Below are 144,179 nucleotides of genomic sequence, written 5' to 3' on the forward strand. Positions count from 1 at the left end.
GTGTAGTGTTATTAAAATAGATTAGCAAACTCCTATTGTTTTCTAACAATTACAACAAATTGAAATCCCCTAACCAGGTAAGCTCCAACAAGATTGGTGCTATTCAAATCCTCTAACCAGGTGATCCATTAGCTTGGATTTCAAATCCTCTACCGAGGTTGCTCCTTATAGGGTATTGCTTCTAACAAGGCATTATAGTCAATCCCTTAATCGGGTGGTCCCTAACAGGATCGGTTCTTAAAAGGACTTTTGTAAAGCTTTAACAAGCTAGGCTCCTAACAGGGCAAACTTTAGAAGAGTTCAGATAGTATCTTGTGAGTCTCATCTCACCATCATTTTTCCCATTTGGGTTTCTACGTCAAAAATATTGTGTCAAGTGGTGAATGCTTTTGTGGTTATGTTTTTATGGTTGATTTTCTTAACTACTTAATCCACTTTGATAATTCATGAGAACTGAAAGCATTGTGAAATGAAGTTATACTTATGTCAGTAAAAGCATTTGGATGTTTATGAGTTTGAAGTTGTTTATTGTTAGTTTGTTGTAACAATCAACCAGTTTATCTTGAAGGGTTTTTATCTTGACAATGATATTGCATTGATAGATCTAAGTTTACTTTGAGAGATTGATTTTGAGATTGGTGAAGTTAGGATTAGTTTTTCTATCTACTAATGAAGCCCCCCTCTCAATAGTTGACCGAATTCTTATTCTTTCATCATACCATCACATTTTTCACATGAGTGTTTCCATCAATGCCAAAGGGGGAGATTGTTGGCAATTGACACTCATTTTATTGGTTTCAATATGTTGTCATTGATGGCAACATGTCTCAGCTTCATATTTTGATTTGGTTGTTTACCGGTAGACACTTCACCCACACCGACACCAATAGGTATCTTCACCGGTTGGAAGGAGTTCTTTGGTTACCAACATTGCAGGCCAACATGACTTCATCAGGTTATCGGTATTGAAGGTCAATATCATTTTGGAAGATCCGACATCGCCAATTGATTTTGATATTTATGTATATATGTTATTGAGATGACATGTATATTCACTTTGTAATTATCTATGTAAGCCAACATAAGGCATGAAAGATTGTAAGGGTATATAGGTCAGTTGATTAGATCATTTTGTAATATGATAGAGTATGAGATGTAATGAAGGATATGTGAGATATATGAGAGAGATAATTTATGTGAGGATATTTATGTAAGGAGGTTATTCTGGTAAGGGTTTAGGGTTTCATACCAGAACAAACATAGCTTAACCGAAACTGTATTCAAGCATAGAAGATGTTATCTTTGTAGTTCACTCATTTCTCCAGATTGTAGTCTAGATGTGTATGTAGTCAATGAGACTCTTTTGTGATGAGCAATGTGCTCTAGGTTGTAAGTCTTCCTCGAAGTGCAGGCCCCCATATTTTGTAATATCTCTTCATATGGCCAATGGATTGATATTGTGGGTCACAAATCCCACTGTGTTTTTTTCTCTTTGGGGTTTTCCACGTATAATTCTCTGTGTTATGGTATCCATTTGTGTGATTGGCTTATTGGTTTCTTTACTTCTTTCAATTTATATGTATCGGTTTACTGGTTGGTGAATGCATGTTTTAATAAAGTTAAAATTGATCATTATGGTATAACACTGATCCACCCCCCCTGCTAAGTGTTCTTGGATTCCAACAAATTATTTGGAGAGAAAGGTGAACACTAACAATCAATCACAAGAACAAGTCCTTTAAGGAAATAACTTCCAAGAACTAGGGAGTTAATAAGGGACTTCATAACTAGAAAAAGGTTACAAGAAATGAGAGGTTAAATGTTTAACACCTTTTGTTCACCCTCAAGGCCTTAAGAAAAACCCAAAACAACACCTTGATGAGGTGGATTCTTGTGGCATATAGACATAGGGACAAAAAAGTACATAGTTTCCTAGAATCTTCTCTTAGAAGTTCATTAGAAATTCATTGGATTGAGATGCTCGAGGTGACCTATTCCTCCATTTTTTTCTCTTGTAATAGTCAGATCTAATCATTATTGATTTCTATATTAGATTCTTTGTTCATAAATTCTAGATCTATTTCCTACACATAAAAAGAAGGAAAATGGTGTTATTGATAAGGGTTTTCCTAGGTCAAACCTCTGGTTTGGAATTAACCCTTGAATTGAAATGGAAATTGAACTTGTAATAGATTGACAAAATTGGAAAGCTTACCTTTTGAGGGTAAGGCTAGATCTAAATTGAAATGCTTGAATTGGAACTTGATATCTTGATGAATCTTGCCTTGAAGTCTTCTTTCAAAGGTTAATGATATCATGTAAAATTTCTTCATAATGTCTTGAACATAGATGCCATCATGAATGCTTGAAATTTAAAATTGATCTCTCCTTCACTACCTTGATAATGCTCGATTTCTTTCTCACTTGAATTTGAAAAAGTGCAATTGGAAACTTTTAGAGAGATGATTGAGAGATATCAAAATGAGGGGGTTAGGCTTTCTTTTATATCAAACCGCACCAAACGTGTTTGAAATTTTTAAGTAGACCAACATAGAGCAATTTTGCCTACCTCCAAAATATAACTATTGTGGGGTCCAAATTTGGGCCCTTTTTGGGAGGACCGTGGTGCCCAAAGTATTATAGTCCTACCAATCAGGATTGAAACTTGAATAGGGTCCCAAAAAGGTGCTGAAAGTGTAGATTTTGGAATTGTGTGAGTAGAATCAAAGTAGGGTTAGGGCACAGAAGGCAAAAACATAAAAGTGAGGCCTATATGAGGATGAAATTGTATAGGGATAAATTTTACGATGATACACCCCCAAATCCTCATTACCAGTCAAAAGATGTTTATCCAAACTCACTCAACCTTTGGTAGTGACATCCTCCTCAATACTTGGATCATCCCTTAAAGTCTAATTCTATTTATCTACAACACCAATATTCCCCACAACCACATCACCTTTCTTAGCTTTCTTACCCACCTTCCCTTTCTTAGCAGTACTGGGTCTAGAAAACTTTCACACCTCCATGCTTTGATCATCCCTTATCTCCTTCCCTTTCCCCTTAAACCCAAACTTAGCCATTATTTAAAGCTTAATATTTTGAGCAAAAGGAAAGACATACTCTATTGGAATCAGTGAGCACTGAGAGGGAGGGTGAATCAATGTTCTGCAATTAACAACTTTCTTAATCTATTTCTTAAACCACCAAATGCAAATGAATAAAAGAAAAGTGCATAAACTAAATGCAAACAATCACAAAACCATAAAATTGAATTTTTTATGTGGAAACCTGGAAATGAAAAAACCTTGGTGGGATTGAGACCCTCAATATTATAATACTATGATCATGAGTATAATAATATTACAAGAGGAATGCACATGCATTCAGATACACTGCCTAGAGCTCACTGCTCAATTACAATAGAGAGAGCTACAACCCCTAGAGGACTCACTATCCTACACATGATTACAAATGATAACTAAATTTTTTAACTAATGAATAGCATCTACAAATGCCAAAATGTAGTTTTGGTTAAGCGCAAAGTAACTGTCTTCCACTGTTTTGATAACCTACTTTGTTCTGCTACTCTGCCATGTACCAAAGCACAAAATCAAAGATAGTGCACATGAAACTGCACTTAGACACCTATACACTCTTTGGACATCAAAATACATACATATACATATTCAAAATGATCAAATAGATCAATCTTGTATATCCACACCACTTGATTAAGTCATAAATATGTTGGCTTCAAAATATTTGCAAAACATGAAATGTGTAACAATAAGTTGGATCAATCCAATTACAAATCCATATGTGGACCTAAAAAAATTTATAATATGCTACACACATGTCATCTCGACCAACTTGAACTTAAAACCAATCACCGAAATCATCCCAAAGATTTTGCATAACACACTACACTAAAATAACCCTATTCTTCCTTAAATACTAGATACCGGATCTTCAATCTTGCATGAGAATCAATACCAGAGGTTAGGATTGTGAATCAAGTTGTCTCAAACATCCAATCACCTAACTCTTCCACCGCAACTAGAACTATGCATCCAAAATTGAGTTTTTCTCACTGTACTCATACTCTGTATTCCACCTACCAGACTTAAGCAAAATGAATATCAAAGTTCCAGTAGAACAATTCAACATATATCAGATGTGATTTCTCATCTAAGTTGACATCAATGACAACCCTCAAACATTCCTCATGCACTAATACCTACTGGTATAGTGTCTCTTGCCAATGATCTCCGTCTTTGGCATTGATGGCAACACTTGATGAAAAAAGACACTGTTAGACCAAAATTGACATACATTGCAAAACTTCAAAACTGTAACAACTCAACAAATCGACGAGCTCCTCCTAAGAATATACACCATTTTTCACTCCTCTCTCTCCCCCTTTGACATCAATGGAAAAGGTAGGTATCCGCCAAAATTTATGTACTTACAAAAATTTAAAAATGTTTGCAAAAGTGGTCTTTAAAGACTACAAGTGGTCATCCCAACCTTTCTTCAAGTTCTCCAAAATATTGATGAGGGCACTAAACAAATAGGAATGCATCTTTTCTCCTCTAAGATTTTAAGGAACACTCTTATTTAGAGCATTCATAGAATCTTGTTTACTGCTAATTAAAGTATCCAACTGGGGAATGATGAAGCTCCTTAGTTCTCCCACTTTGCCAACTACTCTCTTTTTCCCAATTTAGGCTCTTGATTTTATCAAGTAGAGCCATCACCTACACTTCATAATTACTGCCAAAAACTAATTGAGGGCCATATATTGAGATATACTAGCTAATTGACCTTCACATTATTTGATCTTCTTATCAAGGTCAATAGTGAACTTTGGCAAAAGAAGACACGACTTGTAGATTTTGCCTCCTTCATCTAGTGCATCTTGATTTCCCTTGTCTAATTCCACAGTGTCCCTTGCCATTAGAACCTATTCAACCTTGTCTCCATCCTTCTCTTTCACTGCATCTTATCCTTTCTCTTTTCATCACCAACCTCCTCAACTACCTTCTCTGATTCAACAATTGTTATCGGAGGATTCTTATCAGCTTCACCGGAGTCTGCAACCTACTGATTATCAACAATATCATCTGCAATTGCAGCTTGTTCATTTAGTTTCTCATCCAGAACATAGGTATCATCTTGTGTATGTACTTCTAGATGGGTGTCAACTTTCACAAGATTTATCTCATATTGGTTCTCTTCCAAAACTTGCTTCAAAATTACTTCTATTTCCTTAGCTACGTTATCAACCTTTCCAAACATGATCTTATTAACTTTGGTTTTGCTTCTAAATTTACTCTTTGCAATCTTAAGAATTTTGTCTACTTCACTCTTAGAAATTACTAAGTACAAATTAACTAATACACACTCTTTCATTCTCTCATCTTCTAGATTAGCCGTATGCATTCTGGCATCCAAAATTTCATATAGACCCTTCAGAATCATTGATGATAATTCTATTAGGGATTTACTATATACAGTCATATATTCTACAATGGCTTCTTATAGTGTTATTTTTGTTGGAAATTGACACTCAATTGGTTGGTTTCACTATGTTGTCATTGATGGTAACATGGCAGTTTATTCTGGCTTCATGTTTTGGTTCAGTTGTGTACCGGCAGACACTTCACAGACACTACACTAGCACCAACACCGACATGATAAAAGGATTTCTTTGGTTATCGGCAATGTAGGTCGACATGGTTTAGAATAAGGTTATTAGTATTGAAGGCCGACATTTCTTGGATTTGGCATTGGCAATATTTTTTGATATTCATGTATTTATGCTATCTAGCTGACATGTATATTAATATTGTAATTATCTTTGTAAGCCGGTATAAGGCATGATAAATTATATAGGGTATATAGGTCAGTTGGATTAGATCATTTTGATATACGATGTGATATGAGGCGAATATGTAATTGGAAGGAAATAATAAAGGAGATACGAAATATATCTAAGAGATCATGTATGTGAGGATATTTGTGTAAAGGGGAATTTCAATAAAGGGTTTAGGGTTTCAGACTAGAATAGACAGAGCTTAACTAGAAGTGTATTCACACATAGGAGATGCTATCTTTTGTAGTTCAACACTTCTCTGGATTGTATTTTGGATTTGTATGTAGTTAGTGAGGCTCCTTTTGTGATTGAGCAGTGTGCTCTAGGCTGTAAGCCTTCCTGCAAGTGCAGGCCCCTATATTTTATAATATCTCTTCATATGGTCAATGAATTGATATTGTGGGTCACAAATCCCACTGTGGTTTTTCCTCTTTGAGGCTTTTCACGTATAATTCTATGTGTTATAGTGTTCATTTATGTGATTGGTTTATTGGTTGCTTTACTTCTTTCAATTCTATATGTACCGATATACCGGTTGGTGTATGCATGTTTTAATAAGGCTAAAATTGATAATTTTGGTATAACACTGATTCACCCCCCACTCTTAGTGTTATTGGATTCCAACAGTTGGTATCAGAGCCTTGTGCCTCAAAGGAAGTTTAATAGTTTGAGGGAGATCCTGAATCTAGAATTCATGGATATGGGTTTGGAAAAGCAACTTGAGATGGCACTTGAAGATTATGATGCTGAAAGGTTGAAGAACTTAAAGCTACAAGATGAATTGAATTCTCCTAAGGAATTCATTCTTGTCTTATAGGAGAGGTTGTCATCTGTTCAAGATAGGTGGAAGGAACTTTTACAAAATCAGGATGATGAAGAGAAAGATGCACTTAAGGAACAATGTCAAAAATTTTTTTAGGAGAACATGGTTATGAGAAATGAAATGCAAGCTATAACTATGAGAGCTTCTAAGGAGATTGAAGATCGAAAGAAAAAGGAAGAAAATATTGTTGTATCTTTGAAGAACAAATTTGAAGAATGTGGTAGGTTGGTTCATGAGAATGATATGTTGAGAACTGATTTAGTACAATCCCAGAGTAATGAACAAGAGCTTGAGAGAAAAATGATAACTTTAAGAGATGATCTAACTCCTGCAAGTGAGTATAAAGAAAAAATCAAGATTAGTTCAGCACAAGTAGATGAGTTATTGAAGAGACAAAGGTAGAATGGAGATTCCATTGGACTTGGATTTGAGGAAGGACAGAGTTTCGGTGCTGCTAATGAAGATAAACCATAAGGAACCAGTAAGGCAGTTAAATGCTTATAAATTTAATGGTAGATGTTTTGTTTGCAATAGATTTGGTCACATGGCTAGGCAATGTAGAAACATAGCAAATCAGAATCCTAATTCTTCTCTTGGTCAATGTTCTAGATATAATAAGTATGGTCATAAGATAGAATATTGCAAAATGAATGTAAAATGCTATGCATGTGGAAAATTTGGACATATGGCTAATCAATGCAGGTCAAGAAATTATACCAGTTTTAGCAAAGCAATTCAAAAGAACAATGTTACATGTTATGCATGTAATGAGGTTGGACATATTGCTAAATTGTGTAGAAGCAGAAATCCATTGGTTAGTAATGGTGGATCAAATGAGAAAGGGAAAGAGAAGGTTAATGAAATCTAGCAAGATCATACCTAGAGATGGGTCAGAAAGACTAAAGATCAATTTGCAGATGAGAATGCACCAGTTAATTATCTGACAGAAGAGGTTGCTCCTACACCAGCAGGAATCTCATTCGTTAACCGAGGTAGATGCCTTAGGGATAGGCAAAATTCATGAAGATGTTGCATATACCTTGAGAAGAGATTCTGGAAGATGTTCCAGACATTGGAGATGCTTATCCAACATAGAGATGTTTAACAGAGATCCAATATCTTTCATCAGAATTCATTTATATCAATGATGGATTAGGGTTTTTCTTGGAGGTTAAAAGGTTGAATTCACTTCATTATTGATCACCTTGCATTTAGAGTGATTAAGAGTGATTAAGAGTGATTAAAGGTGATTCAGTGCGATCAAATATCTTCTCGAGCGATTTCATCAGCGATTGGAAGAAGTCTTTAGGGTTTTTTACCGAAAGTGATTCACAGGTATTTCACTTTAATCATGGAAGTGAGATCATCATTTGTTCCTATCTTTTCTACAAACCCAACTGTTGTTGAGGTCAAGGACTATCCCAGTATAATTTTCAAGTGATATGTGCATGTGGCTACCCTAGAAGATTCGGTTGGAGTATTTTCCCATGTTCTAGAAGGAGTTGTGTATGTCGAAGATGTTAGCATGTACATACACTATCAAATTGAGGATTTGGGGACATCTGATATAAAGGGCATGTACATGAGTGAGATAATGGGAGATTATGGAAAGATCAAACCTGAATACACGCACATTGAAGACTTAGGGTTTACCAGCATTCTGGACATTCTAGAATTCAAAGATGAAATAGTTAGGTATGTTTTGAGTAGAGTACATGGAGAGTTTATCTGGTTAGATAGACCTTACAAGATTACAAAGGAAGCCATCAGGGCACTCACCGGTTGACCATGGGTTGGGCAACATCTAGATAAGAAGGTTTCAAATGATTATGTAAATAAAATCACTGGCACAACATCACACAAGAGATCTATGAGAATCAGCACTATTACCGACACAAACATAAAATTCGGTAACATGGTCATCGGTTATAAGGTAACTCAGTCAAACTGACATAATTCTATTTCTAGCTCTTGCATTTTCATAGCTTATAAAATGATGAGAGAAAATGAGAAATTGGATCTATGTGGTTGGATGTTAGATGAATTATTGATAAACCTAGGAAGATTAAAGAAGAAAAGAAAGGAACTTTCTAGTATGGCAACTTAATTGTCAGTTTAATGCTATTTTTCATGAATGAGACTCCCAGTTTTGGGAAAAGGAAATGGGCATTTGACGTCCTAGTAGGGAGACAATTAAAATAGTCAATTGTTACATTAAGCAGTTAGAGAGATGAAAAAGTATGGGGACATTTTAAGGCATTCCAAAAAGCTATGAAATCTAGAGAAAGGGTTCCTAATAATATTGTTGAAAAATACTCAACTAACATATGCTTCTGATGAATAATGATGAATAGTAAGTACTCAACAGATATTGAGAGGGGGGTGAATCAGTATAGATAAAAAATTCCTTAAACCGCTTTGACTGCAAAGACTGCACTAACTGGTAAATAGCAGCACTGCTCTAAGTCAGGGCACTACTAGTAAAACATAGTGAGACTGTGAAAGACGTAAATTGGTAACAGTTAGATCTTCACCACACCTAATATCTCCCATCCACTTCACCCATATGCATAAAAAAGTAATTCATCAAAAATATAAAGACCACTAGATCAACATGCTTTACCACTTAACAGAAAACACTAAGACATCACATGAAAAAGAATCACACATAACACATTGATTTTCACGTGGAAACCCAACTGGGAAAAACCACGGTGGGGATGAATACCCACAAGTTGTTCTTTGAACTCTTTGGAAGTCCACTCTATTAGGAGCCTAGTCTGGTTAAGGACTTTACAACAAGTTCTACTAGGAACCGATCTTGCTAGGGATCACCCAGTTAAAGGATGGCTAACTACCTGGTTAAAGGTTAGAACCCTGTTAAAAGTTACCTCGCAAGAAGATTTGAAGAGCTCAATGAATTTGAGTCACCCTGTTAAAGGATTTATAGAAAGCCTGTTAAATCTACCTAGTTAAGGGATTTTCCAACTGCTGAAATGGTTAGAAGTCAATAGGTAATATACTGATCTGATAACAACACTCAATGCCAATGCAGATCCACTTTAGTTCCTTTGTTACTGCAATCACACTCTGCAGGTATCAACACACTTCTCTGGTCTGGCAAGAATCAAGTATCTCTTCACTTGGATACACACATAACATTTGCCAACAACTTCACAATACAAATCATCATCGACCTTATAGACAATAGATAGGTCAGTGGCATAAGCCCTAAACCCTAAACATTTAGGTTATCAATACAGTCAGTCCAATCCTGATCATTCAATCATATTGCATAGTGTAAAATGATCTTGAACAAATCTCAAGACATTCTCCATCATTCATTCTTTGCCACTTCTGGAAGTTGATAACCCATCATGTGCTCTCCACCATTTACTAAGACTTCATACATTCCCGAGGTAGATAGGATCAATCTTCTTGATGCAAGATCCTCAAGGAAATCCTTCACATGCACAAGGCTGACGTGGCAACATGATCTAGTCTTCATTTCAATGCTAACCCATCACAGGATGTCATCGGTCGAATCACATAGACTTGGAATACATCAACCAGAAACCCCGATACAAACTTTCCACATATCGGTTCACATATCGGTTTACTTTTTGCATATACTGTTTCATTCGATCATACCAGTTCACACTTCATCATACCACTTCACTTGTACCATCATACCAGTTCACTTTCTAGTTTTGTTACTTCAATATACCAGTTCATAATTTAGCATATTGACATCAATGGCAACATACAATATCATCATGTCATCAAACTCTGCACATATGCCAACAGCCCTTAACCCCCCACCTTATTCTAGCTCGATTCTAGCCCCAGCCAAATTGTAGGTTGAGGGTTTCATTAATCGACCTAGGGCCTACTATTATTCATTTTAATCACTACATATGACTAGTTCAGCAACCAAATGATATTTCCCTAATAAACCATCTCCCCCTTTGGCATTGATGGCAATACACAAAGATATCTCTCCGCTTTACATCTTCTCCCCAATCTCTTCCATATTATGTCTTCAAAACTATAGATATCTTCTCTACTTCACATCTTTTCCCCCTTTGACAACAATGCCAAAGTGGAGGCACAAACATCCATGTTCCACTATGCTGCTCCCCTTGAGGAGTAGCATCTTTCAACACACCAATCCTGAAAAGATTTGACAATGCAATACCTGACTGATGTGGAGCACATACCTTTAGTTCACCTCTTGAAGGGGCATCGCCCCTAATTCACCTCTTAAATAGGTAAATGTAGCCTTCGGTAGAGGCTTGGTGAATAAGTGCTCCTTACTGGAAACATGTTCCAATACAACCTCTTTGTTCTGAACTTTCTCCCTTAAGAAATGATACTTGAGCTTGAAGTGCTTGGTTCTAGCATGCAATAGTGTACTCTTGGAAATATTAATTATACTTGTGTTATCACAAAATATGCTCATCAGTTTAGTTATAGGGACTTTGAAACCACTTAGTACATGCTTCATCCAAATTGTTTGAGTGCAGTTCATAAATGCTGCTACATATTCTGCTTCTGCTGTAGACTAAGAGATACAACTTTGCTTCTTACTCATCCATGAGAGTAGTCTACCACTGAGAAAGAATGCACCACTTGTTGTGCTCTTCTAGTCATCCACATTACCAGCCCAATCGATATCTATAAACACTTTGAGGTTGAAATCATTACTATAAGGATACCACAATCTATAATTTCCTTCTAATATCTAAGAATCCGCTTGACTGCTACCAAGTGGGATTCTCTTGGACTTTTCTGGAAATGTGCAGCAATGCCCACTACATGTGCAATGTCCAGTCTATTGTGTACTACATAGTGCAACTTACCAATCATTGATTGGTATTCCTTCTCATTCACCAATGCCGAGTCATCTTCTTTTGACAATTTACAACCGATCACCATTGGTGTACCAACTGGTTTGTTGTCTTCCATGCCAAAGGTCTTCAACACCTCTTTGACATACTTGAACTGAGTGATAAAGATACCACCTTTCATTTATTGTATCTGTAGTCCAATGAAGAACTTAATTTCTCAGATTAGTGACATCTCAAATTCCTTCTTCATTTCATCTGCAAATACATGGCTCATCTATTCATCTCCACCAAAAATTATGTCATCAACAAATACTTCATAGATTAGAATCTGATCTCCTTCTAACTTTAGATAGATATTGCTATCTTCACTTGTTCTTTCAAATCCAATCTTCACAAGATGGGACTATAAATGTTTATACCATGCTCTAGGTTCCTGCTTCAATCCATACAAGGCTTTATGTTGCCTACACACCATGTCACTGTCTTCTGATAGGGAAAACCCATCTAGTTGCTCTATATACACTTCCTCTTCAAGTATTCCATTCAGGAATGTAGATTTTACATCCATCTGATACACTTTGAATCTCTTGAAGGTTTCATATGTAAGAAGCATTCGAACTTATTCCAATCTAGCTACTGGAGAAAAGGTTTCTCCATAGTCTTCTCCTTCTTCTTGAGCATATCCCTTACATACCAATATGGCTTTATTTCTTACCACTATGCCATCTTCATGCAGCTTGTTTCTAGAAACCCATTTGGTGCCAATAACATTTTTGTGCTCAGGTTTGGGTACCAAAGACCATGTACCATTCTTTTCTTTCTGGTCAAGTTCCTCTTCCATAGCCTTGATCCTATTGGTATTTTGGTATGGTTTTGTCACTGATGTCAACACCTACTAAAACACTAGCACTTTGGAGATCCAACAACATTCACTGGAAAGTAAGTAACTATTGCATAGTTATTGGTATATGGCACACTGACAAGATATAATGATCACCGACACTTGGAATGGCATGCAAGACACATGGTTATGTCAAAGACATTGTTTGGACATCTTGTCCTAAAGTTTTGTTTATTGGTATATTCACAGTTGCATATTTGTTGTTATCGGCAAATAGGTCTAGGGTTACACCAGCAGGTTTATCTTTTCTAGATCAGCATGACAAACTATATAGATGATTAATTATTGTTGTAAATGCATTAAGCCGACGTGTCCAATCAGTTATTGCATCAGATATTATATTATTTTTAAAATATTTTTATTATGATATCTTATAGAGCCGACCTACTAAAATTAGTTTTAGGTTATGGTATAAATGTAAGATCTTATTTGTAAGATCAAGTGTGGAATGTGAAAAAGGATTGTGTTAAGGTATATGCGAGATTAAGCAGAGCTATACACGAATACATCATTTGAAGGTGAAGCTAGGTTTTTGTGAAAGCCTATCAGCATTACACTGATACTGAATCCAACATATGAAGATGCTATTTTGTGTAGTACATTCTTATTGGATTTAACCATCCAACTATAGTCAGTGTGACTCCCATTTTGTGATTGAGTAGTGAGCTCTAGGTTGTTGGCCTTTTTACATGTGCATACCCCATTTATATACACTTACTATCTGTAGTAGTATCATTTGATTGTGGGTAAGGTTTCCCACCATGGTTTTTCCCCTTACAGGGTTTCCACGTACAAATATTGGTGTTACATGTTGTGGATGACTTTGTGTTTATGTTTCATGCACTAATCCTTACCGGTATAGCAATTAACTGTTATAACTGTCTACCGACATACTTAACTGGTTTACCGGTATTAAGCATTAAGTTGGTTAAATTGTTTTTGGTTTGAATTTATTGGACAACTGATTCACCCCCCCCTCTCAGTTGTCTCTGGAACCTAACAATTGGTATCAGAGCTTAGTCCTCTTTTGCAAAAGTTTAACAGCTTGAGGAGATCCAATGTCTACTAATTGTTTTAGGAAGGACAGTCCTAAACTTGATGGAACCAACCATGGCATGTGGAAGATCAAAATGGAGACACATCTAAATTGCATTGGAAAAGACATCTGGGAAGTTACAAAGAATGGTTATACTGCTATTGTACCAGGTCAACCCAGTCCAGCTAACTTGACAAAAGATGAGGAAAATGATTGCAAAGCAAGGGAATCACTTTTGAGCGCATTATCAGATCAACAAATCATGGGACTATCAGATAGGTCTACTGCTAAAATAATTTGGGATCATTTGGAAACATTGAATGAAGGAGATTCCACAGTCAAAATTGCAAAACTTGAAAGCTTCCGAGTCAGGTATGAACATTTGAAAATGGAAGAAGATGAAAGGATTTTTGCCTTTAGGGAAAGAGTAAATGAAATTGTTTTGGGTATTAAATGTTGTGGAGGAACTTTAAGCGAGGATGAAATTATTTCAGAAGTTTTAAGAGGATTGCCACCGGCATACAAAATGAAGGTTACTACTATAAATGAGCTAAGAACAATGCTTAATACATTAGTTACTAGGGATACATTGATTGGGAAACTTTTAGCTTTTGAAATCGAAGAATTTGGTCTTGTTGCTACTATAAAGACAAATTTGGCCTTTAAAGCATCAACATCACTTGCTCCATCATTTGGAAAATCTGATTGGAAAGCCTTTTATGCAAGAGAACTTGAAGAAAGTAGGAAAGAAAATGAAGAACTTGAAGAACTTGAAGCATTATTTACAAGGAAAATGCCTAAAGGTCCAGTTGGAAGTAAGTATGAAGGTAAAGCACCCTTTAAATGTTTTAACTGCAATAAGATTGGTCATATGGCTTCAAGATGCCCTGATAGACATGCTAGACTAAGATAAGAAGCTAGAAGAACATACAAACCTAACCCTGAACATCAGAGGTACAGATTTAAGAAGAATAAAGACAATCTTGTTATATTTCTGATGAAGGTGTGACTGATGATTCTGATGAGGATCTGACAGACAATGGATGGGTTTTTGTTTCTATAACAGAAGATCAATCGGCACCTACAGCTCAACCGGTAGTACAAGCCTTGGCAGATAAATTTGAAGTAAAGGATGAATGAATCATTGATTCGGGATGCTCACATCATATGACAGGAGACAAAGGTAAATTCTTGAACTTTCAAGAATACAATGGAGGTTTAGTAAGATTTGGAGATGACAAAGCTTGTTCAATCAAAGGTAAGGGTACAATATCTCTTGATGGTAAGCATAACACTAACAATGTCTACTATGTTGAAGGATTAAAGCATAATATTTTGAGTGTTGGCCAATTAGTTGAGAAAGGATTTCAGTTACAATTTAAAGATGGAAAATGCAAAATCATGAATAGAACTGGTTTGGAAATTGCAACCAGTAATCAGACTAGAGGTAATATCTTTCATTTGAATAACAATGAAAAGACATGCTTAATTGCACATATAGATGAAAGTTGGTTATGGCATAAGAGACTCTATCATGTAAAATTTGATTGCATGGTAAAGATCAGTACTACTAAGGCAGTTAGAGATTTACCTAAAATAGTCAAACCTCAGAATACAGTATGTAAGGAATGTCAATTTGGAAAACAAGTTAGAGCTAGTTTCAAAAGTATTATAGAAAAATCAAATAATGCTCTTGATTTGATTCACACTGATTTATGTGGTCCAGCTAGAACTAAAAGCTTACAAGGTGATAGATATTTCATGCTAATTATTGATGACTATTCTAGAATGTGTTGGGTTACTTTTCTCAGAGAAAAATCAGAAGCACTTGGAAAGTTCAAACTGTTCAAAGCAATGGTTGAAAATGAAATCGGTAAGAAAATCAAATGTTTAATATCAAATCAAGGAGGTGAGGAGGTGAATTTACATCTAGGAACTTTAATACATTGTGTGAAGTGAATGGAATCATAAGACAACTATCAGCACCTCAGACACTACAACAGAATGGAGTTGTTGAAGGGAAAAATATAACTATCTTGGATGTAGCAAGAAGTATGTTATCAGAAGAAAACCTACCACATGTTTACTGGAGAGAAGTAGTCAGCACAACGGTCTATACATTTAACAAAGTTCACATCAAAAGTGAAACTGGTAAGACCCCTCATGCACTGTGGTTTGGTAATACTCCTACTCTTAAGTATTTCAAAATTTTTGGAAGTAAATGTTATATTAGAAGAGATGAGTATATTGGCAAATTTGATCCTAGAAGTGATGAAGGAATATTTCTTGGTTATTCATCTAAGAGCAAAGCATATAGATGTTTTAACAAAAGATTGCACAAAATTGTTGAGAGTACAAATGTAAAGATTGATGAACAATTCAGAGGAACTTCAAGGTATATAGACTCTGAACTGGCAAATTTTTTTTTGACAAATGAACCTACTCTAAATCCACTGGTACAAAATGAAGATCCAATTACCCCGATACCATCTGAGGTTTCCATAATAATTGAAGAACAACAACAAACTAAGATACCCTGGTATGTAAGACTGAATCATTCTGAAGATCAGATAATTGGAAACAAGTTTAAAGGAGTTATGACAGGAGGAAGATTGGCAAATGAAGAGGTATGTCTTATTTCTCAAACTAAACCATCATCTATTAATGAGGCATGTGAAGATAAATTTTGGATTAAAGCTATGGAAGAAGAATTAGAACAAATTGAGAAAAACAACACTTGGACATTAGTTCCCTAACCTAAAGATAAAATTGTAATTGGAACCAAATGGGTATTTAGAAACAAACTTAATGAAGATGGTAAGGTCGTCAAAAATAAAGCAAGACTAGTGTGTAAGGGATATTCTCAGAAAGAAGGAGTTGATTACAATGAAACCTTTGCACCGGTAGCTATAATTAAGGTAGTTAGATTATTTTTGGCTTTTGCAGCACACAAGAACTACAAAGTTTATCAAATGGATATTAAATGTGTATTTTTGAATGGAGATCTTGAATAGGAGGTATACATTGAACAACTTAATGGATTTTCTTTGATAGATGACAATGATATGGTATGCAGGTTAAGAAAAGCTTTGTATGGACTAAAACAAGCTCCAAGAGCTTGGTATGCAAGATTGGATACATATCTTTTAAAGATTGGTTTTACTAAAGGAAATATGGACATCAATTTATATTATAAAATAACTAATGATGACATCTTGATTATAGAAGTATTTGTTGATGATATAATCTTTGGAGGAGAAGATGGATTATGTACATAATTTTCTATTAAAATGCCACAAGAATTTGAAATGTCTATGATTAGAGAAATAAAATTCTTTTTAGGATTGCAGATTTCACAAACTGATAAAGATATATTCTTGAGTCAATCCAAATACTTAAAAGAGTTACTAAAGAAATTTGGGATGGAGAACTCTAAACTAGTAAGCACACCTATGACAACAAATGACAAATTATCACAAAGGGATGAATCTACACCTATTAATCCAACTAGATACAAATCTATGATAGGAGGTTTACTATATTTGACACAAACTAGACCTGATATTATGAATGTAGTATGTATTGTTTCTAGATTTCAAAGTAATCCTAGAGAAAATCATGAATCAGTAGTAAAAAGGATTTTCCGATACTTACAAGGCACTATAAATCTTGGATTATGGTATCCTAGAGATGAAAACTTTGACTTATGTGCATACACAGATGCAAATTGGGCAGGAGATGTGGATGATAGAAAAAACACCACCAGCGGAGCATTGTTTCTTGGAAACAGACTAGTTTCTTGGTTGAGTAAGAAATAGAGTTGTACATCTTTATCAACAGCAGAATCAGAATATGTTGCAGCAACAACTAACTGTACACAGGTACTATGGCTTAAGCAAATGTTGAAAGACATAAAGGTAAAATGAAAGGAACCTATTACTATCTATTGTGATAACACTGCAACAATTGATATATCTAAGAATCCGGTATTACATTCTAAAATCAAACATGTATCTATCAAACTAACTTTTCTAAGGGAAAATGTTGAAGCTAAGGAGATAAAACTAGTTTATGTCAATACTAAAGAGCAGATTGCAGATATTTTCACTAAACCTTTGCCTAAAGAGACTTTTGAATATCTCAGAGATCAGCTTGGAGTCATACCACCATCGGTAGAGACTTAGACATTTGATGATTGTAATCAACCGACATAATTAATAGAGAAATCTTTTATTCTGGTCTTTGATGAGGAAGCTACTTCTCAGGGGGAGTAGTTGGTATATTGAATTGATTGGTATTTTGTATATGAACTTGGTTTTATTATAACTTTGGCATTTGACATCAAAGGGGGAGAAATATATATGGAAAAACACATTATCTTTTGGAAAGATTGGTATGGAAACTTTGGAAAACACATGTTGCTCCTAGGGGGAGAGATTGTTGTTTAGGAGAGATTATTACTCTCTAATTTCTGGTTGCTCCTAGGGGGAGAGATTGTTGTTTAGGAGAGATTATTACTCTCTGATTTCTGGTTATGATCTTTTTGGAGATTGTTGGTTTTTGATACTTGGCATCTCTATTTTGGCACTTTGATGGTTTTTCCATCTTGTGTTGCTATCAATGCCAAAGGGAGAGATTATTGGTATTTTGGTATGGTTTTGTCATTGATGTCAACATCTACTAAAATAGGAGCACTTTGGAGATCCAACAACATTCACCGACAAGCAAGTAACTATTGCATAGTTACTGGTATATGGCACACTAACAAGATATAATGATCACCAACACTTGGAATGGCATGGAAGACACATGGTTATGTCAAAGACATTGTTTGGACATCTTGTCCTAGAGTTCTGTTCATTGGTATATTCATAGTTGCATATTTTCTATTACTGGCAAATAGGTCTAGGGTTACACTAGTAGGTTTATCTTTTCCATATTAAAATGGCATGCTATGGAGATGATTAATTATTGTTGTAAATGCATTAAGCTGACATATTCAATCGGTTATTATATCAGATATTATATTATTTGTAAAATGTTTTTATTGTAATATCTTGTAGAGCCAACCTACTAAAATTGGTCTTAGGTTATGGTATAAATGTAAGATCTTATTTGTAAGATCAAGTGTGGAATGCAAAAAAGGATTGTGTGAAGGTTTATGCGAGATTAAGTAGAGCTATACATGAAGACATCATTTGAAGGTGAAGCTAGGTTTTTGTGAAAGCATATCAGCATTACACCGCTACTGAATCCACCATATGAAGATGCTATTTTGTGTAGTACATTCTTATTGGATTTAACCATCCAACTGTAGTCAACGTGACTCCCATTTTGTGATTGAGCAGTGAGCTCTAGGCTATTGGCCTTTCTGCATGTGCAGACCCCATTTATGTACACTTACTATCTGTAGTAGTATCATCTAATTGTGGGTAAGGTTTCCCACCGTGGTTTTTCCCCTTACAGGGTTTCCATGTACAAATATTGGTGTTATGTGTTGTGAATGACTTTGTGTTTATGTTTCATGCACTAATCCTTACCAGTATAGCAATTAACTATTATAACTGTCTACTGACATACTTAACTAGTTTATTGGTATTAAGCATTAAGTTGGTTAAATTGTTTTTGGTTTGAATTTATTTGACAATAGATTCACCCCCCCCCTCTCAGTTGTCTTTGGGACCTAACAGATCCAATATTCATCTTTATGTGCCTCTTTAAATGTTTTAGGCTCAAATTCAGAGATCATGCAAGAATTTTCTCTGACCTTTCTTCTTGTAAGAATTCCTACATCCTTATCTCCTATGATCTGCTTTGGATCATGATTCAGCTTTACATACCTAGGAATGATCTTAACTGTTTCTTCTTTCTTTTCCTCTTCATCCTCATCTTCATCAGCATCAACATCTATCGGTGTAGGAGCACTATTACTAGTACTAGGTTGTTTTGTAACCAGTTCCCAAAAGGTTACGACCGGTTCATCTACCACTTTCTCATTGTCGGTTTCCTCGAGTTTCTCAGAGGTTTCATCAACTCTAACATTGATACTTTCGACAATTCTCTAAGTCCTATTGTTAAAACACTTGAGAGCTTTTCTCTTGGTGGAATATCCAAGGAATATTCCCTCATCACATTTTGCATCAAACTTTCTCTGGTGTTCACTCCTCTTGATATAACACTTGCTACCAAACACTCTAAAGTAGCTCACTACAGGAGTCTTACCGGTCCAATACTCATAAGGAGATTTATCCTTACCTTTCTTAATGAGTACCCAGTTCATAGTGTAGACTACAGTGCTCACTACTTCTCTCCAAAAAGTGTGAGCAACCTTCCCTTGAATCAACGTTGTTTTGGTTGCTTCAACTACAGTCCAGTTGTTCCTCTCTACTAGGCCATTCTACTATGGAGTCCCGAGAGTAGACAGTTGCCTCTTGATGCCATTTTCTTCATAGTACTTATTGAACTCACTAGAAGTGAACTCACCTCCTTGGTCATTTCTAAGGCATTTGATTCTCTTACCACTTTCTTTTTCAACAAGTGCTCTGAAGGCTTTAAACTTTCCAAAGGCTTCAAACTTGTCTTTCAAGAATGTGACCCACATCATTCTTGAGCAATCATCAGTAAGAATCATAAAGTACCTATCTCCCTGAACACTCCTAGTTTTCATAGGACCACACAAATCAGTATGCACAAGATCAAGTAAATTATCCATTGTGAAAGATTTACCTTTGAAGGTTGAGGAAGACATTTTCCCCATTTGACATTCTCTGTACAAAGGATTATCCAGTTTATTCAGCACATGAAATCCCCTAACTGCCTTGATCTTACTGGCCTTCACAATGTTATCAAAATTTACATGACAGAGTCTCCTATGCCATATCCAATTGTCATCATACTTAGCCATTAGACATTGACTGATATTTGCATTTAATTGAAATAAGTTACCTTTGGTCTGCATATCGATGGCCATCAGTTCACTACTCTTCCCTTTTATTTTGCATAATCCAGAGTGAGTCCATTATCATTTAGCTGAGCAACATTCAAGAGGTTAGGCCTGAGACCTTCTACCTAATACACATTATCAGTGCTGCTTTTTCCATTTAAAGAAATGGACCCTTTGCCTTTTACCATACAAGGCGCATCATTACCAAATCGGACTACACCTCCATCATACTCTTCCAAAGACAAAAAAATTCTATAGTCACCAGTCATGTGGTGAGAACAACCACTATCAATAATCCACTCATTGTAATTATCAAAGTGGGAGACAAGAGCCTTACTGTCTGACACATCTTCCTTAACAGCTACAAATACTATGTCTTCACTTTCTTCATCTTTTGATTCATCATCGGTGACACCTTCATCAACTGCAACAAGATAGTTTCTCCTATTTTCTCCTTTGAACTTTTTGAACCTCTCCGGTTTGTCCTTATTACCACCATTAGGATAGTTTATAGCAATGTGTCCTATCCTATTGCAAGAAAAGCATTTAAAAGGGAGCTTACCTCTATATTTTCTAGCTCCCTTAGGAAGTCTCTTAGCAAGAAGAGCTTCAAACTCCATCAGGATCTCCTCATCATCCATATCTCTTCTTTGTCTAGGTTCATAGCTAGTACTAGCTTCTTTACCCTTTCTAGATAGTGTAGTAGATGCTTTAAAGGCTGAGTCAGTCTTTAGAACACTGCCATCATAACTATTTAGCTCATATGCGGTCAACTTAGCAATGATAGAATCAAGGGACACCTTTGTCTTGTCAATAGTTCTCAACTCCTGAATAGCGACAACCCTTATTGCATAGATCGGTAATAAGGTTATCAAAACTTTGCTAACAATGTTGGAATCATCCATTGTACCTCATGCACTCTTGATGTCTCCAACAATAGTTTTAATCCTTATCCCATATTGTTGAATGGTCTCTCCTTCAACCATCCGCATGTCTTCAAACTTCCCTCTAAGGCTTTCTTCTTTAGCTTACTTCACATGCTTACCACCGCCATAGATAGACTCCAGAGTATCCCATACATCTTTGGGACTGTCTTTTTCCTGAACATCTATAAACTCAACATCAGATAGACTGCTGATAAGAGCTTCCATTACTTGCATGTTCTCCTGAATTTCTCTTTTTTGATCATCAGTGAGAGTACCAATAGGGACAACATAAGTATTCTCAACATAACTCCAATGTTGAGCATCCATGCTTTTAATGTATATCTTCATTCTGTCCTTCAATATCTTAAAGTTATCTCTGTTAAACTTAGGACCTTCCCTCTTCATCATTAGAATAGGATCTTTTCCTCAAGCGGTTAAGCTTATAACACAAAGGACCTGGAGGACTCTTTGATACCAATTGATGAATAATGATGAATAGTAAGTACTCAATAGATGCTGAGAGGGGGGTGACTCAATATAGACAAAAACTTCCTTAAACCACTTTGACTACAAAGACTAGTAAATAGTATCACTACTCTAACTCATGGCACTATCGGTAAAACACAGTGTGACTATGAAAGACATAAACCGGTAACACTTAGATCTTCACCACACCTAATATCTCCTATCCACTTCACCCATATGCATAAAAAAGTAATTCATTAGAAATATAAAGACCACTGGATCAACATGCTTTACCACTTAACAGAAAACACTAAGACATCACATGAAAAAGCATCACACATAACACACTGATTTTTCATGTGGAAACCCAACTGGGAAAAACTATAGTGGGGATGAATACCCACAAGTTGTTCTTTGAACTCTTCTGAAGTTTTCTCTATTAGGAGCCTAGTCTGATTAAGGACTTTACAATAGGTTCTACTAGGGATCACTTGGTTAAGGGATGGCTGAATACCCGGTTAAAGGTTAGAACCCTGTTAAAGGTTACCTCGCAAGAGGATTTGAAGAACTCAATAAATTTGAGTCACCTTGTTAAAGGATTTATAGAAAGCCTTTTAAAGATACTTAGTTAAGGGATTTTCTAGCTATTGAAATGGTTAGAAGTTAACAGGTAATACACTGATCTAATAACTATTGGTATTTTGGTATGGTTTTGTCATTGATGTCAACACCTGCTAACACACCTACTTTGGAGATCCAGCAACATTCACCGGTAATCAGTAAACTATTTAACAATCACCAGTATATGGTTAATCGGCAGGATATAATTTTCACCGGTACCTGCAATGACATGGAAGACACTTGGTAATGTTGAAGACATCATGTGGACACTTTTCCTTGAAGTAATATCATTGGTATATTCTTATTTGCATATTTGCTTTCACCAGCAAATAGGTCCAGGTTATCTAGGGTTACTCCGGTAGGTTTATCTTTTCCAGATCAGCATGGCACGCTATGGAGATGATTTATTATTGTTGTAAATGCATTAAGCTGACATGCTCAATCGGTTATTGCATCAGATATTGTATTATTTGTAAAAATTTTTATTGTAATATCTTGTAGAGGCGACCTACTAAAATTGGTCTTAGGGTATGGTATAAATGTAAGATCTTATTTGTAAGATCAAGTGAGGAATGCGAAAAAGAATTACAAGAAGGTATATGTGAGATTAAGTAGAGATATACATGAAGACATCATTTGAAGGTGAGGCTAGGTTTTTGTAGAAGCATATCAGCATTACACCGGTACTAAATCCAGCATATGAAGATGCTATTTTGTGCAGTACATTCTCATTGGATTTAACCATCCATCTGTAGTCAGTGTGACTCCCATTTGTGTTTGAGCAGTGAGCTCTAGGCTGTTGGCCTTTTTGCACGTGCAGACCCCTCTTGTACACTTACTATCTATAGTAGTATCATCTGATTGTGGGTAAGGTTTCCCACCATGTTTTTTCTCCTTACAGGGTTTCCACGTACAAATATTTGTGTCATGTGTTGTGGTCGACTTTGTGCTTATGTTTCATGCATTAATTCTTACTGGTACAACATTTCCTGTTAACACTGTTTACCGGCACAATTAACTATCCTACTGATATTAAGCAATTAGTTGGTTAATAAGATTTTGGTTTGAATTTATTGTACACCCGATTCACCCCCCCCCCCCCCTCTCAGTTGTCCCCGGGACCTACAATTGGTATCAGAGCCTTGGTCCTCTTTTGCAGAAGTTTAACAACTTGAGGAGATCCAATGTCTACTAATTATTTCAGGAAGGATAGTCCTAAACTTGATGGAACCAACTATGGAATATGGAAAATCAAAATGGAGACACATTTGAATTGTATTGGTAAAGACATCTGGGAAGTTACTAAGAATGGTTATACTGCTACTGTAGCTGGTCAGCTTGCTCCTATTACTCTAGGTAAAGATGAAGAAAATGATTGCAAAGCAAGAGAAGCACTTTTGAGCACATTATCAAATCAACAAATCATGGGATTATCAGATAGATCTACTGCAAAAGCTATTTGGGATCATTTGGAAACACTGAATGAAGGTGTTTCCATAGTCAAAATTGCAAAACTTGAAAGCCTCTGAGTCAGGTATGAACATCTGAAAATGAAAGAAGATGAAAGAATTTCTGCTTTTATGGAAAGTGTAAATGAAATTGTTTTAGGTATCAAATGTTGTGGAGGAACCTTGAGTGAAGATGAGATTGTTTCAAAAATCTTAAGAGGTTTTCCACTGGCATATAAAATGAAGGTTACTACTATTAATGAGTTGAGAACAATGCCTAATACATCAGTAACTATGGATACATTAATTGGAAAACTTTCAGCTTTTGAAATAGAGGAATTTGGTCCTATTGCTATAAAAACTAATTTGGCCTTCAAAGCATCAACATCATCTGCTCCATCTTTTGACAAATCAGACTGGAGAGCCTTTTATGCAAGAGAACTTGAAGAAACCAAAAAGGAGAATGAAGAGCTTGAAGAACTTGAAGCACTATTTGCAAGAAAAATGCCAAAAGGTCCAATTGGAAGTAAGTATGAAGGTAAAGCACCCTTTAAATGTTTCAATTGCAATAAGATTGGTCATATGGCTTCAAGATGCCCTGATAGACATGCTAGACTAAGAGAAGAAGCTAGAAGAACATACAGACCTAATCCTGAATATCAGAGATACAGATTTAAAAACAAAGATAAATCCTGTTACATTGCTGATGAAGGTGTGACTGATGATTCTAATGAGGATCCAGCAGACAGTGGATGGGTCTTTGTTGCTATAACAGAAGATCAACTAGTACCTATTTCTCCACTGGTAGAACAAGCCCTAGTAGCTAAAGTTGAATCAAAGGATGAATGGATTATTGACTCCGGATGCTCACATCACATGACTAGAGATAAAGGTAAATTCTTGAACTTTTAAGAATACAATGGAGGTTTAGTAAGATTCAGAGATGACAAAGCCTGTTCAATCAAAGGTAAGGGTTCAATATCTCTTGATGGTAAACATAACACTGACAATGTTTACTATGTTGAAGGATTAAAACATAATCTTTTAAGTGTTGGTCAATTAGTTGAGAAAGGTTTTCAGTTATAATTTAAAAATGGAAAATGCAAAATCATGAATAGAACTAGTTTGGAAATTGCAACTGGTAATTAGACTAGAGGAAATATCTTTCATTTGAATAATAGTGAAAAGGCATGCTTAATTGCTCATATAGATGAAAGTTGGCTATGGCATAAAATACTATGTCATGTAAATTTTGATTGCATGGTAAAAATCAGTACTTCTAAGGCAGTTAGAGATCTACCTAAAATTGTGAAACCTCAGAATACAATTTGCAAGGAATGCCAATTTGGAAAACAAGTTAGAGCTAGTTTCAAAAGTATTCTAGAAAAATCCAATAATGCTCTTGATTTAATTCACACTGATTTATGTGGTCCGGCTAGAACTAAAAGCTTACAAGGTGATAGATATTTCATGCTAATTATTGATGATTATTCTAGAATGTGTTGGGTTACTTTTCTTAAGAAAAAATCAGAAGCACTTGGGAAGTTCAAACTATTCAAAGCAATGGTTGAAAATGAAACCGATAAGAAAATTAAATGTTTAAGATCTGATCAAGGAGGTGAATTCACATCTAGAGATTTTAATACATTCTGTGAAGTGAATGGAATCAAAAGATAGTTATCAGCACCTTGGACACCACAACAGAATGGAGTTGTTGAAAGGAAAAACAAAACTATTTTGGATGCAGCAAGAAGTATGTTATCAAAAGCAAATCTACCACATGTGTACTGGAGAGAGGCAGTAAGCACTGATGTCTATACATTCAACAAAGTTCACATCAAAGGTGAAACCGGTAAGACCCCTCATGAACTATGGTTTGGTAATACTCCTACTCTTAAATATTTCAGAATTTTTGGAAGTAAATGTTATATTAGAAGAGATGAGTATATTGGCAAGTTTGATCCTAGAAGTGATGAAGGAATATTTCTTGGTTATTCATCTAAGAGTAAAACTTATAGATGTTTTAATAAAAGATTACAAAAAATTGTTGAGAGTACAAATGTAAAGATTGATGAACAATTCAGAGGAACTTCAAGGTATGTAGACTCTGAACCGGTAACAAAAATTATGACAAATGAACCAACAGTAAATCCACCGGTACAGAATGATGATCCAGTTACTCCGGTATCATTAGAGGATACCACAGTAATTGAAGAACAACAACAGACTAAGACACCCTAGTATGTAAGACTAAATCACTCTGAAGATCAGATAATTGGAAGCAAATTTAAAGGAGTCATGACAAGAGGAAGATTGGCAAATGAAGAGGTATGTCTTATTTCTCAAATTGAACCATTATCTATCAATGAGGCATGTGAAGATAAATTTTGGATTAAAGCTATGGAAGAAGAATTAGGACAAATTGAGAAAAATAATACTTGGACATTAGTTTCCTGACCTGAAAATAAAAATGTAATTGGAACCAAATGGGTATTTAGAAACAAACTCAATGAAGATGGTAAGGTTGTCAGGAATAAAGCAAGACTAGTGTGTAAGGGATATTCTCAGAAAGAAGGAGTTGATTACAATGAAACCTTTGCACCGATAGCCAGAATTGAACCAGTTAGGTTATTCTTATCCTTTGCAGCTCACAAGAATTACAAAGTTTATCAAATGGATATTAAATGTGCATTTTTGAATGGAGATCTTGAAGAAGAAGTTTATATTGAACAACCTGATGGATTTTCTTTGACAGATAACAATGATATGGATTGGAGATTAAGAAAAGCTCTGTATGGACTAAAACAAGCTCCAAGAGCCTAGTATGCAAGACTGGATAAGTATCTCCTAAAAATTGGTTTTACTAAAGGAAATGCAGATAGCAATTTATATTACAAAGTAACTAATGATGACATTTTGATTATGGAAGTATTTGTTGATGATATAATCTTTGGAGGAGAAGATGGATTATGCAAAGAATTTTCTCTTAGAATGCAACATGAATTTGAAATGTCTACGATTGGAGAAATAAAATTCTTTTTAGGGTTGCAGATTTTACAGACTGATAAAGGCATATTTTTGAGTCAATCTAAGTACTTGAAAGAACTACTCAAGAAATTTGGGATGGAGAACTCTAAACTGATAAGCACACCTATGACTACAAATGACAAATTATCTCAAAGGGATGAATCTACACCTATTAATCCAACTAGATACAAATCTATAATAGGAGGTTTACTGTATTTGACACAAACCAGATTTGATATTATGAATGCAGTATGTATAGTTTCTAGATTTTAGAGTAATCCTAAGGAAAATCATGAATCGGCAGTAAAAAGGATTTTCTGGTACTTACAAGGCACAACAAATCTTGGATTATGGTATCCTAAAAATGAAAATTTTGATCTATATGCATACACAGATGCAAATTGGGCAGGAGATGTGGATGATAGAAAGAGCACCATTGGAGGAGCATTCTTTCTTGGAAAGAGATTAGTTTCTTGGTTAGGTAAGAAATAGAGTTGTACATCTTTATCAACAGCAGAATTAGAATATGTTGCAGCAACAACAAACTGTACACAGGTACTTTGGCTTAAGCAAATGTTGAAAGACATAAAGGTAAAATGCAAGGAAACTATTACTATATATTGTGATAACACTGCAGCAATTGATATATCTAAGAATCCAGTATTACATTCTAAAACAAAACATGGTTCTATCAAACTGAATTTTCTAAGGGAAAAAGTTGAAGAAAAAGATAAAATTGGTTTATATGAATACTAAAGAACAGCTTGCAGATATTTTTACAAAACCTTTGCCTAAGGAAACTTTTGAGTATCTCAGAGATCAGCTCAAAGTCCTACCTCCACTGGTAGAGACTTAGACAGTTGATGATTATCATCAACCGGCAAAATTAAATGGACAAATCTTTTATTCCGGTATTTGATGAGGAAGCTACTTCTCAGGGGGAGTAGTTGGTAGATTGAATTGATTGGTATTTTGTATGAACTTGACCTTTTTGTGACTTTGGCATTTGATGTCAAAAGGGGAGAGATATATGGAAAAACATTGGGGAGAGTGCATTATCTTTTTGAGGAGAGATTGGTATGAGAGATTGATATTAATAAACACATATTACTCCCAGGGGGAGAATTGGTTTTTGTATTTGGCATTTCTATTTTGACACGTTGATGGTTTTTCCATCTATGTTGCCATCAATGCCAAAGGGGGATATTGTTGGTATTTTGGTATGGTTTTGTCATTGATGTCAACATCTGCTAACACACCTACTTTGGAGATCCAGCAACATTCATCGGCAATCAGTAAATTGTTTAACAATCACCGGTATATGTTTAACTGACAGGATATAATGTTCACTGGTACCTGCAATGACATGGAAGACACTTGGTAATGTCGAAGACATCATGTGGACACTTTTCCTTGAAGTAATATCATTGTTATATTCTTATTTGCATTTTTTCTTTCACCAGCAAATAGGTCCAGGTTATCTAGGGTTACACTGGTAGGTTTATCTTTTCTAGATCAACATGGCACGCTATGGAGATGATTTATTATTGTTGTAAATGCATTAAGCTGACATGCTCAATCGGTTATTGCATCGGATATTGTATTATTTGTAAAATGTTTTATTGTAATATCTTGTAGAGCCAACCTACTAAAATTGGTCTTAGGGTATGGTATAAATGTAAGATCTTATTTGTAAGATCAAGTGAGGAATGCGAAAAAGAATTACAAGAAGGTATATGTGAGATTAAGTAGAGATATACATGAAGACATCATTTGAAGGTGAGGCTAGGTTTTTGTAGAAGCATATCAACATTACACCAGTACTAAATCCAGCATATGAAGATGCTATTTTGTGCAGTACATTCTCATTAGATTTAACCATCCATCTGTAGTCAGTGTGACTCTCATTTGTGTTTGAGCAGTGAGCTCTAGGTTGTTGGCCTTTCTGCATGTGTAGACCCCTCTTGTACACTTACTATCTGCAGTAGTATCATCTGATTGTGGGTAAGGTTTCCCATCATGGTTTTTCCCCTTACAGGGTTTCCACATACAAATATTTGTGTCATGTGTTGTGGCCGACTTTGTGCTTATGTTTCATGCATTAACTCTTACTGGTACAACATTTCCTATTAACACTATTTACCGGCACAATTAACTGTCTTACCAGTATTAAGCAATTAGTTGGTTAATAAGATTTTGGTTTGAATTTATTGTACAACTGATTCACCCCCCCCCTCTCAGTTGTCCCTGAGACCTACAATAACAACACTCAATGCCAATGCAAATCCACTTTAGTTCATTTGCTTCTGCAATCACACTCTGTAGGTATCAATACACTTCTCTAGTCTGGCAAGAATCAAGTATCTCTTCACTTGGATACACACATAACATTTTCCAACAACTTCACAATGCAAATCATCATCGACCTTATTTACAACAGATAGGTCAGTGGCATAAACCCTAAACCCTAAACATTTAGGTTATCAATACAGTCAGTCCAATCCTGACCATTCAATCACATTGCATAGTGTAAAATGATCTTGAACAAATCTCAAGACGTTCTCCATCATTCGTTCTTTGCCTCCTTTGGAAACTGATAACCCATCACATGCTCTCTACCGTTTACTGAGACTTTTCACATTCCCGAGGTGGATAGGATCAATCTTCTTCATGCAAGATCCTCAAGGAAATCCTTCACATGCACAAGGCTGATGTGGCAACATGATCTGATCTTCATTTCAATGCCAACCCATCATAGGATTTCATCAGTCAAATCACATAGACTTGGAATGCATCAACCAAAAACCCTGATACAAACTTTCCATATACCAGTTTACATACTAGTTCACTTTCTACATAAACTGGTTCATTCCATCATATCGGTTCACACTTCAGCATACCGCTTCACTTGTACCATCATACTGGCTCACTTGCCAATTTGCTTACTTCAATATACCAGTTCATACTTTAGCATATTGACATCAATGACAACATACAATATGATCATGTCATCAAACTCTACACATATGCCAACAACTTCATGGTAAAGAATGATGAAACATTCATGGAAGTGATCAAGCCCCGAAAGATCTAGATTGAGGAAATGGGCTATGAAGTTGATGGACAGATTTTAGATGCTTATGCAAAAATTTTGATTGATGCACCTATTGATGAGGCTGAGAAGCCTTGTGGTAGTGCAAAATAGAAGACACAAGAGGTTGAAACAGAGTTCAACCGGAAGAAGAGAGAGAAGCAAGAAGGAAAGGTAAGCAAGTTTGTGGAAAAGGTCTCAGAGGACATCAAAGCCTTAATTGATATTGTCCCAGAGAAAGGGAGGAAGAGAAAATAACTAGAAGTGTTCATTGAGTCTATTAGAATATAGTCTACATCTAAGGATGACACACCCCTGGATTTCAAAAGGGTTATAAGGAAGAAAACATAGGAAACCAAGGTAGAAGATAAAAAGAAACCATTTAGGAAAGTTACATTCAAGTTACGAGCACAAAAGCAAGCACCAAAAGTAACACCTTCAACTCTATCTGGTACTACAAAAAGAAAGGAAGAATGACATTGATACAGAAGTTCAATTTGGTAATGTAACTATCATTCCACCAAAATCTTGTGTGGAGTTAGTAGATGGAATAACTAAGGATGGCATGTAAAAAAATGTACAATTTTACTATGATCGTTTAGAGAATTATGAACAAAGAGAGGTAGAGGAAGCAGAATTGTTATATTTGGATATTTATAAGAAAGCCTTGATAGAAATTGAAGACCAAATACTAGTAGAATTTTATGATATGCTAGATGCTAGGAGACTATCAGCAATCCAAGAAGACAAGCACATAAAAATTCAAGAGTTGTTTTCTGTTTGTGATTCTATTACTCTAGAGGAGATGGATAGGACACTTGAGGTTGCAGATAGAAAAGTCTTTAATAACAAATATAGAATAACTAGTCTGATGCTAGGAAGGGTAAATGAGATAATAAAGTAAACCCACAAGGCATCGGTTAAGTTATTTGAAGAGAACCGAGGTTTCTTTACTTCACCGTAATCAAAGACAAACACTACAAACATCTCCATTGAAGGGAAAGGAAAGGGTATTATGGGTACCTCACCCTCAATTTTGAAAAACATTAAGATCACAAAAATTAAGCCCCCAGTAGATACAAATGTATAGGCAAATGTTGAGATATTGACAAGTACAAAGAGTGTAAAGGTTGATATTGTACATGATACTAATGTGGAGGACAACAGTCCTCCAGATACAAATGTACAGGATGAGGTTACAATTCCTACAAAGGAACCGACAGTTATAGAGACTGCACCAAGTGGTGAAGTGTGAGGCCCTACCTCGAGCCGTTATAGCACTTCAGTTATTTTCATGTTAGACCTACTACTAATACTATATTTTGATGCATTATAGACATAGATTTTTATATGATCCAGTGTTTGGATAACATTGATATGATTATGTCATTTACTTTGATTTGCAGTACTTTGTTTTGATGCTAGAAATTATGGATGTATGCTCTATAAATGAATTAATTCCATGGTGATTACGATGATGCCATTTAGTAGATTATTTTATGTGGATGTTATTAGATAATTGGAAACTTGATTATTATAATTGAAATTGTATGCCATGTTTGAATTGTATTCTTTTCATATGATAATATTGTATGTGATTTTTGGAATTACTAATGTGCAAAGTGAGATGTGCAGAAAAATTATTCCATGTGACCATGGAAACTATTCAGAGAATCAAGCCAAGACCTATGTGCATTTGTGAAGCCAAGAGTTGTCTATTTGGAGTGACAACACCTCATTTGTAAATGTGTTTTAATTTGTAAATGTTTATGCTTGGATGTGTCTTTAATTTGAAAATTGTTTAATTTATTAATTCCAAAAAAAGGGACATTGCCATGTGTATTTTAGAGATGTGTAATTTTTGTGGTGTCACTTGACACATGTGTTATAAAGTGAGATGACAATGACATGTCCCTTGGAAGGAATTTTTTTTACCAATGCATTTTTCAATTGTACTAGTATGGTCCCAAGAAATTATTGGATAGGGAGCCATTAGAAAGATCGACTCGGGGTTGACCCGTAGGTAAACTTTGGGTGAGTTTCTAGAGGGTTAAACTAACTCCTAGGCTCAAGTTAGGGGCATTTTTAGTGGGCCATATGATGTACCTATGGATGAAGGCCAAATTTATCCATGTGTCCACTCCCTATGGACTATTTCATCACCCCAAAAGTTGAGCTTTCCAAGTTGGTGGAATTTCAACTTTTGAGGATCCTACCTAGGTTAGACAACCCTCTTCATGAGTGACATTGCTCTTCCCCATTCCTTTTACCTTTTTGAGGTGTCTTGTCTAGAGGGCTTGTAAGATGTTGGGAAGACCAACCTATGAACATCCCTCACCCTTTGCAAGAGGATTGGAAAGAGTGAGGAGTGTCTTCTTAAGGAATGGTTTGGGAGGGAGAAGTTTGATCACCCACTCTCCATTTTTGGAGACATAGATTTTCTTGAGATTGGTTTTTGGATTTGGGAGTTTTGGATAAGTCTTGTGAAGCAAAATTTAGTGGATTGGGCAGCTCTCCTAAAACTTCTATTCATCCTTTTGGTAGATTTAAGGTTGGTTGGTTTACTATCTCATCTATGTTGCTTTGTATTTGAAAAGATTGTTTGTTGTAGTTATTTTTTCATTGTTGATTTCTTAGTATGTTTAGGAAGATGTTGAGTTCATCCCTATGTGTTTGTGTTATTGAGGTTTTATGTTATTGTTTTGGGAGTTTTCAAGGCCAAACTCACACTTGGGAGGGTAGAGTGTGTTGTTCACCAAAAGTGATAACCCAAGAACACCTACAAATCTTTCTATGAAATGGCCAATTTCAGTCTACAAAATACATCAGGGCTTGGACAACATAACATAGGATCCTAATTGATCCTCCTGCACTTCAGGTTCTGCTAGACCTAGGGGGGGACACCCTCTTGATGCACTAAATACAACAATTACAGACACGTAACTGCATCAACATTAAGCAGATAGATTATTTCACAAGCTCAACAGGTTAGGAAACATTACAGATTGGCTAGATCTGTATAAACAATAGGATGAAATAGAGCTTGGAAAGAATGGAACACAAACACCCCTAAACATGAAGGGAAAATAGATTTATCTTTTAAAATGTATATCTGAAAACATCCCCAAACTTGCAAGACCAGTGCCTTGTTCATTGGGCAACAGAGTCACAGACATAACTACAAATATGAATCATAGATGCAAGCTTATTTTCCTTAAACAAGATATTCATGCATCAATACCTTATATTAATGCACTATTTGATTCATTCACAATTTTATCAGATCTGGAAATATATTTCATCATTTATGATTGACTACAGAGTTTAAAACCTTCCTTGAAGGATACCTATAAACAATCACACAATTTCTTTGAAATTGACAAATCTTATCCTCCTTGAGGATTCAATTCATAATAATGAAATACTTACATAGAGACAATACTATGAGGAATTTACTCGTGCCTGACACAAGCAAGTCCTGCAACTAAAATCACATTTACAACATTGCCCTGCAATCTCTATACCCTGAAACAAACCAAAAGCAATTACAAATTTGGGTCATGACATTCAGAAGTGGAAACCATCAAATCTGGAGCATTTCTCCAAATTTCTGGAACCCTTACAACTAAGAAGAATGGGGAATAAAAAGAGGAGGGAAGAAAAACAAATTCACAACTGAAAATTGCCAAGTGTCTCTCCTCCCTAACTGAATTTTGTTCCCGTGAAAACTGCATCCAAAATATCCCACATTTGCCAAAATTAACTTCATAATTGGATTCCTCGCTCCGAGAGATTTTCGAAAATATATAACACTTTACACTTTGGCCCAAAATTGAGTCCTGGGCGAATTAATTCCCCAATATGCTCAAACATTTAAATTTTTCATTTATTTATATAGTCTAAAACTATATAATAAACAATTTTAAATTTAAATTTTTTGCCTCCATTTGTGCTCTGACGTCTTGCCACGTGGCGGGATCTGATTGGTCGATGAAGTCTACCAGGCGCCACCTGGGATGACACCTCATCCTTTGCCACTTGACCGCCACGTCATCGCCACTGGATTGCTTACTTGTATGCCACGCCATCGCCACTGGATGCCACCTCACCGGGACCCGCCTGCTGAACTGCCACCTATCACGACACGTGGACGGCTCACGTTCATTTTCGCTATTTCGTTGGGTTTAAACTTCGTGCATCTTCCTTCGCGAAATAGCGCGAGCCGTCGATCTCTCTCGAACATGCACGCTCGTTAACCCCGCCTTCGTCTGCAAAATTTTGCCTCTTTGCCTTGGGAAGCGTGCCTGCGTGGGGTCCACTTGATTTTTGTCCAGTCAACTCTTCCTTCACCTCGGGAAACGTGCTCACGCATGGACCCACCTTGGGCGCCCACGGGCACCTTGTGTCAAAAGCCTTTAAGGCTTAGACATTATGTTACTGTGCGCTTTTGCTTATAAATACTAAAAACATCCCTCTCCCAGTTAATGTGGGATTAACAACATGCCCAGAAACTGCACTTTCTGAAGGTCTTTAAGTCTTAATGGCGCCAGTGGTGGAGGTTCTCCTATTTCCTTGATGATATGAGCACCCGTGTTGCCATGGTTTATCGCCTCTATTAAGCCATCGAAGTAATTAGAATGGAAAACAAAACAAAGTATGTGTCAAACATTTTACATCTTACTATGCGCACCATATCTTAACCCTGCAATCGTCACTGCCTGAGACAAGCATCGTAGGATGGGAAAATTCTATGTTATTCAGCTCTGTTGAATGGTCCAGGGAGTCCCAACAACCCCACACCTATCTCCCCATCATATGAAGATCGATGGCACATGGCTCATAATTTATTTTAAAACACTCCACACTCCCCAGCAAAGGCATCACCTGGGAACCTTCTGCAATCTCATAAAGAATTTGCCCCTTGTGAATTATTTCCAACGCCCTCTCCAGACACCAGTCAAGTGCTACATGAAGGAGGGAAGACTTGACAAATTGTTTGCTTGAAACGTTTTGAATGCCTCCTCCCAACACAGGGACTAATTGGTGTTGGCTCTGGCAATAACTTGGAGAATACTCATCCATGAACTTTACAACAGTTTGAACTCCCTCTTCCTTTGGCAATGTCCGCAGAGATTTAATCAATTTCAACATGGAAGCTGGTAAACAATCCATCTGCAGAGCATCTTTGGTTGGCTCACTGATACGTGATGCAAGAACATGACTATGTACACCCTCCAAATCTTTCAATTTTTTGATTGCAGCGATCATAGGGGATAATACTCCTGTTGAAAGCATCTTTATTTCATTTGCCATGTTGGAGAGGGGAATTTGGCACCATACCCATTGCAATTACTTGAAAACTTAATCATTTGTTGTTCCTGCAGCCAGAGACTCCACGTGGGGAGGAGGTTTTGCATTTACATGAATCTGTTTTGTTTTAACATAGCTCCCAAAAGCCACGCAGCTCACCACACCACGTTACACGCAAGGGGAAAAGAAGATAGGAGACCACAAAATGGAGGATATCACTTGAAATTTGGAGCATTTCTTTTGGAACTCCCTGCAGCACGTAAGAAGAGGGACATTTGATGGAGTTTATGAACACTTGCTGGGACTCTAAAAACTACATGGGAGTTAACCTGTTTGCATTCCATTCCCCTTTCTTAGCCATGCCATGTGAGGGAGAATGCTGGTCTTCAATCATCCGCTGGAGATATTTGCCAAAATAAACCTATGTGGAAAGAGGTCTCTTTGTTTGATTGGCATTTAATTTGCCAAAGTCTGCATTCTCTTATAATTTCAACACTTCTCACTTCTGGTTAATACTTCTCAATGAAAATGTATGTGCCTCTGCAATGGCATATAAATAACTACCAGCATACCCAGTAGTCAAAATATTGTGCATAATGTGCTTATATTTCATGTCTATCTTTGTTTGTTGAAGGAACATTTGACATTACATTTGTCAATTTGAATTTTCCATTTGCTTAAGCTGCTGAAAGTCTTTTCAATTTCGTGACAAAGAACAATTAATTGACATGAATCATTCTTCTTCAGTTGTGGTCTCTTTGTCAGCAGGATCTAAAACCATTTCCATATCAACTACCTCTTTCTCTACTTCATCATTTGTCAAAAGGAAAATTGCACACTCTGAAAACTGGACAATTCGCCACAAAAAATTAGTGCACAAGCATGGGCCAGGTCGGGCCCCAAAGTGGGTCCAACTAAAAAAATTTTCGTTTTCAAGCTACTGGCCTCTGGAATATCTTCATAGACCTCAAACATACCTCTTGGAACGTTCGGCATCGTTTTCGGATCATTAATCCGCATTTTACAACTTTCAGGCAATTATGCCACAATTTTCGCATTTAATCGCGAAGACGTAATTTTCAAACCTGTCAAAACACCTTTCTGGAGCTCGCCATCTGACAGGCATGTACTTTGATATACAAGGATGACATCTACCAAACGGTTTCTCAAGACGAGTCCCGAGCGAAGAGATATTAATTTCCGAAAATGCCCAACTGGCTTTGTCGACACTGCGGACCTGATGAAGTCAATGTCCTGGCAACACATGATGCCTTTCTCAAAAATATCAAACGACCTCCGTAGGCCCTCAAATTCGGAACATAGGTACCTTTAGGTACATATTAAATCTTTGAATTCTCAGTTCGATCACCCAACTGACAGGATGCAAACGGCGTGCTCACCAAAATGGCTACATTAACTGATCTAACACTGGAAGTGCGGATAACTGAATTTGATGGCAAAATGAATCCTTTTGAAAACCGATCAAACGGATTGACAGAGCTTTGAAATTTGAAACGTAGCTCATCATTTATACCAACATCAGCCTGGACAAACATTATGGCATGACGCTTACTGAGGCAACTTTTACACTTGTGCGAAACAGGGCTCCGACTAGCTGTCAAAACAGGGACTTGCCAAAACATAGAAACTGCAAACGGAATCGGCTTCAAAAACTAAGCAAATGGATTCGTTAGGACTTGAAATTTTGCAGACTAACTCATATTTATGCATAGAATTGAATCCACTTTGAATTTTTTCATGACAATCAACAGGGAAAAGGATGTAATTGCTCAAAGTAGGCTACTCAATAAAATCTGCATTTGTGCCTAAAATGCACTTCCAGCTCACCCCTCAAAACGAGTACCTCATAAACTTATCCAAATTGAATTCTGAAAGTTGCACATCACTGAATAGGCCAAATGAAAGGTGTGGGGCATGAATCCCGAGCCTTACCCTCTGAAGATCAACTGGCTCCATTTTACCCCCTTGCTAACTAGGCCATTCGGACTGACTTATTTGGGTGCCTTTCTGACATACTGAGCAAAATTTTGAAATAGGCGTACAAACTTTGACTCAATTTTAAATACTCCCAACAGTGGCTCTGACTGGGGATGGTTGATTGTGAGATCAACACAAGAATCCAGATATCTTTGGTTAAGCAGACCACCCAAAAAAGGATCATTCTTCTCTTCATTCTCCTCTTCTCAAAACATGGCTTCCTTATTCTACCCAAACAGCAGGGCACCTTATTGCAAACCACACAACTGAAGCAAAGCGACTGTACAAAATATACAAACAACTCACAACTGATTATAACTGCTCCACTTACAAACATTTACCTCTGTCAAAAATTTGATTTTCATCTCTTGATATCATGATCCACACAAAGGCACCTTCCAGTAACAACTGAGCATAATCATTATAATCAGACCTTACCATCATACTGTTGAAACAACTGGTGTGCATGCCATTTATCTGATTTTGAACTTTGTGATCACACACTATTTCAACACAAGTAAAATCATGAGACAAATCACCATAGAGGCATTCCCACAAGCTGACATACCTTTCACTGTCCCACTCAAATCTATCATTTGCAAGGACATCATCATGCTGAACTTGAAAAATAAAACACTCATTTTCAACATTGTAGTTCCTATCAGCACATACCTTATTATCATTTAAATCAATAGAATGAGGGACACTACTAACCAACTGATGCAAACAAGGAACATGAACATTACCATCCAGATGTGATACTTCACTATGCTGATCACACCTCATACTATCCTTGCTTATCAAACTGAAAACCCTCTACATTCTCAACATCCCATTCATGGAAAAGAATGCATACCTCCGGCTGAAGCAAATTCTCAGCTAACTCTTTCTCTTTCAGGCTTACATCCACCTGAAACACTTTCATTTGTGGTTTTAAATGGTCATCACATAATCCATGCCTCTTACTTTCATCATGAAATAAATTTTTACAACCCATGCTATTGTTGTTTGGAATTCCATCAGTATTATGGACTGGTTCATCATTTACAACATCTGGCTGATCAGTTATTTCTTCATACAAAGGGTTAGAAACCAAATGGACAATCCCTTTATGAACGTTATGACACTGAAGTGGCTGGTCCATATCTATATCAGCATTGAATAAAGCATTAGTAAAATTGCTAAAGACATCATCCATTCGATCCTCATAATCATCTTTATCAGACAAAAAAGAAAATGAAACTTGGCTGGAACAATCCTCAGTGTTCCATGTTTCATATTCATGAGATTTTATTCTATGACCATCATTCTGAAAATCAAGATAATCAAACTTATCTTGCCACAACTGATCTTCTTCACCAATTGAACACTCGTCATCAGCCAAAGAATGAACATGAACATCGCTGCCATTTACTTCATTAGATGAGTTTTCAGCTTGTTCACTAAAATTTTCTGTCATAAAACCCTCTGTTAGGTCAGCATGTTCATCAAATATACAAGCATTCAATTCACAGTCCTTTTCCGAAGAATTCCCTTCACTATATTGCAGAAGGTCTTCATCAATAGTTCGAAGTCTCTCCAACATTTGAACCTTCTTATCCACAACCTCAAGAGCTTTCTTAAGTTCTGCAATCTTCTGGACTTGCATTGCACTTTGCTGTTCCATGTGAGATTCCATAAACTTTTGTCCATCCATGTGTGCTATATCTTCATCGCAATCATGTGTACCATTACAGTTTTCTGAATTAACATTGTGCATGTCTTTCAAAAAAGAAAGATTATCAACATGATTATAAGAAATGAAGTCTGAAGTGAAATTTGAAAAAATAGTTACTTCATCCTCAACACAAGTGACATTATTAGTGTGTAAGTGAGGATCAACTATTGTTTGCACTAAACAATTATGATTTTCATCATATTGCACATTTTCACTTGCACAAATAGCAACACTTAGTAATCCCTCTGTATTTGGTATTTCAACATCAAATACATCAGCAACATGTAAAGATTGATGGTCATCACCATCATTATTTTCACCAATATTATCTTGGAGAGATGCATGATTCACTTGGTAGTTGGCAGCCACATAATCAACATAACCAGCATACAAATCAAATGGTACATATCCCTTGTATATATCTGTCTCTGTATCAACATTTTCACAATGCTTCCCACTGATCATTCCATCACTACTGCGAGAGACAACCGGCATTAACAGCAAAGGTTCTTAACTCTCATTCAAATCTAAAACACATGCATCATAAAAGCCATTTGGAATTGCAGAGCTTGATGCACCTAGACAAGGAATGGTTTGCTCAACTCCATATGGTATTCCACCATTGAAGGTGCTTTGGTATGAAACAATAGCAGACGCGAATCTCTTCGAGATTCCAAACTTCAAGTTATTTTCCATATCCCTAGCTGTGTTAAAGGCTTCATACAAGGTTTTGGGTTCTTTGTTTCTCAATAGGAAACCCATCTTCTCATCAAATGCACTCAAGTAAACATCCAGACATACTTTATCATCAAGTTTATACCTTCTGGAAATCTTGGACAAAGCTTGTGAAAATCGGATATTGAATGTTGGTACCAATTCATCTTCCCTGATTTGTATATAAGTGAATTCTTTCAGCAAGTCGGAATCACTCACCTTCTCATCAAATTGATCCATGAAATCTGAAACCAATTCTTCCCATGAGGTAATAGAATTCACTGGCAAAAAAGAAAACCAATCTCTTGCATCTTCTCTCAATGACTGAATAAACAATTTCATGCATACATCTTCTTGGCAAATTTCAAACTCTCCTATCAAATCTGAAAGTCTTTTAACATGTTGACATGTTGATTCTGATTTCTTTCCACTGAATATGGGCAAATACTTTCTAATTTCTGTGGGTATGGGATTTGGGTAACCCGGAATATCTTTGAAATTTAGAGCAGCATAATGGTTCATGACGAAACTTCTCCTATTATACGGTTGTGACACTTCACCAGGCATGGCTCTATGTGGAAATACACAAGGTTGAAAAACTTCACTATTCATTTTTCTTACTCCCACAAATGATTATACAACCTTGGATAAAAGAATGAAACACTTCAAGCACACATCCTTATACTGAAACTGTAGTCACATAAATCTGTCCACTTAATTAAATGAATATTTAATATTTATTTGATTATTTAACCATCAATTAATAATTAATTAAATTAATATATTTAATTAATTCATCTTAACCCTCTTCTCCTATTAATTAAATAAATTATTCAATTTATTTGATTTAATTCACTTAACCAAATTCAGACCATTAATTAAATAAATAAATCATATTTATTTAATTAAAATATTCTCTCACATTTAAATAAATTAATATTTATTTAAATCCCCCAAAATCCCACCTCTCACATTTAAATAAATTAACATTTATTTAAATCACCTTTATCCTCTACCCACTTGTATTTTCCTACAAAAGCAAGTTGCACAATTATTTTAAATAAATAATTTATTTAAATCACCTTTATCCTCCACCCACTTGTATTTTCCTACAAAAGCAAGTTGCACAACTATTTTAAATAAATTATTTATTTAAAATCCTATTTATCCTCACCCACTTGAAACCTTTAATGGTTTCCCTTAAAGTAGTCAAACTTGATGGCTTTAAAGTCTTCAAACTTGATGGCTTCCTTCTATAGTCTTCTTAAGACTTTAATGGTTTTCCTTAAAGTCTTCAAGCCTTTAATGGTTTCCCTCAAAGTCTTCAAGCATTTTAAATGCTTTATCTTCATTTTTCTCATTTAAATAAATTAATATTTATTTGAATATTTATCCAAATGCAAATTACACCATTTAATTGAAATAAATGATTTTATTTTAATTGAAAATACCAAAATTTCTCCCACTTGCATTTTCCTACAAAATCCACTTGTATGCCTAAACCCCTTCTAGATTCTTCTAAACCCTTCCTAATTAGCCTAATCCATCCCCTAAATATTGTCACATTCCTAAGCAAATTGGAGTCACTTCTCAAAGACTCCAAAGTCTTTGAAAAGCAATTAATGTTTTGTGTGTTCAACAAATTAACCCTCAAAGTCTTGGATAACCTTTGAAAGCTTCCAACCTTCAACCACTAAATGGCTCAAAGTCTTTGATAACCATTGAAGGCTTTCAACCTTCAACCACTTAATCCCCAAAGTCTCCAATAACCATTAATGGTTACCTCAAACCCTCCCACATAGTTAAAACATTTGTTTTGACTCAACCTCTACCCAACCCAAAGGTCTCATCAAGACTTTAATGCTTTGACCATGATTATCTCTTAATCATTTGCACAAAGGTTTATCCTTGCATTAACTCCTAATCCAGTGGGTAATCTTAATTTAGACTTGACCCTTACCTTCTAGATAACCATGAGGTCTTCTCAGGCCTTTAATGCCTCCAACCTCTTCTCTCACCCCAATCCTATGTTGAAACTTGTCACCATTTTATTGGTGCCAATTGTGCACATGGATCCCCAACTTTCAATCCTAACCCTTGTTAAGATTGCTCAATCTTAACCCTTCATTTCCCTATTTCTTCTATAAATAGAACCCTTCTCCTCAAGCAAAAGAGAAGCATTTTAGAGTATTGTTGTTATACTGGCATTAGCATAGAGCTTTTTCATAGCATCACTATCTACTCTTGCATAGTATTTGCTTATCATATTCAACTATCTTGAATCTCCATATGGCATCCATGGCTAGTGCTAAAAGCTGAGAGCTACACTCATTTGGGACTTGGAGAGGAGAGGAACAAGGGAGGAGCAACTATGAGCATCTTGATTAGCTATTTCATTCTATGTTTATATGCTTTCTATTTCATGCTTAATATCTCTCTTGATATGCCTGTTTAGGATAATCTTTTGTTGCTAACACTAACGTTTGTTTCTTGTGCTCTTGTGTGTGTTGCCATCAAACAGGTTTTCTAATCCTTTTTGCAGAGCATCATTTGGTGAACCCGACGTGAATCCAAACACCAAAAAGATCATTTTTTTTTTTAACCAATAACATGTTTGAATGTTGAAAATGTCACACAGGTTGCGATTTTGACACTGTTTTGGTGCGTTTGGCATTATTTTGGCGCTATTCCCCCTGTTTCAGTGCTTTTCCCTTCTCTGTCTTTCCCTTTCTTTTAATACGTTTGTGTTAAATAGTGCCTCTGTTCAAACGCAGACTAGCGCTATTGTAACAAAACGTTGTACAAATCACCTTGTAACCAACAAAAAAAAAAAATTAGGCTTGTAGAAGCCCACCAAATAGGCGGATTTTACTAACTATTTTTCTCTTTTGTGCAGATTTAAATTAGATTAAAAAGTATATTTATATTTTTTTACTAACTTGTTTTTTGAAGTTGGTTTTAAAAATGAATTCACTTTTTATTTTGGTTTAAAATTAACTTCACATTTCAACTTTGGGCTTTTAAAAAAAAGAATCACCTATTTGTTTGGGGCTCTTAAAAAGAATTTCATTGTTCCAAGGTAAAAAGAACCACAAACTTATACAAAAACAACTTTATTTTTTTTGCAAGTTAGGAAACAAACTTCGTTTTGGTGCTTAAAATAAACAAGGCAAAATTTATTTCTTGCATCAAAATAAAACTCACAATCCACACTTCCATTTTTGGTGCAAATAAAATTCACAATCAACTTGTCTCATTTTTAAAGCAATTTTACTTCATGCAAACGTGTTTTTCATTAAGTTGACCAGGATTTTCAAATTCTAGTTTACTCCAACAATTGCCTTTGAAAATTAAAAAGAACACCATGATTGTTGGAGCAACATCTCCAAATAGATAGAAAATCATTGCGATGACAAATTAAAAGGAACAAGTGAATTTTGTGTTTGGCACACTTGTGCAAAAGAGTTGGTCGAGTGGTCCTACCTCTAACACACACTATCCTCTCCCTTGGCTCTCGTGGTCCTAGGTGCAAGAGAAAAGTGTTAGTAACGCTCAAATTTTATCTTTTTAAGAGAGGCCTGCCAAGGGATCGATACTCTTGGGAACGACCTCGAGCGGTAAATCCTTCGAGCCGCTATAGAAATCAGGTGAGAGCGAAAGCTGTAGCCTTGGGTATAGCTGTTCCTACAGTGTAACTGGCCGAAAGGACAAATGGGCCCCACCACCAGTTACAAGGCTCTTAAGTGAGTCACTGCAGAATGAACTTATGTCCAAAGCCATCGAACATGACTAAACACCTTTAAGTAGTAGCCCACCTGTTCTATTGATTGAGGATATTTGAGGTATAATTTAGTGCAAGAGCATAGATGGTTTTGCTCCCAAGATACTCACCATACATATTTCCTTGAGTAGAAACATAGCTTTTTGAAAAGTCACTTGTGGCTTGATAAAAGTGGTGACTCCCCCATCATAGGGATCATCTATTTGTTATGCTCGTGCAAGACTTAGTATATCACATCCTTACCTGCCACGACAGGATTCATAAGGTATGTAGTACCAAAGTCGAAGAAATATCAAGATGTGGGCTAAATTTATCACAACTGGCCATTTGACCTTAGGGATAAAAAGTGTTTGAAGTGTGTTCGTTTTACAGACCTAGTGCGAATTGAGCCGACTTCAGGCTTTGGAAATACACCTTAAAATACATCTAAAGGAAGGGTCAAAAACAAGTCCAAGAATTGGGTTGATCTAGACCCATACTCATTTGTGCCTTTGAGGCTACAATCTTGTGTTTGTGTGCTTGCTTTGTTTTCTTGTCAAAGAAAAATCAGAAAATCAATCCCAAAAACAAAGTATTCATCCAACATCTGTCAACACAACCAAAAATACCAAAAACAAAGTGCAAACAAACAAAGAGTCAAAAATTTATGACCATTCTTCACATCTTGCGAAAGAAGAAGTGTCATCAGAGTATCACCTTGAAAAGGAGACCACTAAGCTCAAAGGCTTTAATCAAAAGGAGGAAATTCTTCTATATCAATCGACAAATCTTTGTCTCCCATAGAGTCTTTCTACATCGCATGCGTCTATACCTTCAAGGTAAAACAAACGAGTTTGATTCAGAATCATTGAACCGCAGAGCTTTTATGCAATATAGAGCTCTGAGTTATCACAAAAATCAAGGAGGAAAGATTAATCCCAATTTCTTCCCAAACATCTGTATCACCTACAACACAGCTCGAGAAGTGCCACCAACGTCTGAAAGGGAAGAAGAAGAGTTTGTCCCATTTGTGACACAAAGTTTTTATTGAAAGTTGAAAACATTTTCATCCATCATCCCACTCATACATCATCACTTCATCATCAATCCATCCCAACTCTCAAAACATTAAGAGGTTCTTGTCCCACGATTCCTTTTTAGATATTGCTTGAAATCAAACACATCACATCACTTTTAGATTGTTTCTACATCTAGGATAAGCTCATCCTAAGAGACACATCTACGCAGGTTAAAACTAGTTCATGAGTGAATCCTCTCATTACTAGGTAGTCAAAATCTGTAACACATCTCAGATTTCTCTACACCTTATCACATCCAAACTTACCAAACAAACAAGCAATTCAAAGAAAGAATTCTGGTTACATTTACCTTTAGAGTGCTAGAGATCTACAATCCACTAATCATCCATCTTTCATTGAACAACTCATCATCATCTTCAATCAACTTCAACACAAAATTGCAAACAAAATGGCTCAAACCCGATCGCGATCAAGGCAACGAGAAATAGAAATTGAGGAAGAAGAGGACAACCTCAATGAATTTCAAGAAGCACTTGGAGGAAATGTAAATGATGAAAACCCAAGTAGTCCCACTCCTTCAACAATCGAAAGGGTTCAGCATAACCCTCACTTTAACAAATTATTTGATGAAATTCTCAGGAGCAATGCGGATGCTCACTTCTTAAGACTTGCTCAAGAAGGAGCCAAACTCCCCTCAGACTTTGATCTTGCCCAATTAAGACAAGCATCAGAAAGACAAAGTCACCATGAGGAGGAAAGGCGTAGAGATCCCATCAGATATAACATCCCTCGAGGTAACCCACCACCTCCTCCTCCAAATGAAATGGAGATGTTGTGGCAACAAGTCGTGAATCTCGCCCAACAACTTCATAGTGGTGTTAAGACCAATCAATTTTCACTTAACGACATCTGTCCCTATCCGTTTGATAGGAATCTTTATATGCCACCCTTTCCACGCGGGTTTGAAACACCCAAATTTGAAAAATATAGAGGAAAGGGGGATCCCCGTGATCATGTCCGAGAATTTCATTCTGCTTGTCTTGAAGTAGCTTATGAGGACACATACCTAATGCGCCTTTTTCCCCAAAGCTTGGGAGGAACAACCACATCATGGTTTTCCCGACTTCCAGGTGGCATTAGAACATTTGAGGAACTCATCCAGAAGTTCCTATCTCATTACTCTTATAATATTGAACGCGACATCACCATGGCTGATCTATGCAACACCAAACAAAAACCAGGTGAATTATTCTCAGTATTCCTGCAACGATGGCGCCAAATGTCTAGCAGACGTTCTCTTCAGTTACCTGAACAAGAACTAGTGGAAATTTTCATTTCCAACTTAAACGAAGAAATGGAATTTCACCTGGATGTCAAAGACACAGACTCTTTTAACGATATGATCACCAAGGGTATAAAATGTGAAAGGGCACTCATCAAAAAAAGGACTCATCAAAATCTTTAATGAACCAAAAGATGCTCCTCGCCCGCGCTTCAATAGCGATAAACCGAACTTCTGGAACAAGAATAAGAATATCGTCAATGATGGAGTTGTGGATGCCAGGACTGTCCAAAATGCACAACCTATGGTTCGGTTTGCAGGACAAAATCCTCCACCTCAAAATAATACACATGGTCCTCCTAATCAAGGTCGCATCACATCTCAAGATGAACCAAGACCTCGTCCACAAAAACAAAAACGCACTTACACTCCCTTAGGGGAACCCATTGAAACAGTGTTGCGACAACTCCTCTCTCAAAATTTGGTCACTCTACCTAAGCTATCAAACTATGAGCCTCAGGTCAAACCGGCATGGTGGAGAGATACTGAATACTGTGAGTTCCATCAAGGAAGAGGACACAAGACAAGTAATTGTCACCGATTGAAAGATCTCATTCAGGATCTCATTGATCGAGGAGAAATTGAGATTGAAGGACATGACCCAAAAACAACCAATAATGATCATCTGATGTTCAAGAATCCACTTCCATCACAAGATCAAAGGGGTCCTTCCACTTCCAGACGAGGTCCTGATACCACTGATTATACGCAAGCTGCATATAATTACACTGTCAATCACCTATATGATGCCAGTGAACAAATTGCAACTATCACTTTCAAAAATCCCACCCCAAATTGCAATGTTGTTACACGTCGTGGCAAGGTCACCATAAAGGCAGCTCCACAAGGCACCACCTCCATCCCAAAGCAATATAATCTTGTGGAACAATTAGATAAAACGCCTGCGCTCATATCCATTTTAGAGCTATTGCGCCTATCACCATCTCATAAAACTATCTTGGATCAAGCACTCCAAGAGGCGTCAGTCCCTGCAAACCTAAACACGGACCAATTTCAAGCCATGGTTGGAACTCTAAAGTCATCACCTTGTCTCACTTTTTCCGAAAGTGACAACTCTTCCTTCCAACAACCTCATAACGCTTCGCTACACATTGAAGGATTTGTCAACCAACACAGGATCAAGCGAGTCTTGATAGATAATGGAGCAGGCCTAAACATTTGTACACTACAGTTGGTCACAGCATTGGGATATGCACTAGAATCAGTGGATCCTCGCAAGAAGATCACCATCAAGGCCTATGATGATGCAGAGCGTTCATCCAAAGGAGCTGTGGTACTACCCATCCGAGTGGGCCCTGTGGTAAAACACATAATTTGTCAGGTTCTGGACCTTCCTCTGCCATATAATCTATTATTAGGGAGACCTTGGATACATGCCATGCAAGCTGTTCCATCTACCTACCATCAATGTATCAAGTTCCCACATAACGGGGTCGAGATCACAATCCTGGGCGATGCAAATCCCTTTGCATTTTGCCATAATATCAGCCATCAACCAGAGATTACCGTTCCTAATAATAGAGAAGCCATTTCATCCACATCATATATAAATCCCGCCTCTCTTGCTAGTTCAAACACCCCTATGCCCAAGCAAGAAAAGCTAAAGATGAAAGTAGCAGAGGAAGGTCCTGGAGAATATAACTTGAGTCAGCTCTTTTGTGTGGGACAAATGCCCACTTCTCCTAGAACACATGGTAAACCACAGCAGTTGCTCCAGCAACCACTAATCACGCCAGCATGTGCCTTAACGCCTTTCATTCTTGGAAAGAGTCAAGAGGAAGAGACACAAGATGAGGACCTGGCAGACTGGATCTATAAAGATCCCATCACCACTGACAAACCGCACGTTACACTTCCTACGGAACAATATGGCAAAGGCCTCCTCATTATGCAAAGAATGGGATATGATGGTCAGAGTGCTTTGGGATACTGCAAATAAGGACGACACGAACCTCTACTACCAGAATTCAAGCCCAAAGGTAATACAGGCCTTGGCTTTGAAAAAGAGATCCTTCCTAAACTCAGATTCAAAGGAAAACCCAGCAAACCATTTTGCCCACCTACTGCAAAGAGGATACCTTTCATAATCAAAGCACCATCAAGCACTATCCCCACTGCCCCCTCAAGGCTCACAACTCCACCATCACCAATGTCACTCATCCCATCAAACGAACCAGTAATCCTATCAGCAACACCATTTGTAGCAGCAACTATATTGGAACCCGCAGCAGCATCTATGGCACCAGTAGTTCCAGCAGAAGCCACTGAGTCACCATTACCGATACTTCCAGTGACAAATCCATTAAACCCCATCACAATTCCTGCAGCACCGATCACTACAAGGATACATAAACCAATCACACCTGCCGTGTTTAACTCCAAAGACATCCCAGTATGGTATAGCAATCGGATGCTGGAGAGTGATTCAGAGACCGACTCACATGAGTGGGAATTCGATTCAGTGCAACTTAACACTTCAGATGAGGAAGACACATCACCACCTCCACCCCGCAAAGACATCCCTGTTTACGGAGAAGCACAGATAAAGACCACTTGGGTACCTGAGCTAGAAACATCTTCCACAGACCCTACGTCTCATCCTACGCCTGATTCTGACAGGGAGAGTACCATCAACGACCTTCACCACACTGTCTTAACCCTCACTGATACATCTCCCACACTTAACTTAATCGATGAAGTAATGCCCATTATCCACCCTGAACTCATCGAATGGAACCAACCAAATCCCCCATGTCTTGACCTCTTCCAAAATGATGAGGCTATCATTGACTTTTTGGAATTAAGGGATAATCTACCAAGCGGGGATCACAAAGCTGGATTCGCCATTGAACTTAATAGCGCAGCATACTTCGGGGCGGATGCCAAACCCTTCAGCTGCAAAAATATAACATTAAAACATGGATCTTCTAGTGAAAACCACACTGTGGCACTGTTTGATCCAACAAAAGTAAAAAGAAAGAGCGTATCCAACGGTGAAAACCTCTCTGAGGCGCCTGAGGATGAAGGGTTTGACATTCTCCCTGCTAATACACAACAGGAACGATCAACGATCCTCATTGAGGAGACCAAAGAATACAATGTGGGGACTCCTGAAAACCCTCATATCATACATCTGGCATCTCTTCTCACTCCAGAGGAACAACCTCAATTTATAGAGTTCTTCCAACAGCGTCAGATCAACTTTGCATGGTCATATGCAGACATGCCTGGGCTTGATCCTGATTTAGTCATGCATCATCTCACAGTAGCAAAAGGAGCCAAACCTGTCAAGCAGAAGCTTCGTAAGATGCATCCTCAGATTGCCGTGCTAGTCAAAACAGAACTCAAGAAACTCCTGGATGTTGGTTTCATTAGACCAATTGATTATGCAGAATGGATCTCCAACATTGTACCAGTTGGCAAACCAAAAGGGGGCATCCGCATTTGTACAGACTTCAGAGATCTGAATAAGGCATGTCCTAAGGATGACTTCCCTCTACCAAATATCGACATCATAGTAGATTTGACAGCAGGACATGCCATGCTTTCACTCATGGATGGCTTTTCGGGATACAATCAAATAAAGATCGCACCAGAGGACCAACATAAGACAGCCTTCACATGTCCATGGGGCACATACTGCTGGAATGTAATGCCTTTTGGTCTAAAGAATGCAGGAGCGACCTATCAAAGAGCAATGACCACCATCTTCCATGACATGATGCATACTATAATGGAAGATTATGTGGATGATTTACTAGCAAAATCACTTACTAGAGAAGGACATCTTCACATCTTAGATAAAATCTTTGATAGACTGGAACAGTACCATGTTCGACTCAACCCAAAGAAATGTGTCTTCGGAGTGACCTCCGGGAAGCTTCTAGGATACATTGTCTCAAGCAAAGGCATTGAGGTCGATCCAGCAAAGGTTAAGGCAATAATGGACATGCCACCTCCAAAGAATATCAGTCAGCTAAGAACACTACAAGGACGGCTTCAATCTATCCACAGATTCATTGCACAATTGGCTGATAAGTGTCACCCATTCACACACCTGCTACACAAGAACATCCGCTTTCAGTGGGATGACAGATGCCAGCAAGCATTTCAGGCGCTTAAAGACTATCTCATGAATCCACCATTGCTGATGCCACCAGATCCAAGTAGACCATTATTGCTCTATATCTCAGCAACAAGTACAGCATTGGGTGTACTACTGGCACAACATAATGCAGAAGGAAAAGAGTGTGCTATTTACTACATCTCTCGCACACTTGTGGGCTATGAACTCAATTACACACCTATTGAGCGAGCTTGCCTAGCAGTAATCTTGGCAGCCACTAAACTGAGGCACTATCTGTTAACACACAAGGTGCAACTCATTGCAAAGATTGATCCACTCAAGTATTTACTTAACAAAGCAGCATTGACAGGTCGCTTAGCTAAATGGGTAATGATTCTAAGTGAATTCGACATCGAGTATGTGGACCGTAAAGCTATCAAAGGTCAGGTCATTGCAGATCAATTGGCCGATGCACCACTCATAGGCGATCATCCTCTCATTTCAAATTTTCCAGATGAAGAGATATTCATGATCACAGAAGCACAACCATGGAAACTATATTTTGATGGTTCATACACTAGGCACGGCTCGGGGGCAGGCATTCTGTTTATCACACCTCAAGGTGATAGCATCCCAAAGTCTTACAGGCTCACATTTCCATGCACAAACAACATAGCAGAGTATGAGGCCTTGATCACAGGACTCAGGTTATCCGTACAATGGAAATTACAAGAACTACAAGTATATGGCGACTCACAACTGGTCATTTGACAAGCAACTAATGAATATCAGACCAAAGATGATAAACTCATGCCATACAAGCAAATGGTGGACAGTCTAAAGACATCATTTACTACTATCACTTTTGAGCAGATACCAAGAGATCAGAATCGAGTTGCTGACGCCATGGCTACCATCGCATCTCTACTAGATCTTCCACAGAATTCAACACGCTACGAGTTCTTGGTAGAACAACTTTGGATTCCCGCTTATGATATCCCCGAATCTGAAATGATATGTTGCCTTGTTGGTTCTGAATCCCCATGGTACGGTGAGTTCTACACCTATCTCCGCGATCACACCCTTCCTCCCAACCAATCAAATAACCAACGTAAAACCTTCATTCGCCAAACTGCTCGATATACCATTATTGCCGAAACCCTATACCGACGCGGTCTTGATGGTACTCTCCTTCGATGTCTAGAACAAGGTGAGATAACAAAGGCTTTGGAAGAGGTACATGAAGGAATTTGCGGGACTCACTCAAGTGGTCCATCACTAGCCAAGAAGATCATGCGAGCTGGATACTATTGGCCATCTATGGAAAAGGATTCCTACTACTTTGTTAGGAAGTGCAAAAAATGTCAAGTTCATGGCGACCTAATACATGCACCAGCTCAAGAACTGCAACCAATCACAACACCATGGCCTTTTTGTCAATGGGGTCTTGATCTTGTGGGTAAAATCCATCCATCTTCATCCAATGGCCATAAATTCATTATTACCGCCACCGAATATTTCACCAAGTGGATCGAAGCTGTTCCACTTACCCAAGTCACCGGCAAGCAGATCGCCTCATTCATCCTCAATTACATCATCTGTCGGTATGGTGTGCCCATGTCCATTGTCACAGATAACGGTCTTCCTTTCAAAAATCAGGATGTCCGTGAGCTTTGTGAGAAATTTCATATCCAACACCGCTTTTCCACTCCCTATTACCCACAAGGCAATGGTCAGGCCGAAGCATCCAATAAAAACATATTGAGAATCCTAAAGAAGACAGTCAATGATGCCGGTCGTGATTGGCATGTTCAATTGAATCCAGCATTATGGGCATATCGAACTAGCATTCGAACCCCTACAGGTGCAACTCCTTATTCATTGGTCTATGGTGCTGAAGCTATCTTACCTATTGAGGTCGAGATACCATCCTTACGAGTTTCCTTGCATAATCTCATCGATGATTAAGCCTACAGAGTATCCCGTCTTCAGGACTTAGAGTTACTTGATGAGAAGCGACAAGCTGCATACAATCACCTCAAAGCCTATCAGCAGCGCATGAGTAGAAGTTACAATCACCGAGTTAGATCTCGTACATTTGAGGTAGGTGATCTTGTTCTTCGAGAAAATCCTCGCAACCAACCAAATAGAGAACATCAAGGCAAGTTTGAATCAAACTGGCTGGGCCCATATGTTGTCACTGCTGTATTCGGGTCCGGGGCATATCAGTTGGCTACTTCAGAAGGAGAACCGCTTGCAGATCCAATCAATAGCATGCACCTCAAAAGATTTTATACCTAAGGTGTACAGAGCATCAGGCTCCCCTACATATCAGAAAAATACCAAAAACATTCAGAAAATGTCCTGAAGAAAATACAAAAACATTCAAAAAAGTAAAGAAAAATCATGCATCCAAACGGTGAACAACCACTCCGGTGGCACCTTGGGTAAGTACGATGGCGAAAACCTGGCAAACAGGCGCCACTCGTAAAGGCTATGGCTCCATTGTCTTTCAGGCTTGTTGCGATCACATTCATACATACACACATCCATCCCTCTAACCATGGCTTGTTATTTTATCTGTAATCCAAGAAAGTACTTCATGCGTCTAGCATCCCGCTTTTTCATAAATCATGTCCAACTTGGGGGCAATGCCCTTACAATCTAGATGATGGAAGTGGATTCTACATTACTGGTGATTCATTGGCAAAAACATTCAAAAATGTCTCGCAAAATACAAAAACATTCAAAAATGTCTCGCAAAATACAAAAACATTCAAAAATGTCTCGCAAAATCCAAAAACATTCAAAAATGACTCACAAAATCCAAAAACATTCAAAAACTATTACACAAAATCCAAAAACATCGAAAAACCCATCGAAAATCACACCAAAACATGGCAACACCTTGTACATATTCATTCAAGCAGATGCAAAACCAACATTAACACAGTACTCACACAATGACCATTTATCAATCGACCACACAATCCACATCCAACAAATCAGAAACTGTCTTTAAAAACAAGGATGCATCCTTCCTTACCAAAACAAAGACAAAAGTGACGTTTTCTTTGACAAGAAAATTATGTTAAGCTATCAAATGCTTGGTTGATTCGTGAGTAATTCATTTGTTTATCTGTATCGGGATCTTTCAGCATTGTTTTGTATCGTTTGCGCATTATTTCCGATGAAGTTCTGGGGCATGTACTAATGGTGTCTACGTGGGAAGTTCACTAGGCTATGTGATCTTATGCCAAATGCAATCATAGATCACTACGGCTTGCTGACTACAGCGTATACCTCGACCATATGAGCATGAACCATTACCAAGGATCCTTATTCTTTATTCTTTATGTATATATTGTTTGTTTGCAGGTGCAATGCTCTTCCTTTGGTTCCTCCTACCTCATCCAAACTGGATAAAGGTTTTTTATCTCTTAGTACAGTATGCACTTGTCTCAGGATATGATCAGCCTAAGATCAAGGAGGACGATCCAAGTCATGCATGAACGGAGATAATCCTTGTCTGTTCCGCAAGCAATACTCAGGTCAACTTGATCCATTATATCAAGTTGCTTGTATTAACTTGCTATATCAAAATCCATGTAAGAAATACTCTGGTCATCTTGAATCTTTATGTCAAGTTGCTTGTATTTTCTTACAACATTTTAAAGCTCAATGATGAAAAATAAAGCACTATGGATCGTCATTTCATCTCATCTGTATATATTGCATTTCGTTGCATTCCACCCATCCATACATTCATAATAGCTGCATATCATGCATACATAGTCATAATAATGCATACTCTATTTTACTCATCTTCTTCCATAGGACTCGGTCCTAGTCCTCCATTTCTTCTATCTAACATCAAATCCCCCCTCACCCTCCTTATCTTGATCATCACCATCACATACCCTACATCGTGTCCCAATCAACTTAATCAAGCCATGTTCATCACCATCCATCTCTAAATAGGAGGGATTGTGTTTCCTATGCTAAGTCATCCAATAAGCCAAACAAGTTACTCTCTCTGCACAGGTACCTCGACTCACACACACCTAGACTATCAACAGATACTCTGATCAAGTATCTTCGGGTCTCAATAGGTAATCGATCATGGTAATCCTAGACTACATCAGGCATTTATCATAATGACCTAGTCTCAACGGGGCTGCCATGATTCCCCACAACCATCCATCACATGCACACACTATCAATTGATCAACCAATCAAACACAATCCAACGGACAATTACATCAATTGTCTACGTCTCAACGAGTATTTTTCTTCATATACCTTGACTTCATCGGGCAATTACATCAATTGTCTAAGTCACATCAGGTCACTTTGATTCACTTACTCAGACTTTATCATGTCCAAGTGACCAACTGACATCAACTGTCACGCTTTGACTTGACCGGGGCAATTAAACCGATTGCACCAGATTGTCCAACCAATTTTGATCAATTGTATAGCATCAATCCAAACCCCACACTACATCTGCTATGTATCTCTTGCATGACCTCAGGGTACTCGTTGGCTTGTTGTTTCTTCATATTCACTCCATTTTCTCCCATTCTTTCATCATTAGTTCTAATTTCTTCTATTTTACCTCCCCTCCACTTTTCATTCTTTTTCGAGAGATCGCCCGATTTTTCAAAAAAATTCGGCCCATCTCTCGAGGGGGCATACCACCCATTAAATTTACATTTTATGGGGCATTTCTTCACACCTATTTTTCTTTCTTTGAAACGACGCGATAAACTGCACCGTCTCAAAGAGGGGCAAATGTAGTCACATAAATCTATCCACTTAATTAAATGAATATTTAATATTTATTTGATTATTTAACCATCAATTAATAATTAATTAAATTAATATATTTAATTAATTCATCTTAACCCTCTTCTCCTATTAATTAAATAAATTATTCAATTTATTTGATTTAATTCACTTAACCAAATTCAGACCATTAATTAAATAAATAAATCATATTTATTTAATTAAAATATTCTCTCACATTTAAATAAATTAATATTTATTTAAATCCCCCAAAATCCCACCTCTCACATTTAAATAAATTAACATTTATTTAAATCACCTTTATCCTCTACCCACTTGTATTTTCCTACAAAAGCAAGTTGCACAATTATTTTAAATAAATAATTTATTTAAATCACCTTTATCCTCCACCCACTTGTATTTTCCTACAAAAGCAAGTTGCACAACTATTTTAAATAAATTATTTATTTAAAATCCTATTTATCCTCACCCACTTGAAACCTTTAATGGTTTCCCTTAAAGTAGTCAAACTTGATGGCTTTAAAGTCTTCAAACTTGATGGCTTCCTTCTATAGTCTTCTTAAGACTTTAATGGTTTTCCTTAAAGTCTTCAAGCCTTTAATGGTTTCCCTCAAAGTCTTCAAGCATTTTAAATGCTTTATCTTCATTTTTCTCATTTAAATAAATTAATATTTATTTGAATATTTATCCAAATGCAAATTACACCATTTAATTGAAATAAATGATTTTATTTTAATTGAAAATACCAAAATTTCTCCCACTTGCATTTTCCTACAAAATCCACTTGTATGCCTAAACCCCTTCTAGATTCTTCTAAACCCTTCCTAATTAGCCTAATCCATCCCCTAAATATTGTCACATTCCTAAGCAAATTGGAGTCACTTCTCAAAGACTCCAAAGTCTTTGAAAAGCAATTAATGTTTTGTGTGTTCAACAAATTAACCCTCAAAGTCTTGGATAACCTTTGAAAGCTTCCAACCTTCAACCACTAAATGGCTCAAAGTCTTTGATAACCATTGAAGGCTTTCAACCTTCAACCACTTAATCCCCAAAGTCTCCAATAACCATTAATGGTTACCTCAAACCCTCCCACATGGTTAAAACATTTGTTTTGACTCAACCTCTACCCAACCCAAAGGTCTCATCAAGACTTTAATGCTTTGACCATGATTATCTCTTAATCATTTGCACAAAGGTTTATCCTTGCATTAACTCCTAATCCAGTGGGTAATCTTAATTTAGACTTGACCCTTACCTTCTAGATAACCATGAGGTCTTCTCAGGCCTTTAATGCCTCCAACCTCTTCTCTCACCCCAATCCTATGTTGAAACTTGTCACCATTTTATTGGTGCCAATTGTGCACATGGATCCCCAACTTTCAATCCTAACCCTTGTTAAGATTGCTCAATCTTAACCCTTCATTTCCCTATTTCTTCTATAAATAGAACCCTTCTCCTCAAGCAAAAGAGAAGCATTTTAGAGTATTGTTGTTATACTGGCATTAGCATAGAGCTTTTTCATAGCATCACTATCTACTCTTGCATAGTATTTGCTTATCATATTCAACTATCTTGAATCTCCATATGGCATCCATGGCTAGTGCTAAAAGCTGAGAGCTACACTCATTTGGGACTTGGAGAGGAGAGGAACAAGGGAGGAGCAACTATGAGCATCTTGATTAGCTATTTCATTCTATGTTTATATGCTTTCTATTTCATGCTTAATATCTCTCTTGATATGCCTGTTTAGGATAATCTTTTGTTGCTAACACTAACGTTTGTTTCTTGTGCTCTTGTGTGTGTTGCCATCAAACAGGTTTTCTAATCCTTTTTGCAGAGCATCAGAAACTGTTCATAACACTGCTTGACATTACATTCTTCCACATTTGCATACTACGAAGGATAACATACACTGAATATTTTAGCAGCATAGATATGCAAATCAATTTTGAGATTCTCTCTTTCCCTCTAAACTAGTGCTGTTCACTAAATGGGAAAACTACATTATACATTCAAGCTTTCAGAAGAGATGTCTTGCATTTAAATCCTTTGAAAATACCTGGATATTTGCAGCTATAAAACTTGTAGATCGGAAGATTTACTTCACCTTTGGCACAGTCTTTTATCACAGAGTCGCCACCTCTTGCACAGAGGATATTTTGAACAGCAGAACACCATTCAACACATATTCAAATTCCTTGTTTCTCTTTCAATCTCGCTGCAATAAACACTCTTCCAGGCTATTTAACACTGGTATGAACCACAGAGTCGCCACCCAAATAAGGAATTGGGGAAAATTCACATACAGTTGAAAGAACTTCTCACAACTTTCAACCATGCATTCATTGTTACTCCTTCATAAAATATGACATGTAACACATATCACTCTGCAGATTCAAAACAAGGAGCATTTTCTTCACCATGAAACCAATTTACACTCTGTGCATACACAATGGACTGACTAACTGGATGAAATTAGGCAATTTCTATTCAGCTTCCCCAGCAGAGTCGCCATTTTTGTTGTTCACCAAAAGTGATAACCCAAGAACACCTGCAAATCTTTCTATGAAATGGCCAATTTCAGTCTACAAAATACATCAGGGCTTGGACAACATAACATAGGATCCTAATTGATCCTCCTGCACTTCAGGTTCTGCTAGACCTAGGGGGGAACACCCTCTTGATGCACTAAATACAACAATTACAGACACGTAACTGCATCAACATTAAGTAGATAGATCATTTCACAAGCTCAACAGGTTAGGAAACATTACAGATTGGCTAGATCTGTATAAACAATAGGATGAAATAGAGCTTGGAAAGAATGGAACACAAACACCCCTAAACATGAAGGGAAAATAGATTTATCTTTTAAAATGTATATCTGAAAACATCCCCAAACTTGCAAGACCAGTGCCTTGTTCATTGGGCAACAGAGTCACAGACATAACTACAAATATGAATCATAGATGCAAGCTTATTTTCCTTAAACAAGATATTCATGCATCAATACCTTATATTAATGCACTATTTGATTCATTCACAATTTTATTAGATCTGGAAATATATTTCATCATTTATGATTGACTACAGAGTTTAAAACCTTCCTTGAAGGATACCTATAAACAATCACACAATTTCTTTGAAATTGACAAATCTTATCCTCCTTGAGGATTCAATTCATAATAATGAAATACTTACATAGAGACAATACTATGAGGAATTTACTCGTGCCTGACACAAGCAAGTCCTGCAACTAAAATCACATTTACAACATTGCCCTGCAATCTCTATACCCTGAAACAAACCAAAAGCAATTACAAATTTGGGTCATGACATTCAGAAGTGGAAGCCATCAAATCTGGAGCATTTCTCCAAATTTCTGGAACCCTTGCAACTAAGAAGAATGGGGAATAAAAAGAGGAGGGAAGAAAAACAAATTCACAACTGAAAATTGCCAAGTGTCTCTCCTCCCTAACTGAATTTTGTTCCCATGAAAACTGCATCCAAAATATCCCACATTTGCCAAAATTAACTTCATAATCAGATTCCTCGCTCCGAGAGCTTTCCGAAAATATATAACACTTTACACTTTGGCCCAAAATTGAGTCCTGGGCGAATTAATTCCCCAATATGCTCAAACATTTAAATTTTTCATTTATTTATAGTCTAAAACTATATAATAAACAATTTTAAATTTAAATTTTTTGCTTCCATTTGTGCTCTGACGTCTTGCCACATGGCAGGATCTGATCGGTCGATGAAGTCTACTACGCGCCACCTGGGATGATACCTCATCCTTTGCCACTTGACCGCCACGTCATCGCCACTGGATTGCTTACTCGTATGCCACGCCATCGCCACTGGATGCCACCTCACCGGGACCCGCCTGTTGAACTGCCACCTATCACGACACGTGGACGGCTCACGTTCATTTTCGCTATTTCGTTGGGTTTAAACTTCGTGCATCTTCCTTCGCGAAATAGCGCGAGCCGTCGATCTCTCTCGAACATGCTCGCTCGTTAACCCTGCCTTCGTCTGCAAAATTTTGCCTCTTTGCCTCGGGAAGCGTGCTTGCGTGGGGTCCACTTGGTTTTTGTCCAGTCAACTCTTCCTTCGCCTTGGGAAACGTGCTCACGCATGGACCCACCTTGGGCGCCCACGGGCACCTTGTGTCAAAAGCCTTTAAGGCTTAGACATTATGTTACTATGCGCTTTTGCTTATAAATACTAAAAACATCCCTCTCCCAGTCAATGTGGGATTAACAACATGCCCAGAAACTGCACTTTCTGAAGGTCTTTAAGTCTTAATGGCGCCAGTGGTGGAGGTTCTCCTATTTCCTTGATGATATGAGCACCCGTGTTGCCATGGTTTATCGCCTCTATTAAGCCATCGAAGTAATTAGAATGGAAAACAAAACAAAGTATGTGTCAAACATTTTACATCTTACTGTGCGCACCATATCTTAACCCTGCAATCGTCACTGCCTAAGACAAGCATCGTAGGATGGGAAAATTCTATGTTATTCAGCTCTATTGAATGGTCCAGGGAGTCCCAACAACCCCACACCTATCTCCCCATCATATGAAGATCGATGGCACATGGCTCATAATTTATTTTAAAACACTCCACACTCCCCAGCAAAGGCATCGCCTGGGAACCTTCTGCAATCTCATAAAGAATTTGCCCCTTGTGAATTATTTCCAACGCCCTCTCCAGACACCAGTCAAGTGCTACATGAAGGAGGGAAGACTTGACAAATTGTTTGCTTGAAACATTTTGAATGCCTCCTCCCAACGCAGGGACTAATTGGTGTTGGCTCTGGCAATAACTTGGAGAATACTCATCCATGAACTTTACAACAGTTTGAACTCCCTCTTCCTTTGGCAATGTCCGCAGAGATTTAATCAATTTCAACATGGAAGCTGGTAAACAATCCATCTGCAGAGCATCTTTGGTTGGCTCACTGATACATGATGCAAGAACATGACTATGTACACCCTCCAAATCTTTCAATTTTTTGATTGCAGCGATCATAGGGGATAATACTCCTGTTGAAAGCATCTTTATTTCATTTGCCATGCTGGAGAGGGGAATTTGGCACCATACCCATTGCAATTACTTGAAAACTTAATCATTTGTTGTTCCTGCAGCCAGAGACTCCACGTGGGGAGGAGGTTTTGCATTTACATGAATCTGTTTTGTTTTAACATAGCTCCCAAAAGCCACGCAGCTCACCACACCACGTTGCACGCAAGGGGAAAAGAAGATAGGAGACCACAAAATGGAGGATATCACTTGAAATTTGGAGCATTTCTTTTGGAACTCCCTACAGCACGTAAGAAGAGGGACATTTGATGGAGTTTATGAACACTTGCTGGGACTCTAAAAACTACATGGGAGTTAACCTGTTTGCATTCCATTCCCCTTTCTTAGCCATGCCATGTGAGGGAGAATGCTGGTCTTCAATCATCCGCTGGAGATATTTGCCAAAATGAACCTATGTGGAAAGAGGTCTCTTTGTTTGATTGGCATTTAATTTGCCAAAGTCTGCATTCTCTTATAATTTCAACACTTCTCACTTCTGGTTAATACTTCTCAATGAAAATGTATGTGCCTCTGCAATGGCATATAAATAACTACCAGCATACCCAGTAGTCAAAATATTGTGCATAATGTGCTTATATTTCATGTCTATCTTTGTTTGCTGAAGGAACATTTGACATTACATTTGTCAATTTGAATTTTCCATTTGCTTAAGCTGCTAAAAGTCTTTTCAATTTCGTGACAAAGAACAATTAATTGACATGAATCATTCTTCTTCAGTTGTGGTCTCTTTGTCAGCAGGATCTAAAACCATTTCCATATCAACTACCTCTTTCTCTACTTCATCATTTGTCAAAAGGAAAATTGCACACTTTGAAAACTGGACAATTCGCCACAAAAAATTAGTGCACAAGCATGGGCCAGGTCGGGCCCCAAAGTGGGTCCGACTAAAAAAATTTTTGTTTTCAAGCTACTGGCCTCTGGAATATCTTCATAGACCTCAAACATACCTCTTGGAATGATCGGCATCATTTTCGGATCATTAATCCGCATTTTACAACTTTCAGGCAATTACGCCACAATTTTCGCATTTAATCGCGAAGACGTAATTTTCAAACCTGTCAAAACACCTTTCTGGAGCTCGCCATCTGACAGGCATGTACTTTGATATACAAGGAGGACATCTACCAAACGGTTTCTCAAGACGAGTCCCGAGCGAAGAGATATTAATTTCCGAAAATGCCCAACTGGCTTTGTCGACACTGCGGACTTGATGAAGTCAATGTCCTGGCAACACATGACGCCTTTCTCAAAAATATCAAACGACCTCCGTAGGCCCTCAAATTCGGAACATAGGTACCTTTAGGTACATATTAAATCTTTGAATTCTCAGTTCGATCACCCAACTGACAGGATGCAAACGGCGCGCTCACCAAAATGGCTACATTAACTGATCTAACACTGGAAGTGCGGATAACTGAATTTGATGGCAAAATGAATCCTTTTGAAAACCGATCAAACGGATTGATAGAGATTTGAAATTTGAAATGTAGCTCATCATTTATACCAACATCAGCCCGGAACAAAAATTATGGCATGACGCTTACTGAGGCAACTTTTACACTTGTGCGAAACAGGGCTCCGACTAGCTGTCGAAACAGGGACTTGCCAAAACATAGAAACTGCAAACGGAATCGGCTTCAAAAACTAAGCAAATGGATTCGTTAGGACTTGAAATTTTGCAAACTAACTCATATTTATGCATAGAATTGAATCCACTTTGAATTTTTTCATGAAAATCAACAGGGAAAAAGATGTAATTGCTCAAAGTAGGCTACTCAATAAAATCTGCATTTGTGCCTAAAATGCACTTCCAGCTCACCCCTCAAAACGAGTACCTCATAAACTTATCCAAATTGAATTCTGAAAGTTGCACATCACTGAATAGGCCAAATGAAAGGTGTGGGGCATGAATCTCGAGCCTTACCCTCTGAAGATCAACTGGCTCCATTTTACCCCCTTGCTAACTAGGCCATTCGGACTGACTTATTTGGGTGCCTTTCTGACAAACTGAGCAAAATTTTGAAATAGGCCTACAAACTTTGACTCAATTTTAAATACTCCCAACAGAGTGGCCTTCCGGTGAAGGGCTATTTGACAGCCTAAGAGTGTAGAGGTTCTCTTTGGAAGAGAGTGATACACAAGGGATTATGGGACGCTTGCTGGATAGTGCTTTGTTTATGCAATGGGGGTCATAAGGGGAGTTGGTTGGCTAGTATGCCTTGGGGGACATAAGGAATTGTTGGGACAAGTTTTGAACTTGTGGATGTGCTTCTTGGTAGTCTTGCGATGGCATTATGTTTCTCCTACTTGCAGATTTCTCCTCTAGTTATTTGGTCCACCTTCACCCCACTTGAAAAGTCAAATAAGTGATGTTGTCTATCCTTGAGTTGGGAGTGTGAATGTTGTGAGTTTTCTTACTTGTATGTGTATTAATTGCATGTATCTGATTTAGCCTTGGTTCTCCTAGCTCGTGGGTGGCTTTTTGTAAGCTTAGGTTGGGAGGTGAGCCTCCATGGTCACAACCTACAACTTTTATTTGCAGGTTTGCTTGGGAAGAGATTGGAAAGGAAGCTTGAAAATATCCTATTTATTAGTGTATTTAGTTGCAGAAAAGAAAAAGAATATATTTGATAAGCCCTCATTTAGTAGAAATGAGAGGCTTGATTTAGTTATTTCTTATTTTTAGTAAAAGAAACTACGGTGTTTTAAATGTAACTACTGGATTGTTTTACCATGTAATAAAGATGTATTTTATTTGAGTAGATCCTTGCAAAGAAAAGAATAATATTTGAGTTATTCTTTATTATTATTTACTTCTTGAAACAAATTAGGAATGAAGTCTATTTTTGTCTTATTTAGCTAATGTAGAAAGAAATGAAATATATTCAAATGTTGTAATGCAGTTATTAGTAAAGAAAGGAAATATTGCTTCTGTCTATAGTTTAAACGAAAAATAAATAAATAGATTTTTAGAGTGAATATTATTATTGCATCACATCTGTTGTTTATGGATTAAATAGATTTTTTAAATAGTTAGTTGCAGCTATTAATAAAAATATCTCTGTCATATTCTTCCTATTCTGTAAATGCATGTGTAGAGAAAAAGTTAGGAAATATTGTAAATCTAGTTATAGTTAACTTAAAGCAAAAAAAAAAAAAGGAAACTATATGTTATTAAAAAAAAACACAAGATAATAAAATAGATTAATATATATATACTTATATAAATATATATATTATTATATATTAATACTTATATAAATATATATTTTTCAAAAAAAAAATTATTAAAAAATTTTTGCATTAAAAAAAAATTGCATTGAAATTTTTTTGGGGGGGGGAAGTTCGGGTTTCGGGGGGAGCTAGCCTCTTGCGGGCCCTGACCATACAGTGGTTTGTAGCCATTGTGGGGGCTATGACCCACACAGGAGGTGATGCCCCTATGCGGGTCGCGACCCTCATAGCGGGTCACGCCCACTATGTGGGCCATGACCCTCATAGTAGGTCGTGCCCACTGTATGGGCCATGGCCCACGTAGCAGGGTGACCCTATGGTGGCGTCGCGACCACCACCTCCATCCCCCCACTCTTTCAAAATACCACCCCTCCTTCAAACCCCCTTGAGTTCTCTTTCAATCTGCCTCCCCTTCCTTCAGCCCTCTGTGAAACCCTTCGGCCCTCTACCAAATGCTTTGGCTCGGCCGCACCTGCACACACCCACAAACAAAATAAAGTAAAATAATGAAGAACAAGCAACCCTAACCCAATTTTGAGTTAGAGTTGGCTTGAATAAAAAATATAAAGAAAAAGAGTTTAGTATAAAAGAATTAATCAACCCTAGTTAGGGTTCAAAATAAAATAATAATATAATTGAAAACGGGGGAAACCCTTTTCAAATTGAAATGGGTAAAACCCATTTGTATTATAGTCAAATAAATAGGAAGGTTATTCCTACAATAATTTTGGGGATATTATCTTTAAATAAAATCCATATTTCTTTTTAGTAGTTATATTTATGTATATATATATATATGTGTGTGTTAAAAAACATATATATATATATAATGATTAAGTTAAATCCCTTTATAAATTTTAATATTGGAATCTATTAAAGGTAAATTGTTAAATTTTAAACTATAGAGGTCAATGTTGGTCAAATATTTAATAGTGGATATTTAAAATATCTAAGGGGAAATAAATTCGACTTTAAAAAGAAATGAATTTTATTAAGCAAATATTATTTTGATTTGGTTAACTTAATTAGTCTAATTTAAAAGTGTATTCGTGTTTGCTCAATTAATTATTTTAATATGAGTTAACGTTATTTTATTTAGTCCTTGAGTATTTAAATACTATTGAGGTAATTAATATCTCTTGATTTATTATTGGAGTATTTTAATTAGGGGAAATTAATTAATTTAGTTGAATTAATTAATTAAGTAGTGACGACCCTCTTGGGGAATAATTAGTCTACCTTAAATGTTGACGCTAAAATGATGGAGTTGATTAAATCAACTTTAAGAAACTATTCTATTTAATCCTAAGTTAACCTTTAGTTAAGACAAAACTTATTTATTCCATTTTAAATGTAGAGAATTTGGTATATTTATGATGTTTAAAAAAATAATTTGTTGTTTCATTTTTGCCCAAAAGCTTGGGCATGACATTTTGGTATCAGAGCAAGGTTTTTGACACTAAGAACCTTTCTCCATTATGTTTGGCTTTTAATATTATTTTCTTTAAGAATTGTTATTTATTTATTTATTTTATTTTATTTGATCATTAAGGATGCTGCCAATTACATGACAAGCTCGTAAGCACAGTAGGGGTCCTAGACGTGCTCACATGGCACACGAGGACATTGTGTGGGATGAGCTGAATCTAGAAGGGGATCAAGAAGCTCCTCCTGAACAACCTATTGATCCCAACAGAGACATTTGGTTGTACTTCAGAATCTGATAGGAATAGTTCAGGATAGACTCCTAGCAGTAGATTGTCAGACAGAGCACCAAAATTCTGGCAGTCATAGATCCACAGCTAGGGAGCAGAGTAGGTATCCACCTCCTAACCGTATAGAGGCCTAGGATGAGCATGAGCCTGAGTCAGTTCATCTACATGAGGCACCTCCAGTAGTGGCACCAGTTATTTTTGAGAGATCACCCCGTGATCTCGAGGATCAGGTCAGGGAGATTTTATGTCTTTAGTCACCATCATTTGCAGGATCTACTAATGGGGTAGAGGCTGAGGCTTGGCTTTTGAGTCTAGAGAGGTGCTTCAGATTGTGTCCCTATGAGAGAAATTTGAAGTCACGGATTACCATTCACCTTTTGAGAGGGATGACTTCCACATGGTGGAGGCAAGAGGAGTACAAGAATGATTTAGCTGTGGACACTGTCACTTGGGACATCTTTACAAAAAGATTCGGGGACAAATACCTATCAGAGCACTATAGGAAGCACATGATCGACAAGTTTCATGACCTCCAATAGAAGGGTCTCTCCGTGTCCTAGTATGAGAGCAATTTATTCGAGCTCTTACCCTACGTTGACTACCTGAAGGACAAGAAGTGAATCGTCAACTGGTTTATCAGAGGATTGAATATCAATATAGTAGGACCAGTTAGGATGGCAGCTCCAGGAATCCTTCAGGTTGCTGTGGAGAAGGCCTTGATATTAGAGGAGATTCAAGGTAGATCGTAGGACATGCGAGATTGACATCAGAACTGAAACCCTTTACCACAGTCTTTTGGGTTTCAGAAACCCCACTAGAAGGGTAACCACAGGCATTCATTGGGGTCCTTTAAACCCACTCCTTTGCAGCAGCCACAATAGAATCAGAGGCAAAGGCCTCCACAAGGTCAGTAGGGTTTTAAGCCCAAGCAGTGGCATTCATAGGGTCCTAGGTGCGATCAACGATCACAAGTTCCATACACACCTCTTATACAGACTCATTAGTCCTCCAGGGGTGGTTTCAGTGGTTCAAGAAAGACAAGAGGACAGGGATACTCTAGGCCACAGGGTGTTTAGTTGTAGACACATGGTGCCTATTTCACTTGTGGGGCCATGGGGCACATGGCAAGAGAGTGTCCACAGGGTTAGATGACAGTCAGTTAGTGGATGGAAGGTTCAAAGCCTACATTTGGGGACATGGGTAAGTCCCATAGATTCTTTGCAGCAGTTGACAACTGCCAGGCAGAGCATCAGGCCACAATCATAGAGACTGTAGGTATGATCAAAGCTATTAGTGTTTCTATCTTGTTTGATTTAGGAGCTACATATTCTTTTATATCTCCATTGGTTGTGGAGCATTGCGGGCTAGTGGCATCTAGGCAAGGTGTTAGTTGGGAAGTGGAGTTGGCTTCAGGAGCTAGAGTGTCTGTTGAGTCAGTGGTTAGGGGCTATCGGCTTTAGTTTGGGAGTACAACCACCTTAGTAGACCTTTGAGTCACACCTCTAGGATCTTGTGGCATTGTTCTTTGCATGGATTGGCTATATGCTCATAGATCCAAGATGGATTGTCGCCAGAAAAAGATCGAGTGTGTGGACGATCAGGGTACCTCCATAGTAATTTTAGGGCTTCAGAGGCCCGTATCACTTTGTATGATTTAGGCTATGTAGCTTAATGTAAAGTGGAAAAATCGTGATTGAACCCTAGTTGCTCTCCCCTCTTCCAACTCCAAGGAGAGAGAAGGGAGGTCGCTAGGGTTGATGGTTTTCACTTGGGAGACTTTACATTCAAAAGAGGGGTTGAAACCCACAAGATCCAATCCCATGCAATGCAAGATTGGATGCTAAATGAGTTTCAAGGGTTATGACAGCAAGGCTACCCTCTTTTGTAAAGAATGTGCATAGAAGAATTAAGCTAGGAATGCATAGAAAGTGAGAAAGATTCGCTTATAAACTGAGATAGGAATACAGTATGAAGCTGCGGACCTGGAATTAGCAGTAAAATGTCGATACGGCGTTGTCCTGCAAATTTGAGCGAAAGTTGCCTGGACGATGGCGCCCGAGCGCCACGGTCCTCCGAAAAATCCGTGAAACGAAGGGGGATCTATTCGTCTCTGCACAAGGATTCCAGATCTTCAATTTCAGCCGCGTACCTGCAATCTACACACAGAAAAGCGAAGACAATTGGGGGGTTAGGGATTAGGGGTTTGCCTTTAGGTCAAACCCCGGTTTTGGAATTAACCAAGAAATGAGCAATGCTGTAAATGTAAATGTCTGTAATGTAAAACAAGTACTAATACCTTGTTGTAAGGATGTTTGTATCCTTATGTGCGAAGGTATAGATGTTGTATGTTGTATGTTGTAGTAGTATGTTGTAAGTGATCTCCTCTTCAATGGTTGAATCCTTGTCTTGAATGCAACACTTAGCCTTGAATGGAGACTTGAAATGATCAATTGCTTGAAGGAATGCTTGAATGCTTGAATGCTTGAGTATAGTTTCCACACTTGTACACATATGACCTTCTTACCTAAATGGGAGAGGAAAATATAGTTTATATACTTGCCAATTAGGGTTAAAAGACTATTTTCCCGACCTTAGGCCGACCAAGAAATATTATTTCCAATTTGCAAACAAAAAGACCTGAAGTCCCATAGGAGACCGGGCCCAAAATAGGGCCAGGGACCAGGGCACTGGGCACCATGGTCCTGGGGGACCAGGGCACTGGGCGCCCTGGTCTTGAAGGACCAGGGCGCTCTGGTCCCACCTCCCGAGACAGCAGGGTGCAAAGGAGGTTTAGGCCAGGGTGCTTGAAAATGCAGTTTTTGGTGTCGTGGACAAGTTTCGGGGTCTCCATTCAGGTTCCGTGTTGCGTCGCCATCGTGAAGACCGAAATGCAGTCGAAATTGCAAGTGTCGCAATTTTAGGACGCTACATTTAGCCCCCACTTTAGCGGGAGTATGTATGCTCATACTTCCGGTAAAGTACAAGGAAACAATATTGAAAGACTTTCACCACGTCAAGGAGGCAAGACACACCAAGCCCCCAGTGGACTAAGGATCTTACGACTTCGATTGACAAAGTAAAAGGGAAGATCATGAGGGAGAACCATGACTATCAGTAGTAAGGTTCCCTCACTATGAGTCATGCAAGAGAAATACCAAAAATTTTCAAGGCAAAGCTGAGTTCTCCAAGAAATTTTCATGTATCCTGAAGGGATAGACAGGGTGTATGCCCCCCTACATTAAAGCGATCGCACACGCCTCAACGGGGGTGATTGTTTTAATGTAGTGATACACATAAGAAATGAGAAAGGAAAGGAGCATGTTATCGCAAGGATTTAGCCCCCAAGTGTGAGATAAACCCAAGGATAATAGACACAAAACACAAAGCACAAGGTGACTTCACTTTCCTCAGGGTCAGTATGCTGTATGATAATTCATGTATATATATCATATGTATGTATGCATAATTGTTCTTCATTCCCCAATCAAGGAAGGTCACCTAGAAGAAGGGAACACATGTGTCTTTTGAGTCAACATGAGAGAGACCAAAAGAGATCTCAATGCTTTGCATCGTCCTCAAGTAGACAACACGAAGGACAACAAATAGAAGAATGAGAATAACGTATAGAAGAAGTAACACAAGAGAGGAGGAGAGAATCTGCTATGCTAATGTAACTAGTCTAGCACGTCATCTACCCCCCGATCTTGCTGATCAATGTTTTGGGAAGGCAGGGAACACGCTAGAGGAGGAACATTCAACACAACAGATGGAGCTATCACAAGATCCAAACAAGGGCTATGTTCATGTTCCAAGCCACGTTGTTCTTGTCTAGGAGCTAGGATAAGTGCTTTAGAAAATTCATTAGTAAATGGTTATCAATATCAACAAGTTCATATTCACTATCAGAAGCAAGAGGAGTAACATTTTCATCATGAATAACATTTTCATCTATAGCATCATCAAGATTTATAAAAATAGGGTCTTTAATTCGCACAGGATCAAGACCATCATGCATCTTATGTTTTGGAGATTTTGGAGAAAATGGAATAATGCTTGTTGAAGGTGTTTTTGGAGATTGCAAAGTTTGAGAAGCAGCTGCTTGAGCTCTAAGATGACGCTTTCGTCGGTGTTCACGTGCAGAATGATTTCGTCTAGTCTTAGTAGGAAGTAAAGAAGATTGAGGAGGAGGAATGTTCTCATCCTTATCACTTGGGTGTTTAGGTTGTGGTCTCTTAGGCTGGATAATAGGAGAAGAAGAAGGTCTCTTCTCTCTATAAAAAGAAGGAGGAGGAACTGCTCCATATAAGGGAGGAATATTTGGGAGACCAAGTCCATCATGATGAGGAGGGATAGGTCTACTTTTAGGAAGTTTATTAGATATAGACATAGTCACATCCATAGGGATGGGTTGGGAATCTTCTTGAGGAAAGACATTAGTTTTATCTTTCAAAGGAAGAACTTCCTTCTCAAGAATGATAGGAATGTCAAGTTTGGGTGTTCTAGGTTCACTTAGAGATAGGATCATATCTGTTTTCCACTTTTGATAAGATTTGAAAAGATGATCACTTCGCGGAGGAAGAGATTGGAATTGTTTAGGCCAAAAGTAATCAATAGGAAAGCTAGAAGTTCTTTCAGCTGGTTTAAAGAGACTATGATTGACAGTAACAACTTCACCATTATGGGGAAATTTCAAACACTTATGAATAGGAGAAGCAATAGCTTTCATGGAAGATAGCCAAGGATAGCCAAGCTTCACACGAAATTGTTCGGATGAAGGAATAATAGCAAAGTTCACATCAAGGGATTTGTTATGGACCTCAATAGGCAATGTAATAGAACCAATTGCAGGAGAAGAAAATGCATCAAATAGTTTCACAATCACATCTGTTTTGTCATATATCACTTGATTCAATTGCAAAGTAAAAAGAAATTCTTCAGTAATAACATTAACCATGCACGAAGGATCAATAAGCACTCCACGGCAAGGTGCATTCTTGACTTTTGCAACTATGTATAAAGGACCATTAGGTGCCCTAATGGTTTCACTAGAATCAAATGTGATGGAAGGTTCTTTAGGGTTTTCTTGCTGCTCTACAAAGTTAATCACATTCGGAGTCATAGACACAAGACCATCAGATGAAAGAGAGGAATCATTAGTCTCAATCGCATTAGAGGTATGAGAAGGTAATGGATCAGTGAAAATCTGAAGATTTTGATTAGGAGGAGCTACAGATGTATTGCCTTTATCATTCACTCCAGAAACAGAAATAGTATTATTATCAACCAGATCTTGAATTTTACCCTTTAAAGAAAAACATTTTTCAGTATCATGCCCAGGTTGACGATGAAATTGACAAAAAGCTTTGTTATCAAAATAAGGTGAAGTAATCTTTGCAGGATCAATTTGTCTTATAGGAGGAAGAGTAAGCACATTTTGTTCCAATAACTTATTCATAATACTATGCAATGATTCATTCAAAGGAGTATACTTTCTTTCTTTCTTGAAAAATTTAGAAATAGGAGGCACACCTGATGCTGCATTCACATTGTTGTTGATGATGTTTTCATTGAATTTGATGGAATCTCTGTTTGGTTTAAACTTCCCAAATGGTTGTTGACTGCTATCACCCTTATCACTCGGAGCCATAGGATGTGATTGTTCCATTTGACTCACAGTCAGTTGATAATTGTGAAGAGTTGCACACAACTGTTGGAAAGAAGTAAACTTAGAAAATAGAAGTTTGTCTCGAATATCTTTTTGCAAATTAGAAATAAAGATTCTTTGAATATCATTGTCAGGCACTGGAAAAGAAATTTGAGCATACAAATGCTTATATCTACCAATGAAATCAGTCACTTTTTCTTTAACACCTTGTTTAGAATGCATTAAATCAATCAAAGTAACTTTAGGACTTATATTGTTTTGAAATTGTTGAATGAAAGAATTTGCAAGTTGTTTGAAAGAAGTAATAGAATAGGAAGGCAACGAGCAATACCATTGTAGGGCTTTGTCTCTTAATGTTCTAGTGAACAGTTTTGCAAGCAACCTTTGGTCATAAGCAAAATCAGTACATATTGTTTGAAAAGTCTTAACATGTGTTAGAGGATCACCTTTACCATTATAAAGCTCCAAATGCGGGATTTCAACATGTTTAGGAGGGATAGCTCGAACAATGTCAAGAGAAAGTGGGCTCGCCACATCAAATGTGGGCACACTAAACTTAGATTGATTCATAGAGGCAATTTGTTGCTGTAAAGAAGAGACAGTTTGTGCAAGATTGTTAATGGTCGCTTCAGTTGAAGAGTTCATATTAGATGTGTTAGATTGAGATGGAGGTGTTATGTTATTGAAAGAAGGTAAAGAGTAAGGTGGTGGGACCCTATGATAATTAGTCATAGGAGATGATTGGACAGGAGGAACACTACAAGGAGGAATGGAATGATTGAATGAATTTCCCCCTTGCGTCATGTTCATTTGTGGAGATATAATAGGGACACTCATTGAAGGAGTGAATGAAGAAATCGGATTGAATGAAGGAAGAGGGTTAATTGAAAAGGAAGGATTGCCCCCATGACTGGCGATCACAGGAGGAATGTCTTGTGTAGAAGTAGCCATTATGTTTGATGTAAAGGTAGGTATGCTAGCAATAGAAGTCATCAAAGGAATAGAATGATTGACTTGAGTAGGAGGTTGTGTATAACCCAAATTTTCAGCACAACTCTTCATAGGCATCACATTCGAATCCATAATGTGTGCAATACCACGCAAAATATCAATTCCATTCTTATCACTTTGAAGCATACGTTTTAGACCCTCAATTAAAGGAAGAGCTTGACTATCGGGGTATTCTTGAGACATCCATTGTCGAAAATCGTCAAATTGGTTATCCAATTTTGAAATTTGTTCTTCAGAAACCTCATGGAGAGCTTCTTCATCATTAGGAGGATTAGAGGAATTACCCATGTCCTCGTTAAAAAGGCTATTCAAATTAGGTTCCATCTCCTCGGTAATTAAACCTCAGAAAGACTTAATTCTACGGCTTCATCTAACGGGAATAGTGTAAGTAGGGCTTATTGTTGTAAAACTCATGCACTAGAGAGGGAGAGAAAATTTTGATTTTAGAGGTGACAATTTTCAGTAAAATCAGCCAATCTTCTAGATTTAAGCTGTTAAATACAATCAGGACAATCTCCCGAAATTTCAGAAAAAATGTCAGGGACCGTGGCGCTTCGGAGTGCACACGGTCCCGGCAACTTTTTTCGAAATTTGCAGGGATGAAAGTTATGATGATTTTAGAGCTAATCTGAAAAAATTGAGTGGTTTTACGATCTGTAGATAGGCCAAATTAAAGTTGCAATCTCGAAATTGAACCCTACCAAGATTGTCGAAAAATGCAAAAATTTGAATTTTGAAAAAGAGAGGAAAACTGAAATTTTGAATTTTATGATTTTAGAGGGAATGTCAAGAGCAATGCAAATTTTGAAATTTAAAACTTGACTCAATTTCACGCAAAATTCAATTTTGAAAGCGGAAATTAAAGTTGTTGTAATTAAGCACTTAATTTCAAAAGTCACAAATTGTAAGAATTTGAATAAAGCACTGAAAATTCGAATGAATGCAAACACACTTTTCAGATTTAGGACAGTAAGAACACAATTTTGACACAAAATTTCAATTTCGATGATTTTTGAATGTTTAGAAGCCTTAATCCAAGCAATCACAAGACCAACTTTGACTGTAATTTTGAAAGTGTTAGATTTGATAAAATCAGCCAAAATTCTGGATTTTAGCAGGAAAATACAGTAAGATCTAGCTCCTGAAATTTCAGAAAAAATGTCAGGAACGATGGCGCTCGGAGTGCACACGGTCCTCACAACTTTTTTCCAAATTTTCAGGGATGAAAGATATTGTGATTTTATTGCAGAATCCAAAGTTACAGCTGATTTGGAGATGTTTTGATCAGTGAAATTGTTGGACAAAGGTTGAATCAAGAGGGTTTTAAAAATTAGGGTTTTGACACTTAACCACTTAATTTTCAAAATTAAAGCATAGATATGAATTGATAATTTGTAATAGAAGGGCAGATCTGAAACAAGCATTAACATTTAGACATTTCACAAGTTCAATTACTAAAAAGAAAATTTAGGGTTTTTATGCAATCAACCTCTAAAATTTGCAAAAGATCAAACATGGAAATGTAATCAAGGAATCCAATTTTCAGATCTAACCATGAATAATCAGAAAGGATTTTCTTGTCAGGTTCACCAAAATGTAAAGCGGAAAAATCACGATCGAACCCTAGTTGCTCTCCCCTCTTCCAACTCCAAGGAGAGAGAAGGGAGGTCGCTAGGGTTGATGGTTTTCACTTGGGAGACTTTACTTCAAAAGAGGGGTTGAAACCCACAAGATCCAATCCCACGCAATGCAAGAGTGGATGCTAAATGAGTTTCAAGGGTTATGACAGCAAGGCTACCCTCTTTTGTAAAGAATGTGCATAGAAGAATTAAGCTAGGAATGCATAGAAAGTGAGAAAGATTCGCTTATAAACTGAGATAGGAATACAGTATGAAGCTACAGACCTGGAATTAGCAGTAAAATGTCGATACGGCGCTGTCCTGCAAATTTGAACGAAAGTTGCCGGGACGATGGCGCCCGAGCGCCACGGTCCTCCAAAAAATCCGCGAAACGAAGGGGGATATGTTCATCTTTGCACAAGGATTCCAGATCTTCAATTTCAGCCGCGTACCTGCAACCTACACACAGAAAAGCGAAGATGATTGGGGGGTTAGGGATTAGGGGTTTGCCTTTAGGTCAAACCTCGGTTTTGGAATTAACCAAGAAATGAGCAATGCTGTAAATGTAAATGTCTGTAATGTAAAACAAGTACTAATACCTTGTTGTAAGGATATTTGTATCCTTATGTGCGAAGGTATAGATGTTGTATGTTGTATGTTGTAGTAGTATGTTGTAAGTGATCTCCTCTTCAATGGTTGAATCCTTGTCTTGAATGCAACACTTAGCCTTGAATGGAGACTTGAAATGATCAATTGCTTGAAGGAATGCTTGAATGCTTGAATGCTTGAGTATAGTTTCCATGCTTGTACACATATGACCTTCTTACCTAAATGGGAGAGGAAAATGTAGTTTATATACTTGCCAATTAGGGTTAAAAGACTGATTTTTCTGACCTTAGGCCGACCAAGAAATATTATTTCCAATTTGCAAACAAAAAGACCTGAAGTCCCATAGGAGACTGGGCCCAAAATAGGGCCAGGGACCAGGGTGCTGGGCGCCATGGTCCTAGGGGACCAGGGCGCTGGGCGCTCTGGTCCCACCTCCCAGGACAGCAGGGTGCAAAGGAGGTTCAGGCCAGGGTGCTTGAAAATGCAGTTTTTGGTGTCGTGGACAAGTTTCGGGGTCTCCATTCAGGTTCCGTGTTGCGTCGCCATCGTGAAGACCGAAATGCAGTCGAAATTGCAAGTGTCACAATTTTAGGATGCTACACTTAAGCAGAGCATGCGAAAGGGATTCCAGTTATTTGCCATCACCATCAGTGATAGAGAGGAAGAGAATGAGAAGGAGCCCTCCCTAGATGATCATCCCATCCTTGAGGAATTTGTAGACGTGTTTCCTTCCGAGCTACCTAGTATGCCACCTAGCAGAGAGATTGATTTTCACATAGATCTTGTACTAGGAGTTGAGCTGGTTTCAAGAGCACCATGTAGGTTGACCACTAATGAGCTTAATGAGCTCAAGATGTAGCTTAAGGAGCTCTTAGAGAAGGTTCACATTTGTCATAGTGTCTCCCCTTGGGGTGCACTAGTCATCTTCATGAAGAAGAAGGACGGATCCCTTTGGTTATGTATGGATTACAGACAGTTGAACAAAGTGACCATCAAGAACCGATATCCCTTGCCCAAGATCAATGACTTATTTGATTAGCTTTAGGGTGCCAAATTATTTTCTAAGATAGATTTGAAGTCAGGATACCATTAGTTGAGGATTGTAGAGAGCGATATCCACATGACCGCTTTTTATACCAAGTATGGACACTATGAGTTCACTATGGTACCATTCGGTCTTACGAATGCTCCAGTTGTATTAATGAGTCTCGTGAATGGGGTATTCCACACTTTCCTTGATTGATTTGTGATTGTGTTCCTCAATGACACATTGATATATTCTTGGAATGAGAAGGAGCACGAGGAGTACTTGAGACAGGTATTGTAGTGCTTGAGAGATAATTAGTTATATGGCAGTCTATCAAAGTGTGCATTCTTTAGATCAGAAGTAAGATATCTAGGACATGTTATATCCAGAGATGGGATCTTAGTTGACCCATTGAAGATCATAGCTATTATGGATTGGCCAGTGCCAACTAGTGTGATAGAAGTCAGGAGTTTCATGGGTCTAGCAGGGTACTACAGATGCTTCATTGAGGGGTTCTTTAGGGTTGCACATCCTATTACATCCCTTCAGTGAAAGGGAAAGAAATTTGAGTGGACAAAAAGGTGTGAGAGGGCCTTTTAGGATCTCAAAAGAGCACTCACTAGTGCACCTATTCTTGTTGTGCCAGACCTCTCAGCTAATTTCATGGTATGCACAGATGCTTCCTTAGATGGACTAGGAGAAGTCCTTATGCAGGAAGGTTGAGTTATAGCGTATGAGTCTAGGAAACTTAAGACTCATGAGATTAACTACCCTACTCATGAACTTGAGCTTGCAGCAGTGGTGCACACACTTGTGAGGTGGAGACATTTTCTTTGGGGTCATCATTTTGAGATTCATTCAGATCATCAGAGCTTGCAGTACATATTCACTCAGCCTAATCTTAATGCTCGTCAAAGGAGATGGATGGAAGTTTTATGTGAGTATGATTTTGATGTTTACTACATCAAGGGGAAAGAGAATTTAGTTGTAGATGCCTTGAGTAGGAGACATCATGAGATATGCTCCATGTCTATGGACACAGATTTGAGAGGTCATATATTGCAATAGCTACCAAAGGATGAGTGGTATTTAGAGGTATGTCGGGTAGTGCGATCTCAAGAGACCCTGGAAAGGAAGTCTACAAACTATTCATTAGAGTCCGATGGACTACTACACCATAGAGGGTGCATCTATGTACCTTCTTTCGAAGGATTGCATGATTTCATTGTGTTGGAGGCTCATAGAGCTCCTTATGCAGTGCATCCTAAAGTTAAGAAGATGCATGCAGATTTGAGATGATTATATCATTGGCCAGGTATGTAGTAATTAATTGTTGTAGTAGTAACCTGATGCCTTGAGTGCTAGAGAGTCAAGGCGAAGCACCACCATCCAGGTGGGTTGCTCTAGTCTCATGCAATACTAGAGTGGAAGTGGGATACTATATCGATGGACTTTGTCATTGGTCTTCCTATGTCATCACATCATCATGATGCCATCATGGTGACAGTTTACAATTTGACCAAAGTAGCCCACTTCTCACCAGTTTAGACTACCTTCACAACACTAGCAGTGGCATAGGTATTCTTGTAGGATATTGTCAGACTTCATGGCATTCCATGCAAGATTATCCTAGAAAGAGATTTCCTCTTCACTTCTTCCTTTTGGAAGGTATTATAGGTAGCAATGAGTACCATACTCAACTTCACTATAGCTTATCATCTATAAATAGATGGACAGATAGAGAGGGTAAACCAGGTGTTAGAAGACATGCTCCATATGTACGTCATGGATCATCAGACCAGATGGGAAAAGTACCTTCCTTTGGTAGAGTTTGCCTATAATAATGGGCATCACACTTCTTTGGGGATGCCACCTTTTTAGGCTTTGTACGACAGACCTTGCAGGACACCTTTGAGTTGGGACCATATTAAGCATAGAGTAGCCATTGGTGCTGAGATAGTTCATAATATGGAGCAGTAGGTGGATTTGATTAGACAACACCTTAGAGAGGCACAAGATAGACAGAAGAAGTATGCAGATGCAAAGAGAATAGATCATAGCTTCATGGTTGGGGATAGATTCTTTTTGAGAGTGCGACCACATAAGAGTCCAATCCATTATGGAAAGGGTTCTAATCTTGCACCTTGCTTTGTCAAACCATTTGAGATCCTTGAGAGGATAGGACCAGTTGCATATCATCTAGCTTTGCCACCTAGCCTATCACGTATCCACGATGTGTTTCATGTATCAGTTTTGAGGAAGTACATTTAGTTGGCATATGGATACTCCAATGAGACATTGTATGTGATTGAATGTTTTGTCATTGATGGCAACCTTGCAATCCTATGGCACCGGCAAGACATCATACTAGCAAAGCATTACATAGGCAAAACAGTGCACCGACATCAACAAGATCACTATACATCGGCACTGACACCGGCACAGAAGAAAAGATGTATACCGACATAGAGGCCGACAAGATTTTTGATATGTAATATTTTGTTTATTATTGTAAGCCAACTTGGCAAATTGTAAAATGACTCTTGTATATAAAGGAGATCATTGTAGACATTTAGAGAGGAAATGTAGTGAGCAAAAAGAAAATTATTAGGTAGACCTAATGTGCGAATTATAGGTCAAGGATATATGTAAAGAACCAACAAATGCTCCACCGGTAGAACCAACAAATGCTCCATCGGTAGGACAGAGTGATGCTTCACCGATAGGATAGAGCAATGCTCCACTAGTAGAAAGTTCTTCATCTAATTGAAGAAAATTTCCTTGAGGTTTGGCAATCTAATGACACATGTGCTATTATTCCCTCAGTTAGAGATAAGAAGTTGACAATTACTTATTACCGGCAAACAATGTTAAGTGAATACTTAACCGGCATGCAATTAATGTGGTAGATGGCAAAAAGACATTATAAAAATAAGGTTTTGGCTCCATTTCATTTCACCATGATTTCAAACTTTCAGAGAGCGCGAGGATTCCGAGCTAAGGCATTTCAAGCAAGAAGTAAGCACACTCTAAGCATTCATCCATCCAAGACAGAAAAAGGTATTTAATCATGGCATCCACCTCTGCAATTGAATACATAGCAAACCCTACTATTGTGGAAGTAATTAAAAGACCTAGGCCCCATATTTCAATTAGTCCCTGAGATAGCAAAGAAGGATGATACCTTAGGTGCATTTTCTCAAATTCCTAAAGATGTTGTATATGCTAAAGACCCTAGAATGTACATCCACTGCAACATTGAAGAGTTAGGAGATGAGGAAATCAAAACCATGTATAAAACTAAGATATGTGATGATACCGGCAATGTTAAAGCTGAACACAAGGTTATTGAAACCCTAGGATTCACAAAAATCCTTAGCATTCCTGAATTTCCTAAGGATGTGATTAAGATAGTGTTAAGCAGAGTTCTTGGAGAATTTTTGTAGCTAGATAAAATTCATAAGATCACTAAGGAAGCGGTAAAAGCTATCACAGGGTTACCGACCACTGGTAAGAGACCAGAAAAAAACAAGAAGGTTTCCAATGATTTAGTCATAGACCTAATAGGTGCAACATTCGATAAGAGATCTCTAAGGGTCAATGATGTAAAAGATATCAATATGAGATTCATAAGTATGATATTAGGTTACAAAGCAACTCATGCTAATAGACTTAACTCAGTTTCAAGTTTATGCATTAAGAGTGTGTATGATATGGTGATAGACAATGCAAAAATTGACATCTGTGAATGGTTAAAAGATGAACTGATAGACAACCTTGGAAAGATAAAAAAGGATAAGAAAGGAACTCTTAGATTTGGAAATCTGTTAGTATGCCTAATGCTTCATATAACAAAATAGGTTCTCGATATAGCATATAAAGAACTAGGATATGACATACCGGTAGGAAAGTAATTGACAGAACTATTTAATACCATGGGTGAGAACAAGGAAAACAAAATTCATGACTTTTTCCAAGCATTGAAGACAAAAATGAAGAAAAGAATAAGGTTATCTAAGAAAATAGTAAACAAATACAAAGATGACATATGTTTTTTTATTAAGAAAGATGAAATATGGATGGAAGCAGTCATCCCAAGAATAATCTGGGTAATCGAAATGGGCTATGAGACAGATGACCACATAGTTGAAACTTATGCTAAAGCACTTCTGGAAGTCCCCAAAGAACCTAAGGAAGAAGTATTTGGTAGTGCTGAGACCATAGAAAGCCAAATACAGTCTAAGAAAATAGTAAAGAAGGTAGAGGCATTTGTCAGGAAAGGATCCAGACAAGCAAAGGCCATTAAGGAAGATGTATTAAAGAAAACTGGCATAACAAAAGATGAGTTGGTAGCCCCACAACCTGAAGCTCATCTATCACCAGTAGGTACTTCTTCGGAAGGTGACATGCCAACAAGTTTTAAAAGAGTTGTTAGAAAAAGAGATCGCTCACCGGCAACCACTCCTTCACCTAGAAGGACAAGGTAGAAGCAACAAGTTGTGAGATCTCCGGTTAGAAAGGTCACACCTAAGAAAAAGCTAACCCCTAAGAAAAAGAAAAAGACAAAAACTAACTTGGCACCTCTAGACATATTGCTAAATGAGATCACAGAGGAAGGAAAACTGAAAAACATAGAGAAAATTTATGACTCTATCTACTGATGAGAAGGGGCAAGTTGAGGAAAGTGTAATACTGCATATGGACATGTACAAATAGTTTTTGATGGAAGTAGTCAATGAAATTCCTGATGATTTGTACAAAAGACTTGAGGCCAGAAGGCAAGTAGAGATTGAATTAGACAAGAAAATAAAAATAGAAAAACTACTTGCTGTATATCCAGTAAACTCTCCCAAGGAAATTGATGATTTAATTGCTCTGGCAAACCAGACAGTATTCTCTACTGCACATCGACATATTTCACTAATGGCAAGAAGAGTTACTGAAGTTACAAAAGAAACAGAAGATGGTTGGGACATATTCCTGGTTGAAAAGGAAAAACAAGAAGAATACAGGAACCCTAAGCCTATTAAAGTATATCAAAAGGATAAGGACAAAGGGAAAGGAAAAGTTGGTGGACCTCCAAGCATAAAGGTTAAAGACAACCTACCCCCACCTATGAAAGTTACAACCATTGAAGACAAACCGACAACTGAAAGTATGGATGTAGAGGATAGCAATCCAAATCCTGAAGTCCTATACACTGTAAATGTTGATACCCAAAAGATCAACATAACAGTTGATAAAGATACAACTAAGAAATCAGATATGGCTAAAGAGCATCCAGTAACAGGAGATACAGACAAACTGACAGAGGATATAGGGAAAAAGATTGAATCTGAGGCACATACAGAGAAACCAATAGAGCTAAAGGCTTCGGAACGAGTTCACAAGGAAACAGTGCCACCAGTAAGAAGTGAACTAGGGAAACCAATGCTAAAAGAAATGCAAACACAAACTGACCTGCTAGAGGTCAATACAAGCATGGTCACTTTCACTGGTACTCAGCTGGTTGGGTCATCATCAACATTCAAGTCAACAAATGTGATTGAGGTATTACTTGAATCCATTAAGAAAATAAGTGACTACAATTCACAGGCTTATAAAGCAATAGATGATTCAATACCAATTTTGAAGTTAGTTGCTCCTAATTGTAATATAGATAATAAAGATTCTTTAGGACAATTGGATACATTATGTAAATACATTTTTGGAAATATTGAGAAAATAAAGGAAGAATCAGTAAAGGACATGGCAGGAAAGGAGAAACAGAAATTCTTTGATGAAGAAATAAAGAAGTGTAACAGAGACTTTGACACACTTCTACCGGAACTATGTAGTTTGTTGAAAGAGTATAAAAATCTGTATAAAGCTACATGTAAAACAAACTTCTTGACTATAGATATTGACAAGAAAATAAACAAGACATAGGATGAGATAAATAAACTTGCAGACAATTTTGTCAACTCACCGGATTCATTATCTGTTTTTGAAGAAAAGTTAGCAAATTTTGAGGAAGAATTGCTCAAACAGGAAAGAGAGAAAGAAAGAATAATAAACAAGGCAAAACACTTGAGATCTAAACTGAGTCCAAGATTGGACTATTTAGCATCTCTGCGGAAGGAAATCTTAGAGGCATTAGCACAGGGAAGAAAAACACCGACAGAGCATTTATAGCATCTCACCGGTACTGTGAAGAGGATTGAAACAACAATAAAAGATAGCAAAAAGTTTATGGATAGTATAAACTTAATTTTGGGTGATCTTTTTTAGATAATAACTACCCAACTACAAGGTTGAGGATATGGACAGATGTAACTACAAACTCTACTAACATCTTGACAACCTTTGTCATTGATGCCAAATGGGGAGTAGTAGGATGAGAAAGTTCAAAGATAGGAATCATATGCTCAGGGGGAGCCCTCATATTTTTGGTAAACATTTTTGGACTACACATTTTGGACACTTTTTTGAAATTTCTCATGAGTGTTGCTATCAATGCCAAAGGGGGAGATTGTTGGCATATGGACACTCCAATGAGATATTGTATGTGATTGAAGGTTTTGTCATTGATGGCAACCTTGCAATCCTATGGCACCGGCAAGACATCATACCAACAAAGCATTACACAGGCAAGGCAGTGCACCGACATCAACAAGATCAGTCTACACTGGCATCGGCACCGGCATAGAAGAGAAGATGTATACCGGCATAGAGGCCGATAGGATTTTTGATATGTAATATTTTGTTTATTATTGTAAACCAATTTGGAAAATTGTAAAATGACTCTTGTATATAAAGGAGATCATTGTAGACATTTAGAGAGGAAATGTAGCAAGCAAAAAGAAAATTATTAGGCAGACCTAATGTGTGAATTATAGGTCAAGGGTGTATGTTAAGAACAGAGCAAGAGCCGGTACTGAATCTAGCATTGGAGATGCTATTCTAAAGTAGTACAAGTCATTGGATTAGTATAATCCTTATTGTAAGTTAGTGTGACTTCTCATTGAGCAGTGAGCTTTAGGCAGTTGGCCTTCCTGCATGTGCAGGCCCCTATTGTAAGTAATATTCTCTTATTGGCCAGTGAGTGAATATTGTGGGTCACAAATCCCACTGAGGTTTTTCCCACACCGGGTTTCCTCGTTAAACATCTTGTGTTATGGTGTTCTTTTCATGTGGATGTTTCTGATTCTGTTTATTGCATTAATTCTTGCATACTGGTATACTGTTATTTTATGTTCTGCATGTTTTAACTTAGAAAATTCTTATCACCGGTCAGATACTGATTCACCCCCCCCTTCTTAGTATATGTGGGAATCCTAACACATTTATGATGAGACTCATATTCTAGATTGGGATGCCTTGCAGGTGGAGTTGGACAGGCAGCTAGCTTTGGAGCCCATCCACATTTTGGCTCGCCAAATGCTATCTCTTTGAGGTCGAGAGATGGACCAGGTTAGAATCCAATGGGATTATTATGATGAGGTTATGACATCATGGGAGAATGTAGCATAGATGAGATTTCAGTACCACCATCTTTTTGATGAACTCCAGGAGGAAGTTCATGCCTAGAGAGGGAGGGTGTGAGACCTACTACTGATACTATATTTTGATGTATTATGGACATAGATTTTATATGATCTAATGTTTGGATAAGATTATGTCATTTACTTTGATTTGAAATACTTTGTTTTGATGTTAGAAATTATGGATGCATGCTCTATAAATGAATTAACTCCATGGTGATTATGATAGTGCCATTTAGTAGATTATTTTATGTGGATGTTATTAGATAATTGGAACCTTGATTATTATAATTAAAATTGTATGCCATGTCTTAATTCTATTCTTTTCATATGGTAATATTATATGTGATTTTTGGAATTACTAATATGCAAAGTGAGATGTGCAGGAAAATTATTCCATTGTGACCATGGAAACTATTCAGAGAATCAAGCCAAGACCTATGTGCATTTGTGAAGCCAAGGGTTGTCTATTTGGAGAGACAACACCTCGTTTGTAAATGTGTTTTAATCTGTAAATGTTTATGCTTGGATGTGTGTTTAATTTGAAAATTGTTTAATTTATTAATTCCAAAAAAAGGGACATTGCGATGTGTATTTTAGTGATGTGTAATTTTTGTGGTGTCACTTGACACGTGTTGTAAAGTGAGTTGGCAATGACATGTCCCTTGGAAGGAATTTGTTTTATCAATGAATTTTTCAATTGTCCTAGTATGGTCCCAAGAAAGTCTTGTATAGAGAGCCATTAGAAAGGTCAACTCGGGGTTTACCCATAGGTAAACTTTGGGTGAGTTTCTAGAGGGTTAAACTAACTCTAGGGTCAAGTTAGGGATATTTTTAGTGGGCCATATAATGTACCTATGGATGAAGGATACATTTAGCCATGTGTCCACTCTCTAGGGACTGTTTAGACACCCCAAAAGTTGAGTTTTCCAAGTTGGCCGAATTTCAATTTTTGAGGATCCTACCTAGGTTAGACAAGCCTCCTCATGAGTGATGTTTCTCTTCCCCATTCATTTTACTTTTTTGAGGTTCCTTGGCTAGAAGGCTTGTAAGGTGTTGGGAAGACCAACCTATGAACATCCCTCACCCCTCCCAAGAGGATTGGAAAGAGTGAGGACTATCTTCTTAGGGAATGGTTTGGGAGGTAGAAGTTTGATCACCCACTCTCCATTTTTGGAGACATAGATTTTCTTGAGATTGGTATCTAGATTTGGGAGTTTTGGCTAAGTCTTGTGAAGGAAACGTTAGTGGATTGGGTAGCTCTCCTACAACTTCTTTTCATCCTTTTGCAAGATTTAAGGTTGGTTGGTTTACTATCTCATGTATGTTGATTTGTATTTAAAAAGATTATTTTTGTAGTTGTGTTTCCATGATTGATTTCTTAATATGTTTAGGAAGATGTTAAGTTCTTCCTTATGTTTTTGTGTTATTGAGGTTTTATGCTATTGTTTTGGGAGTTTTCAAGGCCAAACTCACCCTTGGGAGGGTAGAGTGGCCTTGGGGTGAAGGGTTGTTTGATAGCCTAAGAGTGTAGAGGCTCTCTTTGGAAGAGAGTGATACACAAGGGATTATAGGACCCTTGCTACATAGTGCTTTCTTTATGCAATGGGGGTCATAAGGGGAATTGGTTGGCTAGTATGCATTGAGGGACATAAGGAATTATTGGGACAAGTTTGGAACTTGTGGATGTGCTTCTTGGTAGCCTTGCTATGGGATTATGTTTCCCCTACTTGCCGATTTCTTCTCTAGGTATTTGGTCCACCTTCACCCCACTTGAAAAGTCACATAAGTAATTTTGTCTATCCTTGGGTTGGGAGTGTGAATGTTGTGAATTTTCTTGATTGTATGTGTATTGATTTTGTGTATCTCATTTAGCCTTGGTTTTGCTAGCTCGGGGGTGGCTTCTTGTAAGCCTAGGTTGGGAGGTGAGCCTCCATGGTCACAACCTGCAACATTTATTTGCAGGTTTGCTTGGGAAGAGATTGGAAAGGAAGCTTGAAAAGATCCTATTTTTTATTGTATTGAGTTGCAGAAAAAAAAAGAATATATTTGATAAGCCCTCATTTAGTAGAAATGAGAGGCTTGATTTAGTTATTTTCCTATTTTTAGTAAAAGAAACTATGTTGTTTTAAATGTAACTATTGGATTGTTTTACAATGTAATAAAGATGTATTTTATTTGAGTAAATCTTTGCAAAGAAAAGAATAATATTTGAGTTATTCTTTATTGTTATTGACTTCTTGAAAGAGATTAGGAATGAAGTCTATTTCTATCTTATTTAGCTAATATAGAAAGAAATGAAATATATTCAAATGTTGTAATGTAGTTATTAGTAAAGAAAGGAAATATTGCTTCTATCTATAGTTTAAACAAAAAAATAAATAAATATATTTTTAGAGTGAATATTAATGTAGCATAGGAATCTGGAATCATCACAAACAATATAAAAACTAATCTAGCCCAATCACGAAAGCTTAAATGTAATGATCTATCCTAAAACACACTCAATAGAGACATGAAATAAAAAAACATTCAACATTAAAGATTATGCAAACCAAATGTAGATTTGAATGCTCCTTCATGTGGCTCCATTCTTCTTCTTTCCTCTCCAAATAGCCTTTGTTTGTGGATCTCACCTTCAAGTCCATACACATGAGATGAAAGCAAATAGACAAGATTATGGCACAAGAGTACTCGAAATGTGATTGTTTTGACAAAGTGATTATTTCGACCAAGTAATTAGGGGGTCTTGATTGAAGAAAATAATCCAATTTATAGATAAATTGGAGAAAAGACAAGATTAGCATGACAAAGATTCAAATGGAAATTGCAAATCAATTATGTCAATTATGACAAATTATGACAAACTATGCACTTTCTATGCAAAATTTGTTGATTGATAATTTATGACAAATTATGACAAACTCTATGTCAAAAATTGATTGATTGTCAATTATGACAAATTATGACAAATTTCATGTCATTCCCATGAAATTAGGAGAGAAATAGGAGGAAATTGAAATTAAGAATTTAGAAAATTAGAAAAAGAGGAATTAAGAAATTGATGAAAATTAGAAATTAGGTAAATTAATTAATAATTTTTCATTTATTAATTAATTCACAAAAAGAGGAATAATTAGCCAATTAAATGAACATTTAATTGTGATAAGAAGACTTAGGATAAATAAATAATTTACTAATCCTAAAGGGAGAAATGACAAACAAGGTTAAATGATTAAATCACGAAACCCTAGAAGATGAATTAGGTCTTGATGAAAGATAATTTACTTGATCATGATTCTGATTAACAAAGGACCACTGTGATAAATAATTTGATTGAGATTGGTTGACAAAAATCAATGACAAATTGACCAAATTGACATGATTGAAAAGGACAAGGATCGATGACGAATCGATCGCAATATGACAAGATTGACAAGGACAAAGATCGACCAAAATCATGATTGAAGATTGTTGTCGACAAGACCAAATTCGAAAGTGAGATAGATGAAGAATGTAGAAGAAGGACTCGATGCTCGCAAATGATAAAGACCAAGTGCATGACATTGGAGAAATGTTAATGCGACGCAAAAACCCTAAAATAAGGCAATGCGCAAATGTTAAAGTATGATTCCGCAAGCGTTGACCATTTTAAGGTGTCTACATTTTGCCCCTCTTTGAGACAATGCAATTTTAAGCATTGTTTCAAAGAACTATAATGAAAATGCCCCAGACAATGACAATGACATATGCATGCCCCCTCAAGGAATTGGCCGGAAACATGCAGAAAAGAAGCCAATTGATCGATAAAAAAGATAGGATCGAACGGACTGACAATCGGAGATTGGATGCATGAAGGACAAACAATTTAAGGTGCACAAGACCATGACCAACATAAGATGGAGAGGGTGCACGTCCATCTATGTACTGACAAAGATCTATAAATGGGACCAAGAAAGTGAAAAGAGCTCATTTGCACTAGCCAAAGAGGAGAATTTGTTGTTCTGGACAAGAACACTTGCAGATAGATGGCGAACATTCCAATGGTAGATCACCTTGGAGAATGTGTATGCACATTTAGACGACCGGATGATGCAGGAGCAGTGGTATGTATCTCAAAAACCCATATTTTCAATTTCATGAAGTTTGATTGCTTGCAGGACATTGCAGGGCCCACAGGGAGTGCAGAAACTGACTTCTGCGCTTGTGTAGGGAGAATCCTGTGCTTGTGTGAGGTCTTTTGTGCTTGTGTAGGGTACACAGGCACAGGTTACATGACACAGGTGTAGGTTCCTTGACATAGGCCCAGTTGTGCATTGGGAACTCAATTTTGGTCCAAAACGACATGCAAATGATCCGGAAAGGGGGGATAAGGGTAGGATAGGTCAGATTAGATGAAAAACACCCTGATTTGGACATGAAAATGAGGAAATGTAGCCTGTAGGAGCAAACCCTAAAACTGACAAAATGTGCCCCAATTGTGATGTAGAGTCGACAGTATCCATTGATCACGTGGGAGAACCGACCAGACTATTTCATGCTACAACATAGACTCAGGAGCACAGACAAAGATACATTAGCAGGACTTGGGATATAATATGTCACATTCATGCCTGAGATTAGGGCAAACACAGGATTGCTAACTGCATTGGCAGAGCGATGGCATTTGAAGACCTCCTCATTCCATCTGGCGACTAGAGAGGCGACTATGACACTGGAGGATGTATGGCGTATCCTCCACATTTTGATTCATGGAGAGATGATAGAGTATGACCCAGTGATAGGGAGAGATGCATTGTGCAGATTGTTTGAGTGTGACGTAGATGATCTAGATATCGTCAAGAGGGAGATTGGCTGGGAGACCATGGCATCAGAGTATGATCGGCGATACGTGGTGATAGCAGTGGTGATAGCATGCCTACTAGTAGGAGACAGATGAGGACATGGATTCCCTATTGGATGGGGAAGAGTGCTAGAGCAGATGGCGACAGAGGGGATGGTGTATGCATGGGGACCATGTGTACTGGCTATGCTATATTTTTAGTTGCATCAGATAGCATATCAGGGAGTGCAGACTTTGAGCTGTGGAGTCACATTGCTACAGGTATGGGCATTTGAGCACATAGCCATATGTCGACCAATTACAGAGAGACAGGTAGTACCACATCAACCATATGTGTATTGCTATGGGGGAGCACTAAGACAGGGTCCTTTTGCATACATATTATATTGGCAACACGAGCTAGACAGACTGAGAGAGTTCATATGGAGGCCATATCATGATTGTCTGGGATGGTCAAATGATAGTGAGGAGCTACCTTATTGTAGATAGGAGAGGTACCTAATTGGGCAACCAATGAATCACCAGAGAGTGATTGAAATGTACCTGCCAGAGAGAGTCAGACGACAGTTTGAAGAGAGGCAGGATGTACCTAGGAGGACTGCACACTTTGCTTGATCTCACAGAGAGACGAGTCAGTGGGGGAGTATGACTTAGCCACACATAGCATATGCTGACTTCTCACAGCTACAGCAGAGACAGTGGGATTGGAGATCAGATGTGGAGGACGTCGGGATGATAGATGAGTATGAGAGATGGTTTACACAACTATGGCCAGTGCCATTGACAGATCCAGATATTCCAGTACCGAGGTGACAGGAGGACTTCCCACTCACAGGAGAGGAGGAGGGAGATGATGAGGACGAGGAGGATGAGGGTGGGGATGAGGATGAGGGGGATGATGAGGATGGAGATGAGGATGGGGATGACAAGGATGAAGATGAGGATGGGGATGACGATGATGGAGATGAGGATGGGGATGACGAGTAGGAGGCATTGCAGGATATACCCATAGAGCTAGAGACAACTAGGACAGAGGAGATGGAGATGTGCTGGGATATCATAGCGAGTCAGCAGGATCACATTGCGATATTAGAGAGACAGCAGGATCAGTTTAGAGTGGAGATAGCCAGACTCATAGTGGCTCAAGATGCAGCGATTGCTCAGGCACATCGAGAGGAACAAAGAGTTACTGAGTATATTGGGTCGATTCAGGATGCTAGTGCATGGGAGATGGCACAGATGCTGGTGGAGACCGGAGAGGAGATACACCATTGGAGGACACTATATGAGGGTGTCATTCCACCAGAGCAGAGAGCAGCTTCATATCGGGCATGATCGAGGACAGAGAGCAGGGCACACTCTCGGAGGTCATTGAGCAGCATGAGAGTGAGTGGACCTATGAGACCACCACAGTGAGGACCAGGAGGGACATCATCCGTAAGACATTGCAAGGATGAGGAGGACAGAGGGAGCACCCAGTGATAGAGGCACGTGCTCCTTATGACAGATAGTGGACATTTATGTAGTTTGACATTTTGTAGTCAGCCTACGGGCCATACTTAGGACAGACAGTCCAATTTTGTACTCTGATATTATGATGATATATGATATGCATCGATATGATGAGATGCAATGTGTTATGACATATGTTATTTTCCATGTATGGATGACTTATGTACTCTTGATGTACCATTGTGGAACATGTATGGATGTATTTTTTTATGTATTTGTGATGCATTTATAATATGAAATGGATAAGATACTTGATATGATGCTTAATGTAATGCAAATGTACTAACCAAATGGATGCAGGATGCAACATATGTGTTTGGGGAAATCGGAGCACTGACCAAACTGACTATCCGAACTGATGGAAGAAATGTTAGTAAGAGGAAAATGAGATAGAAGACAGTTAGAGATGAAGAAAAAATTGCTTTCAGTAATGCACTTTGTAGGTGAGAACCTTTATTTTTATGTAGCAAAACGGATGCGTAGCATCATGGCATTGAAGGCCAGAGCTGAAATGCAACCCTTTTTGCAAAAGACAGACACATAACAAACAAACAACAATCACAATCAAAAAGAAAAGGACCATGATCCATCCCAGTCACTCTAAATCACTTAGTGACATCATCGAGCAACATAGGAACATGATCAAAGACAAATCAATAAAAAGATAGGATGCAAAAATTCCAACAAAGCAAACAAACATCTTGATCTTCATTGTCAAAAGTTGAAAGTGCTGATAGGATGATCATGCTATCTGATTTCAGGGAATGCGGTACCCCGTCTAAGATAGGACACAGTCTGGTTTTGAGTATACCACACCCTGTATAAGACCCATGATAGTAGTAACAAGGAAAAATGATTTTGAGGTTGATTGATATGACCATGTTGATCAGTTTGAATGTCTGAGTTGATCAAAAAAAAGTTCATCTGTTTATGCATGATTTCATTAAAGCATAGTGTATGATTGCGAGTCATTGGATGTATGCTTAGAGATCTGTCTATGCACAAAGGGGATATTTATTGACAAAATGCAAAATGCCAAAGGAATTGTTTTTGGATTTTGATGCTTTTCGAGTTTTCTACAAATATTTTTTCTTTGTTTTTTGACTTTTTCAATAGAAGATGGACACATGATAGGGGATGGAAGAAGGACTCAAACATCTTTTTGTTTGGATAGTAGCCTTGAAAAAAAATGGACCATGACCTTTAAAAGTATGCTCAAAGACGTTGGTAGGATAAGGACATGGAAAAAGAGATGAAACTAAGGCAAGGATTTATGCAAAGGATTGGATCAAAGGGATCGAATGATGGAAAATATGCATTGGATAATGGATAGGGTATTGGAAGAATTGGGCTTCACTGGACGGAAATGTTGGCAAGATCGACATTGGCACACACCTTGAGGGGTGATGGACTGATGGAGGAAAAATGGATCTCAGATTGTGAGATTTGGATGGAGGAATAGCTTGGGATTTTGGGACATAAGGGCCCAAAATGGATGAAGAAGGTGATGGAGGAACAAATTTGAGAGGGTTGGATGGAGGAATAGCAACTTTGGATGCCAAGTTGGATGTTTCTTTAGGCTTTTGTGCTTCAAGGAGCTGCTTAGGGATCCACATGGTTTTTGATTTTTCATGCTTTTGTGATTCCTTGGAGTGCATTGCTTGCACAAGGGATTTAGGAACCCATATATATTTTGACTTTGCTTTATTTTGCTCAGTGGGCCTTTGTGGCTTTTTGGATATTTCTTTTTCTTTATAGATCATATTGTTCTTTGTTTTGACATGTCGATTATATTGGACATGTTGATCCTTGAATACATGTGGAGTTCTAGACTTATGACTTTTATACTTGGCATCCAAATTGCTTGGAGGGGGAGAGGAATGCATGGATGGATATGAATGAAATGGACTTCTTTTGGATGGATGAAATTTACTCAAGGATGTGTGCCTTTGCTGACCTTGCATAGAGGATGAAGGAATATAAGGACCTAAGATGGATGGAAAGTATGATGGGGAAGGTGTATGTTTTGATTTTGATGGAGGGATACCAACGTCTTGAGAGTGAGTTGTGTAGACATGACCCTTGGGATCTTCTTTAACATGAAGGGATTCTTTCTCATGAAGGTCTACTCCTTTGCCTTTATGAATATCTTGACTTGTAGGATACTCTTTTCTTTGGGAAAAAGATGCGAGTCCATTATGAGGTGGATATGATATGAGAGAAATAATGAGATCTTGAAGTGGATCGGATTGCTCCAAAGTGGAAGAACTCATTATGCATGTCGAGGGTTCATGAACATCTTGCACTGACACGTTAGAATCATGAGGGGGATTAGGATCATGAGGGGGACTAGGATTGTGTTGTGGACATGGTTCAATGACAGGCTCTTCAGGAGATTGAATGGGAGAAATAATGGGATCATCAAAAGAAATGAGACCTTGGAGTGGATATGCGAGATTAAGACAAGGAGATGGAGGAAGAAGTGGATCTTGTGGAGGATCTGAAGGAATGATTTGATCTTGACAAGGAGGAAGATCATTGGAATCCTCTTTAAAGGTGCTTTGCTCTTGACTTTCAATCAGATCATTAGAAAGGATGGAAGGGACATCTTGATCTTTCTTAGGAAGTGGAATGCCAATGGGATTTGAAAGAATATTGTGTTCTTGGATAGAATGGACAGGAATAATGGAATCATCATGAGTGTCTGGGAACATGGATTCCTAGTCAACAATTGGATGGGATGATAAGGTTTTAGGATCTTGATCTTGATTTTCTTTAGGACTCATTTCTTCATGCTCTAATTTATCCTCTTGACATGAGGTTGGACTTTGGATATGCATGGAGGATTCTGACAAGGAATCAATGTTTTGGCATGGAGGAAATGCACTTTGAACATTTGTGATGGATTTTGGCAAGGAATCAATGCTTGAACATGAGGAAGAGGGACTTCGAATGGGGTCCTCTAGAATAGGTAATGGCAATAAAGTGCATGGTGGCATTGGGTCTTGTATTTCTGAAACATGACAAGGATGTGCATCATGAATTGGATTATCTTGGCAATCAATTATGGATAGCTCTTGGATAATTGCATCCTTGGGTGTATTTCTTGATGAGGACAATATGGAAGGTTCTTGTGAAACTTCTAGAGGTGTAGGGATAGGTGCCACTGGAGAGTCAATTTGCTTGTGGGGGGATGAGACATTGCTAGACATAAGTGTATTATCTTCATCTTCCTCAAAGAACTCACTTGGTAATTTCCTTAAGATCATTGCAATAAAGCCACCTTTCTTTCAAGGTTTTGACATAGTTGTATCTGGAATTTGAACATGTTTTTGGTTTGATGTCATGTTTTGATATTGGACTTGGTTCAATTGTTCTGACATGTTTGAAACTTGGCTTAGTGTGTGCTGCAACCTTTGTTTTTGAATGTTTGGTTGTGGTTGTTGACATTGATATTCCACCATTGGTTGAACCATTTGTGGACATTGTATAGTTGGTTGGACATATTGTTGAAATTGAACCATTGGTTGTGTTGGTTGAATATGTTGGACCATTGGTTGTGTCTGTTGGAAATGTTGAACAACTGGTTGAACCATTGGTTGTGATGGTTGAAAATCTGATTGATAGTAAACAACTTCTTGGTCCTATTGTGGAGGCACATAATGTTGAAATTGATGTTGTCTCTTTTCTTGAAATTGTTTCATCATCTCTATTTGGGAGAGGAGAGCTGGTATGTCTGATCGTTCAAGAAGAGATCTTACATCAATTGGCCCAATCTTTGGATTTTGACCTGGAAGTTTTTGAAACATTTTGGACATTTGTGATCTATTCTTCTTAATGTTTTTCACTCTTTGTTCCAATATCTCCTCTTCTTGAGCTAGTTTCTCCTCTAGTTTTTGTATTTGGAGATTTGTTTCATCATAAAAAGTTTGATCAATGTTGCTTTGTTGTTGGGTTGGATAGAATTGTGATTGCATTGTCGGTTGATATGTCAAACTTTGTTGCATCATTGGTGCTTGGAACCTTGTTTCAATAGACATGTCACTATGCAATGTTTTTGGGATTTTTCAAGGATAATATATGATATGCGACTAAGTGCAAACTAAATAAATGAGAATACAATCTATGGCAAGAGTGCAACCTATGTTTTTGGTTGTTTTTGAAGATTTTGACAAACTTTTTGGAATGCAAATCTAAAAAGAGACCCTTAGGAAATTGAAATGATGTCTAGACCTCAAAGGACAAAAGGACTAAGTGACAATAAGACAAATTGATAATGTCTCACCTATATGCTTGGATACTAAGCTAGGTTTGACCAAATGACATTGATGACAAAAAGACAAAAGTTTGATAAGGTCAAGACTTCCTAACAATAACTTAGGGTTTATCAAAGATTTGGATTACTCAAGTATGACAAAACCTAGTTTTGACACTATAAGAAAAGGGGCAATTACTATGCAAATGACCCTAGTATGATATGATAATGACCTAAGCTTAATGAAGAGACCTAGGGTATGCAAATATGAATGTATGACAATGGTATGACTTTAATGCAAGAGGACACATGCAAATGGATGACCCTTATTGATATGCAAAGGAGTATGACTTAGGTGACACCTAACCTTGGTACTTGACAATGACTTTGCAAAATGCAACCTAGGATGAACCTAAATCTAAGTGACATGAATGTTGAGACAAGATTTTGAAAAATGTTTGACAACCATGTTTGAAGATGTTTTTGAACTTTGTTGGATGAAATGCTCTTGTGTTTAACCTTGTTTTGAATCAATTTGTCTTGTTTTTGAGATGAAATGCAACTCAAATTTTGACAAGTAAAGAAGACAAGATATTTTAACTTAGACTCAAGACAATCATGCTCATTCACACATTTCTTATGGATGGCAAGGACATTAGGTACTTGAGAGGTAGACTCATTATGGGATTCAAGGAGAATACATAGATGCTTGACCCCATGGGCTCCCCTCCATGGCACTCACTTCTTAGGGAAGCCAAGCATCAGTCCCCATGGAAATCTCCCCATGGCGAACTTAGTATCTCTTCCAAGTATCCGAACATGTCCTTCTCAAGCAACTAGAAGGATTTTTGGCCTCTAAATAAAAGGTGTTTAGTAAGGATTTCTGTTAAGTGTTACTCCTTGATGTCACACAAGCGTGATTGAGACATTAAGCCCATCAAGATACCAAACAAATGTAGTCACGCAAGCACGATTTAGACTGTGAGGTCCTCCGTAGATGTTGATATGAGAAAGAGTTCAAGGGTCATCACTTCCCAAGTAACTACAATTCCCACGTAACCCTTCCTTCAAAGCTTTCGCCCATCAGGTATTTGTTTATAGTGAGTTAGAATGCCAGTGTATTCTAGCCATACTCACTTTGGGTCGTTCCCTTCTCACGATTATCACTTGCTTGCAAAAGCAAATGGTCGGGAAGGCAAACCCTCTAAAGGTGACACACAATCAAAACAACGAGCATGGTATCGAAGATCTGGATTTCTGATCACCCTAAGAAGGATGAGAGCATACTCTCCTACTCCAATGTCACACCCAACAATCAAAGCAAAAACATAGATTCATTCCATCCTATTTAGAAATCATACTAGGTGCCTATAACATTAATGACAAACACCAAGTTTAGTTGTTTCTCCAAGGCAACCTGTAGAACCAAAGTTAGAAGTTTGAGGTGTTTATTCTTTGGCTATCGAATCTGCATAAATGTGTTAGTAGTTTCATTTGTTGTCTTTTCCATGCATATGCCAAGATGCGGCACAGATAATTAGTACCAAAAACCAAAAAACAGAAAACAGAATGCAAAAAAAAAAAAAAATTTAAGCAAAACACTGCATTTTTACCTCTGTTTCTGGACTTTACACAGGTGCAGAACTCATGATACAGGCACAAAACTCATGACACAAGTGCAGAATGTCTTTAACACAAGTGCATAATGCTTAACATAGGTGCAAGTTGTCTTACACAGGTGCAGAAGTCCCCAGAAAGCCCTGCACTACCCTGTTTTTGGGTTTTTTGGCCTGCAAATCAACTCAAAAGCACTCAAAAACACAGTTAAGGGGTTAGATGGTTAGTTTTCACATCAGGTTCACCAATTAATGTAGCATAGGAATTCAGAAATCATCACAAACAATATAAACATACTAATCTAGCCCAATCACGAAACCTTAAATGTAATGATCTATCCTAAAACACACTCAATAGAGACATGAAATAAAAAAACATTCAACATTAAAGATTATGCAAACCAAATGTAGATTTGAATGCTCTTCATGCGGCTCCATTGTTCTTCTTTCCTCTCCAAATAGCCTTTGTTTGTGGATCTCACCTTCAAGTGCATACACATGAGATGAAAGCAAATAGACAAGATTATGGCACAAGAGTACTCGAAATGTGATTGTTTTGACAAAGTGATTATTTCGACCAAGTAATTATGGGGTCTTGATTGAAGAAAATCATCCAATTTATAAATAAATTGGAGAAAAGACAAGATTAGCATGACAAAGATTCAAATGGAAATTGCAAATCAATTATGTCAATTATGACAAATTATGACAAACTATGCACTTTCTATGCAAAATTTGTTGATTGATAATTTATGACAAATTATGACAAACTTCTATGTCAAAAATTGATTGATTGTCAATTATGACAAATTATGACAAATTGACATGTCATTCCCATGAAATTAGGAGAGAAATAGGAGGAAATTGAAATTAAGAATTTAGAAAATTAGAAAAAGAGGAATTAAGAAATTGATGAAAATTAGAAATTAGGTAAATTAATTAATAATTTTTCATTTATTAATTAATTCACAAAAAGAGGAATAATTAGCCAATTAAATGAACATTTAATTGTGATAAGAAGACTTAGGATAAATAAATAATTTATTAATCCTAAAGGGAGAAATGACAAACAAGGTTAAATGATTAAATCACGAAACCCTAGAAGATGAATTAGGTCTTGATGAAAGATAATTTACTCGATCATGATTCTGATTAACAAAGGACCACTGTGATAAATGATTTGATTGAGATTGGTTGACAAAAATCAATGAAAAATTGACCAAATTGACATGATTGAAAAGGACAAGGATCGATGACGAATCGATCGCAATATGACAAGATTGACAAGGACAAAGATTGACCAAAATCATGATTGAAGATTGTTGTCGACAAGACCAAATTTGAAAGCGAGATAGATGAAGAATGTAAAAGAAGGACTCGATGCTCGCAAATGATAAAGACCAAGTGCGTGACATAGGAGAAATGTTAATGCGACGCAAAAACCCTAAAATAAGGCAATGCGCAAATGTTAAAGTATGATTCCGCAAGCGTTGACCATTTTTAGGTGTCTACAATTAATATTGCATCACATCTATTGTTTATGGATTAAATAGATTTTTTAAATAGTTATTTGCAGCTGTTAATAAAAATATCTCTGTCATATTTTTCCTATTCTATAAATGCATGTGTAGAGAAAAAGTTAGGAAATATTGTAAATATAGTTATAATTAACTTAAAGCAAAAAAAAAGGAAACTATATGTTATTAAAAGAAAACACAAGCTATTCTATTATGTTGTTTAAGAAGATCCCACTATTAAACTTGAAAAGAAACAGATTTAAAACAAGATATATATATATATATATTGTAATGAATATGACTAATGTTTTAAAACTTACGTCTAAACTATTGTATTTATCCTATAACAAAATGAATAACACATTTGCATTAAAAAAAAATGTATCAAAATTTTTTTTGGGGGGGGGCAAGTTAGGGTTTCGAGGGGACCTAGCCCCTCGTGGGCCACGACCACACAATGGTCTATAGCCACTGTGGGGGTTGCGACCCACACATGAGGTGGTGCCCCTGTGCAGGTCGTAATCTCACAGTAGGCCGTGACCCTCACAGTGGGCCGCGACCCACACAACAGTCGAGGCCACTATGTGGGCCATGACCCACACAATGGGGTGACCCTCTGGTGGTGCCGCAGCCACTGCCTCCATCGCCCCGCTCTTTTAAAACACCACCCCTCCTTCAAACCCCTACGAATTCTCTTTCAATCTGCCTCCTCTTCCTTCAGCCCTCTGCAAAATCCTTCGACCCTCTACCAAATGCTTTGGCTCAACCGCACCTGTACACACCCACAAACAAAAATAATAATAATGATGAAGAACAAGCAACCCTAACCCAATTTCGGGTTAGGGTTGGCTTGAATAGAAAATAAAAAGAAAAAGAGTTTATTATAAAAGAATTAATCAACCCTAGTTAGGGTTCAAAATAAAATAATAATATAATTGAAAAGGTGGGGAACCCTTTTCAAATTAAAATGGGTAAAACCCATTTGTATTATAGTCAAATAAATAGGAAGGTTATTCTTACAATAATTTTGGGGATATTATCTTTAAATAAAATCCATATTTCTTTTTAGTAGTTATATTTATGTATATATATGTGTGTGTGTTAAAATTCATATATATATAATGATTAAGTTAAATCCCTTTGTAAATTTTAATATTGGAATCTATTAAAGGTAAATTGTTAAATTTTAAACTATAGAGGTCAATGTTGGCCAAATATTTAATAGTGGATATTTAAAATATCTAAGGAGAAACAAATTCAACTTTAAAAAGAAATGAATTTTATTAAGCAAATATTATTTTGATTTGGTTAACTTAATTAGTCTAATTTAAAAGCATATTCGCGTTTGCTCAATTAATTATTTTAATATGAGTTAACGTTATTTTATTTAGCCCTTGAGTATTTAAATACTATTGAGGTAATTAATATCTCTTGATTTATTATTGGAGTATTTTAATTAGGGGAAATTAATTAATTTAGTTGAATTAATTAATTAAGTTGTGACGACCCTCTTGGGGAATAATTAGTCTACCTTAAATGTTGACGCTAAAATGATGGAGTTGATTAAATAAACTTTAGGAAACCATTCTATTTAATCCTGAGTTAACCTTTAGTTAAGACAAAACTTATTTATTCCATTTTAAACATAGAGCATTTGGTATATTTATGTTGTTTAAAAAAAAATTGTTGTTCTATTTTTGCCCAAAAGCTTGGGCATGACACGAAGCCACCCGTGCAAGTGAGGAATCTATAAAGGATAAATCATCAGAGGAGAAGAAAGTGGAATCCGGTAGGAAACTGGTAGTAGGTCCATCATTGTTGTCAATTGACACCTCACAAGTTGTAAAGAAAAACATAACCGAGATGAGTCCCACTGAACTCATGATGATGGTTGCATATAAATTGATGAAGGTGTTAGGATTAATGATAGTCCCAAAGATACTAAGAGGGGGGGGTGAATCAGTATCTAACTGGTTAACATAATATTTAACCTTATTAAGTATTTTGCATTCGAAAACAATGTACTGGTAAATAAGAATTAATGCAGTAAATAGGAACAATAAAGACAGTATAGAAAACACACCATAACACAAGATGTTTAACGAGGATACCCAGTGTGGGAAAAACCTCAGTGGGATTTATGACCCACAATATTCACTCACTGGCCAAAGAATAAATATTACTAACAATGAGGGGCCTGCACATGCAGGAAGGCCAACTACTTAGAGCTCACTACTCAATTTACAAGATAGAAGTCTCACTGACTTACAAAATAGATTATTAAAATCCAATACAATGTACTGCTTCAAATTAGCATCAACTATGCCAAGTTCAGTATTGGTTTAAGCTCATACTATAACCAAAAACCTTTGATGTCACTTATATCACCTTATACACAATTCACAATTCTTCTCTTACTTCTAACAATGACCTATAAGATCTCACACATATATATGAGTCTTTTACAATATGCCTTGTCGGCTTTACAAAAGATAATTACAATTAAATACAATAAACAAAAGTTTATTCCCTGTCGGTTGGAGTGTCGGTATGCATTGTAGCCGATGTCGATGAAGTGTCTGTTGGTGTATGTAGATGTCTATGTCGGTGTCGGTGCCTATTGGTGGCTTTACCAGATGAATGCCAGGTGGTTGCCAGACAGTTGCTAGTAGGTTTCCATCAATGACAACACCATCATTTCTCATTAGAGTGTAGTATGCCAACAATCTCCCCCTTTGGCATTGATGGCAACACTCATGAGAAAAATCCAAAAAATATTTCCAAAAAGTGAAGTCCAAAAATTTACCAAAAAAATGTGCTCCCCCTGAGCAGATGATCTCCTCTGAATAATCATTTTTCTCTATCCACTACTCTCCCTTTGACATCAATGATAAAGGTTATCAAAAATTGTCAAACGAGTGCAAAAATTTCACTTCAAAGTTGTAACCGGTTGGTTACAATGTGAAATATGTCTGCCAAAACCAAATTTAAACTCTGCATGAATCTGTTGTTGTCGTTCAGGGTTGCCTCAGTCTATTGGATCATGCCAGTGAGATGATGCATGTACTCTTTCGGTGATCTTTCTCCTTGAAGTAATGCCTTAGAGATCTCATTTCTTAGAGAGATAAGGTTATCCAACTTATGACCAAGTTTATACTTAAGCTCTTTGGCATTAGCCTTAATCCTTGCCTTTTCTTTCTCAAATTTCTCCAATTTCTCCTCAAAACCTGTTATTTCCTGCTCAATAACTGATATAGGTTCAAATGAACCAATAATCTTATCAGCTATATCATCTATCTCGTTTTGTACTGTACTTATTTATTTTTTAATGTTCTTGGTTAACAGATGTGGCTTGCATGTTTCTCTGTACAGTTCCTTATATTCCAAAATTGTATTTAGTGCCGGTAAAAGTGTGTTGATATGTTTAGTGCACTTCTTTATTGTGTCCTCAAAGATTTTTTCCTTTTCTTTTTCCATTTTCTCTTTGAATGTATCCTTATTCACCTTATCAATTGTTATTACATTTCTAGCAATAAATTTAGACAATGTGTCCAACTGACCTAAAGAATCCTTTACATGATCTATATTACATTTTGGTGCAATCATCTTAAGAATAGGTATTGTATCATCAATTTCTTTATAAGCCAATGCATTATAGTCAGTTATCTTCTTAATAGAGTCCAGGAGTACCTCTGTCACATTGGTAGGCCTGAATTCACTTAAGAAGTACCAGATGTCTGACCAACTTCCTTGATTACCTCAATGCTTCCAAAATTAGTTACCAATTTGCTTGTATCATCCTCTAATGGATCAGTTGGAGTTTGTGTTTCAACCTGTAATGGTTTGGGTTTCTCAGTGATTACCAGTTTTACTATCTCAACATGTACCGGTGCCTCTGTCATTTTCTCTGTTGGTTTCTCTATGTGCTCAACTGCCCGTATCTCTATCTTTGTAGGTTTCTTAGTGCCAGCATCTATACTACCATTATTCATTCCAGTATCCAATCTAGTGTCCAATGGTTGCTCTATTTGTAGTGTATGTGTAACATATGCTAGAATTCATCTTCAAATAAACAAAGTTATCAATTAGAAGCACAAGGGAAATCATGAATCCCTATCTAATCAACAAATCTAACAAACCAAACAATGAAATGATACAATCAAGCAAAATAGGAATTATAATTTCAATCTATAAAAACTCCCTATTCTATGACTGCATATTGCTTCCATTGCTCTTCTCCTCTTCGTGGTATGATGGCTCTCAGATATTGCGCTGGTAACCTGCAAGTGACACAAAGATTCAAAGTTCGTGATTGTTGAAAATGGAGTTTGGATGCTCAATTTATAGATAATTGGAGAAGATTGATTGAAAGGTGGAACAGAATGATCAAGAGGTGTGAACTCAGGTGAGCTCAAATGAAAATTGATAGTTGAACTACTGATTGTAGGAGTGAAACTCAATAGATTGCATAGATTAATTGAGTCAACTGATAGAGAAAAAGCTGACTAAAGGAAGAAAAAGAATGATTGGAGGAAATAAAGAGGATGACATAGAGAGCTTAATTTAGAAAAAGCTAACTGAAAGAAGGAAATAGAAGTTGAAGAGATAAATGATTTAATTAATTAATTGATTTAACTAATTAATTTAGCATGTGCTTGTGCTTACATTTAGATTTAGATTTTCAATTTAATCTTTGCATGAGATTGTTAGGAAACTCACAGATACTAAGAGGGGGGGGTGAATCAGTATCTAACCGGTAATTAGAATTTCTCAACTTAAAACATGCAGAACATATTGTAACAGTGTACCGGTATGCAAGAAATAATGCAATAAACAGAAATGAAAGAAACCACATGAGAATCACACCATAACACAATGATTTAACAAGGAAACCCAGCGTGGGAAAAACCTTGGTGGGATTTGTAACCCACAATATTCACTTACTGGCCAATAAGAGAATATTACTTACAATAGGGGCCTACACATGCAGGAAGGCCAAGTGCCTAGAGCTCACTGCTCAAATGGGAAGTCTCACTGACTTACAACGTGGATTATACAAATCCAATAACTTGTACTTCTTTACAATAGTGTCTTCAATGCCAGATTCAGTACCAGTTTTTTCTCTGTTCTTTACATATACCCCTTAACCTATATTTCACATAATAGGTCTGCTTAATCTTTTCTCCTTACTTTTCGCTTACATCACTTACTTACAAAATGTCTACAATGATCTCTTTTATATATAAGAGTCATTTTACAATGATATCAAGTTGGCTTACAAGGTTTTTCAAATAATAAACAAAACATGATATGTCAAAAATCTTGTCGGCCTCTGTGCTAGTATGCTTCCTTTCTCTGTGCCAGTGCCGGTGTTTTGAGTGCTGGTGTAATGCCTTGCTGATGCCATAAGATTGTATGGTTTTCATCAATGACAAAACCTTCAACCACATACAATATCTCATTGGAGTGTGCATATTCCAACAATCTTCCCCTTTGGCATTGATGGCAACACTCATGAGAAATTTCAAAAGTGTATCGAAAAATGTGAAGTCCAAAAATGTGTGCTCCCCCTGAGCATATGATTCCTGTGATATTTGAGTTTTCTCATACCACTACTCCCCTTTTGGCATCAATGACAAAGGTTGTCAAGATGTCAGTAGAGTTTGTAGTTTCAACCTTGTAACTGGGTAGTTACAATTTGAAATAGATCCACCAAAATCAAGTTTATACTCTCCATAAACTTTTTACTATCTCTTATTGATGTCTCTGTCCTTTTAGCTATACCGGTGAGATGCTGCAAATGCTCTGCCGGTGTTTTTTGTCCCTGTATTAGTGCCTCAGATATTTCCTTCCTCAATGATGCTAGATAGTCCAATCTTGGACTTAGTTTTAATCTCTTATGCTTTGCCTTGTTCACTATTCTCTCCTTTTCTCTTTCTAATTTAAGTAATTATTCCTCAAAATTTGTTATCTTTTTCTCAAAACTGATAATGTATCAGGTGAGTTAACAAAATTATCAACAAGTTTATTGATTTCATCTTGTACCTTGCTTATTTTCTTATCTATGTCTATAGTCAAAAAGTTTGTCTTATAGGTGTCTTTGTACAAAGTTTTGTACTCTTTCAATAAGTTACACAGTTCTGGTAGAAGTGTGTCAAAATCTCTGGTAGACTTCTTTATCTACTCATCAAAGAATCTTTGTTTTTCAATTTCCAATTTATCCTTCAATGCCTCTTCCTTTATTTTCTCAATGATTTCTGTGATATATTTACACAAGGTATCAAGTTGTCCTAAAGAATCTTTATTGTCTATATTATAGTTAGGAGCAATTACCTTCAAAATTGGGATTGTGTCATCTATTGCCTTATAAGCTTGTGAGCTGCAATCTGTTATCCTTTTAATTGAATCTAAGAGTACTTCAGTCACATTAGTTGATTTGTAGCTTGATGATGAGGAACCTACATTTAGAGTACCATTGGTGGAAGTAACCAAGCTTGTATTGACCTCTAGTAGGTCTGTTTGTGTCTGCATTTCCTTAAGCAATGATTTTTCTACTTCTCCAGTTGTCGGTTGCACTGTTTCCTCATGAACTTGTTCCTGTTGTTGTTCCTGTTCTAGAGCCTTTTGCTCTATTTGTTTCTTTGTTTTTTGTATTGTCTCAGTCCGAGTCTGAGTTTCTACCTGTTGCTCTTTGACATTTGTTGGTTTCTCATGTGTGTTTTTAGTTTGCTCATCTACCGGAGGCTCACTAGCCATGTCAGTCTTATCAGCTATATCTTTGTCTACCACAATGTTGATATTTTGAGTATCAACATCTACTATATATAAGACTTCAAGATTAGGATTAACATCGTCTACATCCATACTTTCAACTATCGGTTGATCTTTTGTAGCTGTTGTTGTTACCAGTGGAATAATCAAAGGAGGTGGGGGTAAGTTGTATTTAACCTTGATACTAGGTGGTCCACCAAATTTACCTTTACCCTTGTCTCTTTCCTTCTGATATACCTTTATAGGTTTGTGGCTCATGTATTCTTCTTGCTTTTCTTTTTCCACTAGGAAAATGTCCCATGCATTTTCTATCTCCTCAGTCACCTCATTAACTCTTCCAACCATTAAATCAATGTGTCGGTGTGCAGTAGAAAATACTGTTTGGTTGGCTTCAACAATTAAGTCATCAATTTCTTTGGGTGAATTCACTGGGTATACAGCAAGTAGCTTTTCTATCTTTATTTTCTTGTCAAGTTCTATTACTGCTTATCTCCTTGCTTCTAGTTTCTTAAATAGTTCATCTGGTACTTCATCTACTACTTCCATCAAAAATTTCTTATACATATCCATATGCAATATAACATTGTTTTCTACTTGTTCTTTTTCATCAGCTGTCAAAGTGTCATATAGTTTCTCTATATTCTTCAATTTCCCTTCCTCTATAATTTCATTCAACAGTATCAAGAGGAGCCAAGTCCTTATTTGTCCTCTTCTTCTTCTTGGCTATCAGTTTCTTCTTCTTTGGTGTAGCCTTTCTTCCTGGAGATCTCACTGTTTGTTGTTTTTGTCTTGTCCTCCTAGGTGAGGGTGTGGTTGCCGATGAGGGATCTCTTTTCCTTACAACTCTCTTGAAAGTTGCACGCATGTCATTCTCTAAAGATGTGCCTATCGGTGATAGGTGAGTTTCAAGTTGTGGAGCAGCCAACTCATCCTCTATTATACTGGTTTGTTTTATTACTTTTTCCTTGATTTCCTTTGCTTTCCTAGAACCTCTTCTCACAACTGCCTCAACCTTTTTCACTCTTTTATGGGATTGTATTTGGCTTTCAATAGTTTCTACACTACCAAATACTTCTTCCTTAGGTTCTTAAGGGGCTTCCAGAAGTGCTTTAGCATATGTTTCAATTATATGATCATCTGTTTCATAGCCCAACTCTGTTACCCAGATTGTCCTAAGGATGACTTCTTCCATCCAGATCTCATCCTTTTTTATTACAAAACATATTTCATCCTTATATTTGTCAACAATCTTTTGTGATAATCTGATTCTTTTCTTCATTTTGGCCTTAAGTGCTTGAAAGAAATCATGGATATTGTTTTCCTTATCTTCTCCCATATTATTGAATAGTTCAGCTATTTGTTTACCTACCAGTATATCATATCCAATTTCTTTGTAGCCTATACCGGGAACCTATTTGGTTATATGTAGCATCAGACATACTACCAGATTTCCAAACCGGAAAGTTCCTTTCTTGTCCTTCTTAATCTTGCCTAAGTTGTCAATTAACTCGTCCTTCAACCACTCACATACATCAATCTTTGCATTATCTGTGACCATGTCATAAGCACCCTTAATGCACAGACTTGACATTGAATTGAGTCTATTTGCATGAGTTGCCTTATATCCTAATATCATGCTGATAAATCTTACATTAGTATCTTTTACATCATTTACTCTTAAGGACCTTTTATCAGATGTGGCACGAGTTAGGTTCATAACTAGGTCATTAGAAACCTTCTTGGTTTTGTCTGGCCTTTTACCGGTGGTCAGTAACCCTGTGACAACTTTCACAGCTTCCTTGGTGATTTTGTGGATTGCAGCTAACTAGAAAAATTCACCATATACCTTGCTTAGGACTATCTTGATCACATCCTTGGGGAATTTAGGAATGCTGAGGATCTTTGTAAATCCTAGGGTTTCAATGATCTTATGTTCATCTTTTACATTACCGGATTCATCACATATGATAGATTTAAACATGGTTTTAATCTCTTCATTTCCTAGTTCCTCAATGTTGCAGTGAATGTAAATTCTGGGGTCTTCAACATAAATAACTCCTTTAGGAATTTGAGAAAACGTACCTAAAGTATCATCTTTCTTTGCTACCTTGGGAACTAATTGAAATATAGGCCTAGGTCTTTTTACAACTTCAACAACAGTAGGGTTCACTATATATTCAAGTGCAGAGGTGGATGCCATGATAAAATACCTTTTACTACCTTTCAGATGGATGATTGCTTGAAGTGTTCTTGCCTCTTGCTCGAAATGCCTTAGCTCGAAAACTTCGCGCTCTTCATAGGTTTGAAATCTTGGTGAAATGAAATGGAGCCAAAACCACAAATTTATAGTGTCTTTTTGCCATCTACCACATTAAATGCATGTCGATTAAGTATTCACTTAACATTGTCTGCTGATAATGAAGTAATTTCCAACTTCTCATCTCTAACCGAGGGAATAATAGCACATGTGTCATTAGATCGCTAAACCCTCAAGGAAACTTTCTTCAATTTGATGAAGAACTTCCTGTCGGTGGAGCATAACTCTGTCCTGCCGGTGAAGAATCACTCTATCTTGCCAGTGAAGTGTTGACTAGTTCTACTGGTGGAGGAGTATTCCCAATATTTAGATCAGCTTTTCTAATCCATTCTTTTGAGAATTCTTGTTTAACCTCTTCAACTTTTTCCTTACCTTTCAAGCTATAACTTTTGTTGTCTACCGGTGATCCTTTACTTCTACAGAATTTTGCAATATGCCCAATCTTGTTACATGCATAACAAGTTACATTAGTCTTCTGAATAGCTTTCCCATAACCTATGTCATTTTATGTTCTACATTGATTAGATAAATGTCCAAATCTTCCACAAACATAACATCTCACATTCATTCTGCAATTCTTAGAATTGTGACCAACTTTGTTGCATTTAGAATATTGACCAGTGGGTGTGTTGATATTCTGATAATTTCTATATCTACATTCATTTTCTCTGTGACCATACTTATTATAGTTAAAGTATTTTCCATTGAATTTATAAGCATTAGGTTGCCTTACCAGTTTGCTGTGATCCTGTGTGTTTGCAGTACTGAAGCTTTCACCAACTTCAAAGCCAATTCCAGAAGTGTCACCTTTAGGTTTTTGATTCTTCAGCAAGGTGCTAAGTTCCTCTGAGCTTTTCTTGAATTTCTCTTTATGTTGATTTGCAGTTTCTAGTTCTCTTTCTAAGACTTCTTTCTATCTCATCAGTTCATTGGAGTCATTCAGAGTATGCATCAGATCTGTCTTTAATAGATCATTTTCATAGCTAAGTCTTGTGTTCTCATTTGCTACATCACTTAGTCTTCTGGTCAGTTCTTCTTCATTCTTCTTCCTATCTTCAATCTCTCTACAAAATCTCATAGTCATATCTTGCATCTCATTCTTTGTAGTTATGTTCTCCAGTTTCAACTTACTTAACATATCATTAAGTGATTCCTTTTCATCATTCTCATTTTGCATCTTTTCACAAAGTTCTCTTCTCTTAATTTTTGCAATAGTAAGATTCTCTTGAAGTGCTTGAATGATATCCTGAGCTGCTTTAAGATCATCTTCTAGTTTGATATTTTTCAATTTTTCTGCATCATAGTCTGAGAGAGTTGCTTCAAGTTGCTTCATCAGATTTTCCATCTTTACCAGTGTCAAGATCTTCCTCAAGCTATTAGGCTTCTGAAAATAGAGGACCAAGCTCTGATACCAATTGTTAGGAAACTCATAGATATTGAGAGGTGGGGGGGTGAATTAGTATCTAATCAATAATTAGAATTTCTCAACTTAAACCATGCAGAACATATTGTAGCAATGTATCGGTATGCAAGCAATAATGCAGTAAATAGAAATGAAAGAAACCACATGAAATTCACACCATAACATAATGATTTAACAAGGAAACCCAGTGTGGGAAAAACCTGGGTGGGATTTGTGACCCACAATATTCACTTATTGGCTAATAAGAGAATATTACTTACAATAGGGGCCTGCACATGCAGGAAGGCCAAGTGCCTAGAGCTCACTGCTCAAATGGGAAGTCTCACTGACTTACAATGTGGATTATACAAATCCAATAACTTGTACTGCTTTACAATAGCATCTTCAATGCCAGATTCAGTACCGGTTTCTGCTATGTTCTTTACATATACCCCTTAACCTATATTTCGCATAATAGGTCTGCTTAATCTTTTCTCCTTATTTTTCTCTTACATCACTTACTTACAAAATGTCTACAATGATCTTTTTTATATATAAGATTCATTTTACAATGATATCAAGTCGGCTTACAAGGTTTTTCAAATAATAAACAAAATATGATATATCAAAAATCCTGTCGGCCTCTGTGCCGGTGTGCTTTCTTTCTCTGTGTCGGTGCCGGTGTTCTAAGTGCCGGTGTAGAGTGTGTTCTACTGATGCCAGTGTAATGCCTTGCCGGTGTAGAGTGTGTTCTACTGATGCCAGTGTAATGCCTTGCCGGTGCCATAGGATTGTAAGGTTGCCATCAATGACAAAACCTTCAATCACATACAATGTCTCATTGGAGTGTGCATATGCCAACATAGATTTATTCAAATAATTTAGCATTTGAATGGAGGAAATAAAGAAGATGACAAAGAAAGCTTAATTTAGAAAAAGCTAATTGAAAGAAGGAAATAGAAGTTGAAGAGATAAACGATATAATTAATTAATTTAGCATGTGCTTGCATTTAGACTTAGATTTTCAATTTTATTTGCATGAGATTTATTCAAATAATTGAACTAATAAATTCAATTTAGCATTTGAATATATTTAGAACTTAACTTTGATTTTCAATTTGGTTTTTGAAATCATGCACATGTATTTGAATTTGGAAGAAATTAGAAGAAATAAGAAATTAAATGAAATTAGAATTTGGGGATTTGGAAATGGAGAATTAATTAGCTAATTAAATAATTTAAAGAAACGATTTAATTATTTAGAAATGAGATTTAATTAAATAATAAAGATTATTTAATAAAAAAGATTAAATCACAATTAATCAAATAATAAATATTTAACTAATATTTAGAAGAGGGTTGAATGATTAGTTGATTACAGATTGAAATTGAATAATTAGTAATTTATTTAAATAATAAAGATTATTTAAACTAGAGAATTAATCATAATTAATTAAATAATAAATATTTAATTAATATTTAGAAAATGATTAAAATGATTAAATGATGAAAGAATAAGAAATAGAGAATTAATTAGTAATTTATTTAAATAGTAAAGATTATTTAAATTGGGGAATTAATCATAATTAATTAAATAATTAATATTTAATTAATATTTAGAAAATGATTAAAATGATTAAATGATGAAAGAATAAGAAATAGAATAATTAGTTTATTTAAATAATAAAGATTATTTAAATTGGGGAATTAATCATAATTAATTAAATAATAAATATTTAATTAATATTTAGAAAATGATTAAAATGATTAAATGATGATAGAATAGGAAAATAGAATAATTAATAAGATGATGAGGAAATATGAAATTAGAAGAAATAGATTAATTAAATTAATTAAATAATAAAGATTATTTAATCAATTAGAGGAATAATTAGTACATGATCAATGAGACATTTTTAGGTGTCTACATTTACCCCTCTTTGAGACAATGTTGAAATGACATTGTTTCAAAGAAAACAAAAAATTGCCCCAGTATGCCCCGATGACACTTAGGGTGTAATGCCCCCTTGAGAGATTGTTTGTGCATTAAAGACATGAATGATCTCCCAAAAAAAAAGAAGAATGTGAGATTAAAGATAGAAGAATGGTTAGTTGATTAGAGATAGAGATAGGTGATGTGAAGATGATATTGAGATAAAATATGAGAGAATGAACCTTAGAATGAAAGAAAATAATTTTAGATGAGAATTAGAAGCAGTTGAAGATGATTGATATGATGTAGAAAGAGATAATGATAAAAGAATCATCAAACTAGCAATAAGCAAATGAGATGAAATGAGATTGAAATTGAATGAATCACAAACCCGTGTCACATATTTTATTGCGTCAATATATATTCATCACTGAGCCTTATTATTGAACAATGAAGCTTAGCACATCAGGGTATAAGGAACCAAGATGTAAGATATCTCATTGAAGAAACAAACACATAGCAGACAAGCAACAAACAAAGAAAAAGATAATGCCCATCATGGCTCCTCTAGTCACTTGTGGACATCCTTGAGTAGCATAGCAACATAATCTGTCACCAAATGATAAAAAGATAAAGACTGACCCAGACAAAATTCAGCAGCTATACTGACCTTGTACCTTCATTCTCAATTGTTTGATGTGATGGTTGATAATGTCCGATCTCAGAAAGTTGCGGACCCCGTTTAAGACTGACCTGTCTGATTTTGAGTGTATCCTCTTTTCTTTAAGACAAGATAATGATCACGTTGATATGGATATGATATGATTGATAAGACAGTTTGATCAGTTGATTGCAAATGTTTGACTGGATAGTCATATCCTTTGTTAACTTCGTGCGAAGTGTTTGCTGGATATCTGCTAGGGTATTTGTTTCTCGCAAGACATTTTATTGCAAGTTTTTCTGATTGATTGATTTTTTATTTTTAGTTCTTTTCCAAGAGATTTTTTGATGTTTTTGGATTATGTGGACCGATATTTGAATGTTTTTGGTTGAATTTTTTTTTCCAGGACATTATTTGAATGTTTTTGGTTGATTTTTTCAGGATTGTATCCGATTTTTTGGATTTTTTAAGGATCGTATATGGATGTTTTTGGTATTTTTGAAGAATTGTATATGGATGTTTTTGGTATTTTTAGATTTTTCCATGTTTTTGGATTTTGTGGTTTTTGATTTTTGTGGATTTTGAGTTTTCCAATGTTTTTTGGATTTTGATTTTTTCAATGTTTTTTGGATTTTGAGTTTCTCAATGTTTTTGGATATTTTTTCAAGACTTTATATGATTTTTTGGATTTTTTTAGAACTTTATCTAATTTTTAGGATTTTTTCAGTTATGCCCTCGGTGTGCAGACCTGTATGACATGATGATCTACAAAATGTATGTGGAGACAAATGAATTTTTGACATGACCTATGTGAATGCAACGTGCAGGATGAAGATGCATTTCCTATTTGAACAAGGTTGACTGTGTTTTTTTTTGCATTTGAATACACCAATTGAAAATGAAGGTGCAAAACATTTCGTAGACAAGCGGTCAATTGATCTCTAAGGCTCTTCAGAACATTCATCTCAACACACTTAGTGACTAGGGTTTACAAATGGAGACACAGAAAACGTCCCCATTGGTTCTTGAAACTTTGATCTTCTTTTTCCCATGTGTGTATAGATGAGTTAATTCCCGCTCTTGTGTTCACTAAAGATCCTTAGCATCCTATATGACTAGCTACATGGATTATTCTAACTTCAAAAGCATCCCGAATAGAGCCTCGCTGCTAGCAAGCCTTGAGAGCTTCGACGAGGTTATAGACTGTATTTTCTTAAATATTGCTCCATTGCCAATAGGCGTTCATAGCCCTGATGGAGTTACTTGCATGTTCCCATAGTCAAGCTTTTTATTGCATTTGTATACATGATATTTCAGTTATATATCATTGCTCTTTTTGCCTTTAGATGGATATTTGGCATAGCTCTTTTTATTTTTTATTTTCTTTTCTTGCCTTGACTTGTAAGTAATGAAACCTACTTGGGTGTGACAATTATAGTGGCACTGAAGTAGAATTTTAGATTTTTCACTAGTCATGTGATCAACTATGTGTCTAGAATGAATTAGAGATTTATTGTGTTTGAGCTATAGCAATTGATAGATTTTGGGTTAACAAGTCTCAAATAGTGAAATCACTACCCAACCATAAGTAAAGCGTCATCACAAGGTAATGTTGAAAATGAATGACCTTAGGACCTCAAGACTTCATGTCTGAATATCTAAGAAAGGAGATGACCCTTGCTTCTCTTGAATGCAAACGAATGATAAACTCAAATAGCTACCTTGTTTTATTGATGCTTCTATATGCAAATGTGAAAAGTTTAAGAATGTGATGCATTTTGGAAAAGAAACTATTTGTAATGCAATGTTTTGAATGATATGATATGTAATGCAGGAAGTAAAACCTAAACTAACCCAGCACTTAGGTATAAAATCATGTAGGTAGTTCATTGGTCTTTGTTTGAAGAGTCAGATAAAGATGTATTTTCCAATAGGATATAAGGACTCAGCTGGGTGTATATGTTCAACATCTCCAATGTTGATTTTCTTATTTTTTTGATTCTATGGATCATCAGAGGGAAATCCAGCTCTGGAACCCCTGAATTTAGCTATAGCCTTATCATTTTAAAATAAATCCAATCATGGTAGGTTCTCTTGCCCCTAGTCCATCAAGTGTGTGTGTATGAGGCAAATTGATTGTAGTTTTCAAGTTGTGACATGAGCGGGTGTTATGCCTATTTTTATTGATGCACTTGAAGAGGATGATGAAGTCAACCAAGTGTTGATCTCATTAACTAGTGTTATGATTGTGCTTGAACACGATGATGAAACAATTGTTGACAAGTTGTTCTGTGTAGTATAATCTGGAGTGGCGATTTCATTGATAAGGGGTTCCTGAACAACTTGTGTAGAGGAATGATGAGAGAGACTAGGAGAAATGACAAGTTTGTTTAAGAGGGAATCTTGTGAAGAACATGGAGGATTATGACATGGAGATGAAGGGATGGAGGGACCTTGATCAAGATTTGGAGAAATAATGAGATCTTGTTTTGGACATGACGGTAAAGGTATGATTTAATCTTGGTTTGTAAAGGGATTATTAGGGAGGATGGAAGGGATGTCTTGATCTTGTTTAGGAGGTGGATGTTGGATGGGACTTGAAATGACACTTTGTTCTTGAGATGGAAGGGTTTGATTATGAATGGAATAGAAAAGAGCAAGGGGATTATCATAAGATTCTTGGTCGGTGGGATCTTGATCAAAAATTGGGTAGGATGGAAGTGGTTGTTCTTGATCTTTATTTGTTTCAGGACTCATTTCTTCTAATTTTGGATCATCCTCTTAACATGGGGAAGGAGTTTGGAAATGCATGGGAGATTCTTGGAATGTTTCAACATTTTGGCTTGATGAAGAAGGATTTTGAATGAGACTCTCTGAATCATGACTTGGATTGGATTGGTTTTGTGCTATGGATACCCCTTGGGAGGTTGTGTTATTAGATAGAGATGGCATGGATTGGTCTTGCGTGACTTTAGGTGGTGATGAAATGGTGGATAGATGTGATTGATTTAAGATTTGGTTGAAAGGGATTTGATTTTGGTTGAAAGATGTTTGATTCTGGGTGAAAGTTGTTTGATTTTGGTTAAATGAATTTTGATTTGGACTTTGGTTGAAAGGGGTTTGATTTTTCTTGAAAGAGGTTTGAATGTTGGGTTGGTGTGAATTTTGATTTGGACTTTGGTTGAAAGGGATTTGATTTTGGGTGAAAGATGTTTGATTTTGGGTGAAAGTTGTTTAATTTTGGTTAAATGAATTTTGATTTGGACTTTGGTTGAAGGGGGTTTGATTTTGGCTAAAAGAGGTTTGAATGTTGGGTTGATGTGATTGGTATGATTGATGTAGTGGGTTGAAAGAAAAAGAAGGTTTACATGACTCTAATGTTGGTTGAACTGAAGTATGAACAATTTTGTTGAAGAATGAAGGTTGGCATGTTTGAATGGTCTCACAAGAATAAGAAGGTTGGTCTGATACTGATCTCCTCATGGCTATCACTTCTCTCATCATGTTTTCTAACTAGCCCCTATGGTTGTTAGGACTAGCCATGTATGTCACTTGTTGTTGCAAAGTCTTGATCTGTTGAGCTAAGGTTTCTATTGATGGTGACAGAATAGGAATGGAAGGGATGAATCCTCCACCTTCCCTACGAAATGTATAATGCCAATCCATGATGTTTTCTTGTTTGGCTTGGACCTAGGATCACAAAATGTAAGATATTTTCTCTATTTCTCTGAATGTGACAATGTTTGATTGAACTTGACCAACTTGTTTGAGTTGAGGTTGAGTTTGATTGATCCTCTGACTATGTTTTGGACATTTGGGGTATGACTTTCTAGGATGATTATGCAAATGACGATGAACTAAGACAGACGTATATGAGGTCTAGACAAGGATGTATATGAGGATGATAATGAGGACATAAGTGAGGACTGTGCAAGGACTTAGGACAATAATGAGGATCTAAGTGGGGACTTATGCATGGGACAAATGTATGGACTTCCTAGGATCACAAGTATGTAAGGACTTTTGAGTTTTGGTTTCAAAATGGACTTTGTTTTCTGTAACTTCGTATGTAGGACAATGTTTTGTAGTATTCCAAATCTGAGAACAACTGCTGGTAGGTATGTATAGCTGACTGACTCAATTTTCACACAAACTTAGAAAATTCAGAGATACATTGGATAGGGCCTGAAATAGCCCAAGGGACTAACTCAATACTGGTCTATCACAACGATACATAAAAAAACATAGAATACAATCTTAGGCTAGATATTGGACACCATTTAGTGAGGCCCCCACAACAAAATACCGAAACAAGATGGATAGATAGAGAGTCTGGCAGCACTGGCTCCACTCCACGGCACACACTTCTTGGGCATGCCAGTTTCTCTTACCCTGAAGATCCAAAGATCTTATCATCAAGGGATTTCTATCTCATAATGTAAGGTATATGAGGGGTATCTATGGGGTATGATCCGCACTCTCGAAACCACTAAATGTAGGTTTTTTGGCAACTAATTTGGTTCTTAGTATTAGGTTTCAAGGGATCTCGATCCAATGATGGATCCTTAGAGCAAGCCACTTAAGGCTTTAGTTGAGCTTATCAGTGTAGGGAAGGCCCCCACATACGTCGAATTCACTCAACACTCTAGCCGCCTGACCAGTATATTTATATAGCAGCTCGAAAAACCTGCTCGAGAGTATGCTAGGAGAGATGATATCCCCAATGCATCCCAATTCAAAGTACCTATGTGGGGTGATGAAATCCCCAGTCAAAGATACCCCTCACTACATAGAACAAAAGAAAATTTGGATGTCTTTGTCACCTTCCTTCTTTCTCCCAAGAGCCCGATGGTGGGTAGAAAGTTAGTTAGTGCAACTATAGGTCCACCCCAGACACAATGAAAAGTTCTTTACCTTAAAAAATAGAAAATGATTTAATCTAATGCAGCCCGATTCATGTTCATTTTATAGCCCAAATTTAGGTGTTAAATCTGCATGTGCATGTCAATTTTAAACACCAAATCCAAGATTGAAGGCATACATGTCAATTTTAACCATTTGTTTGATTTTTAAGCACTAAAAACCAAGTATGAGGTACACGCATGTCAATTTTAGCCCATGTTCATTTTTAAACACCAACAACGAAGTGTGAGATTTTCCATGCATGTCCTTTTAACTGTTGTTGATTTTAAGCACTAAAAATTGAAGTGTGAGATTATCCATTCATGTCCATTTTAACTGTTGTTGATTTTAAGCACTAAAAATTAAAGTGTGAAGTGTGCATGCCAAATTACTAATCTAATCCTCTCTGGGAATCCACCACAGGCTATAAATAGAAGATTAGTAGCAAAATATACCAACAGAAAACAAAACTTCAAAACTTGACAGAGGTGATTGCATAATACTACCTGAGTGATTGCGTGATACTTACAGAGAAAATGCGTAAATCTGATAGAACGAATGCATAAATCTGATAGACCGAATGTGTGATGCTATCTGCCCAATTACGTAGCACTAACAGGTTGATTGCATGATAGAATGCAGACAACAACAAAAAAATTAAAAACTAAAAAAAAAGAAAATTAAACCCTATCAGGAATCTACACAACCAATTGTTAAGCACTAGCCAAATCCCTCATCATCCATTCAATATTGATTAGATCATATTTAACTTGATAAGAAAAAACTAAGCTATTATATCTATCAAAGGCTAGTTGTTCTTTTGAATCCTGTATCAATTTTTCTACCTAGAGAACTTTTTGATATCACGTGGCTTCTCTCCTTTGTTGTTTCATCCTTCTTGCACCTGAAATCTTGAACTGAACTTTTCTTGCCATAAATAGTGTTAATCAATTTATGAAATAAAAAGCAATTTGATCCCAGATTAACCAATTTTAAGACAGAATTAAATAGAACAGATAATAGACGGAAGAAAAAATTAAACAGTAAATCTTCCTGCGAAAAGCTTCTGGCGAATGCGTGATCCCAAAAGGGTGATTACGTGATTTGGACAGGGCGATTGCGTGACCCTATCTGAACGAATGTGTAACCCCGAAGGGTCAAATGCGTGATCCTATCTATGCGATTGCGTGATGATGTAAGCTCGAATGTATGATGAAAAATCTTTTCTCGAAATTCATGCAACCTGCAAAAAAAATGAATAATCTGCACAATCTGCAAAAATCACACAGAACACAGAAAAATGTTAAATTGTTGTTAGTTCACGTTAGGTTCATCAAAATGTAACACATGCTAGAATTAATCTTCAAATAAACCAAGTTATCAATTAGAAACAAGGGAAATCACGAATCCCTATCCTAATCAAAGAATTTAACAAACAATACAATGGAATAATGCAATTAAGAAATAAGAATTATAAATCAAATCAAATCAAGAACTCCCTTATTCCATGACTGTGTAGAACTTCCATTGCTCTTCTCCTCTTCGTGGTATGATGGCTCTTAGATATTGCATTGGTAACCTACAAGTGACACAAAGATTCAAAGTTCGTGATTGTTGAAAATGGAGATTGGATGCTCAATTTATAGATAATTGGAGAAGATTGATTGAAAGGTGGAACAAAATGATCAAGAGGTGTGAACTTAGGTGAGCTCAAATGAAAATTGATAGTTGAACTGCTAATTGTAGGAGTGAAACTCAATAGATTGAATAGATTAATTGAGTCAACTGATTGAGAAAAAGCTGACTGAAGGAAGAAAAAGAATGATCTGAGGAAATAAAGAGGATGACACAGAGAGCTTAATTTTGAAAAAGCTAACTGAAAGAAGGAAATAGAAGTTGAAGAGATAAATGATTTAATTAATTAATTTAGCACATGCTTGCATTTTGATTTAGATTTTCAATTTAATCTTTGCATGAGATTTATTCAAATAATTTAGCATTTGAATGGAGGAAATAAAGAAGATGACAAAGAAAGCTTAATTTAGAAAAAGCTAACTGAAAGAAGGAAATAGAAGTTGAAGAGATAAATGATTTAATTAGTTAATTTAGCATGTGCTTGCATTTAGACTTAGATTTTTAATTTTCTTTGCATGAGATTTATTCAAATAATTGAATTAATAAATTTAATTTAGCATTCGAATATATTTAGAACTTAACTTTGATTTTCAATTTGGTTTTTGAAATCATGCACATGTATTTGAATTTGGAAGAAATTAGAAGAAATAAGAAATTAAATGAAATTAGAATTTGGGGATTTGGAAATGAAGAATTAATTAGCTAATTAAATAATTTAAAGAAACTATTTAATTATTTAGAAATGAAATTTAATTAAATAATAAAGATTATTTAAATTAAAGGATTAAATCATAATTAATCAAATAATAAATATTTAACTAATATTTAAAAGAGGGTTGAATGATTAGTTGATTAGAGATAGAAATTGAATAATTAGTAATTTATTTAAATAATAAAGATTATTTAAATTGGGGAATTAATCATAATTAATTAAATAATAAATATTTAATTAATATTTAGAGAATAATTAAATAATGAAAGAATAAGAAATAGAGAATTAATTAGTAATTTATTTAAATAATAAAGATTATTTAAATTGGAGAATTAATCATAATTAATTAAATAATAAATATTTAATTAATATTTAGAAAATGATTAAAATGATTAAATGGTGAAAGAATAAGAAATAGAGAATTAATTAGTTTATTTAAATAATAAATATTATTTAAATTAGGGAATTAATCATAATTAATTAAATAATAAATATTTAATTAATATTTAGAAAATGATTAAAATGATTAAATGATGATAGAATAATGAATAAGATGATGAAGAAATATGAAATTAGAAGAAATAGATTAATTAAATTAATTAAATAATAAAGATTATTTAATCAATTAGAGGAATAATTTGTACATGATCAATGAGACATTTTTAGGTGTCTACAGTATGCTCTGTTTGCATTTCAACGTCAACATTCTCTACCAGTTGCTTAACAATGTTTCCACTGTCAACAATATCATTCTTTACCTCTGTGTTGTCCTTATCCACAATAATGTTCACTTCTTGAGTATCAACATTCATGGTGAATAGAATTTCTGATTCAAGGTTAGTGTCATCATGTGTTGTACCTATATTGATAGTAGTCGGTGTATCATCAGTATGTACCAGTGCAGTATCCAAGGGTGGTGGTAAGTTGTCAATTATTTTGATGTTTGGTATTCCACCAACTTTACCTTTCCCTTTGTCCTTATCCTTCTGATAAACCTTAAATGTTTTCTTTGACTTGTTCAATTCCTCTTGTTTTTCTTTTTCTACAAAAAAGATATCCCATTTATCAGTCGTTTCCTCTGCAATTTCATTAACTCTACTAGCCATAAAGCTCACTTGTCGGTGACCACTAGAAAAAACTAATATGTTAGCTTCACAAATTAGGTCATCAATTTATTCTTTAGAGTTAACTGGATGTACAGCTAGAAGTTTTTCAACTTTAAGTTTCTTGTCCAACTCCATTACTGCAATCCTTTTTGCATCTAACCTTCTATATAGATCATTTGGTAAGTCATCTACCACTTCAATTAACACGTTCTTGTATATGTCCAGATGTAGAATAATATTGTTTTCAATACTTTCCTTTTTTGAATCATTGAATATGTTATACAATTTGCTCACATTTTCCAAGTTACCGTCATCAGCTATTTCATTCAATAAATTATCCAAAGGAGGTATAACTTGTTTATGTTTCTTCTTGGGTGTAAGTTTCTTTGCCGGCTGTGTTACTGCTTGTTGTTTCTTTCTCAAGGTTCTTGTTTTCTTGGGTGGAGGAGAGGGTACCAGTGTGGGTTTTCTCTTCCTATCAACTCTCTTTAATTTTGTAGGTATCTCACTATCAGATGATGTGCCAACCGGTGAGATATGTGCCTCTAGTTGTAGTCCTTCCAATTCAATTTCCTTTATACCAGTAAGGTTCATAACATTTTCTTTTATTTCCTTTACCTACTTTGAAGCATCTCTTATATACTTTTCTCTTCTCTTCCTTTGTTTCATTGTTTGTACACCACTTTCAATTGTTTTAGCACTACCAAAAACTTCTTTTGATGGATCTCTAGGTGCATCTAATAAGGCTTTTGCATAAGTTTCAACAATGTTGATATCTACCTCATAACTCATTTCTATTACCCATACAGCTCTAGGTAATACAATTTCCATCCATGTTTCATCTTTCTTAATCACAAAATAGATTTCCTTATCATATTTATCTACTACACTCTATGGTAGTCTCTCTCTTGTTTTCATTTTGGTTTGGAAATCTTTGAAGTATTTAGTTATGTTGTTTTCCTTGGTAGTACCCATGCTGGTGAAGGCTTCTTGCAATTTTTTGCCTACCGGTATGTCATATCCAAAGTCTTTTTGTCCAATATTGGGGATCTCCTTTGAGAAATACAACATAAGGCATACCAAGAGATTTCCAAAATGAAATGTCCCTTTCTTATCACCTTTTATCTTCTCCAAGTTATCAATTAGTTCATCCTTCATCCATTCACACACATCTATTTTTGCATTATTGTTTACCATTTCATAAGCACTATTAATGTAAAGACTGGAAACTAAATTAAGTCTATTTGCATGTGTAGTCTTCTAAGCTAAGATCATACTTATGAATATCACATTGATGTCCTTGATGCCATTTACTCTCAGAGATCTACTATTAGATGTTGCTTTGGTTAAGGTCATGACTTTGTTATTAGGAACCTTCTTAGTTTTGTTAGGTCTGTTGTTGGTTGAGGGTAGACTTGTCATTTCCCTAATTGCTTACCAAGTGAATTTGTAGACTAAATCTAACCAAAGAAATTCTCCATGTGCCCTACTTAGGACAGTTCTCACAACTTCCTCCGGAAATTTAGGGATGCTCAAGATTTCCAAAAAACCTAAAGTCTCAATAACCTTGTGCTTGGGTTTGACATTGCCATTTTCATCACAAATTACAGTTTTAAACATCTTTAACACTTCCTCAGAACCTAATTCTTCAATATTGTAGTGAATATATCCTAGGATCTTTAGCATAAGCTACACCTTTAGGAATCTTTGAAAATGTGCCTATGGAATCATCTTGCTTAGCTATCTCAGGAATGATTTTAAATACATCCCTAGGATGTTTTATATTTTCCATAATAGTAGGGTTTGCATAAATTTGGGAGTAGAAGAGGAAGCCATTTGAAAAATACCTTAAGCTGCCTGATAATGTTTGAGTGCTTGAAAAAAATCGCTTCACTTCTTTGCCTTGAATGCCTTCACTCAGATTTCGCGCTCTCTGCTAATTTGAATACTTGGTGAATCAAAAATGAAGGAAAACCGATGATTTATAATGAAATTTCTTTCAACAACTGCATTAAATGCTCATCGATTAAGTGAAAACTTAACACATCTGTCGGTAAAGAATAAATCTATCTTCTCACCATCAATCGAGGGTAACCTGCATGATATTCAACTTGTTGCAATACCCCCAAAGGGTTACTTCTTAGTTGGATGAAGAATTTCCTACCAGTGGAGTAATAATCTGTTCTACCAGTGAAGAAATGGTCTCATCAACATTCTAATCTATCTTTCTAATCCATTGTTTTGAAAATTCTTGCTTTACCTCATCAACCTTTTCTTTGCCTTTCAAACTGGGTTCTTTATTATTTGCCGGTGAAGTCTTGCGTCTACAAAAATTTTCAATATGTCCAATTTTGTTACAACATAACAAGTCACATTATTCTTTTGAATAGCCTTTCCATATCCTATGCCAGTTTGTGTTCTGCATTAATTAGTTAAGTGCCCAAATCTTCCACAAACATAAAATCTTACATTCATTTAGTAGTTTTCTGAATTATGACCAACTTTGTTGCATTTGGAACATTGATTGGTGGGTACATTAAGGTTTTTATTGTTTCTAGATCTACACTAATTTTCTCTATGACCATACTTATTACAGTTAAAGAATTTCCCATTAAATTTGTAAGCATTAGGTTGTCTTACCGGTTTACTATGATCATGATTGTTTGCAGTACCAGAACTTTCACCAACTTCAAATCCAGGTCCATTTGTATCTCCATTAGGTTTCTGAATTTTCAAAATATCATCAAGTTCTTTTGAACTTTTCTTCAATTTCTCTTTGTGTTGATTTGTAGTAGCCAACTCATTTTCTAGTATTCCCATTTGTCTCATAAGTTCAATTTTATCATGTTGCATGTGAATCAGATCTGTCTTTAACATATCATTTTCATGACTGAGTCTTAGATTTTCATTTCCAGCATCATTGAGTCTCCTAGTCAAGTCATCTTCATTCTTCTTCTTGTCTTCAATGTCTTTACAAAATCTCATAGTCATATCTTGCATTTCATTCCTCATAGTAAGGTTTTCTTGTCTCATCTTGTTCACAAGTTCATTAAGAGTTTCCTTTTCATCATTATCATTCTGTATCTTCTCATGAAGTTCTTTTATTTTATTTCTAGCAATAGTAAGATTCTTTTGAAGTCCTTGAATGAATTCTAGTGTAGTCCTTAGATCATCTTCAAGTTTGATATTCTTCAACTTCTCTGAATCATAGTTTACAAGAGCTCCTTCCAATTTCTTTCTTAAGTTCTTCATTTGTACCGGTGTCAGAATCTTCCTCAAGCTGTTAGGCTTTTGAAAATAGAGGACTAGGCTCTGATACCAATTGTTAGGATTAATGATAGTCCCAAAGATACTGAGAGGGGGGTGAATCAGTATCTAACCGGTTAATAGAATATTTAACCTTATTAAGTATTTTGCATTCCAAAACAGTGTACCGATAAATACGAATTAATGGAATAAACAAGAACAATAAACACAACATAGAAAACACACCATAACACAATATTTTTAACGAGGAAACCCGGTGTGGGAAAAACCTCGGTGGGATTTGTGACCCACAATATTCACTCACTAGCCAATGAAGAAATATTACTTACAATGAGGGGCCTACACATGCAGGAAGGCCAACTGCCTAGAGCTCACTGCTCAATTTACAAGATAGAAGTCTCACTGACTTACAAAATGGATTATGAAAATCCAATACAATGTACTGCATCAAATTAGCATCAACTATGCCAAGTTGAGTACTAGTTTAAGCTCATACTATAACCAAAAACCTTTACTGTCACTTATATCACCTTATACACAATTCACAATTCTTCTCTTACTTCTAATAATGACCTATAAGATCTCACACATATATATGAGTCATTTACAATATTCCTTGTCAGCTTTACAAAAGATAATTACAATTAAATACAATAAACAAAAGTTTATTCCCTATCGGCTGGAGTTCTCATATGCATTGTAGCCGCTACCGGTGCAGTGTCTGTCAGTGTATGTAGATGTCTATGTTAGTGTTGGTGCCTATCGGTGGCTTTACCAAATGAATGCCAGGTGGTTGCAAGACAGTTGCTAGTAGGTTGCCATCAATGACAACACCATCATTTCTCATTAGAGTGTAGAATGCCAACAAAAGGAGGGATCTATGGATAAAGGGATTATTGATTAGTATATCACTATTTTGCATAGACTAGTCTCAGATTGCAAGATTGACAGGGAAGCGAGCCTATCCAAAAAGCTTAAGACAATTACAAAACACATTTCAAAGGATTTTCAATCTTGCAGTAGATTTCAATCTGGCAAGCACTAGAGAAGTTCACATGGGCTAAAAGAGTTGCATTTGATCAGATGATTGAGTCTAAGAGAAAGGAAATTAATGAGAAATTGAAATTGATAGATAATTCTTTGAAGCAGTGTACAAATATAATAGAGTATGCTGTAACATAGATGCTCTTACATTTAATTTGGATAATAAGATTAAGGAATTTCAGGAGAAAATTGCAAGTATAGCCAATTCTTTTGATGGATTGAATTTTTTGACTACATCCATTGATGGTCAAATTTTAGTTTTGGAAGCTCAAGTTTCTTCTCTTGAGAAAGAAAAAGAAAAAATCATAAGAAGAGCCAAAATTCTGAGAGATTTGGTGAGTCCCCGGTTGGTCCCATATGCTAAATGTACTTGCATCTATTTTCGACACTTTCAAATCTGGTTGGGATACTTACCTTGAGCCTTTGGAGAAGGCATACCAAGATATTTTTAAATATATTAAGCTTTGGTAAGATATGTTTGGGATATTCATTGTACAGTATCTTTCATTCTTCAGCATCCTTTTTTTGGCATTGATGTCAAAGGGGGAGTGATATAAATGTGAAAAAGAAAAGAGGGAGTTGTATACATTAGGGGGAGATATGGAGATCTATGGGAGTATGGAATATTTTGTATTGATGAATATTCAGCTCAGGGGGAGCAGGCAGGATGAAACCAGCAGATGAAACCATGATCATTTTTCACATGTGTGTTGACATCAATGCCAAAGGGGGAGATTGTTGGAAATTGACACTCAATTGGTTGGTTTCACTATGTTGTCATTGATGGCAACATGGCATCTTACTCTGGCTTCATGTTTTGGTTCAGTTGTGTACCAGTAGGCACTTCACAGACACTACACTGGCACTGGCACCGACACAATAGAAGGATTTCTTTGGTTACTGGCAATGCAGGCCGACATGGTTTAGAATAAGGTTATTGGTATTGGAGGCTGACATCTCTTGGATGCGACATCATAAATTATTTTTTATATTCATGTATTTATGCTATCTAGTCGACATGTATATTGATATTATAATTATCTTTGTAATCAGACATAAGGCATGATAAATTCTATAGAGTATGTAGGTCAATTGGATTATATCATTTTGATATATGATGCAATATGATGCAAATATGTAATTGGAAGGAAATAATAAAGGAGATGCAAAATATATCTAAAAGATCATGTATGTGAGGATATTTGTGTAAAGGGGTATTTCGGTAAAGGGTTTAGGGTTTTAGACCGAAATAGATAGAGCTTAACTAGAACTGTATTCAGGCATAGGAGATGCTATCTTTTGAAGTTCAAAACTTCTCTAGAATTTAGACTGGATTTGTATGTAGTTAGTGAGGCTCCTTTTGTGATTGAGCAGTGTGCTCTAGGTTGTAAGCCTTCCTACAAATGCAGGCCTCTATATTTTGTAATATCTCTTCATATGGCTAGTGAAATTGATATTTTGGGTCACAAATCCCACCATGGTTTTTCCTCTTTGAGGTTTTCCATGTATAATTATGTGTGTTATGGTGTTCATTTATGTGATTGGCTTATTGGTTGCTCTACTTCTTTCAATTCTGTATGTACTAGTATATCGGTTGGTGTATGCATGTTTTAATAAGGCTAAAATTGATAATTCTGGTATAACACTAATTCACCCCCCCTCTCAGTGTTATTGGATTCCAACACTTTTACCATTCTCATCACAATTCTCATACCATTTTGATATATGCTTCAAATTCCCTTCAATTACTACTGTATCAACTATCTGACTTAATGTGATGGGGGGCACAATAGTGTAGTTACCTTCAAGTTTCCCATACTTCAATGCTTCATCGAGCTCAGACTTGGGATTATTTATTGATCAAGGTCTTTCATATTTCTTAGCTTCAACTCTTGGATTTTTACTTGGCTGATCTTCACCAGATGGTTGCTTCTTGACTACCTTGGCAAAAGTAGCAATCTTCTTCACTTCCCTCACTGCTTCATTTGATTCGGTCTCTTCTTTTGCAGTGGCTTCCACATAGACTCTTCTAGTCTTCCCTTTCTTCCTTTCCTCTACTCCACCAAATTATTTGGATTGATACTTTGGTGGAGGGATAGGCTTTTGAGCACCAAAGGAAGGTGTTGACCTAGTTTGCCTTGGCTTAGGAGGAGTAGAGGCCAGTTTGGTCTTCTTGGGTTTGACCATGTCCTCTTTTAAGATATTCTTCTCTCTAGCCCTATGAATTGCCTCCTTTGATATTAACATCTCCTCTACTAGCTGCTCCACTTCCTTCCTTATTTTCCTTTGTTTAATGGGCTTGGTGAATTGGGAGTGCAGACTTAAAATATTCTCCTTATACGTCCCAAATTTTTCTTCCTTTTCATCCACCAACTTACTCAAAAGATGTTGAGCATACACATCAAGATTATTTGCATCAACTTCATACCCCATGGGCATGATCCACATCATCCTTGGTTCAATGACTTCTATTAGGAATTGGTCAATTCCCAACATGAAGCATATGGAGTCCTCATACTTTTCAACAATTTCCTTTGGGATCCTTTCCTTGCTCTGCATCATGCCTTGGAATGATTTGAAGTAACCCCACTTGATAGCTTTCTATGCTTGAGCATCTCCTAATCCTTGTAAGGCTCTTTGATTTAGACCATCATTGGTTTGTCATATGTCCATTGAACTTTGCCTGCACCAGGGATCTCTCTCATGAAATAAAAGGCTAAACAAATAATCAAAGTACCAAACTTAAAAACATGCTTCTTGTCCTACTTTATATTCTGTAAATTACTCATTAGTTCACTCAAAAGTACCCCACACAAATCATACAACTTGTCCTCTTTGAGGATTTGATAAGATGTATAAATTGCCATACCAGAGACTGAGTTTGATTTCTATATTGATAGACCTTTTAACCCATCACCATGGATGCAAACGTGACATCATATTCAGCTATGTCATTGATTGTCATCGATCTGCTATCATGTTGGGAACCAATTACATCTGGCACTACCTAGTTCTTCCATTTCTTAAACTAGGAACTTCACCAATTTCATTCAAGAATGTCACAACTTGGATTGCTATCTTGGTGATATTGTGTAGTTTATACAGCCATAAGAATTCATCATGGACCCTACTCAAAATGTATCTAACCCATTTGGGTTCATCAAAAACCGAAAAGTTCACAAACTAAATGAAACCCTTGTTCTGCAGTGATTTGAAATTAGGTTTAAGTTTTCCCATACCATCCATCATGTTCTTGGTGTATAGAGTTAGCATTTCAGCATTCCCAAGCTCCTCAATATTGCAATGGATATATGCCCTAATATCTTCAACTTGCAATACCCAATATGAAACAGATGAAAATGCTCCATTTAGATCATTTTCCATCGATTTGTATGGATGTTTCATAAAATTAGGCCTTTCCCTATTAGTTATTTTGAAAACCAATGGAGTTTCCACACTAGATGATGCCATTATTAGATTCTAGGTTATGAACAAATAGCTCAAACTTAGAAAATAGCTTTTTGTCTTCAACCAAATGCAAGAAATCTTCCCTGAATCCTTTCAAGCTCTTGTTTAGCTGCACAATCTTCTTTTCCATACTCTCCTTCTCTTTCACTTTGAACACAATTCGATAAATGAAAGCTAAAATTCCTTTTTATCCTTCAAATACCTAACTTTAAGGTGCAATAAATGCTCAACCCTAAAGTTTTCTTGGATGCTCTGAATCTCATGAATATTGTACTAGAGCATCAAATCGACATGAAATCTTCCAGATGTCTCTCAAGATCATATGTACAACCATATATAGTCATTTGCAACCTACCACAACCAATTATAGATCTCATATAGGGGGTTTTTAGGATCTACATGAAAAGCTTCCCCCTAAGGCCAAATGCCTTAGTTATCGGATGAGGTTCCAACACTGGAATTAGATGTGGACCTATTTAATTCATTTGAATCTTCCTTTTTAACCCACATCTTCTTGTGATACTCTTTGATCTCTTCAACCTTCACTTTTCCCTTATGATCTACTTTGTTCTTGTCTACTGAAGCATTCTTGCTCATATTATTTCTTCTACAAAATTTTGCAATATGACTGAATTTGTTGCAAGCATAACAAACAATATTGTTTCTCTAATTAGGCCTAGAATTACCTTGATTTCCCCTTGATATGCATTGGTTAGAAATATTTCCAAATCTTCCACAAACATAGCATCTTACATTTCTCCTATTTACCATACTTTTGCATTCAACTGACTTATGACCATATTTAGTGCAATTGAAACATTGTCCAGAGAATGATGAAGTATTCTGATTAGCTCTATTTTTGCATTGACTTTCCATATGACCAAATTGATTGCAAATAAAACATTTACCATTAAATTTATAAGCATTAGGTTGCCTTACCAGAGATTTTTTGTTCTTTTGATGATTTCTTTGACCACATCTAGATCTCTCTCCTTTCTCAAATCCCATTCCTCTCATATCACCTTTATTCTTTTGACTTTGTAGCATTTTATCCATCTTAGCTGAGGTAGCATTGAATTTTTCTTTGTACTCATTAGTAGTTGTAAGTTCATCTCTCAAAATTATGATGTCTTTCAAGCTCTTGCTCATTATTCTGGGACTGTATCAATTCAAGCTTCAGCAGATCATTTTCATGATTTAGTCTGCAACATTCATCAGATCTATCCTTCAATGACTTGGTCAAAATTTCTTCATTCTTCTTCCTATCTTCAATCTCCTTTTCTAGCTTCAGCACAATGGATTGCATGTCATTCTTCAGGATTGCATTATCTCTAGCAAGTTTTTCACATTCATCTATCTAGTCTTTCAAAACTTAATCATCAATGCTTTTCTCTTCTTTCTCCTTGAGTTTGTCCATCGACTGCTTTCTCTTCTCTTTGGATATGTTCACTTGTTCCTTCAATGGCTCAATAAAATTTTCAGCATCACTCAGATTTCTTCTTAGGCTACTTGCTTCTTTCCTTGCTGCATCTAGGTCTTCAAGTGCCACAATAAGTTATTTCTACAAACTAAAGTCCATTGATTCACTCTCCCATATTTTCCTCAAGCTATTAGAATTCCTCAAAGGAACTAGGATCTGATACAAATTATTGGAATCAATGAACACTGAGAGGGGGGGGTTAATCAATGTTCTACAATTAACAACTTTCTTAAATTTCTTCTTAAACCACCAGATGCAAATGCATAAAAGAAAAGTGCAGAAATTGAATGCAAACAAGCACAAAACCATAACACCAAAATTTTTACGTGGAAACCCAGAAAGGAAAAAACTATCGTGGGATTGAGACCCACAATATTATAATACTATAATCAAGAGTATAATAATATTACAAGAGGAATGCACATGCATTCAGGCACACTTCCTAGAGCTCAGTAATGAATTACAATAGAGAGGGCTACAATCTCTAGAGGACTCACTATCCTACAAATAATAATTGATTGTCTGAATTGATGAATACAATCTACAAATGCCAAAATGCAATTTTGGTTAATTTCAAAGTGACTGTCTTCCACTATTTTGACAACTTTCTTTATTCTATTGCTCTATCATATACCAGAGAACAAAATCAGATATAGCACATGTGAAACTACACTCGGATGATTATACACTCTTTGCACATCAAAATCCATACATATCCATATTTAAAATGGTCAACTAGATTGATCTAATATATTTGTACCACTTGATTAGGCCACAAATATGTTGGCTTCAAAATATTTGCAAAACATGAAACATGTAACAATGAGTTGGCTCAATCCAATTACAAATCCATATGTAGACCTAAAAAATTTGATAATATGCTTCACACATGTCAGCTCAACCACCTCTAACTTAAAACCAATCACCAAAATTATCCCAAAGATTCTCCATAACATGCTACACCAAAATAACCTTGTTCTTCCTAAAATATCAGATACCGGATCTTCAATCTTGCATGAGAATCAATATGGGAGAGTAGGATTGTGAATTAAGCTATCTCGAACATCCAATCACCTAACTCTTCCACTACAACCAAAACTATGAAACCAAAATTGATTTCTTCTCAATGTACTCATACTCTATATTCCACCTTCCAGACTTAAGCAAAATGAATATCAAACTTTCAATAGAACAATTCAGCATATACTAGATATGATTTCTGATCTGATGTTTCATCAATAACAACCCCAAAATATTCCTAGTGCACTAATATCTACCAGTACAGTGTCTCTTGCCAACATACTCATCCTCATCATCATTAGTGGAAAAACTATTAGCCCACAAAATAATAGGTTTGAGGTGTTTCTTCAAGTCTTTCTTAGCGGTTAACCCCCCTTTATTACCTAAATCAAACCACTCATCCTCCTCATCCAACTTCATATCCTCTATATCTATAGACATATTATATTAATGGACCCCTAACATTTTTGGCAAATTAAATCTTGCATTTGGGATAAGGAGGCTTCAGAGACATAGAGATAGACTTAGCATATTCTTTTAAAACAAAAATTAGATCCTCATGAAGCATAGAAGAAGTAGATATCTTCTTTTGATCATTATTGTTGGTAGTCAAAGAGGATAAGACATAAAAAGGAAATGAAGCCAACCTTTTATGGCAACAATGATTAAGCAAAATGAAGTGATGACCAAACAAACTAGTAAAATGACCATCTAAGATGAAACGCCTCACTAAAACCTCAATAATTTCAACCCAAAAGCGTTTGATAGTACCTTGATCATATTTGTTAGACTTGGTCCATTTCACCTTGTCCAGTTCATCATCTTTAAAAAATAGGGAAAAAAACATCTTCAAATGCTTTACAGCCTTTGAAAATATTCCTTCCATTAGTCGGAAGGCCACTAATATGTGCAATTAGTGTTGGAATATTGACACTCCAATGAGACATTGTATGTGATTGAAGGTTTTGCCATTGATGGCAACCTTGAAATCCTATGGAACCGGCAAGACATCATACCGACAAAGCATTACACAGACAAGACAGTGCACCGGCATCAACAAGATCACTCTACATCGGCACCGGCACCAGCACCGGCACCGGCACAAAAGAAAAGATGTATACCGACATAGAGGCCAACAAGACTTTTGATATATAATATTTTGTTTATTATTGTAAGCCAACTTGGAAAATTGTAAAATGACTCTTGTATATAAAGGAGATCATTATAGACATTTAGTGAGGTAATGTAGTGAGCATAAAGAAAATTATTAGGCAGACCTAATGTGTGAATTATAGGTCAAGGGTATATGTAAAGAACAAAGCAAGAACCGGTACTAAATCTGGCATTGGAGATGCTATTGTAAAGCAGTACAAGTCATTGGATTAGTATAATCCTCATTGTAAGTCAGTGTGACTTCTCATTGAGCAGTGAGCTCTAGGCAGTTGGCCTTCCTGCATGTGCAGGCCCCTATTGTTAGTAATATTCTCTTATTGGCCAGTGAGTGAATATTGTGGGTAACAAATCCCACCGAGGTTTTTCCCACATTAGATTTCCTTGTTAAACATCTTGTGTTATGGTGTTCTTTTCATGTGGATTTTTCTGATTCTGTTTATTGCATTAATTCTTGCATACTGGTATACTATTATTTTATGTTCTGCATGTTTCAAATTAAGAAATACTCATTACTGGTTAGATACTGATTCACCCCCCTTCCCCTCTCAATGTCTGTGGGAATCCTAACAATTGGTATCAAAGCCTAGTCCTCTATTTTTAGAAGCCTAATAGCTTGAGGAAGATCTTGACATCGGTAAAGATGGAAAATCTGATGAAGCAACTTGAAGGAGCTCTTACTGACTATGATGCAGAGAAGTTGAAAAATATCAAATTAGAAGATGATTTAACAACAGCTCAAGATATCATTCAGGCACTTCAAGAAAATCTTACTATTGCAAGAAATAAGAGAAGAGAACTTTGTGAAAAATTGCAAAATGAGAATGATGAAAAGGAATCTCTTAATGATATGATAATCAAGCTGAAACAAGAGATCATGACAACAAAAAATGAAATGCAGGATATGACTATGAGATTTTGCAAAGAGATTGAGGGTAGAAAGAAGAATGAAGAAGAGTTGACCAGAAGGCTAAGTGATGTAGCAAATGAGAACACAAGACTTAGCTATGAAAATGACATGTTGAAGACAGATCTGATGCATATTCAGAATGACTCAAATGAACTAATGAGACAAAAAGAAATCTTGGAAAGGGAATTGGAAAGTGCAAATCAACATAAAGAAAAATTCAAGAAAAGCTCAGAAGAACTTGGTACCTTATTGAAGAATCAAAAACCTAAAGGTGACACTTCTGGAATTGGCTTTGAAGTTGGTGAAAGCTCTAGTACTGCAAATACTCAGGATCATAGCAAACCGATAAGACCACCTAATGCATATAAATTCAATGGAAAATGCTTTAACTGTAATAAGTATGGTCATAGGGAAAATGAATGTAAATCTAGGAATTATCAGAATATCAATACACCCACCGGTCAATGTTCCAAATGCAACAAAGTTGGTCATAACTCTGAAAAACTTATAATGAATGTGAGATGTTATGTTTGTGGAAGATTTGGACATTTATCTAATCAATGCAGAACACAAACCGGCATAGGTTATGGGAAAGCTATTCAGAAAAATAATGTAACTTGTTATGCATGCAACAAGATTGGGCATATTGCTAAATTTTGTAGAAGTAAAGGTACACATGTAGACAACAAAAGTGCTAGCTTGAAAGGAAAAGAAAAAGTTGAAGAGGTTAAGCAATGAATTAGAAAACCTAATCTAAATATTGGGAATACTCCTCCACTGGTAGAACCAACAAATGCTTCACTGATAGGACAAAGTGATGCTTCATCGGTAGGATAGAGTGATGCTTCACCAGTAGGACAAAGCAGTGCTCCACTGATAGGAAGTTCTTCATCTAATTGAAGAAAATTTCCTTGAGGGTTTGGCAATCTAATGATACATATGCTATTATTCCCTCGGTTAGAGATAAGAAGTTGAAAATTACTCATTATCGGCAAACAATGATAAGTGAATACTTAATCGGCATGCAATTAATGTGGTAGATGGTGAAAAGATATTATAAAAATAAGGTTTTGGCTCCATTTCATTTCACCGTGATTTCAAACTTTCAGAGAGCACGAAGATTCCAAGCTAAGGAATTTCGAGCAAGAAGCAAGCACACTCCAAGCAATCATCCATCCAAGACAAAAAAAAAAAATTATTTAATCATGGCATCCACCTCTATAATTGAATACATAGCAAACCCTACTATTGTGGAAGTAATTAAAAGACCTACGCTCGTATTTCAGTTAGTCCTCGAAATAGCAAAGAAGGATGATACCTTAGGTGCATTTTCTCAAATCCCTAAAGGTGTTGTATATGCTGAAGACCCTAGAATGTACATCCACTGCAACATTGAAGAGTTAGGAGACGAGGAAATCAAAACCATGTATAAAACTGAGATATGTGCTGATACCGGCAATGTTAAAGTTGAACACAAGATTATTGAAACCCTAGGATTCACAGAAATCCTTAGCATCCCTGAATTTCCTAAGGATGTGATTAGGATAGTGTTAAGAAGAGTTCATGGAGAATTTTTATGGTTAGATACAATTCATAAGATCACCAAGGAAGTTGTTGATAGGTCAATGATGAACCACTAGTACCAAACCAACACTGAGAGGGGGGGTTAATCAATACAAACACAAATACAGTCAAAAATCGGTTTGATAGCAAATGCTCCAAATGACTGACAAACAGGGATACCAATAAAGCAGAGTGCAACCGGTAACATCTAGTATAGCTCAATCAGTCATGAACCAGTCACTCAATAAGCTTTCCTCTTAGCTGAATACTATAGTATAATTATATTCTCATGCATAAACCAGTAAACTTGACCATCAGATCTTCACAACAATGAGTTCAATATGTTTTATAGACAGGCATAAAACATAGAACCTTTGTGTGCTTAACAGGTAAAACAAAGCATCACAAGACATAAGCATTTCACATGACACACATATTTTTCATGTGGAAACCCAATTGGGAAAAACCACGGTGGGGATGAATACCCACAAGCTACTTTTTGAACTCTTTAGAAGTCCGCTTTGTTAGGAGCCTTGTCCGATTAAGGACATTACAATAGGTTCTAGTAGGAACCAATCCTGTTAAGGATCACCTGGTTAAGGGATACCTAGTTAAGGGTTAAACCTAGTAGGGTCACCTTGTTAGAGGATTTCAAGAACTCAATAGCTGAAAGGATCTCCTAAGCTTCTCTAGCTTCTCAGAACTCATTAGCCTCGAGTTACCCGGTTAAGGGATTTGAAACAAGCTGGTTAAGACCACCCAATTTAAGGGATTTTTTGAATCAAGCCAGTTAAGGCTACCCTACTAGAGGATTTTACAACTGTTGAAGTGGTTAGAGATCAACAGGTATTAAAATGATCAATTAATATCACTTAATGCTAATGCAGATCTATTTAGGCTCCTCTTTTCCTTCTGCACATTCACTTTGTAGGTATCTCTTCTCTCCTTTGGTCTGGCAAGAATCACGTATCACTTTCCTTGGACACACACTCACAATTTTTGCCAACAACCTTAGAAAGAAACCCAACATCGACCTTATAGGAAACATACAGGTCGGTAGCAAAACCCCTAAACCCTAAACCTATTAGGTTAAGCAATTGGTTCGATCCTGATTGTTGAATCATGTTGCATTAAATGCAACAATCTTGAATCGATCTCAAGACATTCTCCATCAACCATTATCCACCATTTTCATGGCGGTTGATAACCCACCACGCGTTATCACCATTTGACAGACTTCGCACATTCCCGAGGTAGATAGGAATAGTCATCTTCATGCAAGATCCTTCACGCACATAGAGCTTACATGTCAACATGATCTGTCCTTCATCATACTGCTAACTCATAACACAAAGATTACCGATTGAGTCACACAGACTTGAGGTACTCCAACCAGAAATCCTGAAGTGGAATCTACCTACCAACTGATAGTCATACAATGCTTCCATGTGTCAGTTCCCATAACTACATGTCGGTTCACCTTGAACAAATATGCCACTTCACTTTCCTTGAACAAATATGCCACTTCACTTTGGCATATAAACTAGTTCATACATATGCTGGTTCCTCTCTCTTCACTTATCACATGTGTGGATTCACACTATGTCCCATATTGACATCAATGACAACATACAATATCATTATGTCTTCATGTCGGTTTACATAATGCCAACAATCTCCCCCTTTGGCATTGATGGCAATATACAAAAGATATCTTCTCTACTTCACATCTTCTCCCCATTTGTTGTAGATATCTTTTTGATTCACTCCTTCTCCCCTTTTGACAACAATGCCAAAGTGGAGGCACAGTCATCACTGTTCCATCATGCTGCTCCCCCTAAGGAGTAGCATCCTTCAACACACCAATCAATCAAAACTTTGTCTTTCCAGTACCTAACTGATGTGGAACAATCACTTTTATTTCACCTCCTGAAGGGGTAATACCCCTAATTCACCTCTCAAATGCACAAAAGTTGTCTTTGGGAGAGGCTTGGTGAATATGTCTGCTAATTGTTCCTTACTGGACACATGCTCCAGTGCAATTTCTTTATTCTGAACCTTTTCCCTCAAGAAATGATACTTAAGCTCAAAATGCTTGGTTCTAGAATGTAAAACCGGATTCTTTGATATATTGATAGCACTTGTGTTATCACAGAATATACTTACCGATTTAGATATAGGGATCTTGAAGCCTTCCAGTACATGCTTCATCCAGATTGTCTGAGTGCAGTTCATGAAAGCTACAACATACTCTGCTTCCATTGTAGACTGAGAGATACAACTCTACTTTTTACTCATCCACGAGACCAGTCTACCACCGAGAAAGAATGCACTACCGATTGTGCTCTTCTAGTCATCCACATTACCAGCCCAGTCAGCATTTGTGAACACTTTCAGATTGAAATTATTGTTGTACGGGTACCACAATCCATGGTCAACTATTCCCTTTAGATACCTAAGAATCTGCTTGACTACAATCAAGTGAGATTCTATTGGACTCTTCTGGAACCTTGCAGTGATGCCAACTGCATGTGCAATATCCGGTCTGCTATGCACTAGATAATGCAACTTACCAATCATTGACCTGTACTCCTTCTCATCAACTAGTGCGGAATCATCCTCCTTTGTCAATTTGCAACCGGTCACCATCGGTTTACCAACTGGTTTGTTGTCTTCCATGTGAAAAGTCTTCAACACCTCTTTGACATATTTGGACTAAGTGATGAAGATTCCATCTTCCATCTGCTGGATCTGTAGTCCAATGAAGAACTTAATCTCCCCTATGAGTGACATCTCAAACTCTTTCTTCATCTCATCAGCAAACTCATGACTCATTTTGTCATCTCCACCAAAGATGATGTCATCAACAAAAACTTCATAGATCAAAATCTGATCTCCTTCAGACTTCAAGTAGATATTGCTATCTTCACTTGTTCTCTCAAATCCAATCTTCACAAGATGGGAATGTAGGCACTCATACCATGCCCTAGGTGCTTGCTTTAGACCATATAATGCTTTATGTAGCCTACATACCATGCCACTATCTTCAGATAGGGTAAACCCATCTGGTTGTTCAATATACACCTCCTCTTCAAGTACACCATTTAGGAATGCAGATTTTACATCCATTTGATATACCTTGAATCTCTTAAAAGCTGCATATGCAAGAAGCATACGAACTCCTTCCAATTTGGCTACAAGAGCAAAGATTTCCCCATAGTCTTCACCTTCTTCTTGAGCATATCCTTTGCATACCAGTCTGGCTTTATTCCTGATCACTGAGCCACCCTCATTCAACTTATTTCTGAACACCCATTTGGTGCCAATGACATTTTTATGCTCTGGTCTGGGTACCAAGGACCATGTACCATTTTTCTCTATCTGGTCAAGTTCTTCTTCCATTGCCTTGATCCAGTCTTCATCTTTATGAGCCTCTTTGAATGACTTAGGCTCAAATTCAGAGATCATACATGATTTTTCTCTGAACTTTCTTTTGGTAAGGATTCCTGCATCCTTATCACCTATGATCTGCTTGGGATCATGATTCAACTTGACATACCAAGGAATGGTCTTAACTGGGTCTTCTTGCTTTTCTTCTTCATCCTCATCTTCATCAGTATCAGCATTCATAGGTTCAGGAACACTATTACTGGTACTCAGTTGACTGACAATTGGTTCCCAGAAGGTTGCAACCAGTTCATTTACAACTTTCTCACTACCAGTTTCCTCAGTCTTCTTAGCGGATTCATCAATTCTTACATTGATGCTTTCCATAATTCTTTGAGTCCTATTGTTGTAGCACTTGAAAGCTTTACTCTTGGTGGAATATCCTAGAAATATTCCTTCATCACATATAGCTTCAAATTTGCCCTGATGTTCACTCCTCTTGATGTAACATTTGCTACCAAATTCCTTAAAGTAGTTAACCACAGTTGTCTTACCAGTCCAATACTCATAAGGAGTTTTGTCCTTACCCTTTTTGACGAGTACCTAGTTCATAGTGTAGACTACAGTGCTCACCGCTTATCTCCACAAGGTGTGAGCAACCTTTCCTTGGATCAACATGGTTCTAGCTACTTCAACCACAGTCCGGTTATTCCTCTCTACTAGGCCATTCTGTTGTGGAGTCCAAGGGGCAGACAACTGTCTCTTGATGCCAAATTCTTCACAATACTTGTTGAATTCATTGGAGGTGAATTCCCCTCCTTGATCAGTTCTGAGACATTTGAACCTTTTACCGCTTTCCTTCTCCACTAATGCTCTAAAAGCTTTGAATTTCCCAAAAGCTCCAGACTTATCTTTCAAGAATGTGACCCACATCATTCTTGAGCAGTCATCAGTGAGAATCATGAAGTACCTATCACCCTGCACACTTCTAGTTTTCATAGGACCACATAAATCAGTATGCACAAGATCAAGCAAGTTGTCAGCAGTGAAAGATTTACCTTTAAAGGTTGAGGAAGACATTTTCCCCAATTGGCATTCTCTACACAAGGTATTATCTAGTTTGCTCAGCACCGGCAACCCTCTAACTACCTTGAACTTACTAGCCTTCACAATGTTATCAAAGTTCACAAGGCAAAATCTCCTATGCCATATCTAGCTATCATCAAGCTTAGCCATAAGACATGTACCTATATTTGCATTCAGATGAAATAGGTTACCTTTAGTCTGCATGCCAGTGGCTACCAATTTACCATCTTTACCTTTGATTCTGCAAACTCCATTCTTGAATTGCAGAGTGAGACCACTGTCATTTAGTTGGGCAACACTTAGAAGGTTGTGTCTGAGGCCATCAACCCAGTACACATTGTCAACACTACTCTTTCCATTCAAAGAGATGGACCCTCTGCCTTTGACCATGCATGGTGCATCATTGCCAAAGCGAACCACACCACCATCATACTCCTCTAAGGATAGAAACTTGCTCCAATCACCAGTCATATGGTGAGAACAACCATTGTTAATGATCCATTCATTGGAATCATCAAACCAAGAGACAAGAGCCTTCTTGTCTGCCACATCTCCCTTTACAACAACAAACACAATGTCTTCATTCTCTTCATCTTCTGATTCCTCATCTGTGACACCTTCATCAACTGCCACAAAATAATTTCTCCGGTTTCCTCCTTTGAATTTCTTGAACCTTTCTGGTTTATCATTGTTGTCACTATTAGGATAGTTCATAGCAATATGTCCTATCCAATTATAGGAGAAACATTTCAAAGGAAGCTTACCTTTGTATTTACCAGTCCCTTTTGGAAATCTCCTAGCAAGAAGAGCTTCAAATTCCATTAGAAACTCTTCATCCTTCATTTCTCTATTCTGATTAGGTTCTCCACTAGTGCTAGCCTCTTGTCCTTTTCTGGATGGTATGGTAGAAGCTTTAAAAGCTGATTCTATCTTTTGAACACTACCATCAAAAATATTCAACTCATAGGCTGTCAACTTGGCTATGATGGAATCCAAGGATGCCTTAGACTTGTCTATTGATCTCAGCTCCTGAATAGCAGCAACTCTTATTACATAGACTGGCAATAGGGATCTCAGGACTTTGCTTACCATAGTGGAATCTTCTATTTTGCCACCTGCACTCTTTATTTCTCCAACAACTATTTTGATTCTTATTCCATACTGTTGAATGGTTTCTCCTTCAACCATCCACATGTCTTCAAACTTTCCTCTCAAGCTCTCTTCCTTAGCCTGTTTTACATGCTCATCACCACCATATATATTTTCAAGAGCATCCCATACCTCTTTGGGATTTGCCTTGTCCTAAACATCAATAAATTCAATGTCAGATAGGCTACTGATGAGGGCTTCCATGACTTGCCCATTTTCTTTTATCTCTCTCTTTTGGTCATCGGTGAGAGTACCGGTAGGAACAACATATACATTTTCAACATAACTCCAGTGTTGAACACCCATGCTTTTGATGAATATCTTCATCCTGTCTTTCCATATACCAAAATTTTCCCTATTAAACTTTGGACCTTCCCTCTTCATCATTTGAGTAGGATCTTTTCCTCAAGTGGTTAAGCTTACAACACAGAGGACCTGGAGTCCTCTAATACCAATTGATAGGTCAATGATGAACCACTAGTACCAAACCAGTACTAAGAGGGGGGGGGTGAATCAGTACAAACACAAATACAGTCAAAAATTGGTTTGACAACAAATGCTCCAAATGACTGACAAACAGGGATAATGGTAAAGCAAAGTGCAACTGGTAATATCCAGTATAGCTCAATCAGTCATGAACCGGTCACTCAATAAGCTTTCCTCTTAGCTCAATACTACAATATCATTATATTCTCATGCATAAACCAATAAACTTGACCATCAGATCTTCACAACAATGAGTTCAATATGTTTTATAGATAGACATAAAACATAGAACCTTCATGTGCTTAACAGGTAAAACAAAGCATCAAAAGACAGAAGCATTTCACATGACACACATATTTTTCACGTGGAAACCCAACTGGGAAAAACCACAGTGGGGATGAATACCCACAAGCTGCTTTTTGAGCTCTTTAGAAGTCCACTCTGTTAGGAGCCTTGTCCGGTTAAGGATATTACAATAGGTTCTGGTAGGAACCGATCCTGTTAAGGATCACCCGATTAAGGGATACCCAGTTAAGGGTTAAACCCGGTAGGGTCACCTTGTTAGCGGATTTCAAGAACTCAATAGCTGAAAGGATCTCCTAAGCTTCTCTAGCTTCTCAGAACTCATTAGCCTTGAGTTACCCAGTTAAGGGATTTGAAACAAGCTGGTTAAGACCACCTGGTTTAAGGGATTTTTTGAGTCAAGCCAGTTAAGGCTACCCTGTTAGGGGATTTTACAACTGTTGAAGTGGTTAGAGATCAATAGGTACTACAATGATCTATTAAGAACACTTAATGCTAATGCAGATCTATTTAGGCTCCTCTTTTCCTTCTGCACATTCACTTTGCAGGTATCTCTTATCTCCTTTGGTCTGGCAAGAATCATGTATCACTTTCCTTGGATACACACTCACAATTTTTGCCAACAACCTCAGAAAGAAACCCAACATTGACCTTATAGGAAACATACAGGTTGGTAGCAAAAACCCTAAACCCTAAACCTATTAGGTTAAGCAATTCAAATGGTTCGATCCTGACCATTGAATTATGCTACATTAAATGCAAAAGTCTTGAATCGATCTCAAGACATTCTCCATCGACCATTATCCACCATTTTCATAACCCATCATGCATTATCACTGTTTGACAGACTTCGCACATTCCCGAGGTAGATAGGAATAGTCATCTTCATGCAAGATCCTTCACGCACATAGAGCTTACGTGTCAACATGCTTTGTCCTTCATCATACTGCTAACTCATCACACAAAGATCACCAATTGAGTCACACAAACTTGAGGTACTCCAACCAGAAACCCCAAAGTGGAAGCTACCTACCAACCGGTAGTCATACAATGCTTCCATGTGCTGGTTCCCATAACTACATGCCTGTTCACCTTGAACAAATATGCCACTTCACTTTCCTTGAACAAATATGCCACTTCACTTTGAGATATAAACCGGTTCATACATATGCCAGTTCCTCTCTCTTCACTTATCACATTTGTCAGTTCACACTATGTCCCATATTGACATCAATGGCAACATACAATATTATTATGTCTTCATGCTGGTTTACATAATGCCAATAGCCATAAAGGCTGTCATAGGGTTACCGGCCACTAGTAAAAGACCAGACAAAAACAAGAAGGTTTCAAATGATTTATTCATAGACCTAACAAGTGCAACATTTGATAAGAGATCTCTAAGGGTTAATGATGTAAAGGATATAAATGTGAGATTCATAAGCATGATATTAGGTTACAAAGCCACTCATGCTAATAGACTTAACTTAGTTTCAAGTTTATGCATTAAGAGTGCTTATGATATGATAATAGACAATACAAAAATTGACATCTGTGAATGGTTAAAAGATGAACTGATAGACAACCTTGGAAAGATAAAGAAGGATAAGAAAGGAACTTTCAGATTTGGAAATCTGTTAGTATGCCTAATGCTTCATATAACAAAATAGGTTCCCAATATAGGATATAAAGAACTAGGATATGACATATTGGTAGGAAAGCAATTGACAGAATTGTTTAATTCCATGGGTGAGAACAAGGAAAACAACATTCATGACTTTTTCCAAGCACTAAAGACAAAAATGAAGAAAAGGATAAGGTTATCTTTGAAAATTGTAGATAAATACAAAGATGATATATGCTTTGTTATTAAAAAGGATGAAATATGGATGGAAGCAGTCATCCCAAGGACAATCTGGGTAACTGAAATGGGCTATGAGACAGATGAGCACATAGTTGAAACTTATGCTGAAGCACTTATGGAAGCCCCCAAAGAACCTAAGGAAGAAGTATTTGGTAGTGCTGAAACCATAGAAAGACAAATACAGTCTAAGAAAAGAGTGAAGAAGGTAGAGGCATTTGTGAGGAAAGAATCCAAACAAGCAAAGGCCATTAAGGAAGATGTATTAAAGAAAACTGGCATAACAAAAGATGAGTTGGCTGCCCCACAACTTGAAGCTCATCTATCACCAGTAGGTACTTCTTCGGAAGGTGACATGCTAGAAACCATTAAAAGAGTTGTTAGGAAAAGAGATCCCTCACCAAAAACCACTCCTTCACCTAGAAGGACGAGGAAGAAGAAACAAGCTGTGAGATCTTTGGACAGAAAGGTCACACCTAAAAAGAAGCTAACTCCTAAGAAAAAGAAAAAGACAAAAATTGACTTGGCACCTCTAGACATATTGCTAAATGAGATCATAGAGGAAGGAAAACTGAAAAACATAGGGAAAATTTATGACACTCTATCTGCTGATGAGAAAGGGCAAGTTGAGGAAAGTGTAATACTGCATATGGACATGTACAAAAAGTTTTTGATGGAAGTAATCAATGAAATTCCTGATGATTTGTACAAAAGACTTGAGGCCAAAAGGCAAGGAGTGATTGAATTAGACAAGAAAATAAAAATAGAAAAACTACTTGTTGTATATCCGATAAACTCTCCAAAGGAAATTGATGATCTGATTGCTCAGGCAAACCAGATAGTTTTCTCCACTGCACACCGACATATTTCACTAATGGCAGGAAGAGTTACAGAAGTTACAGAGGAAATAGAAGATGGTTGGGACATATTCCTGGTTGAAAAGGAAAAACAAGAAGAATACAAGAATCCCAAGCCTATTAAGGTATATCAAAAGGATAAGGACAAAGGGAAAGGCAAAGTTGGTGGACCTCCAAGCATAAAGGTTAAAGACAACCTACCTCCACCTATGAAAATTACAACCATTGAAGACCAAACGGCAGCAAAAAGCATGGATGTAGAGGATAGTGTAGATCAGGAAATTGAAAATCATCAAAACAATAGCAATTAGGACAACCACAAAACCTAAAGCTGTTATGAAAGCAATCCCAATCCAATCAATGAAGACATAAAGACAAGATATTCAAATCAAATGAAATCAAAGCAAACCAATGTAGATATCTCCTTCATGTGGCTCCATTGTTCTTCTTTCACCTTCAAATTTGATGTGGATCTCACCTACAAGTGCAAAATGCAAGTGGAAAGCAAATTGTTGATGAAATTTGCAGTATAAGGTTACTCAAAAATGTGATTGATTTCTTCCCTTCATTGAAGAAAATCATCCAATTTATAGACAAATTGGAGAGAGGACAAGATTAGCACGAAGAGATTTGAAAGGAAATTCAAATCAAGAATGGAAAAATTACAACAAATGTATGACAATTTCTATGCAAGGTGTATGAAAAATTATGCACAAATTATGGCAAGTTGCTATGCAAGATGTATGATAAATTATGACAAGATTGAAATAGAAATTAGGAATTAGGAGAAATTAGCAAATTAGAAAATTGAGGAAAAAGATGAAATAGAAATTAGGTGAATTAATTAATAGGTTTTCATCCATTAATTAATTCATAAAAGAGACCTAGGACTAAATAAATAGATTTATTTAACCCACAAAGAAGAAGAAAATGATTAAATGAACAAATCATAAAACCCTAAAAATAAGAGGACAAGGAATTAGGTCAAGACAACAAGAAAGTAATGTAGGTTCGATCATGATTTTGATTGACAAAAGACCAATGTTGATAAATGATTGAGATTGGTTGACAAAAATTGATGACAAATTGACCAAGATTGACAAGGAGATCAAATTGATAGGCACCAATTGATGAGGAACAATGACTAATGAATCCAAACTGACATGATTGAAACGGACAAGGATCGATGAATCGATCGCAAAATGACAAGATTGACAAATTGATAATCCCTAATGATTACTAACAAGCTAAAGATGATTGAAAGATTGACAAGAGGACAAAACCCTAATTCTATCATCAATTAGGATTGACGATGTCCAAAATGATGATAAATGAGCACGCACCATGATGCAACAGGATAAGATCAACCAAAATCATGACTAAAGATTGGTATCAATAAGACCTAATTTGAAAGCAATGAAAATGAGGAATGTAGAAGAAGTACTCGATGCTCGCAAATGATAAAGACCAAGTGTGCAAAATAAAAGAAATGTTAATGCGGCACAAGAACCCTAAAATAAGGCAATGCACAAATGTTCAAATATGACTCCACAAGCATTGACCATTTTTAGACGTCTACATTTTGCCCCTCTTTGAGACAATGCGATTCTAAGCGTTGTTTCAAAGAACAATAATGAAAATGCCCTAGACAATAACAATGACATATGCATGCCCTCTCAAGGAATTGGCCGGAAAAATCCAGAAAAGAGGCCAAGTGATCGATAAGAATGATAGAAGACGATAGGTTCAAACGGATCAAAAATCGAAGGTTGGATGCACAAAGGATAAGTAGTGGAAGGCACAAAAGACCACAACCATCATAAGATGGAGAGCATGCACATCCATCTAGGTAGTGACAAAGATCTATATAAGAGACAAGGAGAAGGAAAAGAGTTCATTTGCACTAGCCAAAGTGGAGGAGTTGTTACTCAGGAAAAAGGACCCTTGCAGAGAGATGGTGAACATTCCAATGGCAAATCACCTTGGAGAATGTGTACGCACCTACAGACAACCGGATGATGCAAGAGCAATGGTATGTAGCTCAAAAACCCATATGTTCAATTTCATGAATTTTGCTTGATTGCAGGACATTGCGGGGCCCACATGGGAGGGAAAAATGCAAAATTGTGCTTGTGTGGGCACATTCTGCACCTATGTAATGATGTTCTGCACCTGTGTAAGGTACATAGGTGCAACTTGATACTGCACAAGTGCAAAACAGTGTGCACAAGCGCAATTGTGCACTTATGACCCTAGTTTGACCGGAAACAGCACGCAGGTGATCCTGAAAAGAGGGATAAGGGTAGGATAGGTCAAAATAGATAAGCAAACCCTGATTGGTGCATGAAACAAGGAAATGTAGTCCCTAGATGAAAACCCTAAAACTGACAAATTGTGCCCCAATTGTGATGCAGAGTCGATAGTATCCATTGATCGTGCGGGAGAATAGACCCGATTGCTTCATGTTGCGATACAGACTCAGGAGTATTGACAAAGACACATTAGTAGGACTTGGATTATACTACATTGCGTACATGCCTGAGAGTAGGGCCAATGTAGGACTTCTCACCGCATTGGCCAAGCGATGGCATTCAAAGACTTTCTCTTTCCATCTTCCGACTGGAGAGGCGACTGTGACATTAGAGGATGTGTGGCGTATCCTCCGCATTCTGATTCATGGGGAGATGGTGGTGTATGACCCAGCGATAGGGAGAGACTCTTTGTGTAGATTATTTGAGTGTGATGCAGATGACCTTGATATCATAGAGAGGGAGATCCGCTAGGAGACCATGGTAGCAGAGTATGATCAGCGATATGTGGTGATAGCAGTGGTTATGGCATGCCTATTAGCAGGTGATAGATGAGGACATGGATTCCCTATTATATGGGGAAGAGTGCTAGACTGGATGGCGACAGAGGGGACTATATACACATGGGGACCATGTGTGCTTGCCATGCTATATTTTTAGTTGCATTAGATAGCATATCAGAGGGTACAGACTTTGAGTTGTGTGGTCACACTTTTACAGGTATGGGTATTTGAGCACATAGCCATATGTCAGCCGATTGTAGAGAGATAGGTAGTACCGCATCGACCATATGTGTACTGCTATGGGGGAGTGCTGAGATAGGGTCCATTCGGATACATATTGTATTGGTGACATGAGCTAGATAGGTTGAGAGATTTCACATGGAGCCCATATCATGATTGCCCTGGATGGTCAGATGATGGTGATGAGCTACCATATTGCAGACAAGAGAGATACCTGATTGGGTGACCAGTGAACCGCCAGAGAGTGATTGAGATGTATCTGCCAAAGAGAGTTAGACAATAGTTTGGAGAGAGGCAGGATGTACCGATAGGGACTGCACACTTTGCCCAATCCCACAGAGAGATGAGTCAGTGGGGGAGGATGATTCAACCACACATAGCATATACCAACTTTAGATAGCTATAGCAGAGATAGTGGGATTGGAGATTAGATGTTGTAGATGTCAGGATGATAGAGAGGTATGAGCATTGGTTTGCACGATAGTGGCCAATGCCATTGCGGATCCTGATATTTTAGTACCCTGGAGACAGGAGGACTTCCCACTCGCTCAAGAGGAGGAGGATGATGATGAGGGAGAGGAGGAGGGAGATGATG

This window comes from Cryptomeria japonica, chromosome 2 (assembly GCF_030272615.1).
Source record: "Cryptomeria japonica chromosome 2, Sugi_1.0, whole genome shotgun sequence".
Taxonomy (NCBI): domain Eukaryota; kingdom Viridiplantae; phylum Streptophyta; class Pinopsida; order Cupressales; family Cupressaceae; genus Cryptomeria; species Cryptomeria japonica.